The sequence below is a fragment of the Salmo salar genome, chromosome ssa19 (assembly GCF_905237065.1).
Source record: "Salmo salar chromosome ssa19, Ssal_v3.1, whole genome shotgun sequence".
NCBI classification, from domain to species: Eukaryota; Metazoa; Chordata; class Actinopteri; order Salmoniformes; family Salmonidae; genus Salmo; species Salmo salar.
The window spans coordinates 24,004,253-24,148,431 of NC_059460.1; the positions used below are offsets into that span (position 1 = coordinate 24,004,253).

The 144,179-nt window shown below is 42.1% G+C and overlaps 1 protein-coding gene across 2 annotated transcripts; it reads left to right on the forward strand.

Annotated features, from left to right (window-relative positions):
* The first annotated feature begins 61,076 nt into the window (after positions 1-61,076).
* On the forward strand, positions 61,077-117,039 carry LOC106578590 (cadherin-20). 2 transcript variants are annotated; one of them, XM_014157580.2, is made up of 12 exons: positions 61,077-61,494; positions 73,766-74,147; positions 80,766-81,060; positions 81,800-81,919; positions 82,433-82,600; positions 84,844-85,031; positions 85,483-85,736; positions 91,980-92,116; positions 103,221-103,342; positions 103,671-103,788; positions 113,930-114,181; positions 114,458-117,039. In XM_014157580.2, the coding sequence occupies exons 2-12, from the start codon at positions 73,911-73,913 to the stop codon at positions 114,985-114,987; spliced, it is 2,421 nt and encodes an 806-aa protein (XP_014013055.2). In that variant the 5' UTR covers positions 61,077-61,494; positions 73,766-73,910; the 3' UTR covers positions 114,988-117,039. The 2 variants fall into 2 exon arrangements, with proteins under 2 accessions (XP_014013055.2, XP_014013054.2); XM_014157579.2 differs by having other exon boundaries at positions 73,769-74,147.
* Positions 117,040-144,179: the final 27,140 nt, after the last annotated feature.

Here is a 144,179-nt window from a genome sequence, read left to right on the forward strand (position 1 = left end):
AATGTTTTGCTTTCGCTGTAAAGCCTTTTTGAAATCGGACAGTGTGGTTAGATAAAGGAGAGTCTTGTCTTTAAAATGCTGTGAAATAGTCATATGTTTGAAAAATTTAAGTTTTTGTATTTTTGAGGAATTTGTAATTCGCGCCACGCCTATCATTGGATATTGGAGCAGGTGTTCCGCTAGCGGAACGTCTAGATGTAAGAGGTTAAAGGTTGAGACCGAGTCTGCGTCTCTCACATGGATAGGCAGACCATTCCATAAAAATGGAGCTCTATAGGAGAAAGCCCTTCCTCCAGCTGTTTGTTTAGAAATTCTAGGGACAGTAAGGAGGCCTGCATCTTGTGACCGTAGCGTATGTGTAGGTATGTACGGCAGGACCAAATCGTAACGATAGGTAGGAGCAAGCCCTTGTAATGCTTTGTATGTTAGCAGTAAAACCTTGAAATCAGCCCTGGCCTTAACAGAATGCCAGTGTAGAGAGCCTAGCACTTGAGTGATCAAATTCTTTGGTTGTAGTCAAGATTCTAGCAGCCGTGTTTAGCACTAACTGAAGTTTATTTAGTGCTTTATCCGGGTAGCTGGAAAGTAGAGCATTGCAGTAGTCTAACCTAGAAATGACAAAAGCATGGATTCATTTTTCTGCATCATTTTTGGACAGAAGGTTTCTGATTTTTACAATGTTACGTAGCTTTTCGGCAAAAGCACATTTTGCAATATTCTGAGTAGATAGCTCGGCCATCACAGGCTAGCTAAACAGACACCCGCCAACTGCAGGGCTCACTAAACTCAGAATTACTATTCGAAAAATTGGATTACCTTTGCTGTTCTTCATCAGAATGCACTACCAGGACTTCTACTTCAACAACAAATGTTGTTTTGGTTCCAAATATTCCACAGTTATATCCAAATTTCCTCCGTTTTGTTCATGCGTTCAGGTCACTATCCAAAGGGTAACGCGCGAGCGCATTTCGTGACAATAAAATTCAAAATGTTCCTTTACTGTATTTAGCCTCTCTGGGCTAGGCGGGACGAAATCGTATCACCTACGCAACAGCCAGTGTAATCCCGTGGCGCGATTTTCAAATACCTTCGAAATGCTATTACTTCAATTTCTCAAACATATGACTATTTTACACCATTTTAAAGACAAGACTCTCGTTAATCTAACCACACTGTCCGATTTCAAAAAGGCTTTACAACGAAAGCAAAACATTAGATTATGTCAGCAGAGTACCCAGCCAGAAATAATCAGACACCCATTTTTCAAGCTAGCATATAATGTCACAAAAACACAGAAGACAGCTAAATGCAGCACTAACCTTTGATGATCTTCATCAGATGACACACCTAGGACATTATGTTATACAATACATGCATGTTTTGTTCAATCAAGTTCATATTTATATCAAAAACCAGCTTTTTACATTAGCATGTGACGTTCAGAACTAGCATACCCCCGCAAACCTCCGGTGAATTTACTAAATTACTCACGATAAACGTTCACAAAAAACATAACAATTATTGTAAGAATTATAGATACAGAACTCCTTTGTGCAATCGAGGTGTCCGATTTTAAAATAGCTTTTCGGTGAAAGCACATTTTGCAATATTCTGAGTAGATAGCCCAGCCATCACGGCTAGCCATTTAGACACCCACCAAGTTTAGCCCTGACCAAACTCCGATTTAATATTACAAAGTTTAATTACCTTTGATGTTCTTCGTCAGAATGCGCTCCCAGGACTGCTACTTCAATAACAAATGTTGGTTTGGTCCAAAATAATCCATCGTTATATCCAAATAGCGGCGTTTTGTTCGTGCGTTCAAGACACTATCCGAAGTGTAAATAAGGGTCACGAGCATGGCGCAATTCGTGACAAAAAAATTCTAAATATTCCATTACCGTACTTAAAAGCATGTCAACCGCTGTTTAACCTCTCCGGGCTAGGTGGGACGAATTCGTCCCACCTACGTAACAGCCAGTGTAATCCAGTGGCGCGATTTTCAAATAGCTTAAAAATCCTATTACTTCAATTTCTCAAACATATGACTATTTTACAGCTATTTAAAGACAAGACTCTCATTAATCTAACCACACTGTCCGATTTCAAAAAGGCTTTACAACGAAAGCAAAACATTAGATTATGTCAGCAGAGTACCCAGCCAGAAATAATCAGACACCCATTTTTCAAGATAGCATATAATGTCACAAAAACCCAGAAGACAGCTAAATGCAGCACTAACCTTTGATGATCTTCATCAGATGACAACCCTAGGACATTATGTTATACAATACATGCATGTTTTGTTCAATCAAGTTCATATTTATATAAAAAAACAGCTTTTTACATTTGCATGTGACGTTCAGAACTAGCATACCCCCCGCAAACTTCCGGGGAATTTACTAACAATTTACTAAATTACTCACGATAAACGTTCACAAAAAGCATAACAATTATTTTAAGAATTATAGATACAGAACTCCTCTATGCACTCGATATGTCCGATTTTAAAATAGCTTTTTGGTGAAAGCACATTTTGCAATATTCTAAGTACATAGCCAAGCCATCACGGGCTAGCTATTTAGACACCCGGCAAGTTTAGCCTTCACCAAAATCAGATTTACTATAACAAAAATGTTCTTACCTTTGTTGTCTTCTTCAGAATGCACTCCCAGGACTTCTACTTCAATAACAAATGTTGGTTTGGTCCCAAATAATCCATCGTTATATCCGAATAGCGGCGTTTTGTTTGTGCGTTCCAGACACTATCCGAAAGGGTAAATCTGGGTCGCGCGCATGGCGCAATTCGTGACAAAAAAAATCTAAATACTCCCTTACCGTACTTCGAAGCATGTCATCCGCTGTTTAAAATCCATTTTTATGCCATTTTTCTCGTAAAAAAGCGATAATATTCCGACCGGGAATCTCCTTTTAGGTAAACAGACAAAGGAAAAGAAAGCTTTCGGTCGACGCGGGCACGAGCCTGAGTCTCACAGTACTGTAACCAGCCACTACCCAAACGCGCTACTTTGTTTCAGCCAGAGCCTGCAAAGCCACGATTCAGCATTTTGCCGCCTTCTGAGAGACCATGTGAGCCGTAGAAAGTGTCACGTTATAGCAGAGATCCTTTGTAATTGATAGAGATGGCAAAGTTCAAGAAATTGTCAGACAGGGTACTTCCTGTACAGAATCTTCTCAGGTTTTGACCTGCCATTTGAGTTCTGTTATACTCACAGACACCATTCAAACAGTTTTAGAAACTTTGGAGTGTTTTCTATCCAAAGCCAATAATTATATGCATATTCTAGTTACTGGGCAGGAGTAGTAACCAGATTAAATCGGGTACGTTTTTTATCCAGCCGTGTCAATACTGCCCCCTTGCCCTAACAGGTTAAAATCCATTTTTATACAATTTTTCTCGTAAAAAAGCGATGATATTCCGACCGGGAATCTGCGTTTAGGTAAACAGAGGAAAGAAAACAAAGTATTCGGTCGACGCGGGCACGCGCCTGAGTCTCACAGTACTGTGACCAGCCACTACCCAAACGCGCTACTTTTTTTCAGCCAGAGCCTGCAAAGCCACGATTCAGCTTTTTGCCGCCTTCTGAGAGCCCATGGGAGCCGTAGGAAGTGTCACGTAACAGCAGAGATCCTTTGTAATGGATAGAGATAATTAAGAAGGGGAAGAAATTGTCAGACAGGCCACTTCCTGCATGGAATCTTCTCAGGTTTTGGCCTGCCATATGAGTCCTGTTATACTCACAGACACCATTCAAACAGTTTTAGAAACTTTAGGGTGTTTTCTATCCAATGCCAATAATTATATGCATATTCTAGTTACTGGGCAGGAGTAGTAACCAGATGAAATCGGGTACATTTTTTATCCAGCCGTGTCAATACTGCCCCCTAGCCCTAACAGGTTAAAAGCATGTCAAACGCTGTTTAAAATCAATTTTTATGCTATTTTTCTCGTAAAATAGCGATAATATTCCAACCGGACAACGTTGTATTCATTCAAAGAGGGAAAGAAAAAAATGGCGAGTTCTCGTGAACGCGCATCTCCAGTCTCTCTGTCACCAGGCAGTCCACTGACAAACTCTGCTGCTGTTATATGCCCAGAGACAGGAGAAGCGTCAATCCAGTTTCTGAAGGCTTTAGAGAGCGAATGGAAGCCTTAGAAAGTGTCATGTAACAGCACAGATGCTGTAATTTCGATAGAGATTCAACAGAAGGACTACAAATTGTCAGACAGGCCACTTCCTGCTTGGAATCTTCTCAGGTTTTTGCCTGCCATATGAGTTCTGTTATACTCACAGACACCATTCAAACAGTTTTAGAAACTTTAGAGTGTTTTCTATCCAAATCTACTAATAATATGCATATTCTCGTTTCTGGGCAAGAGCAATAATCAGTTTAAATCGGGTACATTTTTTATCCGGCCGTGAAAATACTGCCCCCTAGCCCGGACAGGTTAACATAAAACTTCAATAATATTCCAACCGGACGATTCCAATGTCTTGAAAAATGTTATGGAACACAGCTACCTCATCACGTGAATGCGCGCCACTGAACTCATGTCATTTTCTGAGTCACCAACTTCCCGGCCTTCTTGTTCGCTCTCTGTTCACTGCAAAAGCCTGAAACAAGGTTCTAAAGACTGTTGACATCTAGTGGAAGCCTTAGGAAGTGCAAAATGAACCTTAAGTCACTGTGTGTTAGATAGGCAATGACTTGAAAAGACTACAAGCATCAGATTTCCCACTTCCTTGTTGGATTCTTCACAGGTTTTTGCCTGCCATATGAGTTTTGTTATACTCACAGACATCATTCAAACAGTTTTAGAAACTTCAGAGTGTTTTCTATCCGAATCTACTAATATATTTGACTCTGGGCCCGAGTTTTAGTTAGATTACTTTGGGCACGCTTTTCATCCGAAAATGAAAATACTGCCCCCTATACCTTAAAAAGTTAATGCCACTTTTAGTGAGTTTGGTACACATCCGGTGGATAGAGAGCCGTTTATTATGTTCAACATAGGAGGGCCAAGTAGGGTCCAGTATGCAGCTTGAAGGTTTAGAGGCCATGATTATTTTCATCGTGTCAAGAGATGTAGTACTAAAACACTTGCATGTCTCCCTTGATCCTAGGTCCTGGCAGAGTTGTGCAGACTCAGGACAACTGAGCTTAGGAGGAATACTCAAATTTAAAGAGGAGTATGTAATTTGCATTCTAATTATCATGAACTTTTCCTCAAAGAAGTTCATAAATGTATCACTGCTGAAGTGAAAGCCATCCTCTCTTGGGGAATGCTGCTTTTTAGTTAGCTTTGTGACAGTATCAAAAATACATTTTGGATTGTTCTTATTTTCCCCAATTAAGTTGGAAAAATAGGATGATCGAGCAGCAATGAGGGCTCTTCGATACTGCACGGTTCTGTCTTTCCAAGCTGGTCGGAAGACTTCCAGTTTGGTGTGGCGCCATTTCCGTTCCAATTTTCTGGAAGCTTGCTTCAGAGTTCTGGTACATTTTGTATACCAGAGAGCTAGTTTCTTATGACAAATGTTTTTGGTTTTTAGGGGTGCGACTGCATCTAGGGTATTGCGCAAGATTTAATTGAGTTCATCGGTTAGGTGGTTAACTGATTTTTGTACTTTGACGTCCTTGGGTAGGCGGAGGGAGTCTGGAAGGGCATCTAGGAATCTTTGGGTTGTCCGAGAATTTATAGCACGACTTTTGATGATCCTTGGTTTTGGTCTGAGCAGATTATTTGTTGCGATTGCAAACATAATAAAAAGGTGATCGGATAGTCCAGGATTATGAGGAAAAACATTAAGATCCACAACATTTATTCCACGGGACAAAACTAGGTCCAGAGTATGACTCTGGCAGTGAGTAAGTCCGGAGACATGTTGGACAGAACCCACTGAGTCGATGATGGCTCCGAAAGCCTTTTGGAGTGGGTCTGTGGTCTTTTCCACGTGAATATTAGTCACCAAAAATTTGAATATTATCTGCCATAACTACAAGGTCCGATAGGAATTCAGGGAACTCCATGAGGAACGCTGTATATGGCCCAGGCGGCCTGTAAACAGTAGCTATAAAAAGTGATTGAGTAGGCTGCATAGATTTCATGACTGGAAGCTCAAAAGACGAAACTTCATTTTTTGGGGGGGTAAATTGAAATTTGCTATCATAAATGTTAGCAACACCTCCACCTTTGCGGGATGCGCTGGGGATATGGTCACTAGTGTAACCAGGAGGAGAGGCCTCATTCAACACAGTCAATTCATCAGGCTTAAGCCATGTTTCAGTCAGGCCAATCACGTCAAGATTATGATCAGTGATTAGTTCATTGACTATAACTGCCTTGGAAGTGAGGGATCTAACATTAAGTAGCCCTATTTTGAGATGTGAGGTATCACGATCTCTTTCAATAATGGCAGGAATGGAGGAGGTCTTTATTCTAGTGAGATTGCTAAAGCGAACACCGCCATGTTTATTTTTTCCCAACCTAAGTCAGGCGCAGACACGGTCTCAATGGGGATAGCTGAGCTGACTACACTGACTGTGCTAATGGCAGACTCCACTAAGCTGTTAGGCTGGCTAATAGCCTGCTGCCAGGCCTGCACTCTATTTCATTGCGGAGCTAGGGGAGTTAAATCCCTGTCTATGTTCGTAGATAAGATGAGAGCACCCCTCCAGCTAGGATGGAGTCCGTCACTTCTCAACAGGCCAGGCTTGGTCCTGTTTGTGGGTGAATCCCAGAAAGAGGGCCAATTATCTACAAATTCTATCTTTTGGAAGGGGCAGAAAACAGCTTTCAACCAAGGATTGAGTTGTGAGACTCTGCTGTAGAGCTCATCACTCCCCCTAACTGAGAGGGGGCCAGAGACAATTACTCGATGCCGACACATCTTTCTAGCTAATTTATGCTTTAGCCAGCACCATCTTCAGATTATCCTTAACGTCGGTAGCCCTGCCCCCTGGTAAACAGTGTATGATCGCTGGATGATTCGTTTTAAGGCTAATACTACTGGTAATGGAGTCGCCAATGACTAGGGTTTTCAATTTGTCAGAGCTAATGGTGGGAGCTTTCGGCGTCTCAGACCCCGTAACGGGAGGATTAGAGACCAGAGAAGGCTTGGGCTCTGACTCTGACCTGCTGCTTAATGGGGAGAACCAGTTGAAAGTTTCTGTTGGCTGAATGAGTGACGCCAGTTGAGCATTCCTACAGCATTTTCCTCCAGAAGCCATGAGAAAGTTGTCCGGCTGCGGAGACTGTGTGAAGGGATTTATACTACTATCTGTGCTTACTGGTGGCACAGACACTGTTTCATCCTTTCCTACACTGAAATTACCCTTGCCTAACAATTGTGTCTGAAGCTGGGCTTGCAGCACAGCTATCCTCGCCGTAAGGTGATCGTTCTCCTGTATATTATGAGTACAGCGACTGCAATTGGAAGACATCATGTTAATGTTACTACTTAGCTTTGGCTGGTGGAGGTCCTGACGAACCACATCCACATAAAGCGTCCGGAGTGAAAAAGTTGAATGAAAAAAAGAGGAGCGAGGGAAAAAAACGAAAAATATAAACGGTAATTAAAAAGTTAAAACCGTCAAGTTGTCAGGTAGCAAAGTAAGGTTAGCAACAAAAACACACAACAGCACCTAAACAAGTACAAATAAATATTTAGATGAGGTTCATACCACAATGGTGTTTAGACGCGTTTGTTGCATCATACGTTCTGTTGCTACTGTTCCAATCACAAATTTGCGATCATATGCTGCAAGGACCACTCAACAATGATCACAAATATGTGATCGTATGCGTCAAAGGGTTAAAGTCCCCGGCCACTAGGAGCGCTGTCTCTGGATGAGCATTTTCTTGTTTGCTTATGGCCTTATACTGCTCGTTGAGTGCTGTCTTAGTGCTGGCTTCGGTTTGTGATGGTAAATAGACAGCTACGAAAAATATAGATGAAAACTCTCTTGGTAAATACTGTGGTCTACAGCTATTCATGAGATACTCTACCTCAGGCAAGCAAAACCTCGAGACTTCCTTCATATTAGATTTTGTGCACCAGCAGTTATTGACAAATAGACACAGACCGCCAACCCTTGTCTTACCGGAGGCAGCTGTTCTATCTTGCCGATGCACAGAAAACCCAGCCAGCTGTATGTTGTCCATGTCGTCGGTCAGCCACGACTGGGTGAAACATAAGATATTACAGTTTTTAATGTTTTGTCGGTAGGATAGTCTTTATCGGAGCTCATCCAGTTTGTTATCCAATGATGGTAAAGGCGGGTTACCCACTCGCCGTCGGATTCTTACAAGGCACCCTGACCTACGTCCCCTATATCTCTGTCTCTAATTCATGCGAATGATTGGGATTTGGGCCTGGTCCTGTGTTCGATGTAAATCCTTTGTGTATGACTCGTTAAAAAATCAAAAAGCTTTGTCCAGTACGAGGTGAGGAATCGGTGTTCTGATATCCAGAAGCTGTATTCAGTCATAAAAGATGGTGGCAGAAACATTATGTACAAAATAAGTTACAAATAATGCAAATAAATACACACAATAGCACAATTAGTTAGGCGACCGTAAAACGGCAGCCATCTCCTCCGGCGCCATTACTAGCATCAAGTGCAGCGTCTGGATACTCCTTATTAATTACATCAAACCCACAAATATTTTTAGCATAATTCATATGAGTCACAGCATAATCTTTTGTATGATCTCTTATATACTATTTTAGGCACGGCTTTTGGAACTTTGGCTTCTCTGGATATAGCCGCTATATTGTAATCACTGCATCCAATGGGTACGGATACAGCTTTAGAACAAAGTTCTACAGTATTAGTAAAAATGTGATCGATACATGTGGATGATCTTGTTCCTGTAGTGTTTAATAAACACTCTGGTGCGTTGATTAATAACCTGAACCAGATTACAGGCACTGGTTACAGTGAGAAGCTTTCTCTTGAGCAGACAGCGTGATGAAAACCAGTCAATATTCAGGTCCCCAAGAAAGTAGACCTCTCTGTTTACATCACAAACACATTCAAGCATTTCACACATATTATATAGATGCTGACTGTTAGCACTTGGTGGCCTATAGCAACACCCCAAAAGAAAAAGCTTTAGATGTGCCAAGTGAACCTGCAACCACAACACTTCAATAACACATGACATAAGATCTTCTCTAAAGGATATGGCTCTGAATATATATACAGCAACACCTCTCCCATACGCAGTTCTGTCTCTTCTACAGATGTTGTCCTTGTATTGCTACTGCTGTATCATTAAATTAATGATCTTAGTGAGTCTCAGAAATGGCTAATATATGAATGTTATCTGATGTTAGCAAGTTATTGAATTCATGAACCTTTTTTCTATGGTTACATATATTAATATGGGCTATTTTCAGCCCTTTCCTGGGTAGCTTAACAGACATGTGGAAAAGAGAAAACAAAGCAAGATTAAAAAAAATACATTCAGCTGTTAATCAATTGGTGTGTGTGTGCTGCGGGGTTGAAGTTACAAACCCATAGGCTTGGCTCTCTCATCCCCTCCAGGCTTCTGGGAGGGAGGGTGGACAATGAGCCTGTCATAGCGGATGCAAGCAATGCCCACACACGCTCTGGAAGCTTTTATGACTGGGATACGTTATTTCCTCTTCTGGCGCACGGCTTCAGGATAGTCCTCGTTGAGGAACATATACTTTCCTCTCAGGCTCTTGGCTCTTTCCAGAACAGCTACCTTGTCCTTGAACCTCAGGAACTTGATCACTATCGTTCTGTGCCTGTTACCTGGGCCAGTGGTGGGTTTTCCAGTCCTGTGGGCATGCTCCAACTCAATCTTCCTGTGGTCCATCTTCAATTTTCTGAGATAATTTCCCTCACTTTGTCCTCAGACTCCGTCCAGGTCTCATGTGGAGATTCTGCAATCCCGTCCACAACCATGTTGTTCCTCCTTGATTGTCCCTTGAGATTTCTCCATCATCATTATCATGGATTCACACACAGAATTGATGTCCTCTCTCAATTACTTAATGCTTGCTGTCATCTTGCCATTCTCCTGTTTCAACACATCGAGTTTACCCTGGGAGAACTGCAAACTCTTCTTCAAGTCCTGGACCTCTCTGGTCAAGTCATGCATTATTTTATTAGTTGAATCCACCAGCCAGCTTTGGTCTTTGTCATGGTAGCTAGGAACGTAGGTTATGCTGTTACTCCTCACAGTTCCAGACAGGGCAGGTCACAGGGAAGATTGATAACAACAACAAACAGCAGGGATCTACAACCACAAACCTGGGACAATCCGCGGTCCCAGTCACAATGGCTAACCGCGTCACAGGCTGCATTCAAGCCCTCAAGAAAATCCTGCTAGCTTGATAGGTGAGCTGCTATGCCAAATAGCTCCTCAGACCCGGCTTGGGTTGGCAGGATCACTGGACAGAGAGTAGCAGTACCAGCAACTGATGCCAACTTCGTTGTGGGATCCAAAGTCAAAAGTTAGCTAGCTACTAAGGAACTTTCCAATACACTTTCAAAACAACATACTTTCCAAAACAACAACACAAGCTCTCCCTTATTCTGCATTCAACAGGAAGTGGAAACAGGTTAAATAAAGGGGAGGAGACAGGTTAAATAAGGATTTTTAAGTCTTGAGACAATTGAGACAAGTATTGTGTATGTGTGCCATTAAGAGGGTGAATGGGCAACACAAATTATTTAAGTGCCTTTGAACGGGGTATGGTAGTAGGTGCCAGGCGCACCGGGTTGAGTGTGTCAAGAATTGCAATGCTGCTGGGTTTTTAACACTCAACAGATTCCCTGTTCACCACCCAAAGGACATCCGGCCAACTTGACACAACTGTGGGAAGCATTGGATCCCTGTGGAATGCTTTCGACACCTTTAATAGTCCGTCCCCCCCCCGAAGAATTGAGGCAAAAGGGGGGTGCAACTCAATATTACGAAGGTGTTCTTAATGTTTTTTACACTTAGTCTATTTAGTCAGCGTTGCAACTTAGCTGTAGTCAACAGATCATTGATAGTGATTCACAAGCCTAGAGAGCATTGAAGAAGATGAGGTGGTTGAATTCATTAATGGCGGGTACGTTATCAGTATAATGTCAAAATCAAAATAAATCTTTAATTGGCATATGCACAGGATAAAGTGCGGTGCATACAGGAATATGACATTGCATGGTACCATGTACTATTGAAGTTATAATTTGTTTCATGTTATCCCAATGTCAATCTATAATGTACAGGACAGCTTGGTCCTGTTGGATGGAGGAAACAGTCAGCCATAGATGATGACGAAGATCCAAACCCATCAGCATTGTGTCAGTTTGACGTTCTACCTGCTACACCAGAAACCAACCAAACCAACTTTATTTATGATTATTTCAATTCAAAAGATAGAATGCACATGTGTTTCATCCATTTAGAATTTAACCTCTGTAGCAGGGCTGTAAAGATACATTGCTGTCATTTCGGCTCTATTGACCTCCAGGCAGTGCTTCATTTGAACAGGATCCGGCAACTCTCAGATTTCATTTTCCCAGATCCAGTACCTCCCGGGGCATGATTTATTCATTGTTTCAGTGTTCGCACTGTAAACATACTAATAAAAGTTTTCACAGTTAAATCAAGTTGCCTCGTTATTTCTCCGCCCCCCAGAAAAAACATCACATAAAAAAATTAACATAAATGCTCGGGACCCTTCTGTGTAATCAAGTGCATCCACCGACGAAGTGCTCAGAGCAGGTGCAATTTGGACGGAGGCTCAGTTCAAGATCAAGCAAACGTATAACCACTGGCTTGTCTTGCAAAATGTTAAACTGGGCAGTACAACATGCAAAAAGGTAGGGAGCTTGGGTCTAGAAAAGACTGGAGGGATTAAACTAGCAAGTAACGTCCTCCACCTCCGATGTAAAAAAAACTACAAAGAGCCCTCAGAAAATAGGTTTTTGAACATGCCCGAACCAATGCACATTTAGTGGCAGCTATCATTGTACAAAATGTTAAAGAGGACACCCAGGTTATAGGTAACACTCAAAACTAAAAAATAGACACTACAGCCAGTCTTCTGAAGAGCCTTAGAAGGTGTATAAACGTCACAGACACAGGCTCGTTCATGGCTTTGAGAAAGAAATTGACTGTCAGGAGTTGAATGGACTTGACATGGGAAAAGTCATTGTGGTAGGTTTTGAAAACTAAGGTAGGAACACATTTTTCCTTTACAAACTTGTTCTCTACTGTGAAGTTCAACTGAATATGTGCGTCATATTATCACACAGGCAGGCCTATATATTCTCATACAGTATGTGTGTTCTGCTGTAGCCTAGATTGATTTATTTTATTTTGAACTTGTATTCCAATATTGTGATATTTGTTCTACTGCTGCATTGATGTCTTGAAAATCATGTATGTCCCACAGCTGAGTATGTGTACATATGTGTATGGCGGGTGTTCTGCAGTGATGTCTAAAATGCTTTGAATTAATCAGCACCTCAGAGAGTGCTGTCCATTTCACCACCATAGATAGAAGGCTACTTGGCTGTTTACTCTGTCTGCTATGCTGCTACGTTGTGTTTGTCACTTTTTTCCTCATACATTCCGTTACCCCAGAGCCCCTGGATAGCCCCCCTCTCGCGCTCACTATGTGTTCCAGGGCCTCCCAATTTACAAATTAACCTCCAATGTCTTTTCTGTAGGGAAGCTAATTATCCATCATTTATAACATTCCTGGGAGTGTGTAAAATTAAACTTTTTATTACCAAATAATTTTTGTATGTTCTCTATAGTTATGTACTTGAAAATGTATCAATTTACCAATTCGGCACATTTGGGCAGACTTGATACAACATTTTGAACAGTAATGCAATGGTTTATTGGATCAGCCTAAGACTTTGCACACACTGCTGCCATATAGTGGCCAAAATCTAAATTGCACCTAGACTCCTAAGTGATATAATGGCCTTTCTCTTTCATGCTTTTTTCTTTGTATTATATTTTACCAGATCTAATGTGGTATATTCTCCTAGATTAATAGTCATTTTTGTAGTTTTTAACCAAGCTTTATCTTAAGTAGCTAGCTGTATATGTCTTGTATATGTCAAGCTGTATATGTCTTGTATGTGTGTTTTATTTAAGTTCTACAGTGTTCAGTTGTCATTGTCAATTGTTTTTAGAAAACAACACTTTTACCTTGTAAAGTTTTTAATTGTGATTTTATGTGATCATTTTTTATCATGCACCATGTAGTCCAAGTCATCCATGGTTTTGTTACTCCGGCAATGTTGATGCTGGTGGGTGACAAAAAATTAATAACACTGGAATGTATTGAAATCACTTATTAGCGCAGGTGTCAATGGCCTTTCCAAACCAAGTTTTTCATTGTATACATTTTAACTCAATGTAATTGTATATTCATTTCTCTAGTTTCATCAGGAAAAGGGAAAATGCTTGTAACGAGTTTAATGTCAACCATTCTGTATGAACAAACATTTCCTACCAAGCCCTTTGTTAGTGGTACTAGCTACAGAATGCTAGACCAGATACTGTGATTTAGCCAAATATTTTTGGGATCCATTACTGGGAGTTACAGGATAGGTACTATTTGGTGTAGCACAGAGCATTTTCAACCGAAACTTAGTTTGGTGATACAGTCTTCATCCTCAATTCCTGGAAACAAGAGTCTCATAACATTTCTGTGTCCAGTTGCAGGGGTTCTGTTTGAATTTAGAAAAGGCTCTGGTATTAAAATAACTTTTTGACTCCATAAAGTAATCCAACAATGTGTACACCGCCATGTTGTCTATTTCAAGTCTTCTCTCATTGATCAAGACAGGTGGGTGTCCACGCCAAAGTGCTACATGTCATTATGACAGACACCTAGCCTTTGTTGGTTTGGTGTAGGCTAGACCATGTTAGGCTTTCATGGGCTCGGTGTGGGCTAGCCCATGTCGGGCTAGGTGTGGGCTGGCCCATGTTGGGCTGGTGTGGTTTAGCCCATGTTAGGCTGGTGTGAATTCAAGTCTTCTCTCATTGATCGAGACAGGTGGGTGTCCACCCCAAAGTGCTGTATGTCATGATGACAGACACCTAGCCTGTGTTGGGCTTGTTGTGGGCTAACCCGTGTCGGGCTGGTGTGGGCTTGCTGTGGGCTAACCCTTGCCCACCTTCCCCACTGAATACCCACATGGGGATAATGAGGGCATGTTTGCTGGGTTAACTAAAAAGTATACAAATACAAACATTACCGGCACCCAAATTTCCATCCAAGTCCAGCACTGGGCAGACTTGAATGATCACTATCAAACACATCAGCAAGTGACCAACCATAAAGGGTTTAGGGGGGCAAGTATTCTTTCAACATAACTTTGGCGACATGTTGTATGTTAACAAGTCCAGTCTGTCTCACTGTCCATATGATTGGATAGAGCTCAATCAGCACAGCTGTTTCTCCATGCATGACAATTCTCCCAAGGTGATTCTTCCCTGTTAGTTGGCATGATCTAAATGAAAACCCAATCCAATATAAGTCGTGACAAACTCAGTTACACAAAACTCAGTTTTGGAATCTACTGACTATATGACCAAAATTATCGTACTTATACTTTTTAATACATTTTGGCATTAGAATGTTTCTGACTAATATCGATATCAACCAGAGAAGTTAGTTCATGCGTTCAGTTGACCTTTAAGGTTAGGAGGACACCACGAGGGGGCTAAGAGCAGGGCAGCAGTCAACAGTCATAATTATAAAGCTAGGTCACAATGGTGGTGCAACAAATGATCCCATCATGGCAGGTGGGGGAGGTAAAGGTAGCAAACACAGAAGGGTGGTGTTGGCTAGAAAAGAGACAGACGGTAGAAATCATCTCACAGAACACAGCTTGAGGGGGAGCTGATGAGTTTTCGTTTAGTTTGTTCTGCTCTTCTTCCTCGCCAGCATCCCTCTATTTCTCTCTCTTTTTCTCTCCCTCCGGCTCAACCTCAAATCCAACCTCTCTCTATATCTCTCTCTCCCTCCTTCTCTCCCTCGGCTCAGCCTCCAAATCCATCCTGGCTCTCAAATCTCAGTGTAGCCAGCATACAATCACAATCCCTGTTTCACCATGGAGGCAAGGAACAAGGCAAGGAGCTGGGGGGTCGTGTTTAACATCTTGGTTCTTCTCGCCTTTCGGCGCCGCTGTGGGGAGGAGAGGCTTGGCAGGCTTGGCAGGAGCAGCGCTCCAAAATCAACATGAGGTGATGGCCATCTGGACCTGTGGAAAATAGCAAATACCACACGCTGCTCTGGGTTCTATTTGTCTGCCTCAGAAATTGTACCCTATTCCCTATGAAGTGCACTATTTTTGACTAAAGCACTATAGGGAAACGGGTGCCATTTGAGACAAAGTCTCTGCCCCTCTCCAACCATTCCCCAACTGGTCCAATACACACACAGACCCACCATCACCCACCATCATAACACCCAGATTAAATTAAATAAACAATCTGTCCTGGCTGTGTATGGAAGAGGTGGTGTGTCCTGAACGATTGTCTTAAACAGAGGTGATTCGCTTTGTCCTCTCTTATTTATAGAAGTGTTTATCTTCACAAGGAATAAACTGTTGAAGGCCAGGCCATGCAGGGGGTTCAGTCATTCAGGGAGTAGAGAGTTTGTGAAACAGTCAAGGCTCTGCTTGTTTTTCTATACACTGTGGTAGGGAAGTGCCTCTGTCATGATGCATTGTTATTCCTTGCAAGCCTGCCCCCCTCCCTATGATCTGTGAAGGCAAACTCAAACCTAGTATGAGCCATGCTGTAAGGGCCATCCAACAAATTGGGTGAAGGCTCATTGGAAGAGAGTATATGACATTGTCATGTTTTTGAACTCAGGTCTAGTCTACACAATGTTAGTGTCCCAAGGCATAAATTATGTGTGCTTTCTCTTGACTTTGGTCTTTTGTCCTGAAACATACTTGGCATAGGAATGGCCGCTAGGAAGATAGCTTGGTGGGGGTCTAAGTCGTGGGAGGAGATAGCTAAATTTGAAATTGTATGAAATGTCCCACAGCAGTAGGTGGCCAGTTCTCAATAGCTCTTTCTGTATACATTTGAGAACAGGAATCTGTTTGTCAAACCGAGACATACGGTAAAATGATTTTGTGTAAGATCTGTGATATGTAATGGTCTGTGTCTAAAATGCCACCTCATTCCCTATATAGTGCTCTTCTGTCTCTTTCTCTCTGTCAATTTACTTTCTGTCTCTCTCTCCATTCACATTCTCTCTTGGTATACTCTTATCTATAACTATGTTACACTCTCTATCACTCTCAATCTATCTGTCTCTGGTGTTAACAGTTTGAGAGCAGTCTCCTTGTAAATCGATTCCCTGCATGTTTAACTAATTGACGGCGATTGTGAAGCCATGTGTAATTTATTCCCAGGCCTGATCCATCACCCAATCTATCCCAGTGACATCTGAATGCTTCCGCGTTTCGATGCGTGTTTATCACAGCGCCACAGCACAGAACAGCTGATATGCGGGAGATGAGAGAGATGGGCTTGATAGAACACTCCCGCAGTGTCTCAAAAGACATTGTCTTATTCCCTATATAGTTCACTACTTTAAACAGAGAGGTGTGTGTGTGTGTGTGTGTGTGTGTGTGTGTGTGTGTGTGTGTGTGTGTGTGTGTGTGTGTGTGTGTGTGTGTGTGTGTGTGTGTGTGTGTGTGTGTGTGTGTGTGTGTGTGCGGGTGTGTGTGTGTGGTGTGCCCATCTCAGCCTGTCACCCCTGTTCTGGTCGAAAGTAGTGCACTGTATATAGAATAGGGTGCTATTTTGGGATGCAGCCTCAATCTCAATCATGGCCTCTCTCTCTCTCATGCTAAATGGTTTTCATCACAGGCTCTTACTAAATAGCTATTGTTTTCATGGTTTAGATGTTATACATTTTGTTAGCCTATAATGCTAGTCTGACAGGATTTAGCTGATGGAATCCTTGACATAAAATAAGGGCAATTAAATGTAAAGAAGACAGTAGACCAAAAATAGGCATTTTCTATTTTATGAAAGACCCTTATACTATTGCATTACATTAAAGAGAGAGAGGTTGATTAATACAAAATGTAAAAGAGCAAAGCTTCCAACCGAATGACTCACCACTCAGGCCCCCCAGTCTAGTCCAAGTCCCTGACAACCGAGATGGCAACTGCTGCTACGGTGACGGCTAGCCGAATCCATTTGGCGCCTGAGAAGACACAAACACAAGCTGTCTGTAGGGACTAAGGTGGGCTTCAATCAGCTAAAAGGTGATAAAACATAATTAATTCAATCACTCGCTCGCTCTCTCTCTCGCTCCCTCCTGCCATCCCCTCCACCTCATCTGAAAGGAAGGGAAAAGGCAGGATACTACAGAAAGCTTCTCTCTCTTCAGGGCTATTTCTGTATTAGTAAGCACTAGCTGCCATTCTGGGAACTCTTCTCCTCTCCCTGGTTCCCTGGTTCTATAGGGAATCCATACACTAGTCTGCTAATAGAAGAAGACTTTGCTTTTATTCTAAAGGCTTTATGAGATTTCCTCTGCAATCCATCCATCTAGCCAATTCAATAAAGCACATCTGATATCTGCTAAAGCACTGGTTTTGATTCCTGAAACCCTTTTCACTTAATTGGGTACATGATACACACACACACACACACTCACAGGCATAGACACACAGCCTCACACAAATCATCATGTGTATGGTCACATGATCAGAAACAAAGCAGTGATGGCTTCCTATCCACCCTGATTGTCATTAGTAGTGGTAGGGCTAGGCATCAAAGCAGTACGGCAGATTGGGAAATGACACTAACAGGTAGAAGTGTGTGTGTGTGTGTTTGTTTATGTGTGTGTGTGTGTGTGTGTGTGTGTGTGTGCATGTGTGTGACAGACATATAGCGCTTCTTAACAACCTCACACTCTCTCATAGACCATTAACACCAGGACCGGATGACTGCACCAGCCACCCTCCGTCCACCCGTCAGGGTCAAGTGGTCTGCGATTAATCCGCCGAACCGCCACACAAACACACTCTCACACACAAGCCTTTCCCGTATGCGTGCCTCAGCCTAGGGCAGAGTGGGTGAGAGACTATGAGAGGCAAATTAGTTAGTACTGTATCAATTTCTCATCAAACAGGCCTGATGTATGAGGCAGTGTTTATTTGTTATGGAAAGATAGAGATGGATAGACAGTGGATGGGAAAACATGCAGAGATTTTTATTTAATTTATTTATTTCACCTTTATTTAACCAGGTAGGCAAGTTGAGAACAAGTTCTCATTTACAATTGCGACCTGGCCAAGATAAAGCAAAGCAGTTCGACACATACAACAACACAGAGTTACACATGGAGTAAAACAAACATACAGTCAATAATACAGTAGAAAAATAAGTCTATATACAATGTGAGCAAATGAGGTGAGATAAGGGAGGTAAAGGCAAAAAAAGCCATGGTGGCAAAGTAAATACAATATAGCAAGTAAAACACTGGAATGGTAGATTTGTAGTGGAAGTAAGTGCAAAGTAGAAATGGAAATAATGGGTTGCAAAGGACCAAAATAAATAAATAATACAGTAGGGGAAAAGATAGTTGTTTAGGCTAAATTATAGATGGGCTATGTACTGACGAGGAGGGCGTTTGTGATTTTGCTTGCTTGTTTGTGTGCATCCTCGTGTGTTCCTGCCTGTGCATGTGAATGTGTATTTTTAGAACATGTACAATGGCGTTCTGTAAGCAGAGCCAATATCCTCAAAGGCAGTCCTCTCTCCCACATGGAAAAGGAAGGTGTTCACACAAGAACAATGTCTATACGACAGAGAATCGTGTTCAGCATCAATCCGACTCTGTCACAAATGGCACCCTATTCCCTATATAGTGCACTACTTTTGACCAGGGCTCTGACGTGGTTTGAGAGAATTTGGCAGTATGTCCAACCAGCCTCACAAATGCAGACCACGTGTAACCTCATGTAACCACGCCAGACCAGGAACTCCCAATCCGTCTTTTTCACCGGCGGGATTATCTGAGACCAGCTGATGAAACTGTGGGTTTACTTAAACAAAGCATTTCTGCACAAACTGTCAGAAACTGTCTCAGAGAAGCTCATCTGCGTGCTCGTCTTCCTCATCTCGGTTTTAACCTGACTGCAGTTCGGCGTTGTAACTGGCTTCAGTGGGCAAATGCTCACCTTCGATGGCCACTAGCACCCTGGGGAAGTGTGCTCTTCATGGATGAATCCTGGTTTCAACTGTACCGGGCAGATGTCAGACGACGTGTATGGCGTCGTGTGGGCAATCGGTTTGCAGATTTGTCGAACGTGAACAGAGTGCTCCATGGTGGCGGTGGGGTTATGGTATGGGCAGACATAAGCTATGGACAGACATAAGCTACGGACAATGAACACAATTGCATTTTATCAATGGAAATGTGAATGCACAGAGATACCGTGACGAAATCCTGAGACCTATTGTCGTGCCATTCAACCGCGCGCCATCACCTCATGTTTAATCAAGATAATGCACTGGATCTGTACACAATTCGTGTAAGCTATAGATGTCCCAGTTCTTCCATGGCCTGCATACTCACCAGACATGTCACCCATTGAGCATGTTTGGGATGCTCTTGATCAACGTTTATGAGAGCGTGTTCCAGTTGCCGCCAATATCCAGAAACTTCGCACAGCCAATGAAGAGAAGTGGGAGAACATTCCACAGGTGACAATCCACAGCCTGATCAACTCTGTGCGATGGAGTTGTGTCGCGCTGCATGAGGCAAATGGTGGTCACACCAGATACTGGCTGGTTTTCAGATCCACGGCCCAACGTTTTTTTAAGGTATCTGTATTCCCAGTCGTGAAATCCATAGATTAGGGTCTAACAAATTCATTTCAATTGACTTAATTCCTTATATGAACTGTATCTTAGTCAAATCTTTGAAATTGTTGCATATTGCGTTTATATTTTGTTCAGTGTAGTTCTCTCCTTATTCATTCCCCGTGCAACCTGAACATAAAGTAGTTATCACACTACACTACAGCACGGACGACCTGAATGCAGCATAACAGGTGTTACCTGGTCCTCCCTGTGTATTTCTTACTCTCTCTCCCATTTTCAATGTTTTCTATTTCTTTATCTGCTTTTTTGTGTCAGCTCTTAGATGGCAACCATGAACAGCAGAGAGAGGGTCAGAGAGAGAGAGCGATGAAGCAAGAGATAGATAGGTAGAGTGAGAAAAAGACACAGGGGCGTCATGCACCCCAAAAATCCAAGGGGTACAAAGTATTTAGGGATGGCTTGGGGGTGGTCTGGAGCCATCGGGAAGTTGGAGAATTTAGCATTTTTAAAACACCTGAAACAGCTTTTTTTTGTGTGTGTGTGTATGTGTGTGGGGGGGGGGTTGACACCTACACACCCGGTCGTAAATTAAGCAGGTGTAAAGGGGTGCGTAACTGGTGGCAGTGAAGTCAGGTGCAGGAGAGCAGAACTAGGTAATAGCCGGAGCAGTTTAATTTCAAAATCAACGACATAAAGAAATAACCAACATGGGTACAAAACCCGACGCGCACCAGTAAACATGTGCACAAGCACTTACAACAAACAATTACACACAAAGACATGGGGGGAACAGAGGGTTAAATACACAACAATTAATGAGTGAAATGAGAACCAGGTGTGTAGGAAAACAAGACAAAACAAATGGAAAATGAAAAGTGGATCGCCGATGGCTAGAAGACCGATGGCGCCGAATGCCGCCCTAACAAGGAGAGGAACCGACTTCAGTGGATGTCGTGACGGCAGGAGAGGACTCTCTCTCAACCCTCCAGTGATGGCTAAAGCTGCATACTCAAGCTGCATACTGGACCCTATTCCAACTAAACTACTGAAAGAGCTGCTTCCTGTACTTGGCCCTCCTATGTTGAACATAATAAACGGCTCTCTATCCACCGGATGTGTACCAAGCTCACTAAAAGTGGCAGTAATAAAGCCTCTCTTGAAAAAGCCGAATCTTGACCAAGAAATTATTTAAAAAACTATCGGCCTATATCGAATCTTCCATTCCTCTCAAAAATTTTAGAAAAAGCTGTTGCACAGCAACTCACTGCCTTCCTGAAGACAAACAATGTATACGAAACGCTTCAGTCTGGTTTTAGACCCCATCATAGCACTGAGACTGCACTTGTGAAGGTGGTAAATGACCTTTTAATGACGTCAGACCGAGGCTCTGCATCTGTCCTCGTGCTCCTAGATCTTAGTGCCGCTTTTGATACCATCGATCACCACATTCTTTTGGAGCGATTGGAAACCCAAATTGGTCTACATGGACAAGTTCTGGCCTGGTTTAAATCTTATCTGTCGGAAAGATATCAGTTTGTCTCTGTGAATGGTTTGTCCTCTGACAAATCAATTGTAAATTTCGGTGTTCCTCAAGGTTCCGTTTTAGGACCACTATTGTTTTCACTATATATTTTACCTCTTGGGGATGTCATTCGAAAACATAATGTTAAATTTCACTGCTATGCGGACGACACACAGCTGTACATTTCAATGAAACATGGTGAAGCCCCAAAATTGCCCTCGCTAGAAGCCTGTGTTTCAGACATAAAGAAGTGGATGGCTGCAAACTTTCTACTTTTAAACTCGGACAAAACAAAGATGCTTGTTCTAGGTCCCAAGAAACAAAGAGATCTTCTGTTGAATCTGACAATTAATCTGGATGGTTGTACAGTCGTCTCAAATAAAACTGTGAAGGACCTCGGCGTTACTCTGGACCCTGATCTCTCTTTTGAAGAACATATCAAGACTGTTTCAAGGACAGCTTTTTTCCATCTACGTAACATTGCAAAAATCAGAAACTTTCTGTCCAAAAATGACGCAGAAAAATGTATCTATGCTTTTGTTACTTCTAGGCTGGACTACTGCAATGCTCTACTTTCCGGCTACCCGGATAAAGCACTAAACAAACTTCAGTTAGTGCTAAATATGGCTGCTAATCAAATTTATTTATATAGCCCTTCGTACATCAGCTGATATCTCAAAGTGCTGTACAGAAACCCAGCCTAAAACCCCAAACAGCAAGCAATGCATGTGAAAGAATCACGGTGGCTAGGAAAAACTCCCTAGGAAAAACTCCCTAGAAAGGCCAAAACCTAGGAAGAAACCTAGAGAGGAAACAGGCAATGAGGGGTGGCCAGTCCTCTTCTGGCTGTGCCGGGTGGATATTATAAAAGAACATGGTCAAATCACGAGCTTAGCCATTTAGACACCGACCAAGTTTAGCCCTGACCAAACTCCGATTTACTATTACAAAAGTTTCATTACCTTTGTTGTCTTCGTCAGAATGCACTCCCAGGACTGCTACTTCAATAACAAATGTTGGTTTGGTCCAAAATAATCCATCGTTATATCCAAATAGCGGCGTTTTGTTCGTGCGTTCCAAGACACTATCCGAAGTGTAAATAAGGGTCACGAGCATGGCGCAATTCGTGACATAAATATTCCATTACCGTACTTCGAAGCATGTCAACCGCTGTTTAAAATCCATTTTTATGCCATTTTTCTCGTAAAAAAGTGATAATATTCCGACCGGGAATCTCCGTTTAGGTAAACAGAGGAAAGAAAACAAAGCATTCGGTCGACGCGGGCACGCGCCTGAGTCTCACAGTACTGTAACCAGCCACTACCCAAACGCGCTACTTTTTTTCAGCCAGAGCCTGCAAAGCCACGAATCAGCTTTTTGCCGCCTTCTGAGAGACCATGTGAGCCGTAGGAAGTGTCACGTAACAGCAGAGATCCTTTGTAATGGATAGAGATGGCAAAGAAGGCCAAGAAATGGTCAGACAGGGTACTTCCTGTACAGAATCTTCTCAGGTTTTGACCTGCCATTTGAGTTCTGTTATACTCACCGACACAATTCAAACAGTTTTAGAAACTTTTGGAGTGTTTTCTATCCAAAGCCAATAATTATATGCATATTCTAGTTACTGGGCAGGAGTAGTAACCAGATTAAATCGGGTACGTTTTTTTATCCAGTCATGTCAATACTGCCCCCTAGCCCTAACAGGTTAACCTCTTACATCTAGACGTTCCGCTAGCGGAACACCTGCTCCAATATCCAATGATGGGCGTGGCGCGAAATTCCTCTAAATATCGAAAACTTCCATTTTTCAAACATATGACTATTTTACAGCATTTTAAAGACAAGACTCTCGTTAATCTAACCACACTGTCCGATTTCAAAAGGGCTTTACAACGAAAGCAAAACATTAGATTATGTAAGCAGAGTAACCAGCCAGAAATAATCAGACACCCATTTTTCAAGCTAGCATATAATGTCACAAAAAACAAAACCACAGCTAAATGCAGCACTAACCTTTGATGATCTTCATCAGATGACAACCCTAGGACATTATGTTATACAATGCATGCATGTTTTGTTCAATCAAGTTCATATTTATATCAAAAACCAGCTTTTTTACATTAGCATGTGACGTTCAGAACTAGCTTACCCCCCGCAAACATACGGTGAATTTACTAAATTACTCACGATAAACGTTCACAAAAAACATAACAATTACAGAACTCCTCTATGCAATCGCGGTGTCCGATTTTAAAATAGCTTTTCGGTGAAAGCACATTTTGCAATATTCTGAGTAGATAGCCCGGCCATCATGGCTAGCTATTTTGACACCCACCAAGTTTGGTACTCACCAAACTCAGATTTACTATAAGAAAAATTGGATTACCTTTGCTGTTCTTTGTCAGAATGCACTCCCAGGACTTCTACTTCAATAACAAATGTTGGTTTGATTCCAAATAATCCATAGTTATATCCAAATAGCGGCGTTTTGCTGTGCGTTCAAGACACTATCCGAAGGGTAAAGAAGGGTGACGCGCCCAGCGCGTTTCGTGACAAAAAAATTCAAAATATTCCATTACCGTACTTCGAAGCATGTCAAACGCTGTTTAACGTCGGTAGCCCTGCCCCCTGGTAAACAGTGTATGATCGCTGGATGATTCGTTTTAAGTCTAATACTGCGGGTAATGGAGTCGTCAATGACTAGGGTTTTCAATTTGTCAGAGCTAATGGTGGGAGCCTTCGGCGTCTCAGACCCCACAACGGGAGGAGTAGAGACCAGAGAAGTTTCGGCCTCCGACTCCGACTCGCTTAATGGGGAGAACCGGTTGAAAGTTTCTGTCGGCTGAATAAGCGACACCAGTTGACAATTCCTACAGCATTTTCCTCCAGAAGCCATGAGAAAGTTGTCCAGCTGCGGACTATCTACCTGAGGTGGGGAGAGGAGAACTCCCCTCTCAGATAATCACTGGCACAGCTAAGTAGCTGTTACATGATTAATTTAATTGGGTAACAATTAAACCTAGTTAGCGGATGAAATAAATAACAGTCATCAGACTAATGAAAGTAAAGTCACAACATCATAATGCTTAATTCTATGTAAAAAAAAGAATTAAACATTTTCTGCATATCTAAAAAATATATATATATTTTTTAAGAAACTACATATTGTTTCTCTGCATCTCTGTTAAAATATGGTTAAAAGATTGAAAGGAATGTGAGTACATTTAGTTAATGCCTGCTTTTCTAAAGTCTATCAACCTTGCCAGCAGGTATGCCAGCTAAGATAATTAGGCAAGCTAGCTGCTCTAACTTGATTATTAGCCTGAAATGGCTAATAATCTAGTTCTGAGGTTGTGAGATTGGAAACTCATCTGGGCTCGCTAAAGCCATCTTCATAAAATTGCTTGGTGAGTAGTAATGCAGAGAACCCTAAAAAATACTGGACAAATCTGAGACGGCATGTGTCCCTGTGCCCCCTATTGGCAGGAAGCCTCTGCACACACAGGGCATGGACCCAGGCAGTGCAGCAGTGTCTGCCTCTCTGTGTATATTTATATTTCTACATTTCTCTCTGGTCTCTCATTGTCCTATACCCTTATACAGTATAATGCATATCATTTATTTATGTATTTTTGGACCTGGCTGTTCCGGCCAGATTAGTTATTAACAGGGCTTAATTGCTTATTACTCTCCCCAACTCAGCATTGCATTATACTAAACCAAATAAATTAGAAATAGCTAATTGCCTTTAGGGAACATTCAAACAAATTGGCTGCCTTGTTTTTATATGAAAAAAGGAGGATGAGCAGAACTGCCTTTTGCTCATCAAAGCTTCTGATAATACCGTTGTTGTCCAGATACCACTGTTGATACTGTGTGCGTCCTAAACGGCATCCTATTCCATATATGGTGAACTACTTTTGACCAGGGCCCAAAAGGATTAAGGTGCCTTTTGGGATGCAAACACTAAAGAAGCTCTTTGAAATGGGGCAGAAGGACAGATTCCATCCATGCTCATACATGACCACATACATGTCTTTCCACATGACATAACTTTTATGAGAACTATGTCTGAGTAAGAGATTAATAGAAGAATACATGAACACAATGAATGCAATATTATCCTGCATCTCACACAAATGCACATGTCTGTTTTTCCACATGAGACTACCTTCATGAGAACTACATTTTAACGGAAAACTGTGATTTATACAGTCATTTTGGTAAAGCATTCTCACTCATGGGCAACAAATATAGCCTCTCACATTTCACACTTCCAAAAAAATGTAAATCAACAATACCATGCACCTACTAGTAGTCAAAAGGTTTTTGGCGCTCCAAAGATACAGTATGGTACTGTGTTCTGTGAGTTTGGATTACAGTACCATTTGAAATACAGCAATTGTTTCCCCACCCACAACATTTTCCCACAATGGAGTGAAAGCATGAGTGCATGGATTATACACTGAGAGTAGAAAACATTAGGAACACTTCCTAATATTGAGTTGCACCCCCTTTTGAGTTGCAAATGGGGGTGCACCTCAATATTAGGAAAGTGTTGCAAATGTTTTGTACACTTAACCTTAAATGGTTGAGTATTTTGCCATGTCCTGGTCTGTTTTGCCCTGTAGTCGCTGCCAGTTTGGAAGCATTTGTTAAGGCCTTTAGAAGTGCAATTGATACAAAACACTAAATAATAATTAATGTGCAAACACTACCTAGCAGCCATTCTGCTTGCACCAATCCCTTATAATTACAGTAAAATACTGTGACATACAAACCACTCCCTTAATGAATTTGATTAATCCATTCTTTTATTTATTCATTCATTCTGATTAAGGTAGCATTTACTTTTTTTACAGAACAGTGCAGTAAATGTTATGGTATTGTACTGTGTGTCATTACACAGTATTTGCGTTGATCAAATAAAAGTTTATTTGTCACGTGCACCGAATACAACAGACCTTACAGTGAAATGCTTACTTACAGGCTCTAACCAATAGCGCAAAAAAAGGTGTTTGGTGAACAATAGGTAAGTAAAGAAATAAAACAACAGTAAAAAGACAGGCTATATACAGTAGCGAGGCTATAAAAGTAGCGAGGCTACATACAGACACCGGTTAGTCAGGCTGATTGAGGTAGTATGTACATGTAGATATGTTTAAAGTGACTACCCTATTTATAGTACAGTAGGTGTACTGTAATATGCAACTTTGCTATGGTCAAATTCACAGAAACCCCTTTACAGTGTATAGTATGTCTCAGTAAGAGTGAAAGATTTCATCCATGCTCTTAACGACCACATATATCTGTTTTTCCACTGTCACAACATACCTGAGAACTATCTGATTGTCATGTATATGTCTTTCCACATGCCACAACCTTTATGAGAAAGATGTCTGAGTAACAGTTGGTGATGAACAGAAGACAATGAATGTACTGTAGCTAACGTTATCCTGATCCTCACACATTGGGTTCTTGTGGAGAGAGGGAAAGAGAGGTAGAGAGAGACCTGGGGTAGTGGTTCATCACAACGGCCTTTTGTGCGCTGTCCGTTTTCAAGCTGCAATGAAAAGACACTGAAACATGAGCCAACACTGTGGAGAGGAGACAAAGATGACACTGACCTAACGGAATAGAGAACTAAAGGAAAATAAATAAGAGACAGACAGAGGGAGAGAAAGAGAGAGAGAGCGAGGGGGGACAGAGGAAAAAAGAAGAGAGGAGAGAGAGATGTGTCATTCCCCCCTCCCATTTCCATAGTCTCAAGGACATGTACTTCTGTGTTAATTTCTGATGAAGGAGGATGTCTTCTTTGCAGAGATAACGCTAACACACGTTCCGTAGTGGTGTCTACAAAAGCTGAAAAAGCCTTGTCTCTTTATGGGGGTGACAGGCTGAGATGGGCACACCACACACACACCCACACACACACACACACACACACACACACACACACACACACACACACACACACACACACACACAAAATCCGCTCCCCCTCAGGCTGTGTGCCTGGTCCTCACAGGTAGCGTGGTGGGGTAGGCCTGACTAGATGTCTTGTGAAGGCCTGGTTGTGTGCGTGCGTGTGTGTGTGTCGGCGTGTGTGTGTGCTCCTGCCCATGCCACTAGCGGTAATACGGGCAGACAGCAGCATATTTGCTGTGGATCATCAACTCTGACACAGCTGTTGATCTCGCTGGAGGTAGCGAGGAGCAGAATGTGTACCTGCGAGGCAGACCTAGCCACACATCTATCCACAGAGACGGAGACAGGGAGAAGGGCAGGAGGAGAAAAGCTATGCATAGCCCTGCCAAAGAGAGCGGGAAGGAGAAGGTAAGGAAAAGGTGAAGAGAGAAGAGGAGGTGGAGGAAGAGTTGTCTGTAACAGAACGCATATCTGCGAGACAAAGATATTCACAGCCCCGAAACACAGAGGGAGAAAGGGAGGATGTTTTACATTACCTTAGGCCTCCTCAGTCCCCTTCACAAACTCTCAAAAACCAACACACACATGTACATACACAGAACCCCTTTGAGCAGGAAGGCCACTCTCAACCGCCTAAACAAACATATACTCTGAGTGTACAAAACATTAGGAACACCTGCTCTTTCCAAGACATATCCTGACCAGGTGAATTCAGGTAAAAGCTATGATCCCTTATTGATGCCACTTGTTAAATCCACTTCAATCAGTGTAGATGAAGGGGATGAGACTGGTTAAAACATTTTTTTTAAGCCTTGAGACAATTGAGACATGGATTGTGTATGTGTGCCATTCAGAGGGTGAACGGGCAAGATAAAAGATTTAAGTGCCTTTGAATGGCGTACCATTCAGGTGCCAGGTGCCAGGTGCACTGGTTTGAGTCAAGAACTGCAATTCTGCTGGGTTATTCATTCTCAACAGTTTCCTGTGAGTATCAAAAATGTTCCACCACCCAATGGACATCCAGCCAACTTTACACAACTGTTGGAAGCATTGGATTCAAAATAGGCCAGCATCCCTCTCGACCCATCCCTGTGGGTCAGGTCCTTGAGGAGCTACTTAGGCCATAATTAAAGATGCAACAAAAGCTCTGTCAATTGTTGATTCACTCGTCTTCACGTGCACTTCACCTTGCATTAGGACACAAAGCTCAGTCTAGCATTCTCTCAGCACAGGGCTGGTGTATAGTCACATACATTACATACACTCTTATAAAACTACTGACATACTAGGTCTACATTACATACACTGTTATTTCAACAAATGTATGTATTAGGTTTAGATCAACACCAATTGTTTATATGATACGGCTTCTCTATGGAAAGGGCAATATGACCTACCAGTATGGTACTATTTTGGTGCTACTTTTAGTTTGTTTTGACTAACCAAAACACTAACGATGTGCTAAAAAATAACTAGAATGAAACCACTTTTAGTCATTCAGCTTTATGAGCAGAAAGGGGTCATCCATCTTAATGGTCTGTGTAGGACATAGAGAGAGAAAGAGAGAGCGAGAGCGATGTTGAGCTATGTCATTTGGCCACCTCTTGTTGTGTCAGGTGACTCAGTCCAACCCTTCTCTATAGCTCATCATACACAGAGACAGGTGTTGCCAAACTGTCATCATTCTAAAGTAATCTATTCTCATGGAATACACTGAAAATCCAACTGTTTACGATCTGAACACTGAACTTTACACTTTTCTGTAACACTTTTTAAACGCCTCGAGGCATTTCTAATTTCAATGAAAACACGTCACAGTCTTTAGATTGTAAACACCAGAACATGTTAATTTGCTGTGACACTTTTTAGACACATGAACAGGTTTATTTAGCACAAGGCCTTTATGTTTTAAACACTAAACTGGGGGTGTTGTTTTAACATTCAAATCAAATCAAATGTCATAAACATGGTTAGCAGATGTTAATGTGAGTGTAGCGAAAAGCTTGTGCTTCTAGTTCCGACAGTGCAGTAATATCTAACAAGCAATCTAACAATTTCACAACAACTACCTAATACACACAAATGTAAAGGGATGGAATAAGAATATGTACATATAAATATATGGATGAGCGATGGCCGAGCGGCATAGACAAGTTGCAATAGATGGTATAAAATACAGTATATACTTATGAGATGAGTAATGTAAGATATGTAAACATTATTAAAGTGGCATTTTTTAAAGTGACTAGTGATCCATTTATTAAAGTGGCTAATGATTTGAGTCTGTATGTAGGCAGCAGCCTCTCTGTGTTAGTGATGGCTGTTTAACAGTCTGATGGCCTTGAGATAGAAGCTGTTTTTCAGTGTCTCGGTCCCAGCTTTGATGCACCTGTAGTGACCTCATCTTCTGGATGGTAAAGGGGTGAACAGGCAGTAGCTTGGGTGGTTGTTGTCCTTGATGATCTTTTTGGCCTTCCTGTGACATTCTGTTTTGTAGGTGTCCTGGAGGGCATGTAGTTTGCTCCAGGTGATGCGTTGTGCAGACCGCCCTACCCTGTGGAGAGCCTTGCGGTTGAGGGCGGTGAAGTTGCCGTACCAGGCTGTGAAATAGCCCAACAGGATGCTCTCAATTGTGCATCTGTAAAAGTTTGTCAGGGTTTTTGGTGACAAGCCAAATTCAGCATTCTGCGCTGTTCAGCATTCTTCACCACACTATCTGTGTGGGTGGACCATTTAAGTTTGTTCGTGAGGTGTACGCCGAGGAACAACGTTCCACCTTCTCCACTTCTGTCCCGTCGATGTGGATAGGAGCATGCTTCCTCTGCTGTTTCCTGAAGTCCACGATCATCTCCTTTGTTTTGTTTACGTTGAGTGAGAGGTGCCCTCACCTCCTCCCTGTAGGCTGTCTCGTCGTTGTTGGTAATCAAGCCCACTAATGTTGTGTTGGATGCAAACTTGATGATTGAGTTGAAGGCGTGCCCATGCAATCATGGGTCCATGGCCACGCAGTCATGGGTGAACAGGGAGTACAGGAGGGTGTTGAGCACACACCCTTGTGGGGCCCCAGTGTTGAGGAACAGCGAAGTGGAGGTGTTGTTTCCTACCTTCACCACCTGGGGGCAGCCAATCAGAATGTCCCCGACCCAATTGCACAGAGCGGGGTTGAGACCCAGGGAATCAAGCTTAATGATGAGCTTGGAAGGTACTATGCTGTTGAATGCTGAGCTGTAGTCAATGAACAGCATTCTTATATAGGTATTCCTCTTGTACAAATGGGATAGGGCGGTGTGCAGTGTGATGGCGATTGCATCGTCTGTGGACCTGTTGGGGCGGTATGCAAACTGAAGTGGGTAGGGTGGCAGTTAAGTTGGAGGTGATATGATCCTTGACTAGTCTCTCACAGCACTTTATGATGACAGAAGTGAGTGCTACGGGGCGATATTTATTTAGTTCAGTTATCTTTGACTTCTTGGGTACGGGTACAATGGTAGCCATCTTGAAGCATGTGGGTAAAGCAGACTGAGTAGGGAGCAATTGAATATGTCCGTAAACACACACCAGCCAGCTCGTCTGCACATTCTCTGAGTACGCGGCTAGGGATGCCGTCTGGGCCAGCAGCCTTGCGAGGGTTAACACATTTAAATGTCTTACTCACGTCAGCCCCGGAGAAAGAGAGGGGTGGCCAGCAGTCCTTGGTAGTGGGCTGTGTCGGTGGCACTGCATTATCCTCAAAGCGGGCAAAGAAGGTGTTTAGTTTGTCTGGAAGCAAGACGTCGGTGTCCGTGATGTGGCTGGTTTTCCTTTTGTCGTCCGTAGTTGCCTTTAGACCCTGCCACATACGCCTCGTGTCTAAGTTGTTGAATTGCGGCTTCACTACACCGACATTTTGCTTGTTTGATTGCCTTGTGGAGGGACTAACTACACTGTTTATATTCAGCCATATTCCAAGTCATCTTTCCATGGTTGAATGCGGTGGGTTGCGCTTTCAGTTTTGCGCGAATGCCTCCATCTATCCACAGTTTCTGGTTAGGGTAGGTTTTAATAGTCACAGTGGGTAGAACATCTCCAATGCACTTCCTTATAAACTCACTCACCGAGTCAGCGTATAAATCGATGTTATTCTCTGAGGCTTCTCAGAACATTTCCAAGTCCGCGTTATTAAAACAATCTTGAAGCGTGGATTCCGATTGGTCAGACCAGTGTTGAATGAGCTTGTCGGGTAGATCCTGTTTGAATTTCTGCCTGTAATACGATAGGAGCAAAATTGAGTTTTGGTCCAATTTGCCAAAGGGAGGGTGGGGGAGGGCCTTGTATGCATCGCGAAGGTTAGAGTAGCAGTGATCCAGTAGCCTTGTTCTCAAATTAGCTTTGTTAAAATCCCCAGCTACAATAAATCCAGCCTCAGGATATTTATTTTCCAGTTTACATAGAGTCCAGCGAAGTTCCTTGAGGGCCGTCGTGGTATCTCTTCGAGAATTCTCTTGGGAGATAATGTGGTCTTCATTTGATTGTAAGGAATTCTAGGTCAGGTGAACACAAGGATTTGTTATGATTGTTATGATTACGCCATGAGTCATTAATCATGAAGCATACACCTCCGCCCTTCTTCTTCCCAGAGAGATGTTTATTTCTGTCGGCACAACACATGAAGAAACCCAGTGGCTGTACGGACTCCAACAACATATCCCGAGAGAGCCATGTTTCCATGAAACAGAGAATGTTACAATTTCTGATGCCTCTCTGGAAGGAAATCCTTGCCCTAATTTCATCCACCTTGTTGTCTAGAGACTGGACAATGGCGAGTAATATACTCGGAAGCAGTGGCTGGTATGCATGCCTCCAAGGTCTGACCAGGAGGCCGCTCCGTCTACCCCTTCTGCGGCAACGTTGTTTTGGGTCGGACTCTGGGATTAGATCCAATATCCTGGGTGGTGGTCCAAACAATGGATCCGCTTCGGGAAAGTCGTATTCCTGGTCGTAATGTTGGTAAGTTAATGTCGTTCTTATGTCCAATAGTTCTTCCCGGCTGTATGTAATAACATTTAAGATTTTCTGGGCTAACAATGTTGATAAAAAAACAAGACTGCATAGTTTCCTAAGGACTCGAAGCGAGGCAACCATCTTTGTCAGTGCCATTTTGATAATTTCCCCACAGGATTTGAGTGAATGTGAGCAATACAGTACCTACCCTTGACAATAGGGTATAATGCCATATTTGCATATTTTCCCCACATGCCTTTGAAGTGAATGTGAGCGATACAGTACCAACCCTTGACTGTGTTTGTTAGTGACAGAGACATGGTTGTTGCATTCGGTAAGTCTTCACCAAAAGACTGCCTAATTGAGTATGTTTCTGTTAAATGTAAACTGTTTATGACCACATGTATATTATACATTTCATAAGGAATTTAGTTATGGACTTGTTATACTCAGAAACTCTTAGATCATGTCAGACCTGGAAGATACAATACACTGGTTTGCAAAGCCATCAGTAATCCAGAGGGAGTCTAGCCAACAATTGGGACATTGGATCACTCACAACCTGCACTCAGAATGACTGGTATGGTGTAAGATTAAACAAACAAGACTACCTAAAGCATATTAATTGGAACAACCTTCTCAGTTGTATTTATTTATTTCACCTTTATTTAATAAGGGGCAGTATTTTCATGGCCGGATAAAAAACGTACCGATTTAATCTGGTTACTACTCCTGCCCAGAAACTAGAATATGCATATAATTAGTAGATTTGGATAGAAAACACTCTAAAGTTTCTAAAACTGTTTGAATGGTGTCTGTGAGTATAACAGAACTCATATGGCAGGCCAAAACCTGAGAAGATTCTATACAGGAAGTGCCCTGTCTGACAATTTGTTCTCCTACTAGGGCATCTCTATCAAAAATACAGCATCTCTGCTGTAACGTGACATTTTCTAAGGCTTCCATTGGCTCTAGGAAGGCGCCAGAAAGTGGAATGAGAGCTCTCCAGTCTCTGGGCGAAAAACAGCATGGGTTTTTGTGAGTGGTCCTTCTGGGAACAATGACACTGGAGCGTGCGTGCACGAGACGACTCCATGTTTTACTTTCAGTGTTTGAATTAATGCATCTCCCGGTTGGAATATTATCGCGATTTTACGAGAAAGTTCGCATAAATATGGATTTTAAACAGCGTTTGACATGCTTCGAAGTACGGTAATGGAATATTGCAAAAAAAATTGTCACGAAACGCACCGGGCGCGTCACCCTTCGGATAGTTACCTGAACGCATGAACAAAACGGAGCTATTTGACTATAACTATGGATTATTTCGAACCAAAACAACATTTGTTGTTGAAGTAGAAGTCCTGGGAGTGCATTCAGACGAAGAACAGCAAAGGTAATCAAATTTTTCTTATAGTAAATCTGAGTTTGGTGAGTGCCAAACTTGGTGGGTGTCAAATTAGCTAGCCGTGATGGCCGGGCTATGTACTCAGAATATTGCAAAATGTGCTTTCACCGAAAAGCTATTTTAAAATCGGACAGGAGTTCTGTGTATCTATAATTCTTAAAATAATTGTTATGTATTTTGTGAACGTTAACCTCTTACATCTAGACGTTCCGCTAGCGGAACACCTGCTCCAATATCCAATGATAGGCGTGGCGCGAATTACAAATTCCTCAAAAATACAAAAACTTCAATTTTTCAAACATATGACTATTTCACAGCATTTTAAAGATAAGACTCTCCTTTATCTAACCACACTGTCCGATTTCAAAAAGGCTTTACAACGAAAGCAAAACATTAGATTATGTCAGCAGAGTACCAAGCCAGAAATAATCAGACACCCATTTTTCAAACTAGCATATAATGTCACAAAAACCCAGAAGACAGCTAAATGCAGCACTAACCTTTGATGATCTTCACCAGATGACAACCCTAGGACATTATGTTATACAATACATGCATGTTTTGTTCAATCAAGTTCATATTTATATCAAAAACCAGCTTTCTACATTAGCATGTGACTAGCATGTGACTAGCATTCCCACCGAACACTGCCGGTGAATTTACTAAATTACTCACGATAAACGTTCACAAAAAACATAACAATTATTTTAAGAATTATAGATACAGAACTCCTCTATGCTCTCGCTATGTCCGATTTTAAAATAGCTTTTTGGTGAAAGCACATTTTGCAATATTTTAAGTACATAGCCCAGGCATCACGGGCTAGCTATTTAGATTCCCGGCAAGTTTAGCACTCACCAATATCAGATTTACTATTATAAAAGATTGATTACCTTTTGTTGTCTTCATCAGAATGCACTCCCAGGACTGCTACTTCAATAACAAATGTTGGTTTGGTCCAAAATAATCCATCGTTATATCCGAATAGCGGCGTTTTGTTCGTGCATCCCAGACACTATCTGAAATGGTAAATCAGGGTCATGCGCATGGCGCAATTCGTGACAAAAAAAAATCTAAATATTCCATTACCGTACTTCGAAGCATGTCAACCGCTGTTTAAAATCCATTTTTATGCCATTTTTCTCGTAAAAAAGCGATAATATTCCGACCGGGAATCTCCTTTTAGCTAAACAGAGGAAAGTAAACAAAGCTTTCGGTCGACGCGGGCACGAGCCTGAGTCTCACAGTACTGTAACCAGCCACTACCCAAACGCGCTACTTTTTTTCAGCCAGAGCCTGCAAAGCCACGATTCAGCTTTTTACCGCCTTCTGAGACCCTATGGCAGCCGTAGGAAGTGTCACGGGACAGCTAAGATCCTCACTCTTCAATAAACAGAGACAAGAAGAACGACACCTTGTCAGACAGGCCACTTCCTGCATGAAACCTTGTCAGGTTTTTGCCTGCCAAATGAGTTCTGTTATACTCACAGACACCATTCAAACAGTTTTAGAAACTTTAGGGTGTTTTCTATCCATATGTAATAAGTATATGCATATTCTAGTTACTGGGTAGGAGTGGTAAGCAGATTAAATCGGGTACGTTTTTTATCCAGCCGTGAAAATACTGCCCCCTAGCCATAACAGGTTAACATAATGTCCTAGGAGTGTCAACTGATGAAGATCATCAAAGGTTAGTGCTGCATTTAGCTGTGGTTTTGTGACATATATGCTTGCTTGAAAAATGGCTGTGTGATTATTTTTGGGAGGGTACTCTCCTGACATAATCTAATGTTTTGCTTTCGCTGTGGCTGGTTACAGTACTGTGAGACTCAGGCGCGTGCCCGAGTCGACCTCATGCTTTGTTTTCTTTTGTCTCTTTACCTAAACGCAGATTCCCGGTCGGAATATTATCGCTTTTTTATGAGAAAAATAGCATAAAAATTGATTTTAAACAGCGGTTGACAAGCTTCGAAGTACGGTCACGAATTGCGCCATGCTCGTGACCCTTATTTACACTTCGGATAGTGTCTTGAACGCACGAACAAAACGCCGCTATTCGGATATAACTATGGATTATTTTGGACCAAACCAACATTTGTTATTGAAGTAGACGTCCTGGGTGTGCATTCTGACGAAGAACATCAAAGGTAATGAAATTTTTATAATAGTAAATATGAGTTATGGTCAGGGCTAAACTTGGCGGGTGTCTAAATAGCGAGCCCGTGATGGCTGGGCTATGTACTTAGAATATTGCAAAATGTGCTTTCACCAAAAAGCTATTTTAAAATCGGACATATCGAGTGCATAGAGGAGGTCTGTATCTATAATTCTTAAAATAATTGTTATGCTTTTTGTGAACGTTTATCGTGAGTAATTTAGTAATTAGCGAATTCCCCGGAGGTTTGCGGGGGTATGCTAGTTCTGAACGTCACATGCTAATGTAAAAAGCTGGTTTTTGATATAAATATGAACTTGATTGAACAAAACATGCATGTATTGTATAACATAATGTCCTAGGGTGTGTCATCTGATGAAGATCATCAAAGGTGAGTGCTGCATTTAGCTGTCTTCTGGGTTTTTGTGACATTATATGCTAGCTTGAAAAATGGGTGTCTGATTATTTCTGGCTTGGTACTCTGCTGACATAATCTAATGTTTTGCTTTCGTTGTAAAGCCTTTTTGAAATCGGACAGTGTGGTTAGATTAACGAGAGTCTTGTCTTTAAAATGGCTGTAAAATAGTCATATGTTTGAGAAATTGAAGTAATAGGATTTCTGAAGATTTTGAAAATCGCGCCACAGGCTGGCACTGGCTGTTGCGTAGGTGGGACGATTTCGTCCCGCCGGTCCCATAGAGGTTAACGAGAGTCTTATCTTTACAATGGTGTAAAATAGTCATATGTTTGAGAAATTGAAGTTATAGCATTTTTTAGGTGTTTTGTATTTCGCGCCACGCTATACTATTGGATATTGGTGAGGCGTTCCGCTAGCGGAACGTCTGTACCTAACAGGTTTTAACCAGGTAGGCTAGTTGAGAACAAGTTCTAGTTTGTTGCACCCTCAGTAAAGGGTGCAAGAAAGCCAAACCCTAGCAGATTGGATTAGTTTAGAAAAATGAATTTACCTTTGGATAGTATAAGATCAATTAGTCAATGTGCATGAGGATACATAGATATTAAAACAAACTATTCTAGAACTCTACCTACAACAAAGCATGCTGGGGAATATAATAATGAGGCCCCTCCCGATGCCCTTTTGAATAGAAAACTCAACACAGTCACATAATAACGCCACACGGTTGAAAATATCTTTTCAATCAAATGTCCTGTTCAGTTGTGCTAAAACATAGGTAAGGTGACAGACATTCCTAACACTGATCTGAATAAAAGTCATGGAAAGTCACATCAATTTCTAATGACTAAATGCACTCCAAACATGACAATAGGAAAGTAAGCACTAGTGTTGAAAATCAGAACACTTTGGAGATACAGGTGTTCTCCTGGTTGGAAACTGACTGGAAAAAGCTGATTCTCATGTTTAATCTTGCATTCTAAAAGCCTGTGTTTAAGAGACCACTTATTGAGAGACCCCTGTGTTTATGAGACCACTTATTGACAGATCTAGATGCCTAATGTTTAAGTTTTAAACACTGATGTTTAAGTTATAAACGTGTGACATGTTTTATGGTTATACAGTGTAGAAACCTCCTTGCATCCAACCCCTCCCTCTAAGAATAGTAAGGATTCTATATTTACAGTTAGTAAGGAATCATGAGAGCATTATCTAACGTCTCAAATGGCACTTTATTCCCATGTAGTGCACTACTTTTGACTAGGGCGTGATTTGACTCTGAGGAATATATTCCTTTCTTCTGGAGTAGAATGTCATAATAGGAAGGTACAGAAGTCCTAGAAATGTCACATTACCTTAAACTCATAGGTACACAGTACTGAGCCCCTGGTTGAAAGGACAAAAGCTATAGAAACCTGAATGTGCTATAGAACTAGGTGTATCCCAAATGGCACCTTTTTTCCTATGTAGTGCACTTTGACCAGAGGCCTATGGGTATTACAAACACTAGAGTGTTTGTCTTTTAGCCAAATATCCTAAAGATAAACACCCAAAGAGCAGACAAGACAGGGTATGTCAGCATCTCAGACTGGGTGATTCACAAAACTCCTCTGAATGCCTATCTGGTTGAGAAACATCTCTCTTTCAGAAATAATTGAAAGTGACGGTTCTTAAAACCTTCCAGACTCGGAGCGATAGTCAGCGAGTTGTTTGGTAGGAGAGGATAACCCCTAACCCCTAAACCTAATCCAAACCCTTACCCTAACCCTAAACTTAACCATAACCCTAACCTTAACCTAATTCTAACCCTAACACTAATTATAACCTTACCCTAAACACCCTAGAAATAACACACACACACACACACACAAACACACACACACACACACACACACACACACACACACACACACACACACACACACACACAGATCCAGAGTTTAGTGTTCATGGTACATCATTAAATATGTTGGAAAAACAGGTGACAAAGTATATTTTTATCAAGCTGACAGGGAGAGTATTGTTTTGTGTCTTTTTGTCTGGATATTCTTTATCTTTAAATCACATGTTCCATTCTTTTATGAAACACAGCTAGACCACTTCTGGTGGTAGGCTTTTCATTCAGTCTCGGCACACACACGCAGACACAGTGGTGGAAAAAGTACCTAATTGTCCTACCTGAGAAAAACAAAAGATATCATAATAGAAAATGACTCCAGTAAAAGTGAAAGTCATCCAGTAAAATAGTCTAAAAATATTTGGTTTTAAATATTCTTAAGTATCAAAAGTAAAAGTATAAATCATTTAAATGTTGTTATTTTAAGAAAACCAGACGGCATAATTTTCTTGTTTTATTTTTATTTACAGATAGCCAGGGGCATGCTCCAACATTCAGGCATCATTTACAAACTAAGCATGTGTTTAGTGAGTTCCCCAGAGGCTGTAGGGATGACCAAGGATGTTCTTTTGATAAGTGTGTGAATTAGACAATTTTATTGTCCTGCTAAGTATTCATTATGTAATTAGTACTTTTGGATGTCAGGGAAAATGTATGGAGTAAAAAGTATAATTATGGGTGCTTTAGCTGATGGTGGGGTGAAAGGGCTGGGTTTTGATGAATAAATAAGTTGTAGGATTGTAGAGGCTTGACCCAATACTGGCCAATCAGAACATGCTCCATCGCTAAATATGTGATTGCTTCAAGATGTGTATTTAAGGTATTATATATTGTATTGTCATCAACCCCAATTACACAGGAGGGCATGGGTGTTCATCCTATCATTTGCAGATTGCTATTGTTAATTATTCAAAAGTAGACTATCAAGTAGCCCTAGGCTATAATATGACTAGTTATGATAAACACGTAGGCCTATCCAGTTTTTTACAGCAAAAAGTTGCCTAATGTTTGGCTTCAACATGGAAATATTATCATACAATGCATTCACATTTCGAAATGGCCATGCCAGAGCCATGGACATGCTCACAAAACATTACATAAGATTAGCCTACCTTCACCGTTGATAGGGCCTGTAGCAAATTTGCCACGTGAAGAATTGTTAAGGTAAACAAACAGGCAAATATCAATAGCCTCAGCACTGCAGACAGGGATCTTTACGTACAAAGGAGGAAAATGGAAGATGAAAAATGATACATTTAAAAACAAAAAGCTGTACTTTTTAAACGACTTGATGTTTATTTTTTTCCTTATTATCCCCTTTTTCATGCTATCCACTTGGTAGTTAAAGTCTTGTCTCATCGCTGCAACTCCCATACAGACTCAGGAGAGGTGAAGGTCGAGAGCCATGCGTCCTCCGAAACACAACCCAGAAAAGCCAAGCCGTACTGCTTCTTGACACAATGCCCACTTAACCCGGAAGCCAGCCAGAACAATGTGTCGGAGGAAGCACCGTACACCTGCCGACCGTGTCAGTGTGCATTGCATCCAGCCCGCCACAGGAGTCGCTAGTGTGCAATAGGACAAGAATATCCCTGCCGGCCAAACCCTCCCCTAACACAAACAAACCTGGGCCAATTGTGCGCCACCCCATGGGTCTCCCGGTCGCGGCTGGCTGTGACAGAGTTTGGCCTCGAACCAGGATCTCTAATGGCACAGCTAGCACTGCGATGCAGTGCCTTAGACCAGTGGTTCCCAAACTTTTTATAGTCCCCTACCCCTTCAAACATTCAACCTCCAGTTGCGTACCCCCTCTAGCACCAGGGTCAGCGTGCTCTCAAATGTTGTTTTTTGCCTTCATTGTAAGCTTGTCACACACACACACTATACAATACATTTATTAAACATAAACACATAAACCTGGCTCATTGGAAGTGACAAAGAGCTCTTATAGGACCAGGTCACAAGTAACAATATAATAGCAATCAATCATTTTGATCTTTATTTAGCCATCTTACATATAAAACCTTATTTGTTCATCAAAAATTGTGAATAACTCACCACCGGTTAATGAGAAGAGTATGGTTGAAAGGATGTACATAACTTTGCAATGTTGGGTTGTATTGGAGAGTCTCAGTCTTAAATCATTTTCCACACACAGTCTGTGCCTGTATTTAGTTTTCATGCTAGTGAGGGCCGAGAATCCACTCTAAATAGGTATGTGTTTGCAAAGGGCATCAGTGTCTTAGCGCGATTTGCCAAGGCAAGAAACTCTGAGCACAGCCCTATCCAGAAATCTGGCAGTGGCTTGTGATTAAATAACATTTTCACAGAACCGCTTGTTGCAGTTTTGATGAGGCTCTCTTGTTCAGATATCGGTAAGTGGCCTGGAGGCAGGGCATGAAAGGGATAACGAATCCAGTTGCTGGTGTCATCCATTTCGGGAAAGTACCTGCATAATTGCACACCCAGCTCACTCAGGTGCTTCGCTATATCACATTTGACATTGTCCGTCAGCTTGAGTTCATTTGCACACAAAAATCATACAATGATGGAAAGACCTGTGTGTTGTCCTTGTTAATACAGACAGAAAAGACTTCCAACTTCTTAATCATAGCCTCAATTTTGTCCAGCACATTGAATATAGTTGCGGAGAGTCCCTGTAATCCTAGATTCAGATCATTCATGCAAGAAAAAACATGACCCAGATAGTCCAGTCTTGTGAGAAACTCGTCATCATGCAAGCGGTCAGACAAGTGAAAATGATAGTCAGTAAAGAAAACTTTAAACTCGTCTCTCAATTCAAAAAAATGTGTCAATATATTGCCCCTTGATAACCAGCGCACTTCTGTATGTTGGTAGCTCAGTTGGTAGAGCATGGTGTTTGCAACGCCAGGGTTGTGGGTTCGATTCCCACGGGGGGCCAAGTACAAAAAGAAGAAAAAAAAAAAAATGTATGAAATGAAAATGAAATGTATGCATTCACTACTGTAAGTCGCTCTGGATAAGAGCGTCTGCAAAAAAAGCGTTACATGGCCGCTGCCCATATCATTGCATAATGCAGAAGATACACGAGAGTTCAAGGGCCTTGCTTTAACAAAGTTAACCATTTTCACTGTAGTGTCCAAAACTTATTTCGAACTGTCAGGCATTCCCTTGGCAGCAAGAGCCTCTCGGTGGATGCTGCAGTGTACCCAGGTGGCGTCGGGATCAACTGCTTGCACACGCGTTACCACTCTATCAGTTCAGATACCAACAGATCTTGACCACCAAAGTCCATTTGATGTCACAAAGCTGTCCAGTACTTTAAAAATATCCTCCCATATTGTCCTGGTTTCCAGTGGTTTGCAGAAGAGGATGTCTTCCTTAATTGACCCCCCATTAACCTAACGGACATAGTATACCAGGAGCTGTGCCAGGCTCGCCACTTCTCTTGACTCATCTAGCTGTAATGCATATAATTCACTGGCTTGTATGCGGAGCAGTAATTGTTTCAAAACATGTCCTGCCATGTCACTGATGCATCGTGAAACAGTGTTTTTTGATGAAAGCATTGTCTGTATAGTGTTTTTGTCCTTTCCCCCAGCATTGTCCCGCGGTAGCAGGAAGAATTAAGTCCTCCACAATAGTATGGGGCTTGCCTGTCCTAGCCACTCGGTAGCTCACCATATAAGATGCTTCTAGCCTCTTCTTATTAATGCTATCTGTTGCTTTTAGACATGTATTACCTCTCGAAAATCATCTTTATTCTCTCTCAAAAAACTCCTGTGGCTTATTTTTCAAATTGTCATATTTAATTTCTAAATGTCTGCACAAGAGTGAAGGTTTCCAGCGAGAGATTAATGGTTAATGTGATTGGATGTTAATTATTTGATTAGGATACCTGTATTTCACATTTTCTTGTTATTTCACTGAACCCTAGATGGTTTAATTGTATTTTTGGCAGTGACATGAGGTTACTCAGGCGAGAAAAGAAACTCACTGAAATGTATAGCACCTTTGGAAAATATAAATGGACTGTTTGAAAATGTTAGTACATTTAAAAAAAAATGTGAATCACATTTTTATTTGGCGTACCCCAGACAACATTGCGTACCCCAGTTTGGGAATACCTGCCTTAGTCCACTGTGCCACTCCTGGAGGCCTCACAACTTGATGTTTCTGAACAGGCTTTCCAGACACTGACATCTTTCATTCAGTGGACATCGCACATAATGAGTCCAAACTTTTCACAGAAGCAGACCAAAGTTCTAATGCAAAGAGAAAGTGGGGATGTACAATCACCGTTATACTGCTCCTAAATATGTGTTATACACATTATGGAACCATCTTACAGATCACATTCACACTTTTCCACAAATAGCAGACGGCTCCTAAATTGCATTGCACATTGTCAGCATAAAGCCAGAGTAGTGAAACATTCTAATAAGTTTCGTTTTTAATCAAATTAAACGAAAAACAAGATATCTGTTTTTTTAAACAACAACAATATTTCTAAATAGATTGGGGTCAGAAGCATTATATCATAACATCGCCAGGATAAAAAAGACAACGCTGTTGAACCAGGCTTCGTTATTGTCGCCTTGCTGCTCCCAAACGTTTTATATTTTAACAAAGCTAGGTTTGGTGATTAAGATTTATTTGAAAGTGGTCTCATGAGCTAAACCCTTTATTGATAGGCTTGGTTACTTGGCAAATGCAATGGGATTGATTTTGACACCACCTGCAGTGAATAAATCAAGTGTTATTTAAATCACTGTAATCACATGGTGTTGTTGTTACTCGACTGTGTAAAGTTAAGGGGCTTCATTACTATTATTACCCATCATGAGTTGTTGCAGGTTGATTTTTAGAATAGTTTGTTTTCATATCTCTTTCTACAGTACATGCACATTGATTAACTGATATTATAAACTGGGTGGTACGATCCCTGAATGCTGATTGGCTGGCAGCCGTGGAATATCAGACCGTATACCACAGGTATGACAAAACATGTATTTTTATTGCTCTAATTACATTGGTAATAGACAAGAACAGCTCAAGGGCAGAACTACATCAATTCCCAAAATAATTTAAAAAGGCACACACAGCCTACATATCAATACCAATACATACACACAAACTATCTAGGTCAAATAGGGGAGAGGCGTTGTGCTGTGAGGTGTTGCTTTATCTGTTTTTTGAAACCAGGTTTGCTGTTCATTTGAGCAATATGATATGGAACAAAGTTCCAAATATAATACTGTACTATTGTTGAATTTGTTCTGGATTTGGGGACTGCGGAAACACCCCTGGTGTCATGTCTGGTTGGGTAAGTGTGTGTGTCAGAACTGTGTGTAAGTTGACTATGCAAACAATTTTGGACTTCCAACACATTAATGTTTCTTATAAAAATAAAAAGTGATGCAGTCAATCTATCCTCAACTCTTAGCCAAGAGAGACTGACATGCATAGTATTTATATCAGCCCTCTGATTACAATGAAGAGCAAAACGTGCCACTCTGTTTTGGGACAGCAGCAGCTTAAATATGTCTTGCAGCACTTGACCACACAACTGGACACTAATCAAGATTAGACAAAACTAGAGGCTGCAGGACTTGCTTTTTGGAGTGTGGTGTCAAAAAGCAGAGCATCTCTTTATTACGCACAGACCTCTCCCCCATCTTTACAACCATTGAATCTATATGTTTGACCATGACAGTTTACAATCTAAGGTAACGCCAAGTAATTTAGTCTCCTCAACTTGTTCAACAGCCACACCACTCATTACCAGATTCAGCTGAGGTCTAGAAATTAGTGAGTGATTTGTACCAAATACAATGCTCTTAGGGTAAGAGATGTTCAGGACCAGTTTATTACTGGTCACCCATTCCAAAACAGAATGCAACTCTTTGATAAGGGTTTCAGTGACGTCATTAGCTGTGGTTGCTGATGCGTATATATGGTTGAATCAATACCCTTTACATGTTTGACATTAGAGAACCTTCCGTTAAATAAAACCCTTTGAGTTCTACTAGATAGATATCTCTGAATCCATGATATGGCAGAGGTTGAAAAGCCATAACACATAATTTTTTTCAACAACAGGTTATAGTCACTAATATCAAAGGCTGCACTGAAATCTAACAGTACAGCTCCCACAGTCTGTGCAGAACATGTTGAGTGCCCTTCTCTATAAGCATGCTGAAAGTCTGTTGTTAGTTTGTTTACAGAGAAATAGCATTGTATTTGGTCTAACACAATTCTTTCCAACATTTTGATAAGAGCTAGCAGCAAGCTTATAGGTCTACTGTTAAAACCAGTAAAGGCTGCTTTACCACTCTTGGGTAGAGAAAACTCATTTGGCTTCCCTCCAGGCCTGAGGACAAATACTTTCCTCTAAGCTAAGATTAAAGATATGACAGATAGCAGTGGCTACAGAGTCAGCTACCATCCTCAGTAGCTTTCCATATAAGTTGTCAATGCCAGGAGGTTTGTCATTATTGATCGATAACAAAATTGTTCCATCTCACTCACACTAACTTTACAAAATTCAAACCTTGCAATGCTTTTCTTTCATTATTTGTCTTTTTATGCATAAATACAATGTCTCACTATTCGTTGTTGGCATTTCCTGCGTAAGTTTGCCGACATTGCCAATAAAGTAATCATTCAAATAATTGGCAACATCAAATAGTTTTTTGTCTTCTATAAACCAATACCAAACTAATCAGGTGATTCTTCAATGAAGCAAAGTTTTGAATGTCATTAAAACTTCTTAGGGATAGGGGACAATATTTTCACGTCTGGATGAAAAGCGTTCCCAAAGTAAACTGCCTGTTACTCAGGCCCAGAAGCTAGGATATGCATATAATTGATAGATTTGGATAGAAAACACTGTGAAGTTTCTAAAACGGTTAGAATGATGGCTGTGAGTATGACAGAACTGATTTGGCAGGCAAAACCCCGAGCACAATCTATCCAGGGAATGTGTTTTTTGAGGTCATTGTGTGTTCCAATGATATTCTATGGAAACCCTGATTTATTAGGGCCCAGATTGCAGTTCCTATGGCTTCCACTAGATGTCAACAGTCTGTAGAAATTGGTCGATGTTTTTCTTTTGAGAAATGAAGAAGTATTGCTGTTCTTTGTACGTGTCACTCTGAAGGTCTCTAGTATTTTGGTGCGTGTGAACAGGAGCGCGCTCCGTGTTATTTTTCTTAGATATTGTAAACAGATTATTCGGTCTTAAATTTTATCGATTATTTACAATTTAGGATACCTGAGGTTGGATTAGGAACATTGTTTGAAATGTTTGGACCAAGTTTACAGGTAACTTATTAGATACTTTGTAGTCATGTTGGGCGAGTTGGAACCTGTGTATTTCTGAATCAAACGCGCCAAATAAATGGACATTTTGAGGATTTAACCTGTTGGGGCTACAGGTTAGCAATGAACCCCGAGTCGGGATTGCTAACAAGGCTGGAAATTCAAAACATCAAAAATCTAATAATTTCAATTTCTCAAACAATCAACTATTTTACACAATTTAAAAGATAAACATCTCCTTAATCTAACCACATTGTTCGATTTTCAAAGAGGCTTTACGGCAAAAGCATAAAGTTAGATTATGTTAGGACAGTACATAGCCACAAAAGTACAAACATCCAATTTCAATTCAAGGTCAGGCGTCACCAAAAGCAGAAACCAGCTAAAATTATGCACCAACCTTTGACAATCTCCATCAGATGACACTCCTAGGACATTATGTTATACAATACATGCATTTTTTGTTCCATCATGTTCATATTTATATCCAAAAACAGCATTTTACAGTAGCGTGAAATTCAGATTTTTTTCTTCTCTGAAATGCTTCCGGTGAACATAACAAAATTACTATTCGAAAACATTGGTAAATTATAATATTGTCATTCAAAGAATAATATATTATCATCTCGTAATTGCTACCGAATGGCCAGATCTCAAAATAACTTTACTGGGAAATCACATTTTGCAATAAACGGGGTGCTATGCTAAGAACAATAAGCTATGCTATACAGTTAGCATCATCTAATATCGATAATAACATTGTAAATATCCCCTTACCTTTGATTATCTCCATCAGAAGGCACTGCCAGGTCCAGAACAAATGTGGTTTCTTTTGACAAAGTTCATAATTTATGTCCAAATAACACCAAGTAGTTTGCGTTCATTATGCTCCCACAAAACGTGGTGGGGGGGTGTAAAATCACGCCGAAAAGCTAAAAAAACCTAGTAAATAATCTATTTACGTTCGTTCAAACATGTCAAACGTTGTTTATCATTAATCTTTTGGTCCATTTTTAACGTTAAACATCAGTAATATTTTCACACAACCTATCCTATGTCTAGATAAACAATTGTGACAAACTCACGCTTCTCAGATTTATGCGCAGGCGCAAAAAAATGAAGTGACGACATGTCAACTTCCATGCATTCTAATTTGCTCTCTGTTTATCATAGACGCTTCAAACAACTTTATAAAGATCGTTGACATCTAGTGGAAGCCGTAGGAGTTGCGAAATGAATCCTTTCTCACTATGGTATCTATAAAACAATGACACTAAATAGTACAGTCACAAAATTCACATTTTTTTAAATCTATTTTTCACAGGTTTTTGCCTGCAATATGAGTTTTGTTATACTTACAGACACCATTAAAACTGTTTTAGAAAATTCAGAGTGTTTTCTATCCTAATGTGTTAATAATAAGCATATCCTAGCTTCTGAGTTGGTGTAGGAGGCAGTTAAAAATGGGCACATATTTTTTTCAAAATTTCTCAATACTGCCCCCGAGCCCCAACAGGATAAAGAAGGAATTTATCGAACAAAACAATCATTCATTGTGTCACTGAGACATTTGGGATTGCAAAAAGAAGAAGATCTTCAAAGATAAGGCATGAATTATATCGTTATTTCTGACTTTTGTGTCGCACCTGCCTGGTTGAAAAACATTTCTATGTGTTTGTATGCGGGGCGCTGTCCTCAGATAATCGCATGGTGTGCTTTCGCCATAAAGCCTTTTTGAAATCTGACACAGCGGCTGGATTAACAAGAAGTTAAGCTTAATTTTGATATTTTCGTGAATGTTGAATATTGATATTTCCGTAGTTTGAATTTGGCACTCTGCAATTTCACCGGGTGTTGTCAAATCTATCCCGCCAACGGGATTGGCGCGTTAAGGGATCACTAAGAGGTTTTTAATCATGTGCTTCTGATAAAGTGATACAGGCATCGACACGCTGCTTCGAATGTAAACTGCTTAGCGATTTCGAGTTACGCCTTGGAGCTCCGGTATCAAACATAACAGCACTAATCTTTACTAAGACATAACTAAGGCCAGTGCTTGAAGTGGGCTTTCTACTGCTAGAATATTGGCTCAAATATATGAGTACAGTACTGTACAGGCACCTAAATAGCAACGGAAATAAATTATAATGTATTATTTTTCCATTGTGCTTTACTAGTGGAGGCCAAGTATTTAAGAGCTGAATCCTCCAACAATAGAGAGTGTCAGTTCATAGCGTAAAGTAAACCCACACTCTTAGAAACTATGCCTTTCTTTATAACACAGCCACGTGTCTACTTAAAAACAACAAATGTGTTTTTTTTTCTCCCACAATCACTTTGATGGGGCAACATAAAAGTATTCATGTGTACCTCTAGCATACAGAGTTAAACTGGTACAACACTTCCACTCACGGGTGACCAAAAAATAACAGCCGTAAAGCCACACCCCCACTAAACCACCCCTCCAATATAATTTCCCAGTGTGCCTTTCCTTTTTGCGTGTATTGTAGAGTTACTACCAATGACTTTAATTGTTAGTTGTTAGTGACAGAGATATATGAATATATATATGAACTTTTTCGAACTTAGTTAGGTTGCATTCAACAAGTGAGTTCTTAGGTGTATGTTATTTTTTAAGTTTTAATTGATATGTATCTCAAAAGGTTTAATTTTAATATTAAACAGTGGCCTGGAATTTACAGTTTACATCAGGCCTGCAAATAGGTTGCAAAATTCCCAGAAATTCTGCTTAAAATATTTAAGATTTCCTGCTTATACCTAGTGATGGGGAAGTGGAGTGTCCTGAAGTGTTGAGTATTTCCAGCCAATTCTGTCAAAAATAGCTAAATTACTCAAGGCTTTGATCAACACAGTGTACACTAGTGCCACCTGGTGGTCAAAAAAATTTAGAACAGCATTATAGGTGACCTGGAACACATCATACCATGTGTGCAGGGTAGCGATTTACCGTAACCAATACCAAAGAGGTGGTTGTTCGACAAAATAAAGCTTTGGACGTCATTGATCACATGCTTCTGATAAAGCCACACAAGCATCGGCACACTGCACCAAAGTAAACTGCCTAGCATAACATCACTACTTATTCACTCCCATTTACACAAGGTTTGCAACGGAGATTTCCGGAAATCCTCTGGAAGTGTTGAATACAGTGAGGGAAAAAGGTATTTGAACCCCTGCTGATTTTGTACCTTTGCACACTGAAAAATAAATTATCAGTCAATCATTTTAATGGTAGGTTTATTTGAACAGTGAGAGACAGAATAACAACCAAAAAAATCCAGAAAAACGCATGTCAAAAATATTATAAATTGATTTGCATTTTAATGAGGGAAATAAGTATTTGACCCCTCTGCAAAACATGACTTGGTGACAAAACCCTTGTTGGCAATCACAGAGGTCAGACGTTTCTTGTAGTTGGCCACCAGGTTTACACACATCTCAGGAGGGATTTTGTGCCACTCCTCTTTGTAGATCTTCTCCAAGTAATTAAGGATGCGAGGCTGACGTTTGGCAACTCGAACCTTCAACTCCCTCCACAGATTTTCTATGGGATTAAGGTCTGGAGACTGGCTAGGCCACTCCAGGACCTTAATGTTCTTCTTCTTGAGCCACTCCTTTGTTGCCTTGGCCGTGTGTTTTGGGTCATTGTCATGCTGGAATACCCATCCACGACCCATTTTCAATGCCCTGGCTGAGGGAAGGAGGTTCTCACCCAAGATTTGACGGTACATGGCCCCGTCCATCGTCCCTTTGATGCGGTGATGTTGTCCTGTCCCCTTAGCAGAAAAACACCCCCAAAGCATAATGTTTCCACCTCCATGTTTGATGGTGGGGATGGTGTCCTTTGGGTCATAGGCAGCATTCCTCCTCCTCCAAACACGTTGAGTTGATGCCAAAGAGCTACATTTTGGTCTCATCTGACCACAACACTTTCACCCAGTTGTCCTCTGAATCATTCAGATGTTCATTGGAAAACTTCAGACGGGCATGTATATGTGCTTTCTTGAGCAGGCGGACCTTGCGGGCGCTGCAGGATTTCAGTCCTTCACGGCGTAGTGTGTTACCAATTGTTTCCTTGGTGACTATGGTCCCAGCTGCCTTGAGATCATTGACAAGATCCTCCCGTGTAGTTCTGGGCTGATTCCTCATCTTTCTCATGATCATTGCATCTCCACGAGGTGAGATCTTGCATGGAGCCCCAGGCCGAGGGAGATTGACAGTTCTTTTGTGTTTCTTCCATTTGCGAATAATCACACCAACTGTTGTCACCGTCTCACCAAGCTGCTTGGCGATGGTCTTGTAGCCCATTCCAGCCTTGTGTAGATCTAAAATCTTGACCCTGACGTCCTTGGAGAGCTCTTTGGTCTTGGCCATGGTTGAGAGTTTGGAATCTGATTGATTGCTTCTGTGGACAGGTGTCTTTTATACAGGTAACAAACTGAAATTAGGAGCACTCCCTTTAAGAGTGTGCTCCTAATCTCAGCTCGTTACCTGTATAAAAGACACCTGGGAGCCAGAAATCTTTCTGATTGAGAGGGGGTCAAATACTTATTTCCCTCATTAAAATGCAAATAAATTTATAACATTTTTGACATGCGTTTTTCTGGATTTTTTTGTTGTTATTCTGTCTCTCACTGTTCAAATAAACCAACCATTAAAATTATAGACTGATCATTTCTTTGTCAGTGGGCAAATGTACAAAATCAGCAGGGGATCAAAAACTTTTTTTTCGTCACTGTAGTTACTGACATTTTGTAACCCTACCTGCAATTGAAATTATACTGGCTTACATACAAAGTATTATTCCTATTGGAATACAGCCAGTGTTAGTTGACATTTTTATTCCCCTGCAACCAGCATTCAAATTTGTAACCAAGGATATGAAGATTGTTTAAACTGGAACAACCATTTCAGTAACGGTTGCAAATTAATGAACTAACGGATTGTATTAGTTTAGATAAATGTATGTTATTTATCTTTGTATAACATAAGATTAATCAATCAATGTACATGCAAAAACACCAACTGATAGTGTTAAAAAACTATATCTGTTTTTAATCTACCTGAAGTAGAGCATGCTGGGAAATATGATAACGCTTATAATCCAAATTTGCCTGACTAGCCTAACTTCTTCAAATGTTCCGGAGATACATGATATTTTTATAAATCAGAGATAAAATTTTGCCGTGTCCGCTCCGCATTAGCCTCAAATGGACACCTCATTCAGATAAAGAATAAATCTACCTTGATTTTTGTTTCATATTCCTCCTGCTGGCTGTGGCTCACTCCAGGCTGTCATCTGTCACTTCACATTTCAGGAAGTGAAGGCCAGGGTGTGTGGACGCAGCATAGATGCATGAAGACTTTAGATCCGCAATGTGATTGGTCAATAATCTAACAATTCTAGGGTGTGTTGTATGGTTTTCAGCTTTTAACACATTAATTGTAGGAATTAACACAAATCATGTTGTGTCAACATGGTGATTGTGTTAAAAGTAACACAACATGTCGTCCTGCAGCACTGGGTGCCAGAAAGCTCACCACACAAAATTCAGAATAGTTGCTAGTCGTCCTCACTACAAGCTCTCTGCCACAGCAATATTCCTCTGTCTCCCATTCCTCTCACGCTTCAGACAACTCCTCAAATTGGGCAGGAACTTCTTTCTTTGGGTTTTGGTTTAATTTCGTTCAGAGGGCTTTTTCTGTCTTTAAACCACATTTTTGTGTTTAAAGTAAATAATTAAGTCGGAGCAACAATGCTGACTTTCATGCATCCATAATTTAGAGAAATGTCATGTTGCATGAGCGTTGATTGCTTCTTGCAACTACTTCTTGCAACTGCTTCTTGCATCAATTACAATGAATGTTCTCCCACTTGTGCTTCACAAGGACTTTCAGTGTTCATTTGTGTGTGTGTGTGTGTATGTGTGTGTAAATGTTTCTGTGTTTCTTTCTACATAACTGCTTTTCTTGACAATCATCATTATCAGTACTTTATGTCTAGACCATTTATGTAAGCTTCTATGGTTTCACTTTTCTATCTCCGATTCTGCTGCATAGCGGGGCAGGATATTGCAGCAGCAGGGACAAGGACAGGGTCATGGAGATTAGGGGTTATGGGGAGTGACGGGGGGATGAGGGGGGGTTGGAGGGTAAATATCAGTGCAGAGAGACATGTTTTCCCTGTTCTCCCTGACACAAACACACACACAAATTCCAGAGGTTTTCAGCGGACCCCGCTTTTCTAAACTTCGCTGAGCTGCGCTGTCTCTTCGGTTTCCGTCAGTGCATCAGGGCCAACTAGCATCTGATCCCCAACGGAATACAGCATCAACCGGCCCGAGGAGAAGCCTTTTATCCCAAAAAGAACGCCACTCCATAGCTATGTGTCACAGGGAAGCAAGAGAAGCTTCTGCATTGAGGTTGGAAAGCAGAACGTGTCGATGTGAAAGTCGACTGTTTCATCCCATGTGGCACCCTATTCCCTATATAGTGCCATACTTGTGGCCAGAGCTCTATTGGCCCTGGTCAAATGTAATGAGCTACATAGGAATAGAGTGCCAACTGGAACGCATCTGAGTCTGGCGAGGTGGTGGGGAAATCTGGAAAGGTCACGTTTGTAAAAATGTCTCATCTAAAGTAGGAAGACAGCTAGCTAGCTCCAAGTCAGAGCACATTGAACTACTGTAGTTACAAAACACTATAACAGCTTATCGTGAAATAGACAGGGTTGGATAGGTTACTTTCTAAATGCAATTCGTTACCTGTCCAAAATTGTAATCAGTAACGTAACTTTTGGATTACCCAAACTCAGTAGCGTAATCTGATTACATTCTGTTACTTTTAGATTACATTCCCCTTAAGAGGCATTAGAAAATACAAAGATGTATATTACCAATTGAACAACATCTATTGCAGGACAAATCAACGTTAAAGTTTACATAGCTGGCCATATATGGATATTACATTTTACTTTATGGGTTGGTTATGTAGGATTCTTCTAACCCATCGCTTTCTACTACACATGATAATACGATTAAATTATATCTTTACATTAAAAACCAAAGTCTATCAGAATTCCAGTCATTCCAATGAATGTTTTACCCCTTGATCTTCAAGAATAGGACTTGGAAATATGGAAGTATAGACTAGACAAATTGTTTTACCTGAGCATGACCCCAAAACGAAGGACTTATTAGCTCTGTTGTTTATGATGTTGTCCACTGGTTTCAAAACAATGATTGATAGGCAGCTTAAATTCAACCATTATTGGGTTCAAATACACATTTAGATTTTTGAACAGCCAACCGCAATCCGTAAGGCGCAAATAGGTAAATGAGAGAGCAGCAGTGTAATTCACATCAATACGCTATGTAGATATCAATAATAAGCTATATCCGTATCGCCGTAGACTACACTGCTGTTGTCATCCTTACCTCCAAGCAGTTATTCAAATTCGATAATCTTTGGATGCCGATAGCAGTCACGCCATTAGGAAGAAATAGCTTGGACTGTAGTCAACAAAAGCCTATTCCTGCGCTTTTCCCGCGATCCATCAAACACATTTGGTGTGTCATCATAGTGATCTCTGACTTGTGGTCAGACTCGTTCAGGTGGAACAAACTTAAACATTGCGTTATACACACACCCATCCTCCCTGACTGATATCCCTCCTATTTTTCTGTCTTAAGTAGCCTATTGTCTTTATCTTTGATTATACTACACAATACTTTTCCACGTGCCTGTCACAAATGTCCAATAACTAATTTGTATCTGTTTCACAATAACCTGTGATAGTGGGTTGGAATGTCATAAATCTTGCTGTCTTAATTATATAAAACATTGATTACATCCCAAATGGCACTCTATTCCCTATATAGTGTACTACTTCTGACCAAGGTCCACCTTTTCCATATATAGTGCACCACTTTTGACCAGAGCCCTACAGGCCCTCATCCAAAGTAATACATAGTATATGAATAGCGTGCTAATTGGGACGCAGACATAGTTCACTCTAGTTGACCTAGTGCCTAATTCCTGCTGTCTTCCAATTATACAAAACATCCTGTATTTTGTCATTATGGCTCTGGTCAAAAGTAGTGTATAAATTACACTGTAAAAAAAGAAGTGATTGTTGTTTTTATGGGAGTTTGACCCTAATTCATTTATTTGAACCTGGGTCCAGTGATTGACTCAGGCGTGACCTCCAATGTACTTTACTTGCTTTGTTTTTTCAAGTGAATTGTACAGTTAATACCCATGCCTGTATTTGTTAGTGACATAGATATAATTGTTGATTTCATTCATTTTCAGTCCTGTGGCCTTCACCAAGTGACTTCCTAGGCGAATGTTATCATTCAAATTATACTTTTTATGACAAAACATATTTTGAGGCCAAATTCTACCCACATATAATGGCCTGAAATTCATGGTTTACAGGCAACATCAGGCCTGCAATTAGGGTTGCATTATTTTTAACTTTCACAGATACCATGGTTGAAGAATTCAAAGTTTTCTTCTTATTCCCTCCTGTTTCCAGGAATTTCCCAAAAAAGGATTTTGTAGCCCATCTGCAAATCAGATTATGCTGGTTTTCAATGTGATGTGAAATTCCTATTTGAATCCAGCCAGTTAGAATATCCAACACATTTTCACCCGCAGCCTATATTCAGAATGACTGTCAGGATTAGGCATATTGATTAACCTGTTGGGTCTAGGGGGCAGCATTTGCACGTCTGGATAAAAAAAATGTACCCGATTTAATCTGGTTACTAATCCTACCCAGTAACTAGAATATGCATATACTTATTATATATGGATAGAAAACACTCTAAAGTTTCCAAAACTGTTTGAATGGTGTCTGTGAGTATAACAGAACTCATTTGGCAGGCAAAACCCTGAGACATTTTCTGACAGGAAGTGGATACCTGATGTGTTGTATTGACTTTAAACCTATCCCATTGAAAAACACAGGGGTTTAGGAATATTTTGGCACTTCCTATTGCTTCCACTAGATGTCACCAGCCTTTACAAAGTGTTTTGAGTCTTCTGGAGGGAGATCTGACCGAACAAGAGCCATGGAACGATGATGGCCCATTAGACACCTGGCGCGAGTTCATGTTGGGTACCCTCGTTCCAATACGTTATAAAAGAGTATGCATTCGTCCACCTTGAATATTATTCATGTTCTGGTTAAAAAGGCCCTAATGATTTATGCTATACAACGTTTGACATGTTTGAACGAACGGAAATATATTTTTTCCCCTCGTTCATGACGAGAAGTCCGGCTGGCTTACATCATGTGCTAACGAGACGGAGATTTTTGGACATAAATGATGAGCTTTTTTGAACAAAACTACATTCGTTATGGACCTGTGATACCTGGAAGTGACATCTGATGAAGAGAATCAAAGGTAATGGATTATTTACATAGTATTTTCGATTTTAGATCTCCCCAACATGACGTCTAGTCTGTATCGCAACGCGTATTTTTCTGGGCGCAGTGCTCAGATTATTGCAAAGTGTGATTTCCCAGTAAGGTTATTTTTAAATCTGGCAAGTTGATTGCGTTCAAGAGATGTAAATCTATAATTCTTTAAATGACAATATAATATTTTACCAATGTTTTCTAATTTTAATTATTTAATTTGTTACGCTGACTTGACTGCCGGTTATTGGAGGGAAACGATTTCCTCAACATCAATGCCATAGTAAAACGCTGTTTTTGGATATAAATATGAACTTGATAGAACTAAAAATGCATGCATTGTCTAACATAATGTCCTAGGAGTGTCATCTGATGGAGATTGTAAAAGGTTAGTGCATCATTTTAGCTGGTTTTATGGTTTTGGTGACCCTGTCTTTGACTTGACAAAACATTACACACAACTCTTGTAAATGTACTGTCCTAACATACTCTAAATTTATGCTTTCGCCGTAAAACCTTTTTGAAATCGTAAAACGTGGTTAGATTAAGGAGATGTTTATCTTTCAAATGGTGTAACATAGTTGTATTTTTGAAAAATTTGAATTTTGACATTTATTTGGATTCAAATTTGCCGCTCTTGAAATGCACCTGCTGTTGATGGAGTGCACCACGGGTGGCACGCTAGCGTCCCACCTAGCCCCAAGAGGTTATTAAGTAGACTACCTAAACCATTAAAATTGTAACAATCATTTTAGTAATGGATGCAATAGATCTAACTAGCTGATTGGATTTGTTTTATAGAAACATGTATGGATTTGTTTTATAGAAACATGTATGTTGTATGTTATTTATCTTTATGTAGCATAATATTAATCAATCAATGTACATGCGAAAACAGACACTCAAAACAATCCTACAAAAAAAAATCTGTAGAGAATGCAGGGAAATATTTCATATTTTTACTGTACAAGAGATATATGTATATTTTCAAACCTTTGTTTTACAGTAACTTACAGGTAACTGGCCGCCAGTAAATTAAGAACTAAAAAGTCCAATTCAGCATAAGTCATTCAGAGGGGTGTCCACATTTTGTGAAGGTGGGGGAGGTGGAGAGTTGTTTGAATTCAGGGTAAGTGATGTTACAATTCTCCTACTTTCCACAAGGGGTCTGTGTTTTGCATGTAGCTCCTATTTTGTGGGTGCTTGGGTTACTTTTAACAATGGAAAATTATTCATTTGTGTGCTGTGCCTTTCTGATTGTACAGTGCAATGCAAAAGTATTCATCCCACGGAGCACCATTAACCTCTTGACGGTCGCCTAGGATAGGGGGCACTACAGCGATTTCTTAAAAAAAATGGTGCCCATTTTAAACGGCCTCCTACTCAAACTCAGAAACTAGGATATGCATATAATTAATACTTGTGGATAGAAAACACCCTAAAGTTTCTAAAACTGTTTGAATGGTGTCTGTGAGTATGACAGAACTCATATGGCAGTCAAAACCCCGAGACCGATCGTAACAGGATGTGGAATTCTGAATTGCGGACTCAACTTCATCACTTTGCCTATTAATCACACCATGAGCAATGGTTCATTGAGCACTTCCTATTGCTTCCACTAGATGTCCCCAGTCTTTACAAAGTGGTTTGAGTCTCCTACTGTGAAAACTGACTGAATGAGACGCTGTGGAAAGTGGTCACATGAGGATGGCCATCACCATTATGACGCCGGCGCCCCTGGCTACCCTCCCCTTTCGAAACGTTTTGAAAGACAATGCAATCGTCCCCCTTGAATCTTATTGGAGCTCTGGTTGAAAAAGGCCCTAAAGATTTATGTTATACAACGTTTGAACGAACCTAAATTAAAAAAAATGCATTTTATTGAAAGAGGAGTCCCGCAGCCGATGGAAGTTTTGGAGCAGCCTTCAGAACGCGCTAACAAGAACAAGCTATTGGGACGTAAAGGATTAACTTTTTCGAACGAAAATACATTTGTTGTGGACCTGGGATTCCTGGAAGTGCTTTCTGAGGAAGATAATCAAAGGTAAGGGATTATTGACAATAGTATACAAGAGTAGATTTGATATGCGATTGTTCCAAGATGGCGCTGACCTGTAACGGTAGCCTATTTTTCTGAGTATCGCATCCCCTTTTATCGCAAAGTGTGATTACCCAGTAAAGTTATTTTTAAATCTGGCATTACAGGTGCTTTCAAGAGATATTCATCTATAAATCTTAGAATGACAATATTACATTTTAAAAATGTTTTCGAATAGTAATTTAGTAAATTGTAGCGCTGTTTCACCAGATGCATTTGAGGGAAAATAGTTAGTCAACGTCACGCGCCGATGTAAAATGCTGTTTTTACATATAAATATGAACTTTATCGAACAAAAGAATGCATGTATTGTGTAACATGATGTCCTAGGAGTGTCATCTGATGAAGATTGTCAAAGGTTAATGCTGCATTTAGCTGTTTTTTGGTTATTTGTGATGCATGCGGTTGGTCGGAAAATGGCTATGTGGCTACTTTTACGATATACTCCTCTAACATAATCTAATGTTTTGCTTTTGCTGTAAAGCCTTCTTGAAATCGGACAACATGGTTCGACTCAGGAGAGGTGTATCTATAAAACGATATAACATAGTCCTATATTTGAAAAAAAAAAAATATTACATTTTGTTATGCATACGGGACGGAGCCCGACCAGGGGTTAAATTGATTATTAGAAAATGGAAAGAATATGGCACCACAACAAACATGACAAGAGAGGGCTGCCCACCAAAACTCATGGACCAGTCAAGGAGGGCATTAATCAGAGAGGCAACAAAGAGACCAAAGACAACCCTGAAAGAGCTGCAAAACTCCACAGCGAATATTGGAGTATCTGTCCATAGGACCACTTTAAGCCGTACACTCCACAGAGCTGGGCTTTATGGAAGAGTGGCCAGAAAAAGCCATTGCTTAAATAAAAAAATAAGCAAACACATTTGGTGTTTGCCAAAAGGCATGTGGGAGGCTCGCCAAACATATGGAGGAAGGTACTCTGGTCAGATGAGCCAAAAATTGAGCTTTTTGGCCATCAAGGAAAACGCTATGTCTGGCGCAAACCCAACACCTTCCATCACCTCGAGAACACCATCCCCACAGTGAAGCATAATGGTGGCAGCATTATGCTGTGGGAAGTTTTTCATCGGCAGGGACTGGGAAACTGGTCAGAATTGAAGGAATGATGGATGGTGCTAAATACAGGAAAATTCTTGAGGGAAACCTGTTTCAGTCTTCCAGAGATTTGATACTGGGACGGAGGTACACCTTCCAGTAGGACAATGACCATAAGCATACTGCTAAATCAACACTCGAGTGGTTTAAGGGAAAACATTGAAATGTCTTGGAATGGCCTAGTCAAAGCCCAGACCTCCATCCAATTGAGAATCTGTGGTATGACTTAAAGATTGCTGTACACCAGTGGAACCCATCAAACTTGAAGGAGCTGGAGCAATTTTGCCTTGAAGAATGGGTAAATATCCCAGTAGCTAGATGTGCCAAGCTTATAGAGACCTACCCCAAGAGATTTGCATCAGTAATTGCAGCAAAAGGTGGCTCTACATAGTATTGACTTTGGGGGGGTGAATAGTTATGCACGTTCAAGCTCAGTTTTTTTGTCTAATTTCTTGTTTATTTCACAATAAAAAATATGTTGGATCTTCAAAGTGGTAGGCATGTTGTGTAAATCAAATGAAACAAACCCCCCCAAAATCCATTTAAATTCCAGGTTGTAAGGCAACTAAATAGGAAAAATGCCAAGGGGGGTGAATGCTTCCACAAGCCAATATATATGGCTAGGGTGCCATTTAGGACACAACCAGGTAGTATTTATATCTGGTACATTGGAAATGACCATGCTGTACACAACTCTACTCCACTTTCATAGATAGACACATAAATCTTATCTGCTGTGGTAGGAGTCACCACTTCCTCTCATAATTTCCCTTTGTTTTTATCTACAGTATAAGTGGAGGAAGACATGAAAAGCTTTATCTGAGCACCTCAAAGACATGAGGGATCACTTTGTAGTCTACTTTTTGTAGTCTGTGCCACTTTTAATCTTGGGCAGAAAAAAAGTGTCTCCTCTCCTTTCTTTCGTCTCTCATCTCAGTCAGACGACATGGAGGATTTGCTCTCTCTCTACCTCTTTTTTTATTTTTTTCTGATATCTTTCTCTCTTTCAGTTCTACCGTTTCATGACCAATTTATTAATGTAACTACCAGGTGACGGGAACAAGTTGTTGCTTCCTCCCTTTTGGCCAATCGACAACACTTAATCATTTGAAGGGGTGGATTTTATCCTGGAAGCTTTACAACACACCATGTCTCTATTACATTAAGCATATCACACCAGACCTATGTCCAGATTAGCAGAACAACCAGAACACAACTGAATCCAATTTCTATGCTGTACCTAGGACTATTGTGGTGGACCCCCTCTGGGGGGGGGGGGAGACAAAAAAGAGTCCTTCTCTTCGATAAGACCATACGTTCAATTAGTTCTGTCAATTACGATCTCCCGGCCTGCCAGTGTGATGGAAAGCGCTGCTCAATGAGGTGGAATGTCAACCTGTCAAACCCCGCCCCTCTCCCCCGACCGCACCCCGCCCTGACAAAGCGGGAACAAGAGGGACTAAGAAGTGCCGAGACCCCCTGTCTTTTCTGGGGGCTCAGTAAAGCTTTGTCTGACAGATTGGCTGAAGCACTAACCAGTCAGGTCTTCAGAGAAGAAAAGAGGTCGGGGACACAGGGAAAAGAAGAATGGGCTGGCAAATGAGAAAGAGACATATTGAATGGGACAAGAGAGGAAAAGAAGGAGGGAAGGAGAAAAAACATATTGAACTTGATGGAGGGAGTAACCTTTTGTCCATATGTGCTGTGGAGGACGACAACAGCAGTCATCTGTATTTTATGTACCATACAACAGACTGAATTACTCTGTGAGGAAGATGAGACTGGAAAGGCTTGGAGAGGAAAAAAGAGCTTACTGTTCTCAGAGAAAAGATGTCAAGAGAGAAGGAAAGAAATATGACTTGCAGTGCACAAGAGGAATATGGGTTATGTTTGGAGTCCTGAAGTTATATCACTTTTACAATATCAAAATAGCTTGGAACAGTTGATAAAAAGAGCCACTGGTCACATAATGATAGTCTACTAATGAAATATTAATGATAAAGCATTTTATTTGGTATAGCACATTTCACAAACCCAGAGTGCTTGCAAAATGTAATGAAACAAAACCGACAGCATGTCACACTGCCTTCCTCTAATGTATTTTAATTTACTATCTAAGCATGGTTGAATAATTCTTGCAATGTTCTCTCTCCTAGTTTATTTAGTGGAAAGAAGTAAAGAAGAAAAATCATGCACAAAGATTTTATCCCAAATGGCATCCTATTCCCTATATAGTGCTTTACTTTTGAAACACTGTGTAGGGAATAGGATGCCATTTGGGACCTTGTCAAAATACTCAACTTTACCATATTAATTTCATGATTGCTTTAAATGAAACATTGGTTTTTCCTCCTGCTCCTCCTTCTTTACGGATGATGATTTTTCTATTCTAAACAGGGATCAGATTTTCCGTGACCATGTTTAATGCCGGCAATGTGCTTTGTGTGTATTGGCATGCATCTAATTTTCCACAGTCTTTACGCAAATTTGGTAAACAAATAGCTTTTTCTCTGGCTAGGCATTGCAGTGATATATAATGTAGTTTGAAGTTTGAACTTTAATGTTATAAATCCCTGTACAGATCCATCCATCCGTGTACGACATGCTGTCATTAAAATGCATAAGGGTGGAAGAGAAGAAAAAAATGTCTCCTTCCCCTTCCTCTCTCTCCCTCTTTCTCTGTTTTCCACTTCACCGCTCAAGGAAATAAGGAAATGAGTACACACCCTTCTCTCGCGCACTCCCCCCGCCACACACAAGGCACTTTATTCACTTGCAAATACAGAAAGATGAAATGAGTGGCATTTGTGACACAAGAACCCGCCCCTCACCCTGCTCCTCTCCCTCTCTCTCTCCTCTCTCTCTCCTCCCCTCCTCCCTTTCTCTGCTCTTCGCAGAATTCTTGTCCCCTGCTTCAGGTTGCAGATTGCTGGATTACGAAGGATCAAGAGGGCTGACCCCTGATTGTGCACAGCAGAAAATGGTCCTTTAGTCTGATTGGCTCCTGGGGGGATGACACTGTGTATGAGAGTGTGGAGATGGAACGAGAGAGAGAGTGGAAAGTAAAAGGGAGAGAGGAAGAAGAATGCATAGAGAGCAAGACAGAGAGAGAGAGAGCGAGAGAGAGAAGGGGAGAGAGAGAAGTATAAACTTTTCAAAGAATGACAGCCAGTATAGTTGAGAGGGAGCATGGACCCAAGGTGACTCTATAGGGAACTGATGCACAAGGGGAATTTAGTGAGCTTTGAGAGAAAAGAAGAGACAGATAAGCGAAGAAGAGCAAAAACTGTCTGAAAAGGACAGAGAAAAAAGAAATAAGGAAAAATAGAAGGTAAGGTGTGGAATTTTAATTGATTCTGACTCCACGCTAGAATGCTTTTCTACATGATCATCAATGAGAGATTTCAATTAAACGCTTGACTGGGTGTTACAGACCTTGTCTTGGAAGTTTTTCTTTTGACTGAATATTTTGAATATTCAGAAACGGAAAGAGAAACCTGTGGAAAATGTGACTGGCAGAGATGATGCCAGTGTGGGAAAACTAGCTAACTGAAGCTGTAACCTGTTTTTCAGTATAGAGAATTGGTCTGTAAGAATGCTTGTCTTGTACAGCAGGATATTTGGCTGTCAAGAGACGACCAGAGTATTAAGAGTGAGTATTGGTCTGTGAGAATGCTTGTGGCAAAGTACAAACTTGTATAACTTCAATATGAATCGGAGTTCAAACTGTATAGGCTCATTCTGTACACGTCTAGCCTTGTCGGCAGTTCAAACACACTGTATTATTAGGTCTGCTTTTAGGGACTTCAGTTTAGCATTCAAACCTCACTCCTCACTCACAGTGAAGGCTTACATTTTTCAACATGACAAGGAGGTCTTATTTTTTTTAACTCTTCTCCAAAACCATTAAGCTGTCTCCTGTCTTGTAAATTGAAGCTGGGTATTTCGCCAGTGGATTGACAGCTGTGCTCAGACACAGCTAGAGGCACAAAGGATATTGTGATTATTATCTGTGTCAAAAGTGGGGACGATTAATGCTCATTCATGGAACTGAGTGACGCACATCATGCTGATGTGTTGCTGTGTTTTCTCTATAATAACTAACAACTGCTTCCCAGGGATCCTGGATGATCCCAGACTATGTCCTAAATGACACCCTTTTCCCTATGGTCAGAAGTAGTGCACTATGCAGGGAACTGGATGCCTTTGAGACGCAACCCATCTAGGACTGGTTAATTTGTGGTGAAATGACACTGATTGCAAACTTTCCTGATGACACTCATGCTCCATGACATAATTTCCATGCACCAGTGATCGGGATGAATGCCAGTTTGTATGATTTAATTTCTCCATAAATGACAAGGTTTCCACCCCACTCGGAATGAATGGACGTGCAGAGAAAGACGGAGAGAGAGAGAGAGAGAGATGGAGAGAGCGAGAGAAAGAATGAGACAGGGAGTGCCAGAGATGGAAAGAGAGAGTGCAATAACAAATGAAATAATTTTTATATTGTTGTAGAAAAGCATAGCAGAAAGGAGTGAAACATTCAGCGAATAATTTTTCCCTTTTTATGGCACTGAGGGTGCTAGTCCACTGATGCAGCAGACAGACAAAGCCACACAACTGGGTTCAGAGTACAGAGATCCTATAATTTAAGAGGCTCACATGTGGCCCCCAGAACACATAGAGACAGGACGGAGAGGGATTATGTTTAGTCATTTGGTTGACTATCTGTTTTCATGAACCAACCATGTTTATGCCTTGTGTTTTTTTCAGTCTAACATGGGTGGGAATCTGGTCTCCCATACCAGGATTTTAGCTTTCAATCCAGCTGCCCTAAAGAACCTACATACATTCATCCTTCTCTGGGGACAAAGATTTGAAGTGCCCCGATAGTGTCTACTTCCTCAACTTTCTCCACCATGCTAAATCAATTGTGGTTAACAAATTAGCCATGACGTATCTTCCTGTGGTTCCCCACAAGGGGTTTTACGATGTTGGGAGCCCAAAATTGGCCTTCTTTCACGGTGACTCCCTCTTTAACTGGTCCATTTATGGACCAATGGTCCTCTTAGATAGGGGTGAAATGAGGATACGGACATGCCCACTGTGAAATCAATCCTTATTAATGAATTGGAGGACCTGGATCTACATGGTATATAGGACCAGACTGTCGCGCTACACACAAAGTTGGGAGAAAGTATAAACGTCATCTCTTCAATAGGTATATTGTTACGTATAGGTTGTTCCATGAAATTAATTCCTTTTGCCCACCTTTGATATAAAAGCCTGTTATATTAAATAAAGTGCACTTTAATATACACTGAGTTTACACCCCCCCTTCTTGGCACAAACTGGGGTTTTGCATGTCAGCAATCACATTTTGAAGCTATATAACTATCAAAATACAGAAATATTTTGCATTTTGATACTGCGTTTTGCATTTCTGTATTTTGAAAGTTATATATCTTCAAAATGTAATTGCTGACATGTGAAACATTTTGGGACTATATCAACAATGGACTAAAGAAACAAATACCAAAAGATCGTTTTGGGTGGAATTGTCCTTTAAGTAAAATACAAATAAAAATATTTACGAAAACTTAAACCAGGTAGAAAGCGTGTAAAAAATGATAATGAAATTATTTGTAAATAATGTAATCTCAGATTTCATTTCATCACAGTATTTTCAATATAGAGCTATTAGCAGCAGACGTTTGGTTGATTTTGTGTTCTCAAACCAGTGAGTTTATTAGCATTCTTCATCAAGAATATGGGCAAAATGTTATTATTGATTTATGAAAGAGGTGGGAATGTTGTTCCCTTGTCATATAATTGCTACATTTCCTATGAAAAAGCATTCAAAATAGTTTTCCAGATTGTATTTTGCTGATTCTTTTTCTCAACGCAAATATTGGGTCCCAACTGAGACAACCTGGTTCAATTTGGGTCCCTAGGCAAATCCATTTAAGAACCACTGCTATAGACCACATGGAAAATTATAAAAATCTGATTTCTAATATGAATAAAGACCTGCTGTGCCAAAATTCTGCATTTTGACGTGTCCTTCTGCGCACCATCTATGACTTCTAGGAAGATTTTAACCCACTTAAACCCAATATTTCTCCAAGTTTTAATCATCATTGTAAGGCCCTAATTATTGTGTTGCTTTGACAAAGTAATGTCTGCAGATTATTTATTTCATGTGATTAGTGATTGATTTACATATGTCCCTCATTTTAAGGTCAACCTTGTTATGTGAACTGAACTATTGTTTTAATTTACATTTACATTTACGTCATTTAGCAGATGCCCTTATTCGGAGCGACTTACAAATTGGTGCATTCACCTTATGATATCCAGTGGAACAACCACTTTACAATAGTACTTTTATGTCTTTTTTTGGGGGGGGGTTAGAAGGATTACTTTATCCTATCCCAGGTATTCCTTAAAGAGGTGGGGTTTCAGGTGTCTCCGGAAGGTGGTGATTGACTCCGCTGTCCTGGCGCCGTGAGGGAGCTTGTTCCACCATTGGGGTGCCAGAGCAGTGAACAGTTTTGACTGGGCTGAGCGGGAACTGTGCTTCCGCAGAGGTAGGGGGGCCAGCAGGCCAGAGGTGGATGAACGCAGTGCCCTTGTTTGGGTGTAAGGACTGATCAGAGCCTGAAGGTACAGAGGTGCCGTTCCCCTCACAGCTCCGTAGGCAAGCACCATGGTCTTGTAGCAGATGCGAGCTTCAACTGGATGCCAGTGGAGTGTGCGGAGGAGCGGGGTGACGTGAGAGAACTTGGGAAGGTTGAACACCAGACGGGCTGCGGCGTTCTGGATGAGTTGTAAGGGGTTTAATGGCACATGCAGGGAGCCCAGCCAACAGCGAGTTGCAGTAATCCAGACAGGAGATGACAAGTGCCTGGATTAGGACCTGCGCCGCTTCTTGTGTAAGGCAGGGTCGTACTCTGCGAATGTTGTAGAGCATGAACCTACAGGATCGGATCACCGCCTTGAGGTTAGTGGAGAACGACAGGGTGTTGCCCAGGGTCACGCCAAGGCTCTTAGCACTCTGGGAGGAGGACACAATAGAGTTGTCAACCGTGATGGCGAGATCATGAAATGGGCAGTTCTGATATGTTTGCCAGACATGCAGAGATGCGATTCGCCACCTGGTTATCAGAAGGGGGAAAGGAGAAGATTAATTGTGTGTCGTCTGCGTAGGAATGATAGGAGAGACCATGTGAGGATATGATAGAGCCAAGTGACTTGGTGTATTGCGAGAACAGGAGAGGGCCTAGAACTGAGCCCTGGTGGTGAGAGCACGTGGTGCGGAGACAGATTCTCGCCACGCCACCTGGTAGGAGCGACCTGTCAGGTAGGACGCAATCCAAGAGTGAGCCGCACCGGAGATGCCCAATTCGGAGAGGGTGGAGAGGAGGATCTGATGGTTCACAGTATCAAAGGCAGCAGATAGGTCTAGAAGTATGAGAGCAGAGGAGAGAGAGTTAGCTTTAGCAGTATGGAGAGCCTCCGTGACACAGAGAAGTGCGGTCTCAGTTGAATGACCAGTCTTGAAACCTGACTGATTTGGATCAAGAAGGTCATTCTGAGAGAGATAGCAAGAGAGCTGGCCAAGGAAGGCACGCTCAAGAGTTTTGGAGAGAAAAGAAAGAAGGGATACTGGTCTGTAGTTATTGACATCGGAGGGATCAAGTGTAGGTTCTTTGAGAAGGGGTGCAATTCTCGCTCTCTTGAAGACGGAAGGGACGTAGCCATTGGTCAAGGATGAGTTGATGAGCGAGGTGAGGTAAGGGAGAAGATCTCCGGAAATGGTCTGGAGAAGAGAGGAGGGGATAGGGTCAAGCGGGCATGTTGTTGGGCGGCCGGCCGTCACAAGTCACAAGATTTCATCTGGAGAGAGAGGGGAGAAAGAGGTCAAAGCATAGGGTAGGGCAATGTGAGCAGGACCAGCGGTGTCGTTTGACTTAACCTGTTAGGGCTAGGGGGCAGTATTGACACGGCCGGATAAAAAACGTACCCGAATTAATCTGGTTACTACTCCTGCCCAGTAACTAGAATATGCATATATTATTGGCTTTGGATAGAAAACACCCTAAAGTTTCTAAAACTGTTTGAATGGTGTCTGTGAGTATAACAGAACTCAAATGGCAGGCCAAAACATGAGAAGATTCCATGCAGGAAGTGGCCTGTCTGACAAGTTGTGTTTCATCTTGGCTATTTTTATTGAAGACTGAGGATCTTTGCTCTAACGTGACACTTCCTACGGCTCCCATAGGCTCTCAGAGCCCGGGAAAAAGCTGAACGATATTGAGGCAGCCTCTGGCTGAAACACATTATCGCTTTTGGCAAGTGGCCGATCAGAGTATTATGGGCTTAGGCGCGTGCCCGAGTCGAGCCCACTTTTTATTTTCTTTCGTCTGTTTACCTAAACGCAGATTCCCGGTCGGAATATTATCGCTTTTTTATGAGAAAAATGGCATAAAAATTGATTTTAAACAGCGGTTGACATGCTTCGAAGTACGGTAATGGAATATTTAGACATTTTTTTGTCACGAATTGCGCCATGCTCGTCACCCTTATTTACCCTTTCGGATAGTGTCTTGAACGCACGAACAAAACGCCGCTGTTTGGATATAACTATGGATTATTTTGAACCAAACCAACATTTGTTATTGAAGTAGAAGTCCTGGGAGTGCATTCTGACGAAGACAGCAAAGGTAATAACATTTTTCTTATAGTAAATCTGACTTTGGTGAATGCTAAACTTGCTGGGTGTCTAAATAGCTAGCCCTGTGATGCCGGGCTATCTACTGAGAATATTTCAAAATGTGCTTTCACCGAAAAGCTATTTTAAAATCGGACATATCGAGTGCATAGAGGAGTTCTGTATCTATAATTCTTAAAATAATTGTTATGCTTTTTGTGAACGTTTATCGTGAGTAATTTAGTAAATTCACCGGGAGTGTTCGGTGGGAATGCTAGTCACATGCTAGTCACATGCTAATGTAAAAAGCTGGTTTTTGATATAAATATGAACTTTATTGAACAAAACATGCATGTATTGTATAACATAATGTCCTAGGGTTTCACACAACACAAAGCCACAGATGTCTCAAGTTTTGAAGGACAGTGCAACTAGAAGATTGTTTTGCTGACTGCAGGAATGTCCACCAGAGCTGTGGCCAGAGAATTGAATGTTCATTTCTCTACCATAAGCCACCTCCAATGTCGTTTTAGAGAATTTGGCAGTACTTCCAACCGGCCTCACATACGCACGCTATGTGTAAACACGCCATCCCAGGACCTCCACGACCAGCTTCTTCACCTGCGGGACCGTGTGAGACCCACCAACCGGGCAGCTGATGAAACTGAGGAGTATTTCTGTCTGTAATAAAGACCTTTTGTAGGGAAAAACTCATTCTGATTGGCTGGACCTTGACCAGGGCCAAAAGGTCTCTGTTCAAAAGTTGTGAACTATATAGTAATAGGGTGCCATATGGGGCACATCAAGTGTGTCTGAGGGTGTAGACATGAACTGTGATGGAGTTGTTCATAGATTGGGGTTGTGATATATAATGAAATGACCCAACAAGATAATACCTCATGCTGTCTTTACTATAAGAAAAATGTTATTACCTTTGCTGTTCTTCGTCAGAATGCACTCTCAGGACTTCTACTTCAACAACAAATGTTGGTTTGGTTCCAAATAATCCATAGTTATATCCAAATAGCGGCGTTTTGTTTGTGTGTTCAAGACACTATCCGAAGGGTGACGCGCCGGCGGGTATCGTGACAAAAATATTCAAAATATTCCATTACCGTACTTCGAAGCATGTCAAACGCTGTTTAAAATACATTTTTATGCGATTTTTCTCGTCAAATAGCGATAATATTCCGACTGGGAGACGTCGTTTTCGTTCAAAGACTGAAAATGTAAAATGGACTCTTCACGTGCACGCGCGCACCCGTCTCATTGTTCTCAGATCGACCACTATCCAAATGCGCTACTGTTTTTCAGCCAGGGACTGCAGAGTCATCATTCAACATTCTGGCGTCTTCTGAGAGCCTATGGGAGCCTTAGAAAGTGTCACATTACAGCAGAGATCCTCTGTTTTCAATAAAGAGGCTAAAGAAGGCCAAGAAATGGTCAGAGAGGGAACTTCCGGTTTAGAATCTTCTCAGGTTTTGGCCTGCCATATGAGTTCTGTTATACTCACAGACACCATTCAAACAGTTTTAGAAACTTTAGGGTGTTTTCTATCCAAATCAAACAATTATATGCATATTCTAGTTTCTGGGCAGGAGTAATAAACAGATTAAATCGGGTACGTTTTTTATCCGGCCGTGAAAATACTGCCCCCTATCCATAACAGGTTAAATCACTTCCTATCTCAGTCTGTTGTCCCCACATGTTTCAAGATGGCTACCATTGTTCCTGTACCCAAGAAGGCAAAGAAAAAAACTGAAATAAATTACTACTGCCCCATAGCACTCACTTCTGTCATCATGAAGTGCTTTGAGAGCCTAGTCAAGGATCATGTCACCTCCACCTTACTTGCCACCCTAGACCCATTTCAGTTTGCATACCGCCCCAACAGGTCCACAGATGATGCAATCGCCATCACACTGCCCTATCCCATCTGGACAAAAATAACATCTATGTAAGAATGCTGTTCATTGACTACAGTTCAGCATTGAACACCATAGTACCCTCCAAGCTCATCATCAAGCTGGAGGCCCTGGGTTTCAACCCCGTCCTGTGTAATTGGGTCCTGGACTTTCTGATGGGCCTCCCCTAGATGGTGAAGGGAGGAAACAACATCTTCACCTCGCTGACCCTCAACACTGGGGCCCCACAAGGGTGTGTGCTCAGCTCTCTCCTGTACTCCATGTTCACCCACGACTGTGTGGCCATGCATGCCTCCAAATCAATCAACAAGTTTGCAGACGACCCAACAGTAGTAGGCTTGATCATCAACAACGACGAGACAGCCTACAGGGAGGAGGTGAGGGCACTCGGAGTGTGGTGTCAGGAAAACAACGTCTCACTCAACGTCAACAAAACAAAGGAGATGATCTTGGACTTTAGGAAACAGCAGAGGGAGCACCCCCCATCCACATTGAAGGGACAGCAGTGGAGAAGGTGGAACGTTTTAAGTTCCTCGGCGTACACATCCCAGACAAACTGAAATGGTCCATTCACACAGACAGTGTGGTAAAGAAGGCACAACAGCAGCTCTTCAACCTCAGGAGGCTGAAGAAATTTGGCTTGTCACCCAAAACCCTGACAAACTTTTACAGATGCACAGTCGAGAGCATCCTTTTGGGCTGTATCACAGCCTGGTACGGCAACTTCACCGCCCTCAACCACAAGGCTTTCCAGAGGGTGGTGCAGTCTGCACAACGCATCACCGGGGGCAAACTACCTGCCCTCCATGACACCTACAGCACCCGATGTCACAGGAAGTCCAAAAAGGTCATCAAGGACAACAACCACCTTAGCCACTGCCTGTTCACACCGCTAGAATTCCAGAAGGTGAGGTCAGTACAGGTGCATCAAAGCTGGGACTGAGAGATCGAAAAACAGCTTCTATCTCAAGGCCATCAGATTTCTAAACATGAATCACTAACTCAGAGAGGCTGCTGCCTACATTGAGACCCAATCACTGCACTCTTTAATAAATGGATCACTAGTCACTTTAAACAATGCCACTTTAAGCAATGCCACTTTATTAATAATGTTTACAAAATCTTACATTACTCATATCACATGTATATACATTATTTTATACCATCTATTGCACCTTGCCTATGCAGCTCAGCCATCGCGCATCCATGTACTTATATGTACATATTCCCATTCACCCCTTCAGATTTGTGTGTATCAGGTAGTTGTTGGGGAATTTGTTAGATTACTTGTCAGATATTACTGCACTGTCGGAACTAGAGGCACAAGCATTTCGCTACACTCACATTAACATCTGCTAACCATGTGTATGTGCCCAATACAATGTGATGTGATTTGATGCAGTACCAACTGAGGAATGAACAAAAGGAAGGCACTTATAAAGGGGAGGTAATGAGGTCCAGGTGTGAATCCTAACAATGAGTCCCAGGTGCGAGTAATGATGAGTTCCAGGACCGGTGATTAGTATTCCAGCGAAGTCTTATGCCGGAGGGTAGGAGCAGGAGTAGACATGATGGTACACCCCCCACCCCCTGATGCACGGCTCCTCGTAATGATGAGTGCCAGGACTGGTGGTTAGTATTCCGGCGATGTCGCACGCCGTAGGGGAGGAGCAGAATTAGACGTGACAACCACACTGTCACGCCACACATGAAGTTATACTGTATCTGTGTGACAGTTCTGTTGTTGACCACACCGTTGTTACCACACACAAAGTTCAGAGAAAGTCTGAATTTATCTCTTCAAAATGTGCATTGTTGATGTGTTGAAAAGTTGTTGATGGTTCAAAAGCAGAGTGTATAAGTCTGTTTTGGACAAGTACACCCCTGCTCTCAAGAGGGAAGTGCTCTATCGATAGGAAGTAGGCCACAATCATACAAGATTGACTTGTAAAATTGTATAAATCCTTTTCATATGATCTGCAGCAGAGCACTTAAGTCAGGCTGCATTCACAGAGTCTGAGTGACTAAAGTCAGAGGGTTTTTGTACAGTTCTGATTGTTAGTTGAGATTCCACCTGTGAAAGCCTTGTTTTAACTGGGGTAATTTTCTGTAGTTGGCCTAAGGGAAGGGAAAAAGAAAAGTGGTGTTCAGCTACAAACATCTTTTAAAGGTATTTTGTCACCAAATAGTAGTTCATGGTCATGCTGACAAGCTAAGTCTGCATCCCAAATGGCACACCATTCTTTACAAAGTGCAATACTTTTGACCAGGGTAGTGCACTAAATAGGGAATAAGGTATAATGCTGACAGGCTGACTGAGATTTTGATGACTCAACAATACGGTCCTTCAATTGCCAACACCAGCTGCTACAGCTGTTGATTGTTACAGCCCCTCCTTGATTTACACACTTACAAACTTACACAGACCGTGCAACAGGATTCTACATCTCTCAGTTCTCCTTGAAAGTTAAAGTGGCTTTTACCATTTCCGTAGAATATGTAATTGTGGTGGGAAAATACCCTCTCTCTTCTTATGTTTGGTAAAGCTTTCTCATATGATGCCTCCTCGACCCTCCCCACTCCATCCATCCCTCCCTCCCTTCATTCCTCTACTCAGGACAGGGGGCAACTTGTGTGGCAGGTCGTAAAGGCAGGAGCAGCAAGAACAGCTGCTTTTTTTATTTTTTCTTTAATAAGTGAAAAGCCATCAGATTAGTCTGAGGGAGATGTGTGGAGTGTTTAGCCAGCACAATTATGTAGCATGTCACCTCATTAGACACAACAAAATAGAGGCCGAATATAACGGGTGCAAGTCCTGACCTTTGACGGAGAAGGGGGCTGGGGAGGTGAAGGGGTGTGCGGAAGGTTTAGCGAGGTGCTAATTTGACTTCATAATGATCAACAGGCCCACTTGATTGGAAATAATGGAGACAGAATACAGACAGAATAGAGCAGAGACCAGGAGGGGCCCATGGAGGTCAGGGCTCACCCAGCCTGTCAGGGGCCCTCGTGGGGCTTTGAGTCCCAGGTTGGGCGCGTCCCAAATGGCACCCCATTCCATATAAATTACATTACTTTTGACCATGGCCCATAGTGAATAGGGTGACATTTGGGACAGATCCCCTGAGTTGGAGGGCCAGGGGGCTAGGAGCCAGATACCCCCTCCTGTCAGGGCCTTTCTAGCAATAGCACCCCGCCCAGCACCCTTCCGTAGCCACCAGTCTCTTTGTGACTCTTCAATAATGATTAACTGTGTTTGGAGATTCAGAGAGTGTCCTCTATGGCACAATGAGCTCTCTCTCTTACACAGTATAATAGAGCTCAACACAGTCTCTCTTTCTCTATTCTCTCTCTCTTTCTCTTTTTGTCACCCCCTACTTTCCATTTCTCTCTCCACGCCCCCTGCTAGCATTCTTTTCTTCCACTTTTCTCTTTTCTCTTTCCCCCCTTTTCACTATAGATCTGTCAGTTTTTCCCCCGTGCAGCTTGTTAATTAAAGAGCGGGAATAGATTGTGGTGGAGGCAAACAGATGTGACCAACTCACTGATAAAAGGAAAGAAAATCAAGCGAGTGTCATAAAGGCACAGTTTGAGTAGAAAACTACATTGATTAAATGTAAAACTTTACTTGAAATCAATAAAAAACCTTTTTTTTTTATCTACAGCACCATAAAGTAACAATTGACCTTGTTTTTTTCTGATTATTGTGGGCTGTCCGAGTGCAGAAAAAATTTAAGTTATAAAAATAAGTTATTAAGTCTATTCCAAATGGTGGAAACAAAACATCTTGCAGAACTCCACACCCTCAGTGGAAAGCACCGAAGCACCACTAGTTGTTTGTTGTCCAGTTAGGCAGCAGCATGTAGCTTGTAGTTACAGGAGGTTGGTGGCACCTTAACAGATGAGGAACAGTGCAAATCTCAACTCTTCTACAACAGCCAGGGAAAGAGAGGTAGAGAGGAAAGAAAGGAAGAGAGGACAGGGAAGAGGGGAGAGGAAGAAGGGGAGATTGGGGGAGAGGGAGAGAGAGAGGCCGGGAGAAACAGCACCGCCTCCTCTACACTCTCAGAAAAAAGGGTTCCAAAAGAGTTATTTGGCTGTCCCCATAGGATAACCGTTTTGGGTTCCATGTAGAACCCTCTGTGGAAAGGGTTATCTGATGGGGACAGCTGAAGAACCATTTTAGGTTCAAGATAGCACCTTTTTTGCTAAGAGAGGGGGAAAGAGGGGAGAGGGGAGAGAAAGAGAGTGAGGGAAGCAAATACACACTGAGAGACTGTTAGCGAGAGAGAAATGAGAGAAGTTACCGCTGTTCCTATAGAAACTGAAAAGAGAGGGTGAAGCACCAACACAGAAAGAAAGCAAAGAGAAAGATGGGGGGAGGGGGTTGAGGAAAGGCGTTTTGAAGATGGTTTCTGTTGCCTAAGCACAACAGTGAATGGGAGAGGAGTAACCTCTCCCCCGTCTCTCTCCCATCATTTCCCCGTCTCTCCCCTCTTCTCTCCCCTCTTCTCTCCCCTCTTCTCTCCCCTCTCCTCCTCTACATGTATTTAGAATGCAGTGTGAGGCCCCACTCACTGAGTTTTAATGCAGCAATCTATTTCTACCACACACAAACACAAACACACATGGACATTCATGCATGCATGTACACACAAACACACACACAAAAACAGACACACACAGAGGGTTCCTTATCATTCAACAAAGGACAGAAGAGAGAAGCAGATTAATCTGTGGTTCTACACAATAGACTGGGATCAGTGTCATCTCTCCATCCTTCCATCCTTTAATCCATCCATACTTTCCTCAATAGTTTCAGAGAAGGAAATAAATAAATAAGGAAACAGAGAAGGAGCTTATAGGCCAAGGACGATAGAGTCAGTGTCCAATAATGACATCTACATTTGGAGGATATGAAACTCATCTTTCTCTCTTTTCTTTTTTCACTTTCCACGAAGCAGGAAAAGGAGAAAGTAGCCAATTGAAGACCTTCCCAAGACACAAGAAACAAAGGCCTGTCATCAGTGGGTCATCGCATCACCACAGAAAACACAAAACCCCATTTGAAAACAAATTGATTTGATTTGCTGTTGAGTATCCATCATGGGAGATCGACATCACCACCATCCTGGGGGTGGTAGGCCTGTCTACACCCTCCTACTCAGCATAGGTCTGGCCTTGCTGGCCCTGTTGTCTGAGGCCCAGGGCTGTATGGATAGAGCCAAGACAGAAGAGGAGAGTGGAGCAGGACTGTTGAGGAGGGTGAAGAGAGGCTGGGTATGGAACCAGTTCTTTGTGCTGGAGGAGTACACTGGACTGGAGCCGCTGTACATAGGAAAGGCAAGCCCACACACAAACACACACACACACACACACACACACACACACAAAGAGAATATGTGTGAACTGCATGTCACTTTCGATTAAAGCATCTGCTAAATGTCCACCGTCATTATTATTGAACTGTTCGATGACAGCTCTCAACTTTTCAATCAATATCGTCGCTGTCGGCAGAACGCTACTTCTGCTGACCACAGGGTCTATCATCATTGATCAAATGTTCAAGCCACTTTAACACCTGAGTGGTCAAAGTATCCTCTTCTGCCAATGATCTTTGTGCCTACATCCCAAATGTCATCCTATTACCTATAAAGTGCACTACTTTTGGCTAAGATCCATAGGGTTGTGGTCAAAAGTAGCGCACTATGTAGGGAATAGGGTGCCATTTTGGATACAACCTCTGCAGTACGTTCTCCACTGTGTTTGTATAGAGAGTTAGAGTGTGGATGAGTGTCTGGGGCAGTTTTCCTTCACTCATTCCTTATCGTCTGCCCCTCTGACAAAGCAGAGGAGACCTTCTCAGTGTGAAAGGTGTATAGCCAGGGGTTAAGTGGAGATGGAGTGTAAATGGAACTGTCCATTTTCTTTCTTCTTTTTTTTACAGAAATCTTTTGAACCACCACCTTGTAAAGTGAAGTAGTGAAATGTCACTGATTCAGTGAAGTCAGAATGATTCTGTCCCAAATTCAGTCTGTCCCAAATTGCACCCTATTCCACATAGTGCACTACTTTTGACCAGGACCAATAGGGGTAAAGTAGGGTGCTTATTGAGAATCTACACTAACCGTGTGTGTGTGTGTCATCTCTTGACCTGGGTTCAAATACTATTTATGATATTTCAATTGTGGATTTGAAAATATACTTGTATTTATTTTAAAATACTGAAATTCAAAGTGTATTTTTAAATACAAATTAATACTACCGTGCATTTGAACCCAGGTCTGTTTGGTATTTGAAATAATATAGCCTATTTCGAAATAAGTATTTGAATATTTATAGGACATTTCCTTTTTATAGGAAGTTATTTGAAAATACACAGTAAATAAGTAATTAAGCCTGTGGCGCGATTTTCAAAACCTTCAAAATCCTATTACTTCAATTTCTCAAACATATGACTATTTTACAGCTATTTAAAGACAAGACTCTCGTTAATCTAACCACACTGTCCAATTTCAAAAAGGCTTTACAACGAAAGCAAAACATTAGATTATGTCTGCAGAGTACCAAGCCAGAAATAATCAGACACCCATTTTTCAAGCCAGCATATAATGTCACCAAAACCCAGAAGACAGCTAAATGCAGCACTCACCTTTGATGATCTTCATCAGATGACAACCCTAGGACATTATGTTATACAATACATGCATGTTTTGTTCAATCAAGTTCATATTTATATCAAAAACCAGCTTTTTACATTAGCATGTGACGTTCAGAACTAGCATACCCCCGCAAACTTCCGGGGAATTCGCTAACATTTTACTAAATTACTCACGATAAACGTTCACAAAAAGCATAACAATCATTTTAAGAATTATAGATACAGACCTCCTCTATGCACTCGATATGTCCGATTTTAAAATAGCTTTTTGGTGAAAGCACATTTTGCAATATTCTAAGTACATAGCCCAGGCATCACGGGCTCGCTATTTAGACACCCGGCAAGTTTAGCACTCACCATAATCATATTTACTATTATAAAAGTTTGATTACCTTTTGTTGTCTTCGTCAGAATGCACTCCCAGGACTGCTACTTCAATAACAAATGTTGGTTTGGTCCAAAATAATCCATCGTTATATCCGAATAGCGGCGTTTTGTTCGTGCGTTCCAGACACTATCCGAAATGGTAAAGAAGTGTCGCGCGCATGGCGCAATTCGTGACAATAAAATTCTAAATATTCCATTACCGTACTTCGAAGCATGTCAACCGCTGTTTAAAATCAATTTTTACGCCATTTTTCTCGTAGAAAAGCGATAATATTCCGACAGGGAATCTCCTTTTCGGCAAATAGAGGAAAAAATCACAAAGGCGGGGGCGGTCGGGTCACGCGCATAAGCCCAGAGTCCCTTGATCAGCCACTTGAGAAAGGCGATAATGTGTTTCAGCCTGGGGCTGGAATGACGACATTCTGTTTTTTCCCGGGCTCTGAGAGCCTATGGAAGACGTGGGAAGTGTCACGTTAGAGCAGAGATCCTTAGTAAAAGATAGAGATGGAAAAGAAGTTCAAGAAATGGTCAGACAGGCCACTTCCTGTAAAGGAATCTCTCAGGTTTTGACCTGCCATTTGAGTTCTGTTATACTCACAGACACCATTCAAACAGTTTTAGAAACTTTAGTGTGTTTTCTATCCATATGCAATAAGTATATGCATATTCTAGTTACTGGGTAGGAGTGGTAACCAGATTAAATCGGGTATGTTTTTTATCCAGCCGTGTCAATACTGCCCCCTAGCCCTATTAAATAACAAATAATCAAAGACACATGTATTTGAACCCAGCTCTTATCACCTTACCAAACACACATACAGGATGATTGTAAGCATCGTCATGACAACTCTTGTAGGTAGCTACAAGAGTTTACCCTTATGGAAAAACTAAGCGTGAGGTCAGTTGTTCACATGTGAAACCATATGTTGACATGTATTACACTTGGAGTTCACATGTTAAGACCACCTTTTCACATGTGAGGAGAATAATACGTGAATTGCAGATTTTTTATTTGATCCTAGAAGAAAGTCTTTGTCCTCAGGCCTGGAGGGAAGCCAAATAGCGACCCACCTCGACAACATCTGGTGAAATTGCAGAGCGCGAAATTCAAATGATAGAAATAGTAATATTTAACATTCATGAAAATACAAGTGTGATACATCAGAAAAAAGCTTAACTTCTTGTTAATCCAGCCGCTGTGTCAGATTTCAAAAGGCTTTACGGCGAAAGCACACCATGCGATAATCTGAGGACAGCGCCCAGCACACAACAGTGTTAAAAACATTTTCCAACCAAGGCAGGTGCGCCACGAAAGTCAGAAATAGCGATAAAATAAATGCCTTACCTTTGAAGATCTTCTTCTGTTGGCACTCCAAAAGGTCCCAGCTACATCACAAATGGTCCTTTTGTTTGATAAAGTCCTTCTTTATATCTGCAAAAACTCAGTTTAGCTGGCGTGCTTCATTCAATAATCCACCGGTTTCCCTCCTTCAAAATGCATACAAAATTAATCCCAAACATCACCAATAAACTTCTCCAAACAAGTCAAACAATGTTTATAATCAAACCTCAGGTACCTTAATACGTAAGTAAACTATACAATTTAAGACGGAGAATCGTTATTGTCTTTACAGGAGATAAACAACAAAGTATGCGTTCTCATCCACGCGCGTGAAAACATTACAGCCAAAATGGGAGCCACTTACAAAAACTACAAATTCTAGCAAATTTTTCCCAAAACAAGCCTGAAACTCTTTCTAAAGACCGTTGACATCTAGTGGAAGCCCTAGGAACTGCAATCTGGGAGGTTTTCCCTTCATATTAAAAATGACAGCCATTGCAATCAGTGTAGGGCTGCATTTTTTTTCTGGATGGTTTGTCCATGCCATATCTGTTCTGTTATACTCACAGACATTATTTCAACAGTTTTAGAAACTTTAGAGTGTTTTCTATACGCATATCCTAGCTTCTGGGCCTGAGTAACAGGCAGTTTACTTTGGGAACGATTCTCATCCAGACGTCAAAATACTGTCCCCTAGCCCAAAGAGGTTTTAAAGAAATTAACAACAGACTTTCAGCATGCTTATAGAGAAAGGCACTCAACATGTACTGCACTGACACAAATGACTGATGATTGGTTGGAAGAAATTGATAATAAGAAGATTGTGGGAGCTGTACTGTTAGATTTCAGTGCAGCCTTCGATATTATTGACCATAACCTGTTGTTGAAAAAATGTATGTGTTATGACTTTTCAACCTCTGCCATATCATGGATTCAGAGATATCTCTCTAATAGAACTCAAGGGTTTTCTTTAATGGAAGCTTCTCTAATGTCAAACATGTAAAGTGTGGTGTACCACAGGGCAGCTTTCTAGGCCCTCTACTGTTTTCTATTTTTACCAATGATATACCACTGGCATTAAACCATATATATGCAACAGCAACCACAGTTAATGAAGTCACTGAAACCCTTAACAAAGAGTTGCGTTCTGTTTTGGAATTGGTGGCCAGTAATAAACTGGTCCTGAACATCTCTAAAACTAAAAGCATCGTATTTGGTACAAATCATTCCTTAAAATCTAGACCTCAGCTGAATCTGGTAATGAATGGTGTGGCTGTTGAACAAACAAATTGAGGAGACTAAATTACTTGGCGTTACCTTAGATTGTAAACTGTCATGGTCAAAACATATAGATTCAATAGTTGTAAAGATGGGGAGAGGTCTGGCCGTAATAAAGAGATGCTCTGCTTTTTTGACACCACACTCCAAGAAGCAAGTTCTGTAGGCTCTAGTTTTGTCTAATCTTGATTATTGTCCAGTCGTGTGGTCCAGTGCTGCAAGAAAAGACCTAGTTAAGCTGCAGCTGGCCCAGAACAGAGCGGCACATTCTGCCCTTCATTGTAATCAGAGTGCTGATATAAATACTATGCATGCCAGTCTCTCTTTGCTAAGAGTTGAGGAGAGACTGACTGCATCACTTCTTCTTTTTTATAGGAAACATTAATGTGTTGAAAATCCCAAATTGTTTGCATAGTCAACTTACACACACACTTATCCCACCAGACATGCCACCAGGGGTCTTTTCACAGTCCCCAAATCCAGAACAAATTCAAGAAAGCATACAGTTTTATATAGACCCCTTATTGCATGGAACTTCCTTCCATCTCATATTGCTCAAATAAACAGCAAACTTGGTTTAAAAAAAAACTGATTAAGCAACACCTCACATCACAACGCCTCCCCCCCATTTGACCTAGATAATTTGTGTGTATGCATTGATATGTAGGCTATGTGTACGTTTAATTTTTTTGTTATGTAGTTCTGTCCTTGAGCTGTTCTTGTCCATTGATGTTCTGTATTATGTAATTCTGTACTATGTTTCATGTTTTGTGCGGACCCCATCCCTATTAGCTGCTTTTGCAACAGCTAATGGGGATCCTAGTAAAATACCAAATACCAAAATTACATTTTCACATGTGAAAAATGTTCACAAGTGAAAATCTAACACTCATGTATGGACTTCACATTCACGTGAAATTCGAATTTGCAGTTTTACATGTAAAACACGTTCAAATGTTGTTGTATAGTTTCATGGTATAACATGTTGAATTTTTGCATCCCCATATTGTCACATTAACTTCACATAAGATCACATGATGACATGTGATTGTGATCACATGCCAAATGTATGTGTTTTTTTCCATAAGCGTAGTGTAAAACATAACATTACGTTTGTGATATTTCAACAGCCAGAGGTAAAAGGATTAACTTGTTATCTTGAAAGGAAAGTGTTATTATAATGTTAGCGGGCGGTAGCCGTTTGTGTGGTGTGCATGCTGAGCTGTGTATGTGTCTGTGTGTGTACAGATTGGGGTTGTGATTGCACCAAGCATCAATAGGCTCAACAGGCTGGTATTTGCACTAAAAGACCAACAATGGTCTTTGGGAACCTATTCCTTATGTAGTGCACTACTTTTGACCAAAGCCCTATGGGTCCATTTGGGATATGTCTGTAGCTTCCATAAGAACCACTAGCACCACTGATCAGGAGAGCTGGACATGATTACTGTTCTTCTTCTGATGACCAACCAACCGTGATTAAAGCTGTACCTGATAATATTGTTCTATCTCAGATAGCACCCTATTCCCTATATAGTGCACTACATTTGAACAGGGCCCATAGGCACCCTATGCATTTGGGACGCAGTCTGTGTAATCATAAGACTATTGTGGGTCAAATAGCAGCCTGGTGAGCCTGTTGATGCTTGGTGCATTTGGGACGTACACTATACCATTCGTCTCATGAGAGAGCCCAGACAAACAGCATTATAATGACCATGTATACAGTGGTCCTTGACCTCTAATGGAGCAGACCAGACCTGCGTCGAATTCAGTATCTGAAATAGTTTCAAGTACTGTACTTGAGCTGTGCTTGATTTAGTTTGCCTGCTACTATAACACCACTAATCAAATAGTCCCAATAAATGTAAACGCCATGCTAAATCAAGCCCAAACACCTAAATTACTATAAAGTATGGTCTAACACAGGGGTGGGCAATTACAGTCCTTGGGGGCCTGATTGGTGTCACAGTTTTTCCCCAGCCCCAGCTAACACACCTAAGCAAGATCTTCAGTTCAGAATGTAATTTGATTAATTAGCTGTGTTTCCTAGGGATGGAGAAAAAGTGTGCCACCAATAACATACAATTACATATAGAACATGAGCATGGTGCATTCAATGCAATAATTTTTTATTTGATTCTTGCTAGGTCCAACCATATGTAAAATGTACGCACACATGACTGTAAGCCGCATTTGATAAAAGCGTCTGCTTAATTATTATTATTATATTATAGGATATCTGGCTCCTAAGCTGTCTTGACTCCTAACATCTGACCTGTGACCCCCACAGCTCCACTCAGACATGGACCTAGGGGACGGTTCCATCAAGTACATCCTGTCAGGCGACGGTGCGGGCACCACCTTCACCATTGACGACAGTACAGGCGACATCCATGCTATCAAAAGGCTGGACCGTGAGGTGAAGGCCCAGTACCTTCTGCGAGCCCAGGCCTGGAACAGACAGACAGACCGACCCCTGGAGCCTGAGTCTGAGTTTATCGTCAAAATCCAGGATATCAATGATAATGAACCTAAGTTCTTGGAAGGGCCCTACCAGGCCACCATACCTGAGATGTCATCCATCGGTGAGTCAAGGGAGATTCTGGTGGTCAGAGACAAAGTCCCGATTCCCCATTCTTCTCCGAAAGTGTGCACTTGCACTCTGTCTCGCATCGATTTTAAAATAGTAGAAAAGTCCCTCAAGCCAATGATTAGACGCATTAAAAAAAAATCCATGACAGGAAGTGTGCAAGTGCACACTTTGGAAGAACTGTGGATAATTGGGTCATAGCCAGAGTGTGCATCCAAAATGGCACCCGATTCCCTACATAGTGCACAACTTTTGACCAGGGCCATTTCAGACCAAGCTGGACATTGTGCTGCTGCTTCTGAACATTCAATTCATCCATTCATTCAGTTAGCAAACTCTGTTTAAAATTCTCTCTATAAAGGTTGTTGTGGTTATTCACAGCAGTGTATTTATGTAGTGTATGATGGTATGGAGATGAGGATGTTTCAGTCTGTGAACATAATAGGCAAGTTATTGATGGCTCTGCAATATCATCATTATGCCATCAAAATGATGCACTAGTGGGATACAATATTTATAAATCCACCAGTGAGTGCAGGTACAGACACAGTTGCCTTTATAGCCTATACCATTCGCCAACATTGAAGCAGTTTTATGTAGATGAACAGGCCATTTTTTAAACAGGCCTTGTTGAAATAACCATACAAATAGAATGAGTCATTCCAATTGTGTGGAAATAACATTGCTCACCATGTCACTCTCTTCTTCTCCTCCCTCCCTCCTTCCTTTCCTAGGCACTGAGGTGATTCGGATGACAGCCACAGATGCAGATGACCCTACGTATGGTAACAGTGCCAGGGTGGTCTACAGCATCCTACAGGGACAGCCATACTTCTCTGTAGAGGCCAAGACTGGTATGTGAGCACAGGGGACGTTTGGAAAAAATAATAATCGGACCTGCATTAACGATAGCAATTACAGCATTTGTGTTTTAGTTATGTTAGTAGATTGCCATGTTTTGGCAAAGAGCTGAGGCACTTACGTTTGCTCCTCCCAGAAGTACACACATACAAACACACAGGCTGAGGGCAAAAAAACAACAGATTTGAAATGTATCAACTTGGTTAAGAATGCCCTCTTGTGGCTGCCAATGGTAACAACTGGAAATCAATGAAGACACCTGTGCATCCCAAATGGCACCCTATTTCCTCCATAGTGCACTTAGGGCTCTGGTCCTTAAAAAGTGCATTGGCAAAAGGGTGCCATTTGGGTTACTGTCCAAGACACATCCCTAATCTGCCTGACGACTGCACTGCTGACCCTCCCAATCACACTGTTTCTAATCGTGACCTCTCTTTCCTCTTGCCCCCCCCACTTTCTTTCCTCTTGTCCCCCCCCCCCCTCCCATGTTTCTCTCCGTCCCCCAGGCGTGGTGCGTGTGTCTCTGGCGGGCATGGACCGCGAGGTCAGGGAGAACTACTCCGTCATCATCCAGGCCAAGGACATGGGAGGCCAGCTAGGGGGTCTGGCCGGAACCACAGTGGTCAACATCACCCTCAGTGACGTCAATGATAACCCACCCATGTTTGATCAGAGTAAGATCCAGAGACTCCTCTCCTCATGTGCCATATTTGTTTATTTTAATTCCCTTCTTCAATTTATGCTCAAGACTGTTGACTTCCTTGTCTTCATTCTTGTTAACCCTCTCCTTCCCTCTTACATTTTAGTCAGTTAGCAGATGCTCTTATCCAGAGCGACTTACAGTAGTGAGTGCATACATTTTAATAAATTTTTCGTACTCTCCTCGTGCTCTTTCTTTTCTTCCCACTCCTCTTGCTCTTTCTCTCCTGAAGTCTCATCTTCCTCTTATGTCCTTCTCTTGCTCTGTCTCTCCAGCGCTCTCCTCCATTTCATCCACAGTGTATCTCCTCGCTTATCCATCTCCTTCAGATTCTGCTCTCTCTCTCCTCCCGCATCATAATTTTCTTTGGCCACCAGTCAGTCACCAGCACATTAACCCTTCCCCTCTCTGTCATTACTTTTTATGTCATCATCATCCATCCATCCAGTCCCCCAGCCTCTCACTGATCTCCTTCTCTCCACCCACCCCTCTCCTCTCTTTCTCCCTCTCCCTCAATTTATTAAGGGCTTTATTGGCATGGGGAAACATGTTAACATTGACAAAGCAAGTGAAGTAGATAAAAAACAAAAGTGAAATAAACAATAAAAATTATCAGTAAACATTACACTTATGAAAGTTCAAAAAGAATAAAGACATTTCAAATGTCATATTGTGTGCAAATAGTTAAAGTACAAAAGGGAAGATAAATAAACAAAGACATGGTTTGTATTTACAATGTTCTTCACTGGGTGCCCTTTTCTTGTGGCAAAAGGTCACAAATCTTGCTGCTGTGATGGCACACCGTGGTATTTCACCCAATAGATATGTGAGATTATCGAAATTGTGTTTGTTTTTGAATTCTTTGTGAGTCTGTGTATTCTGAGGGAAATATGTCTCTCTAATATGGTCATACATTTAGCAGGAGGTTAGGCAGTCCACCGCATTTTGTGTGCAGTGTGCACATAGCCTGTCTTCTCTTGAGAGGCAGGTCTGCCTACGGCGGCCTTTCTCAATAGCAAGGCTATGCTCACTGAGTCTGGACATCGTCAAAGCTTTTCTTAAGTTTGGGTCAGTCACAGTGGTCATGTATTCTGCCACTGTGTACTCTCTGTTTATGGCCAAATAGCATTCTAGTTTGCTCAGTTTTTTTGTGAATTCTTTCCAATGTGTCAACTAAGTTTCTCTCTCGTTACCCGGCAACCAGTCCTATTCCGGACCCATGCTGTCTTTGATTGGCCCCATTCCTGCTCTCCTCATTAACATCCTCATCAGGTCATCTGTCTATCCCTCTCTCAATCTCTTTCTCCCTCTGATCTGGCTATCCTCGGCCGCAAGTCATCCCCTAGCTGTCTGCCTGACTGGTGGTCTCGTCTCCTCCTCGGAACCCCACCACCACCACCCTTATTTCTCTCTCTTCCCCCTTCCCTCTCTTCTCTCCAATTAGTGACATCACTTAAGTGAGACTTTAATACATTGTGAGATGCTATGGGGGCACTTGTCTGACAACCATAATGTGTGACCGCTTCAGTTCGGACAGTAAGGAGCACCTCAAATTGGGAACCTCTTTCACCTGTTTTTGAAAAGAGGTTAAATTGTTGAAATAAAATTTTTGTTGACCCATACGACAATACACCCCAATTTACGAACCGGCTCTCAGTCTGAAGCAATTTGTGCTCCATAGTTTGTGCTCTCGGTTCATGGGTTTGTCCTCTTTATGTCTTGGTGTAATTTAAGAGGTTTGGTGCCCTCTAGAGGAAGAATGGCCAAACACGTTCTAAAACTGCTCTATCGACTAAAACTTGATTTCTCTCCGTCTACCTTTTGCTGACATAGTACCCAACCTGACACACAACAAAAGATATTCACAAAAAATAATCCCTCAAACGCACAGTTGTTATTGATATTCACCCAGGGCTCAGGGCTAAAAACCTTAGAACATCAACCAGCAAACATCATGAGTATAAATGAAACAACCCATGTTTTGTTATGGAAATTTAAGGCCACACAGCTCTGTGGTTGAATTGGACACCACCTCAATATTAAACATCTGTTTTTCTAATAACTACATTTATTTGGAATGTGAATACATTTCTAAATATGGGGAGGATAGAAGATATAAGAGCTGACCAAATATCCGTTGAACTGATTTGAACCTGGATTAACCTGTCGTTTGTTCTCTCTCTCTCTCTTTCACCATTCCTCCCTTCACCTTCTCAGAGCTGTACCAGATGAGTGTTCCAGAGTCGGCTCCGGTGTCGTCTGTTGTGGGTCGTATTCGGGCGAAGGACCGTGACATTGGCATCAATGCAGAGATGAGGTACAGCATAATCGACGGAGACGGGAGGGACACCTTCGACATCAACACAGACCCAACCAACCTGTTTGGCATCATCACCATCAAAAAGGTACAGAGGGTAGACATCAATGAAAGATAACATCAATAAAAGCACACGCACACACACACACACACACACACACACACACACACACACACACACACACACACACACACACACATAGGATAGACATCAATGAAAGGTCATGACATGCTTTCAGAACCACTGACACGAGTCAACACAGCAGTTATGAGTCACATTGACCTCAATTAAGTCCAGAGAACAAGTTTAGAATCATTATTTGATTGATAAACAGCTGATTTTCTCTTAATGGATTCTTTCTCAACATACCTGTAAACCTCTGCTTGTTTAGTGAAGGTGTCTTGGGGCCTGATTCAGACTTGAGATAGACTTAAGTCTACATCGTAAACCTACATCTTTACTTGAGTATTTATATGATTGATACCTACCTATGATACACCATATCTACTAACGCTGTCAGCATGTCTCTCTCATCTAGCCTCTGAACTTTGAGACCAAGGCGAGCTACACTCTGAAGATAGAAGGAGCCAACACACACCTTGACCACCGTTTTCCAGATAAGGGCCCGTTCAGCCATGTCACCATCGTTCACGTCAGCGTAGAAGATGTGGACGAGCCCCCAGAGTTTAGCTCGGCTGCCTACTACATAGAGGTCCCTGAGGACACAGAGATCAGCACAGTGTTTATGACGGTCTCCGCTAGAGACCCCGATGCTGCCAACACCTCCATCAGGTGAGGATGGGGTTAAAACCACAACAAAATAACACCCAATATGTTCTAATTAACCAACACTGTCCATATAATGGAATCATGTGGCCAAAAGGGGGCAGTATGATACCAGATGGGGGCAGTATGATATTGGAGTCTAAAAGGCTATGTTCAAAAGCCATTGAGCTGATGTGACAGCTCTGAGTGATAGAGACAGTAGGCTATGTGATTTTAGTTAATTGGATGAGGATGGTGGTAATGATGATGACCTGTCGAGGACCCTAATCAGTCAAAGCTTACTGCCATTGTGTGGTTTTAGGGGACTTTCCCATTATTTTCAATGATGCAGAGTCAGTGTGTTTACCTCACTCTCAGAGCAGATATTGGGTTGGAAGGGAGCTGTGCACCCCAAATGTTACCCTATTCCCTGTATACTGCATTACTTTTGACCAGAGCCCTATGGGCCCAAATAGGGTGCAATTTGAGACGCAGCAGCCTCACTCTCCAGACCGTACCTCTAATTAATTAAACGTTCAGCCTGCTGCACAGACCCTATGGACGCTCTACTCTAGAGCATCTGGTTAAATTGTGTTTCGGAGGATTATTTTAAATCTCTAAATGGTTAAATACATGTGATTATTAAAAAAAGATGTTTGCTTTATTTACTGTCATCCTAAACTAAGATATTTCATTCCTTTGCCATATCTAATTAATGTATATTACACAACTTTCCATGATGTGGACAGTACAGTATGTGTTACTACATTACCAAGCTCACATGTTGATGGTGGGAATTACACATCCTTTTTATTTCACATTGGTGATGTTAGTATATAAGTTCAAAGTCAACACGTTGACATAAGAACAATTGCTTAAAATAGATCAATATCTTGAGTTTTGTACCGTTGATTTTGTCAAACACAGCTATCATTTTTTTTTTCTCAAATGGAACGGATAATTCTTGGTGGACTCTCTGTAAAAGTCACTGGCCATACACCAATGCAACGGATTTTAAATGTAATCTATCACTTCAAAGTACTTTTTCTTCTCATGGCTAAATACCAGGAAGTTTGAAAAGACAGGCCGAATGTGCGGGGAGCTTATATTCAAAAGTTCTCCTTGACTGACAGCTCTTTGAAACACCTTTGTCATGCAAGTTGGACGCAGTGAGCAGTGTTTGCAATAAAATCAACAGTGTAACATTTCTAGTGTTGATTAAGTTGTTAAATTAACTCTGTGAGTGTTAAATTAACAGTAATTGGTATAAAATAACCATTATAACCAAAATGACAACCATTATAACCAGTAAACCAAAACGACACCCATCATTATCATATTTCCCAGCATAATCTATTGCAGTTTGATTTTCAGAGTTGGTTGTTTTAATATCTATGTTTTTGCATGTTGATTGATTAATTAATATTATGCTAATATAAATAACATACATTTTTCTAAGCTAATTCAATATGTTATATGGACTTAATGTACCCCTTACTGAAATAGTTGTGCCAGTTCAGAATATTATCGCTTCTTTACGAGATAAATTGCATAAAAATTGATTTTAAACAGCGGTTGACATGCTTCGAAGTACAGTAATGGAATATTTAGAATTTTTTTGTCACGAATTGCGCCATGCGCACGACCCTGATTTACCATTTCGGATAGTGTCTGGGACGCACGAACAAAACGCCGCTATTCGGATATAACGATGGATTATTTTGGACCAAACCAACATTTGTTATTGAAGTAGCAGTCCTGGGAGTGCATTCTGACGAAGACAACAAAAGGTAATCGAACTTTTATAATAGTAAATCTGATATTGGTGAAGGCTAAACTTGCCGGGTGTCTAAATAGCTAGCCCGTGATGGCTGGGCTATGTACTTAGAATATTGCAAAATGTGCTTTCACCAAAAAGCTATTTTAAAATCGAACATATCGAGTGCATAGAGGAGTTCTGTATCTATAATTCTTAAAATAATTGTTATGCTTTTTGTGAACGTTTATCGTGAGTAATTTAGTAAATTGTTAGCAAATTCCCCGGAAGTTTGCGGGGGGTATGCTAGTTCTGAACGTCACATGCTAATGTAAAAAGCTGTTTTTTGATATAAATATGAACTTGATTGAACAAAACATGCATGTATTGTATAACATAATGTCCTAGTTGTGTCATCTGATGAAGATCATCAAAGGTTAGTGCTGCATTTAGCTTTCTTCTGGGTTTTTGTGACATTATATGCTAGCTTGAAAAATGGGTGTCTGATTATTTCTGGCTTGGTACTCTGCTGACATAATCTAATGTTTTGCTTTCGCTGTAAAGCCTTTTTGAAATCGGACAGTGTGGTTAGATAAAGGAGAGTCTTGTCTTTAAAATGCTGTGAAATAGTCATATGTTTGAAAAATTGAAGTTTTTGTATTTTTGAGGAATTCGTAATTCGCGCCACGCCTATCATTGGATATTGGAGCAGGTGTTCCGCTAGCAGAACGTCTAGATGTAAGAGGTTAAGAATTATAGATACAGAACTCCTTTATGCAATCGCGGTGTCAGATTTTAAAATAGCTTTTCGGCGAAAGCACATTTTGCGAAATTCTGAGTAGATAGCTCGGCCATCACAGGATAGCTAATTTGACACCCACCAAGTTTGGTGCTCACTAAACTCAGAATTACTATAAGAAAAATTGGATTACCTTTGCTGTTCTTCATCAGAATGCACTCCCAGGACTTCTACTTCAACAACAAATGTTGTTTTGGTTCGAAATAATCCATAGTTATATTCAAATAGCTCCGTTTTGTTCGTGCGTTCAGGTCACTATCCGAAGGGTGACGCGCGAACGCATTTCGTGACAAAAAAATTCTAAATATTCCATTACCGTACTTCGAAGCATGTCAAACGCTGTTTAAAATCATTTTTTATGCTATTTGTCTCGTAAAATAGCGATAATATTCCAACCGGGTGACGTTGTATTCATTCAAAGGCTGAAATAAAAAAAAATAGAATTCTCGTGAATGCGCCTCTCAGTCTCACTGTTCCCAGGCTGACCACTAACAAATTATCCTGCTGCAGACACCCCATTACACTTTCTGGCGCCTTCTGAGAGCCAATAGAAGCCTTAGAAAATGTCACGTTACAGCACAGATGCTGTATTTTCGATAGAGATGCTACAGAAAGACAACAAATTGTCAGACAGGGCACTTCCTGTATGGAATCTTCTCAGGTTTTGGCCTGCCATATGAGTTCTGTTATACTCACAGATACCATTCAAACAGTTTTAGAAACTTTTGAGTGTTTCCTATCCAAATCAACTAATGATATGCATATTCTAGTTTCTGGGCAGGAGTAGTAACCAGATTAAATCGGGTACATTTTTTATCCGGCCGTGAAAATACTGCCCCCTATCCCAAACAGGTTAAGGTAGACTCATACCTTAGTCTTCCCAACCTGGCAGTCATTTTGAATGCAACCTGGCAGTCATTTTGAATGCAAATTTTGGATAGCCCCACTCTGGCTGGATTCCAATAGGAATTACACATCATTTTGTGACTTACAGTCTTTATTTTGCATGTACAGTGGGGGAAAAAAGTATTCGATCCCCTGCTGATTTTGTGCGTTTATTTGAACAGTGAGAGACAGAATAACAACAAAAAAATCAAGAAAAATGCATATCAAAAATGTTATCAAATGATTTGCATTTTTATGAGGGAAATAAGTATTTGACCCCTCTGCAAAACATGACTTAGTACTTGGTGGCAAAACCCTTGTTGGCAATCACAGAGGTCAGACGTTTCTTGTAGTTGGCTACCAGGTTTGCACACATCTCAGGAGGGATTTTGTCCCACTCCTTTTGCAGATCTTCTCCAAGTCATTAAGGTTTCGAGGCTGACGTTTGGCAACTCGAACCTTCAGCTCCCCCACGGATTTTCTATGGGATTAAGGTCTGGAGACTGGCTAGGCCACTCCAAGACCTTAATGTGCTTCTTCTTGAGCCATTCCTTTGTTGCCTTGGCCGTGTGTTTTGGGTCATTGTCATGCTGGAATACCCATCCACGACCCATTTTCAATGCCCTGGCTGAGGGAAGGAGGTTCTCACCCAAGATTTGACGGTACATGGCCCCATCAAATGATGCGGTGAAGTTGTCCTGTTCCCTTAGCAGAAAAACACCCCCAAAGCATAATGTTTCCACCTCCATGTTTGACGGTGGAGATGGTGTTCTTGGGGTCATAGGCAGCATTCCTCCTCCTCCAAACACGGCGAGTTGAGTTGATGCCAAAAAGCTCCATTTTGGTCTCATCTGACCACAACACTTTCACCAGTTGTCCTCTGAATCATTCAGATGTTCATTGGCAAACTTCAGACGGGCATGTATCTGTATTCTTGAGCAGGGGGACCTTGCGGGCGCTGCAGGATTTCAGTCCTTCACGGCGTAGTGTGTTACCAATTGTTTTCTTGGTGACTATGGTCCCAGCTGCCTTGAGATCATTGACAAGATCCTCCCGTGTAGTTCTGGGCTGATTCCTCACCGTTCTCATGATCATTGCAACTCCACGAGGTGAGATCTTGCATGGTGCTCCATGCCGAGGGATATTGACAGTTCTTTTGTGTTTCTTCCATTTGCGAATAATCGCACCAAATGTTGTCACCTTCTCACCAAGCTGCTTGGCGATGGTCTTGTAGCCCATTCCATCCTTGTGTAGGTCTACAATCTTGTCCCTTACATCCTTGGAGAGCTCTTTGGTCTTGGCCATGGTGGAGAGATTGGAATCTGATTGATTGATTGCTTCTGTGGACAGGTGTCTTTTATACAGGTAACAAACTGAGATTAGGGGCATTCCCTTTAAGAGTGTGCTCCTAATCTCAGCTCGTTACCTGTATAAAAGACACCTGGGAGCCAGAAATCGTTCTGATTGAGAGGGGGTCAAATACTTATTTCCCTCATTTTGTTATTATACTGTCTCTCACTGTTGAAATTCACCTACCATTAAAATTATAGACTGATCATTTCTTTGTCAGTGGGCAAACGTACAAAATCAGCAGGGGATCAAATACTTTTTCCCCCCACTGTAAACCATGAGATTCGGGCCACTTTATTATGGTAAAACTAGGACCTCAAAATAAGGCCTTATGTGTTCTATTGTGTTGTATTGTTGAAGATTAAAATGGTAATGATAACATATTCACTTAGGCTCTCACTTGGTGAAAGGCATGAGACTGAACATAGATGAATGCAACAACCATGTCTTTGTCATGGGTTGTAACTCTACAATTCACATGAAAAGCAAGGCACTCTTGGAAATATGCAATTAAGGCTTTACACTAAGCAGTGGGTTAATTTAACACTGAAAAGTGTGGACCTGTACAGAAACTGGACCCATTTTAAATGTAACACTTTCACTGTTGATTTGACACTGGAGAATTTGCTTCGAAGGTATTAGTGAATGCCGTAACAGTGAGTTAGTGTAAAATTGTAATGCCACTGGTGTTGGAAAGTTTCGGTGTTAAAAGGGTAACACTTTGAAAAGGGTAAATTCAACACTAGAACGGCATAACAGCCATTACAATGTGCCCGTCCTCCTATAGCTCCTTCCACCAGCCTCCTCTGGTCTCAGAGTAGGATCAGACCCCCTGTCCTTGTAGCGTTATTAATTGTTATATAAAAGGCTAAACTGATCCTAGATCAGCACTACTTCTTTGAGAAACTATGAATATGGGCATAAACTGTGTCCTGAAGTAGTGCTCCCCTCTCTATTCAGCTTGCTTCTTCTCTGAGTTCCTGTCTGTCTACTCATTGTTGTGTGGAGTTCTCTGAGGAGCATGGAGCATGTTATGGCAGGAGATGAGTCAGGCTGTGCAGCACAGCCCATCCCAGTGCAGGCACACACCCACCCCAGCTCTGTACTGCAGGCCTGTGTCTTTAGCTTAATTTGGCAGAGGGCAGAGATATATCTGATTAGACCTTATCACAACTGGGACGGTTTGAGGGAGTTTGTCATACCTCCAACCTTTGCCACAACACCTTATCAGGCTAACACATACGTGTATTAATCTGCACTCGTGTATGCTCACATACAGACACACACACACACACACACACACACGCACACACACACACACACACACACACACACACACACACACACACACACACACACACACACACACACACACACACACACACACACACATTAAGCTCAGCAATAGATAAAGATATGTACATAAATACCAGATGAGTGTTACTCAACATTGGTTACCCTTGTTTCCCTCTGTCACCAGGTATTCCATAGAGAGGAACACTGACCTGGGGAAATACTTCTATATTGACATCACTTCCGGGGCGTTGATGACAGTGCTTCCTTTGGACAGAGAGGAGTTCTCCTGGCATAACATCACCGTCCTGGCCATGGAGATGAGTAAGTCCAAAAAAAAGTGCACTGCATAGTGAACATGGTGCCATTTGGGATGAAGCCACATACACATACAGTACATACACACATCTGGTTTGTTTTGAATGACATCACCATATTGCATTGTGTGATCATTTAAATCAGATCTGTACACAGCTGGTATTCAGAACCCAGGAGAGTCACCTTCAGTCCTCTTGTTTTGTTTGTGTTTGTTTGGAACGCACACTAACGAGGGGAGTTACTTTTAATGAATGACTTAATTGAATAAACTACACCTCAATGTTGTATCTTTCCCATTATGGCGTCTGTGAGTGTACGGGCAGTGCCATTGAGGACATCTCCATTTTGAACTAGTCAATTTTCTTTTTCTACTACTTCTACGAGTTGGTAAACAAACTGAAGTTGTGCATGCTGCCACCTGGAGTGTGTTATTTGAACAGGTATAAAGCCAAGGTTACTGCCATCTGCAGTTCTGGAATGTTTGCTCACAAGGATAATTCATTGGCTGATGCCTCCTCATGACCTGGATGGAATTATGTGATCTTTCCTTAACCCATAGGAAGTCCCACCCAGTTGACTACTTAAAAGTGGTGAAAGTCCTCAATGGTGCTGCCCATGCTAAAACTGGCTTTTGGGCACCAGAATTCTCTATACATCTCTATGATAGAGACAATGAGAGAACAATGGGTGAGGGAGAAAGAAAATTAGTGAGGGGAGACAAAATTAAAGAGAAGTGGAATGGGAACGAGTGCCTTCTGAGTCTACAACAAGCGTGCTGGGAGGGCTTGTCTTGTAACTAGTAAGGCCACAGGGTGAGATGGGGAGAGAGATTGTTTTTACTGGGGTCTACACACACACACAAACACACTGAGAGGCAGCACAGAACCATTTACCCTCAGCCAGACAGTGCCAAAGTCAAGCTATTGAGTGATTGATCGTTTGATGAAACCTGAGAAAGTAGTTACTGCCAGCTAATTGCATTTCCATTGCCAATTACAAAGCTGATTAAGGCATGCAAATGGCCATTGGTATAATAGAGAATAACTGAATTGTAATCTTATTCTGAGCGACCTAATGTGCCCCAGGCCCAGTGTACTGTAAGTGGAGGCACGATAAAGATAGAGGAAAGAAGGCAGAGTTGACTGCTCAGCATGATTCGCTGCAGTGTTCATTTTGCAAGTCTTTTTTAATTTCTTATTTAGTCTAGTCTTAGTCTTTTTGACTAAAATATCATGAAATCATGTTTTTGTCATTTGAATAATGTTTAGTCTATTGTCAAAATGAAGAAAAAAACATGTGCCATTTTAGTCTTTGACATTTGTATTGCCTCATTAACCTATAGTAAACATAAATCCCTGCCATTTTCACTAATATACATAGACTTGTCCTACCAACATATATCATAACATCCTATTCTCTTCCCAACAGCAAAAATATGACAAACATATATAAGAATTGTAATATATATATATATATATTATTTAACTAGGCAAGTCATTTAAGAACAAATTCTTAATTACATTGACGGCCTACCCCGGACGACACTGGGCCAATTGTGCGCCGCCCTATGGGACTCCCAATCACAGCCGAATGTGATACAGCCTGGATTCGAACCAGGGACTCTAGTGACACCTCTTGCACTGAAATGCAGTGCCTTAGACTGCTGTGCCACTCGGGAGCGTAGAATACACTATATATGTAAAAGTATGTAGACACCTCTTCAAATTAGTGGATTCGGCTATTTCAGCCACACCCATTGCTGACAGGTGTGTAAAATTGAGCACACAGCCATGTAAGTTCCATAGACAAACATTGGCAGTAGAATTACCTTAATGAAGAGCTCAGTGACTTTCAACGTGGCACTGTCATAGGATGCCACCCTTCCAACAAGTCAGTTGGTCAGATTTCTGCCCTGCTAGAGCTGCCTCAGTGAACAGTAAGTGCTGTTATTGTGAAGTGGAAACGTCTCGGAGCAAGTACGGCTGAGACGCAAAGTTGTAGGCCACACAAGCTCACAGAACGGGACTGCCGAGTGCTGAAGTGCGTAACGCATAAAAAATTGTCTGTCCTTGGTTGCTACACTCACTACCAAGTTCCAAACTTCTTCTGGAAGCAACTTGGGGACAATAACTGTTTTTCGGGAGCTTCATGAAATGGTTTCCCTGGCTGACAGCACACAAGGCTAAGATCACCATGCGCAATGCCAAGTGGTGGCTGGAGTGGTGTAAAGCTCAGCGCCATTGGACTATGGAGTAGTGGAAACGTATTCTCTCGAGTGATGAATCAAGCTTCACCATCTGGCAGGCCAACAGACAAATCTGGGTTTGGCGGATGCCAGGAGAACGTTACCTGCCCGAATGCATAGTGCCAACTGTAAAGTTTGGCTGGAGGACGAATAATCGTCTGGGGCTGTTTTTCATGGTTCGTGCTAGGCACCCTTAGGGCTATGCGTCCCGTCAGCAGGACACCGGTCGACAATTTCCGGTGAAATCGGAGGGCGCGCAATTCAAATAAATAATCGTAATTATGGATATTAAACATCTAGGTATATACAAGTGTCTTATATCAGTTAAAAGCTTAAATTCTTGTTAATCTAACTGCATTGTCTGATTTACAATAGGCTTTACAGCGAAAGCATGCTATGCGATTGTTTGAGGACGGCACCCCACAACATTTTTCAACCAGGCTTCATAAAATCACAAATAGCGATTAAATAATCACTTACTTTTTGAAAATCTTCCTCTGATTTGCAATCCAAAGGGTCCCAGCTACAACATGCATGGTCGTTTTGTTAGATAAAATCCTTCTTTATATCGCCAAAAATCTGTTTAGTTGGCGCAATCGACTTGAGTTCAACATGCAGACAAAGGAATCGAAAAAGCTACTGCTAAACTTTGTTAACTTCTATGCGCAAGCGTCCCACCCCTGGTACACTCTATCAACAGCAGGTGAAATATCAAGGGCGCCAAATTTGAAAAGAATTAAATGTCATAATTCAAATTTCTCAAACATACAACTATCTTACACCCTTTGAAAGATACACATCTCCTTAACCTGTTAGGGCTAGGGGGCAGCATTGACACGGCTGGATAAAAAACATACCCGATTTAATCTGGTTACCACTCCTACTCAGTAACTAGAATATGCATATACTTATTACATATGGATAGAAAACACCCTAAATTTTCTAAAACTGTTTGAATGGTGTCTGTGAGTATAACAGAACTCAAATGGCAGGTCAAAACCTGAGAGATTCCTTTACAGGAAGTGGCCTGTCTGACCATTTCTGGAACTTCTTTGCCATCTCTATCATTTACTAAGGATCTCTGCTCTAACGTGACACTTCCCACGTCGTCCATAGGCTCTCATAGCCCGGGAAAAAAGAGAATGTCGTCATTCCAGCCCCAGGCTGAAACACATTATCGCCTTTCTCAAGTGGCCCATCAAGAGACACTAGCTTATGCGCGTGACCCCGACCGCCCCCGCCTTTGGGATTTTTTCCTCTGTTTGCCGAAAAGGAGATTCCCTGTCGGAATTTTATCGCTTTTCTACGAGAAAAATGACGTAAAAATTGATTTTAAACAGCGGTTGACATGCTTCGACGTACGGCAATTGAATACTTTGAATTTTATTGTCAGGAATTGCGCCAAGCGCGCGACACTTCTTTACTATTTCGGATAGTGTCTGGAACGCATCGAACAAAACGCCGCTATTCGGATATAACGATGGATTATTTTGGACCAAACCAACATTTGTTATTGAAGTAGACGTCCTGGGTGTGCATTCTGACGAAGACAACAAAAGGTAATGACATTTTTATAATAGTAAATATGATTATGGTGAGTGCTAAACTTGCCGGGTGTCTAAATAGCGAGCCCGTGATGCCTGGGTTATGTACTTAGAATATTGCAAAATGTGCTTTCACCAAAAAGCTATTTTAAAATCGGACATATCGAGTGCATAGAGGAGGTCTGTATCTATAATTCTTAAAATAATTGTTATGCTTTTTGTGAACGTTTATCGTGAGTAATTTAGTAAAATGTTAGCGAATTCCCCGTAAGTTTGCGGGGGGTATGCTAGTTCTGAACGTCACATGCTAATGTAAAAAGCTGGTTTTTGATATAAATATGAACTTGATTGAACAAAACATGCATGTATTGTATAACATAATGTCCTAGGGTTGTCATCTGATGAAGATCATCAAAGGTGAGTGCTGCATTTAGCTGTCTTCTGGGTTTTGGTGACATTATATGCTGGCTTGAAAAATGGGTGTCTGATTATTTCTGGCTTGGTACTCTGCTGACATAATCTAATGTTTTGCTTTCGTTGTAAAGCCTTTTTGAAATCGGACAGTGTGGTTAGATTAACGAGAGTCTTATCTTTAAATGGCTGTAAAATAGTCATATGTTTGAGAAATTGAAGTAATAGGATTTTGAAGATTTTGAAAATCGCGCCACAGGATAGCAGTGGCTGTTACGTAGGTGGGACGAATTCGTCCCGCCTAGCCTAGAGAGGTTAATCTAACCACGTTGTCCGATTTCAAGCATAAAGTTAGATTATGTTACGACAGTACATTGAAAATAGCTGTGTGTAATGTTTTGTCAATGCAAAGACAGGCGCCACCAAAAGCAGAAAACCAGCTAAAATTATGCACTAACCTTTGACAATCTTCATCAGATGACACTCCTAGGACATTATGTTAGACAATACATGCATTTTTTGTTCTATCAAGTTCATATTTATATCCAAAAACAGCGTTTTACAATGGCGTTGATGTTGAGGAAATATTTTCCCTCCAATACCGCCAGTCAATCAGCACAACAAATTAAATAATTACTATTCGAAAACATTGGTAAAATATTATTTTCATTCAAAGAATTATAGATTAACATCTCGTGAACGCAACCGCATTGCCAGATTTAAAAATAACTTTACTAGGAAATCACACTTTGCAATAATCTGAGTACTGCGCTCAGAAAAATAGGCTTGGCGATACAGACTAGGCGCCATGTTGTAGAGATCTAAAATCAAAAATACTATGTAAATATTCCCTTACCTTTGATTATCTTCATCAGAAGGCACTTCCAGGAATCCCAGGTCCATAACAAATTTAGTTTTGTTCGAAAAAGCTCATAATTTATGTCCAAAAAGCTCCGTGTTGTTAGCGCGTCCTGTAGGCTACTCAAAAACATGAACGACGCCCGCCGGACTTGTCTTCACCAAAGAGGGAAAGAAAAATATTTACGTTCGTTCAAACGTCAAACGTTGTATAGCATAAATCATTAGGGCCTTTTTCAATCAGAACTTCAATAATATTCAAGGCGGACGATTGCATTCTCTTTTAAAACGTATTGGAACGAGAGTACCCAAACATGCACTCGTGCGCCAGAGTAGTATCGGCCATCTGCTTATGACCAACGTTGCAAGTCTCTTGTTCGGTCAGTTTTCACAGTAGAAGACTTAAACCACTTTGTAAAGACTGGTGACATCTAGTGGATGGCGTAGGAAGTGCTCAATGATTAATAATTCCCTGTGTGTTTCAATGGCACAGGCTTAAAAGTAATTCAACACATCAGATACCCACTTCCTGTTAGAAATTGTCTCAGGGTTTTGACTGCCATATGAGTTCTGTTATACTTACAGACACCATTCAAACAGTTTTAGAAAATTCAGAGTATTTTCTATCCAAATATGTTAACCGGCTGGATAAAAAACGTACCCGATTTAATCTGATTATTAGTCCTGCCCAGAAACTAGAATATGCATATAATTATTAGCTTTGGATAGAAAACACTCAAGTTTCTAAAACTGTTTGAATGGTGTCTGTGAGTATAACAGAACTCATTTGGCAGGCCAAAACGTGAGAAGATTCTGTACAGGAAGTACCCTGTCTGACCATTTCTTGCCCTTCTTTGTCATCTCTATCCATTACAAAGGATTTCTGCTGTTACGTGACACTTCCTACGGCTCCAATGGGCTCTCAGAGCCCGGGAAAAAGTTGAATGACGTAATTCAAAGCCCTGGCTGAAACACACGAGCGCTTTTGCTAAGTGGTCTATCAGAGGACAAAGGGCTTAGGCTCGTGCACTGGCCGCCCCCGTCTTTCTGTTTTTCCCTCTATTTACCGAAACACAGATTCCCGGTCGGAATATTATCGCTTTTTTACGAGAAAAATTGCATAAAAATTGATTTTAAACAGTGGTTGACATGCTTCGAAGTACGGTAATGGAATATTTAAAAACAAATTGTCACGAAATGTGCCATGCGTGCGACCCTGATTTACCATTTCGGATAGTGTCTAGAACGCACGAACAAAACGCCGCTATTTGGATATAACGATGGATTATTTGGGACCAAACCAACATTTGTTATTGAAGTAGAAGTCCTGGGAGTGCATTCTGACGAAGAACAGGAAAGGTAATAACATTTTTCTTATAGTAAATCTGATTTTGGTGAAGGCTAAACTTGCTGGGTGTCTAAATAGCTAGCCCGTGATGGCTGGGCTATGTACTTAGAATATTGCAAAATGTGCTTTCACCAAAAAGCTATTTTAAAATCGGACATATCGAGTGCATAGAGGAGTTCTGTATCTATAATTCTTAAAATAATTGTTATGCTTTTTGTGAACGTTTATCGTGAGTAATTTAGTAAATTGTTAGTAAATTCCCCGGAAGTATGCTAGTTCTGAACGTCACATGCTAATGTAAAAAAGCAGTTTTTTGATATAAACATGAACTTGATTGAACAAAACATGCATGTATTGTATAACATAATGTCCTAGGTGTGTCATCTGATGAAGATCATCAAAGGTTAGTGCTGCATTTAGCTGTCTTCTGGGTTTTTGTGACATTATATGCTAGCTTGAAAAATGGGTGTCTGATTATTTCTGGCTGGGTACTCTGCTGACATAATCTAATGTTTTGCTTTCGCTGTAAAGCCTTTTTGAAATCGGACAGTGTGGTTAGATTAACGAGAGTCTTGTCTTTAAAATGCTGTAAAATAGTCATACGTTTGAAAAATGGAAGTTTTCGGATTTTAGAGGAATTTGTATTTCGCGCCACGCCCATCATTGGATATTGGAGCAGGTGTTCCGCTAGCGGAACATCTAGATGTAAGAGGTTAATAATATGCATATCCTAGCTTCGGAGTTGGTGTAGGAGGCAGTTAAAAATGTGCACATATGTTTTTCAAAATTCTCAATACTGCCCCCTAGCCCCAACAGGTTAAAACAAGTCAAACTATGTTTCTATCTAATCCTCAGGTACCCTAAAATGTAATTAAACTATAATATTTCATACGGAAAGAAGTATGTTTAATAGAAAAGTAATTTTAGCAAGTCCTCTTCGTCGCAAGCCCACAGACTGATTTCCAACTGTGACTCCCAGTACCAAAACTCAACATGTTTCCTCGTTTTGGAAGAAACAAGCCTGAAACCTTGAACAAAGGCTGTTGACATCTAGTGGAAGCCATAGGAATTGCAATCTGGGAGATGGAATTCCATAGGACCCAAAGCTTTCCATTGTAAGAGCATGGGATGTCAAAAAAACCTAGCCCTAAGTAATTCCATTGAAGGTTAAATCTAAATGATTCTGTGCTTCCAACTTTGTGGCAACAGCTTGGGGAAGGTGCTTTCCTGTTTCAGCATGACAATGCCCCGGTTCACAAAGCAAGGTCCATACAGAAATGGTTTGTCGAGATTGGTGTGGAAGAACTTGACAGGCCTGCACAGAGCCCTGTTCTCAACCCCATCGAACACCTTTGGAATGAATTGGAAAGCTGACTGCAAGCCAGGCCTAATCACCCAACATCAGTGCCCGACCTCACTAATGCTCTTGTGGCTGAATGGAAGTCCCCACAGCAATGTTCCAACATCTAGTGGAAAGCCTTCCCAGAAGAAGAGGCTGTTATAGCAGCAAAGAGGGTACCAACTCCATATTAATGCCCATGATTTTTGAATGAGAGGTTCAACCAGCAGGTGTCCACATACTTTGGGTCACATAGTGTATATAACAATTCCTAATTCAGCTTCATAAAGTAGATATTACACATTACATGAAAGAGAGACACAATCACCAGATGGTGCCGCAAAGTAGTATGGGTTGCACCTCCGTCACTTGGTCGAGCCATTTCCATTGTTATCAACACTCCACAGACGCAGGTACTTCAGCCATGTTGGTGTCCAAAAGTTGAATGGGGGATAATGACTTTGAACGGGAGCTGAAGACTGTTTTGCCCAGTGATGTAGTCGAGTCACATTGCAGATAGAAATTCCATGAATAGAGCCAACTTTATTCCTTACTCAACATGTCAGAGAGGCATGTTTGTTCCACATAGCATGTTTCTATCTGAATGTTCCAAAGCATTGTGTCCTGCTGAACACGTTCCGAAACCATGTGTCCTGCTGAACACACCCCAGGTTGTTAGCTAGCTAATGAGGTAACATGATTGAACACGATTTTTATTTATTTTTTATTTAACTAGGCAAGGTGTAACCTAAACAAATGGGTAACGGTCCGGTCCACAAGTAGCCTAGTTTTAGAACAGTTGGTGATATGCTTTATGAATGTAAATTGTGGCCCGCCAACACATGATAGAAAGAAGAATAAAACGTAGCACCGGCATTATGGGTCATATCTTTAGAACGGTAAGGGAAACAATCAAGACGTTTTCGCTGAGAAAAAGATGTAGATTTGGCTAAATTGGCTCCAGAACCTGGCTATGAAATGCAGTGGGGAAAATGTGAGGGTTGAGCGAGACTACAAATTCAGACAACTTTTCTATACTCAAGGGAGAGAAAAACAAAGCTAGACTGTTTTTTACTATTAAACTCAATGCTGCTATTGCTTTTAATTTCGTAAAGCAGCTTATGTTTCTTAACCTCTCTAGGGTCGGCGGGACGAAATCGTCCCACCTACTCAACAGCCAGTTGAATCCCGTGGCGCATTTTTCAAATACCTTAGAAATGCTATTACTTCAATTTCTCAAACATATGACTATTTTACACCATTTTAAAGACAAGACTCTCGTTAATCTAACCACACTGTCCGATTTCAAAAAGGCTTTACAACAAAAGCAAAACATTAGATCATGTCAGCACAGTACCCATTTTTCAAGCTAGCATATAATGTCACATAAACCCAAACCACAGCTAAATGCAGCACTAACCTTTGATGATCTTCATCAGATGACAACCCTAGGACATTATGTTATACAATACATGCATGTTTTGTTCAATCAAGTTCATATTTATATCAAAAACCAGCTCTTTACATTAGCATGTGACGTTCAGAACTAGCAAACTTCCGGTGAATTTAATAAATTACTCACGATAAACGTTCACAAAAAACATAACAATTATTTTAAGAATTATAGATACAGAACTCCTCTATGCACTCGCTATGTCCGATTTTTAAAATAGCTTTTCGGTGAAAGCACATTTTGCAATATTCTCAGTAGATAGCCCGGCATCACAGGGCTAGCTATTTAGACACCCACCAAGTTTAGAACTCACCAAAATCAGATTTACTATAAGAAAAAGGTTATTACCTTTGCTGTCTTCGTCAGAATGCACTCCCAGGACTTCTACTTCAATAACAAATGTTGGTTTGGTTCAAAATAATCCATAGTTATATCCAAATATCCTCTGTTTTGTTTGTGCGTTCAAGACACTATCCGAATGGTAAAGAAGGGTGACGCGCACGACGCATTTCGTGACAAAAAATGTCTAAATATTCCATTACCGTACTTCGAAGCATGTCAACCGCTGTTTAAAATCCATTTTTATGCAATTTTTCTCGTAAAAAAGCGATAATATTCCGACCGGGAAAGCGTGTTTAGGTTCAAAGACGAAAGAAAATAAAACATGGGTTCGACTCGTGCACGCGCCTCAGCCCATTGTCCTCTGATAGAGCACTTACCAAAAGCGCTAATGTTTTTCAGCCAGTGGCTGGAATTACATCATTCAGCATTTTCCCGCCTTCTGAGAGCCTATGGGAGCCGTAGGAAGTGTCACGTTACAGCAAAGCTCCTCAGTCTTCAATAAACAGAGTCAAGAAGCTCAAGGAATGGTCAGAGAGGGCACTTCCTGTACAGAATCTTCTCAGGTTTTTGCCTTCCATATGAGTTCTGTTATACTCACAGACACCATTCAAACAGTTTTAGAAAATTTAGGGTGTTTTCTATCCAAAGCCAATAATTATATGCATATTCTAGTTTCTGGGCAGTAGTAATAACCAGATTAAATCGGTACGTTTTCTATCCGGCCGTGTAAATACTGCCCCCTACCCCCAACAGGTTAACCAGGCAAGGGGTAGCTAACTAAAAGGCTGGTGGTGATTGGTTAGCTACGGGGAAGCAAGAGAGTTGCCTTGCGCTCTGCCCACACTCATCGCTCCCTAGCAGCTCACCAGCTGATGTAGGCTGTGTGTACTGGGTGTGGCGCTTCCTTCCCACTGCTGAACAGAACTTGCTAATATTAATTGTGCTCATCACTGAAAACCTCTCAACCTCTCCAAAAACTCTTGTCCAGTCCACTTAGTAGTCAGTTTTTAGTCACAGAGATAATTTCATCTGACCTCATTTTAGTCACCTGAAATTATATATATTTTTTGTTTAGTTCTAGTTTTTTGGGGGGGTCTATTTACTGTAGTCAGTTATAGGCTCATCAATTCCCACTGAAAATAGGTGTTTGACAAATATTTTAGTCACACTTTTTTGTTGATGAAATTAACACTTATTCACTGTGGAGGGGAGTGAGTAATGAATCCCCGTTGCACTTAATATATCTGTGTACAGTTACTTAAAAACGATTCCAAAAAGTCAACTGGCAGTAGCACATGCTGGGAAAAGGTTATTTGTTTTCATAACTTTAAAACATTTAGTTGATGTGACTTCTCCTTTAGTTTTGAGTCAGTACCACATACACATTTTAAGTAATAATGACTCTTTATTGACTTTGAGTTCAACTTACAGGACGTATTTGAGCAAAAAACGCCTTGGGCTTTAGAGGGTACAGTAATGTTTATGTGTGTCATACAGTAATATGTGTGTGTGTGCGTGTGTGAGTGCATGCATGTCTTATACAGTATTGTGTGTGCGTGTTATATTCCAGATAACCCCAGGATGATCGGGAGTGTGTCTGTAGCCGTGAAGATTCTGGACGTGAATGATAACCCTCCGTTGCTGACACAGTACTTTGAAGCCTTTGTCTGTGAGAGTGCCAATGCTGGACAGGTACAAAGGCACACACACACTTTCATAGATACACACACACTTTCATACACACACATGCACACACACACGTATATACACAGGTAGGACCTGGACAGAGCCAGACCAGGAACCATTATTTGCAGACCTGTAATATTATCATATGAAGAATTACTCAAAATTATGACATACTGCAGCAAAATATGTGCATAAGCAAAAATATGAATTAATAAATGCATAATTTGAATTTCTGTGCTATGTCAGTTTCACTCACAACCTGTCTCAGGGTTACTGACCTGACTGTCTCTCTCGCCCCTCCCCTGGCTGTTGTCTGATTGTCCGGTGACCTCAGCTGATTCAGACAGTGACGGCAGTAGACACAGATGATCCGCTGGGAGGTCATCACTTCTACTACAGCCTGGCCCTAGAGGCAGCTAACAACCCCAACTTCACCCTTAGAGACAACCAAGGTAAATAAATATTTTTATTATACAGCAGTAAACCCACATGATTTCCTGGACACAGATTTTTGCACGATGTATCACCTTTTTTGTGGGTATTATTTGTCGTCAACTGCTAAGCCAATTCAGCAATATTTGTCTAACTCAGTCATTTGCGGCTATAATTACAGCTACCTTGTTGTATGTGTGGCAGATCACTCTGCTTTATAGAACAGGGAGTGGGATCTGCAGACCAGATAAAAAACATATATACAGTACCAGTCAAAGGTTTGGACACACCTACTCATTCACGGATTTTTCTTAATTATTTTACTATTTTCTACATTGCAGGATAATACTGAAGACATCAACACCATGAAATAACATATGGAATTATGTAGTAACCAAAAAGCGTTAAACATATCAAAATATATTATATATATTTTGGATTCTTCAAAGTACCCACCCTTCGCCTTGATGACAACTTTGCACACTCTTGGCTTTCTCTCAACCAGCTTCACCTGGAATGCTTTCCCAACAGTCTTGAAGGAGTTTCCACATATGCTGAGCACTTGTTGGCTGTTTTTCCTTCACTCTGGGGTCAAACTCATCTCAAACCATCTCAATTGGGTTGAGGTCGGGGGATTGTGAAGGCCAGGTCATCTAATGCAGCATTCCATCACTCTCCTTCTTGGTCAAATAACCCTTACACAGCCTGGAGGTGTGTTGGGCCATTGTCCTGTTGAAAAACAAATGGTAGTCCCACTAAGCTCAAACCAGATGGGATGGCGTATCGCTGAAGAATGCTGTCGTAGCCATGCTGGTCACGTATGCCTTGAATTCTAAATAAATCACAGACAGTGTCAAGAGCAAAGAACCATCTCACCACCTCCTCCATGCTTCACAGTGGAACCACAAATGCAGAGATTATCCGTTCACCTACTCTGTCTCACAAAGAGACCAAAGAACAGATTTCCACCGGTCTAATGTCCATTGCTTGTTTTTCTTGTCCCAAGCAAGTCTCTTCTTATTATTGGTGTCCTTTAGTAGGGGTTTCTTGCAGCAATTCGACCATGAAGGCCTGATTCACGCAGTCTCCTCTGAACAGTTGATGTTGAGATGTGTCTGTCACTTGTGACAGCATTTATTTGGGCTGCAATATGAGGTGCAGTTAACTCTAATGAACTTATCCTCTGCAGCAGAGGTAACTCTGAGTCTTCATTTCCTGTGGCGGTCCTCATGAGAGCCAGTTTCATCATAGCGCTTGATGGTTTTTGTGACTGCACTTGAAGAAACTTTCAAAGTTCTTGACATTTTCCAGATTGTCTTAAAATAATAATGGACTGTCATTTCTCCAGCCTTATTTGAGCTGTTCTTGCCATAATATGGACTTGGTCTTTTACCAAATAGGGCTATCTTCTGTATACCACCCCTATCTTGTTACAACACAACTGATTTGCTCAAATGCATTAACTTCTTTGGGATAGGGCGCAGTATTTTCATGGCCGGATAAAAACGTACCCGATTTAATCTGGATAATACTCCTGCCCAGAAACTAAAATATGCATATAATTAGTAGATTTGGATAGAAAACACTCTAAAGTTTCTAAAACTGTTTCAATGGTGTCTGTGAGTATAACAGTACTCATATGGCAGGCCAAAATCTGAGAAGATTCCATACAGGAAGTGCCCTGTCTGACAATTTGTTGTCCTTCTGTTGCATCTCTATCGAAAATACAGCATCTGTGCTGTAACATAACATTTTCTAAGGCTTCCATTGGCTCTCTAAAGCCGCCAGAAAGTGGAATGGGGTTTCTGCTGTCTCTGGGCGAAGAACAGCAGGAGAATTTGTAAGTGGTCAGCCTGGGGACAGTGACAATGGAGATGCGTTTTCACGAGCCTACTCCATTTTTTTCTTTCAGCCTTTGAATGAATACAACGTTGCCCGGTTGGAATATTATCGCTATTTTACGAGAAAAGTAGGATAAAAATTTATTTTAAACAGCGTTTGACATGCTTCGAAGTACGGTAATGGTATATTTTGAATTTTTGTCACCGTTTGGATAGTTACCTGAACGCATGAACAAAACGGCGGTATTTGGATATAACTATGGATTATTTGGAACCAAAACAACATTTGTTGTTGAAGTAGAAGTCCTGGGAGTGCATTCTGACGAAGAACAGCAAAGGTAATCCAATTTTTCTAATAGTAATTCTGAGTTTAGGTTGTCCCAAACTTGGTGGGTGTCAAATTAGCTAGCTGTGATGGCCGAGCTATGTACTCAGAATATTGCAAAATGTGCTTTCGCCGATAAGCTATTTTAAAATCGGACATAGCGATTGCATAAAGGAGTTCTGTATCTATAATTCTTAAAACAATTGTTATGTATTCTGTTAACGTTTATCGTGAGTAATTTAGTAAATTCACCGGAAGTTTTCGGTGGGTATGCTAGTTCTGAACATCACATGCTAATGTAAAAAGCTGGTTTGTGATATAAATATGAACTTGATTGAACAAAACATGCATGTATTGTATAACATAATGTCCTAGGAGTGCCATCTGATGAAGATCATCAAAGGTTAGTGCTGCATTTAGCTGTGGTTTGGGTTTATGTGACATATATGCTTGCTTGGAAAATGGCTGTGTGATTATTTGTGTCTTTGTACTCTCCTAACATAATCTAATGTTTTGCTTTCGCTGTAAAGCCTTTTGGAAATCGGACAACGTGGTTCGATTAAGGAGAAGTGTATCTATAAAATGGTGTAAAATAGTCCTATGTTTGAGAACTTTGAATTATGACATTTTGTGGTTTTAAATTTGGCGCTCTGATTTGTCACTGGCTGTTGAATAGTGTGGGACGATTTCGTCCCACCTCCCCTACAGAGGTTAAGAAGTAAAGAAATTCCACAAATTAACTTTTAACAAGGCACATCTATTAATTGAAATGCATTCCAGGTAACTACCTCATGAACCTGGTTGAGAGAATGCCAAGAGTGTGCAAAGCTGTCATCAAGACAACTTTGAAGAATCTCAAATATAAAATATATTTTCATATATTTTACACTTTTTTGGTTACTACATGATTCCATATGTGTTTTATCATAGTTTTGATGTCTTCACTATTATTCTACAATGTAGAAAACAGTAAAAAATGAAGAAAAACCCTGAAATGAGTAGGTGTGTTCAAACTTTTGACTGGTACTGTATATATACTTTGTTATTCTTTCAATTAAGGACTATAGCTTTAAACAGAGTTTTCTCTCTGCCCCATGACAAAATGTGTAGACTTCTAGGAAATGTTCTTCAAAACCTCAAAATGTTCTCTCCGCTGCCAAGAGGTCGGCCTTTAAAATGTTCCTTCCCAGGGCCCGAGACTTTCACTGCAAAAACATAGTAAAACTCTGTGTATGCTATGTTTATCTCACTCGAGTTATAAGCAGGTCCCTGATGAATATGCTTTCACAAAAGGGAACCTGGTTTGAGAACCCCTGTTATGCAGTGCCTTTAGAATGTATTCACAGCTCTTGACTTTTCCCACATTTTGTTGTATTTAAAATTGATTAAAATGAGATTTCTTATCACTGGGCTACACACAATACCCCATAACTGCATTCATGTTTTCTTTTTTTTTACAAATTAATAAAAAATGAAAAGCTGAAATGTCTTAATAATTATTCAACCCCTTTGTTATTGCAAGCCTAAGCTTCTTATGGCTTGAATCCCGTTAGCGGGATCAATATGACGACAGCCAGTGAAAGTGCACGGCGGCAAATTCAAAACAACAAAAATCTCATAATTAAAATTTCTCAAACATACAAGTATTATACACCATTGTAAAGATAAGATTCTCCTTAAACTAACCAGATTGTCCGATTTCAAAAAGGCTTTACGGCAAAAGCAAAACATTAGATTATGTTAGGACAGCACCTAAACAAGAAAACCACACAGCCATTTTCCAAGCAAGGAGAGGCGTCACAAAAACCAGAAATACAGCTAAAATTAATTACTAACCTTTGATGATCTTCATCAGATGGCACTCCCAGGACTGAATGTTACAAAATACATGTATTTTTTGTTAGATAAAGTTTGTATTTATATCCATAAACCCCATTTTACATTGGCGCGTGATGTTCAGAAAATGTATTCCCACCAAAACCCCCGGTGAATAAGCACATCAATTTACAAAAATACTCATCATAAACGTAAAAAAAAATGTACAACAGTTTTATTGAAAGAATTATAGATATACTACTCCTTAATGCAACTGCTGTGTCCGATTTTAAAATAGCTTTTCGGCGAAAGCACATTTTTTCAATATTCTGAGTACTGAGCTCAGCCATCAAAGCAAGCTATACAGATACCAGCAAAGTTCTGGAGTCAACTAAACTCAGAATTAGTATTATAAATCTTCCCTTCCCTTTGCTGATCTTCGTCGGAATGCACTCCCAGGACTCCTAATTCCACAAGAAATGTTATTTTTGTTCAAAATACTCCATATTTATGTCCAAATACCTCTGTTTTGTTCATGCGTTCAGATCACTAGCCAAAGGCATAACGCGTGAGTGTAAAACAAGAGACAAAAAGTCAAATAGTTCCATTACCGTTCGTAGAAACATGTCAAACGATGTTTAAAATCAATCCTTAGGGTCTTTTTAACATAAAACGTTGATAATGTTCCAACTGGACAATAGCGTATTCATTACAGAAGAAAAAGAAGGAGCAGTGCGCCAAACGTGCCGGCGCAGTAAACAACTCACTGCTCCCAGGCAGTCCACTGATTGACTGAGCTCCTATTCTCTGCCCAGTAACAGTAGATGGATGAAACAAGTTTTTAAAGGCTGTTGACAGCCAATGGAAGCCTTAGGAAGTGCAAAATGACCCCACAGACACTGTAGTTTGAACAGGGATTAGATAGAAGAACTACAAGTCACTTCCTGGTTGGATTTTTTCTCAGGTGTTTGCCTGCCATATGAGTTCTGTTATACTCACAGACATCATTCAAACAGTTTTAGAAAATTCAGAGTGTTTTCTATCCAGATCTACTAATAATATGCATATCTTAGTTTATGGGAGTGAGTAGCAGGCAGTTTACTCTGGGCACGTCAGTCATCCAAGCGACTCAATACTGCCACTATCCATAAGAAGTTAACAAGTCACATAAAAAGTTCCATGGACTCACTCTGTGTGCAGTAATGGTATGGCAACTGCTCGGCCCCCGACCGCAAGGCACTACAGAGGGTAGTGCGTATGGCCCAGTACGTTACTGGGGCCAAGCTTCCTCCATCCAGGACCTATATACCAGGCTGTGTCAGAGGAAGCCTTAAAAATTGCCAAAGACTCCAGCCACCCTAGTCATAGACTATTCTCTCTGCTTACGCACGGCAAGCGGTACCGGAGTGCAAAGTCTTGGTCCAAAAGGCTTCTCAACAGCTTCTAGCCATAAGACTTCTGAACAGCTAATCGAATGGCTACCCATACTATTTGCATTGCCCCCCCCCTTTTACGATGCTGCTAATCTCTGTTTATTATCTATGCATAGTCACTTTAACTCTACCTACATGTGCATATTACCTCAATTACCTCGACTAACCAGTGCCCCCACACATTGACTCTGTACCGGTGCCCCCTGTATATAGCCTCACTATTGTTATTTTACTGCTGCTCTTTAATTATGTGTTACTTTTATTTCATATGTTTTACTTATCTATTTTTACTTAATAAATCTTCTTCAGGCTAGGGTCTACTTTTCTCAATTTCCACCTGACTGACATGACCAAAGTAAACTGCCTGTTGCTCTACCAGCAAGCACTACTGTATCAGCAGTACTGTATCATTTTAGTCAACAAGATTTTTGCAACGTAAGCTTAACTTTCTGAACATTCGAGATGTGTAGTCCACTTGTGTAGCTAGCAGGACTGACTGTGTTAGCTAGCCAACGTTTAATCACTTCTGTGTTATGAAAGGTACCAGACATGGACACGAATGATCCATTGGTAGTTTGTTGTAACCAAGTATTGGTGATAACCGTGTGTTATTGGATGCTAGCATGCTAGTTAGCTACGGCGTCATAGGACACGGTGCACTGGAAGAAGCTGGAAGAATACTGTACCAAGTTATCTAGCTGAATAAACTAAGTTTGAGCCTATTCCTGGTAACATTGAACACCTGTAGTTTACATCAATTATAATTTCTAAAGTTGAAGTTGGAAAGTTATATTTGAGTGTCATTGAGTGTCATTGAGTGTTCATTCCAATCTCCTTTGCATTAGTGTAGCCTCTCCTGTAGCCTGTCAACCATGTGTCTGCCTATCCCTGTTCTCTCCTCTCTGCACAGGCCACACAAATGCTTCACACCGTGTGGCCGCTGCCACTCTAACCTGGTGGTCGCAACGCGCACGACCCATGTGGAGTTCCAGGTCTCCTGCAGCCTCAGTTCACCCTCCAGACCCTCGACTTCTTGGCGCTGACGGAAACATGGATTACCACAGAAAACACTGCTACTCCTACTGCTCTCTCCTCGTCTGACCACGTGTTCTCGCATACCCCGAGAGCATCTGGTCAGCGGGGTGGTGGCACTGGAATCCTCATCTCTCCCAAGTGGACATTCTCTCTTTCTCCCCTGACCCATCTGTCTATCTCCTCATTTGAATTCCATGCTGTCACAGTCACTAGCCCATTCAAGCATCACCCTCCAGGTTCCCTTGGAGAGTTCATCAATGAGCTTGACGCCTTGATAAGTTCCTTTCCTGAGGATGGCTCACCCCTCACAGTTCTGGGTGACTTTAACCTCCCTACGTCTATCTTTGACTCATTTCTCTCTGCCTCCTTCTTTCCACTCCTCTCCTCTTTTGACCTCACCCTCTCACCGTCCCCCCCTACACACAAGGCAGGCAATACGCTTGACCTCATGTTTACTAGATGCTGTTCTTCTACTAATCTCACTGCAACTCCCCTCCAAGTCTCCGACTACTACCTTGTATCCTTTTCCCTCTCGCTCTCCTCCAACACTACTCACTCTGCCCCTACTCAGATGGTATTGCGCCGTCGCAACCTTCGCTCTCTCTCTCCTGCTCCTCTTCCATCCTATCATCTCTTCCCTCTGCTCAATCCTTCTCCAACCAATCTCCTGATTCTGCTTCCTCAACCCTCCTCTCCTCCCTTTCTGCATCCTTTGACTCTCTATGTCTCCTATCCTCCCGGCCGGCTCGGTCCTCCCCTCCTGCTCCATGGTTGACGACTCATTGCGAGCTCACAGAACAGGGCTCCGGGCAGCCGAGCGGAAATGGAGGAAAACTAGCCTCCCTGCGGACCTGGCATCTTTTCACTCCCTCCTCGCTACATTTTCTTCCTCTGTTTCTGCTGCTAAAGCCACTTTCTACCACTCTAAATTCCAAGCATCTGCCTCTAACCCTAGGAAGCTCTTTGCCACCTTCTCCTCCCTCCTGAATCCTCCTCTCCCTGCCCCCCTCCTCCCTCTCTGCGGATGACTTTGTCAACCATTTTGAAAAGAAGGTTGACGACATTCGATCCTCGTTTGTTAAGTCAAATGACACCGCTGGTCCTGCACACGTTGCCCTACCCTATACTTTGACCTCTTTCTCCCCTCTCTCTCCAGATGAAATCTTGCGACTTGTGACGGCCAGCCGCCCAACAACATGCCCGCTTGACCCTATCCCCTCCTCTCTTCTCCAGACCATTTCCGGAGACCTTCTCCCCTACCTCACCTCGCTCATCAACTCATCCTTGAACGCTGGCTACGTCCCTTCCGTCTTCAAGAGAGCGAGAGTTGCACCCCTTCTCAAAAAACCTACACTCGATCCCTCCGATGTCAACAACTACAGACCAGTATCCCTTCTTTCTTTTCTCTCCAAAACTCTAAATTGCGTCCCACCTACTCAACAGCCAGTGTAATCCCGTGGCGCGATATTCAAATACCTCAAAAATGCAAAAACTTCAATTTTTCAAACATATGACTATTTTACACCATTTTAAAGACAAGACTCTCGTTAACAAAGTTTAGCGGTAGCTTGTTGGATTCCTTTGTCTGCATGTTGAACGATAATTAGATTACTGAAATCGATGATGCCAACTAAACTGACTTTTTGGGATATAAAGAAGGATTGTATCCAACAAAAAGACACTACATGTTGTAGCTGGGACCCTTTAGATGACAAATCAGAGGAAGATTTTCAAAAATTAAGTGAATATTTAATCGCTATTTGTGAATTTATGATATCCTGTGCCGGAGGAAAAATATTTTGATGTGGGACGCCATCCTCAAACAATTGCATGGCATGCTTTCGCTTTAAAGCCTACTGTAAATCATACAGTGCAGTTAGATTAAGAGGAATTTAAGCTTTTAACCGATATGACACTTGTATGTACCTAAATGTTTAATATCCCTAATGTTTATGATTATTTATTCGAATTGTCGTGCCCTCCAGTTTCACCGGAAGTCGTCCTGCTAGTGGGACGCCTAGCCTTAATTAACACATATTTTTCTTAAAACTGTATTGTTGGTTAAGGGCTTGAAGGTAGGCATTTCACTGTAAGGTCTACACATTTTGTATTCGGCACATGTGATAAATGAAATTAGATTTTTGAATGACTACCTCATCTCTGTATCCAACACATACAATTATGTCTATGGTCCCCCAGTTGAGCAGTGATTTTCAAACAAAGATTCAACCACAAAGACCAGGGAGGTTTTCCAATGCCTCGCAAAGTAGGGCACATATGGATAAAAAAAACATTTTGACATTGAATATCCTTTTGAGCATGGTGAAGTTATTAATTACACTTTTGATGGTGTATCAATACACTCAGTCACTACAAAGATAGAGACTTCCTTCCTAACTCAGTTGCCGGAGAGGAAGGAAACCGCTTAGGGATTTCACCATGAGGCCAATTAAAACAGTTACAGAGTTTAACGGCTGTGATAGGAGAAAACAACTGAGGATGGCTCAACAACATTTTAGTTACTCCACAACACTAACCTAATTGACTGAGTGAAAAGAAGGAAGCCTGTACAGAATAAAAACATTCCAAAACATGCATCCTGTTTGCAACAAGGCACTAAAATAATGCTGCAAAAAATTGCCAAAGCAATTCACTTTTTGTCCAGAATACAACATTATTTTGGGGCAAATCCAATACAACCCATTACTGAATACCACTCTCCATATTTTCAAGCATAGTGGTGGCTGCATCAAGTTATGGGCATGCTTGTAATCTCTAAGGACTGGACATTTTTTCAGGATAAAACAATGTACGGAATGGAGCTAAGCACAGGCAGAATCCTAGAGGAAAACCTGGTTCAGTCTGATTTCCACCAGACACTGGGAGATGAATTCACCTTACAGCAGAACATTAACCTAAAACAAAAGGCCAAATCTACGCTGGAGTTGCTTTACCAAGAATACAGTTAATGTTCCTGAGTGACCGAGTTATAGTTGTGACTTCAATCTACTTGAAAATCTATGGTAAGACCTGAAAAGGATTGTCTGGCAATGATAAACAACACATTTGACAGAGTTTGAAGAATTTTGAAAAGAATAATGGGCAAATATTGCACAAACCAGGTGTGGAAAACTCTTAGAGACTTACCCATAAAGACTCACAGCTCTAATCACTGTCAAAGTTGCTTCTAAAAAGTATTTACATATGTAAATGAGTTCTGTATTTCATTTTCAATAAATTTGCAACAATTCTAAAAACATGTTTTCACTTCGTCATTACGTGGTATTGTGTGTAGATGAGTGAGAAAAAAACATATATTTGCATTTTGATTTCAGACTGTAACACAACAAAATGTGGAATAAGTCAAAGGGTATGAATTATTTTTGAAGGCACTGTATAAGACACTTAACCAGGCCCCGCTTTCTCTGTCCTATTGCAGACAACACCTGGATATTAATAATGATGCATCATATTTTTTATTTTTTTTCTACTGCATTCATTGATTGTATGTTGTTTTACTCCATGTGTAACTCTGTGTTTTTGTATGTTGTCGAACTGCTTTGCTTTATCTTGGCCAGGTCGCAATTGTAAATGAGAACTTGTTCTCAACTTGCCTACCTGGTTAAATAAAGGTGAAATAAAAATAAAATAAATAAAATAAAAATATGACATACTGTATCAAACCAGGCTTCTCTCTCTGTCCCTGATTTAGACAACACAGCATGGATCCTGACGCGTCGCGGGGGCTGGTCTCAGCAGGATCAGTCAGTCTACTACCTTCCTATCTTCATCTCAGATGGAGAGCAGCCAGTCCAGACCAGCACCAGCACCCTGACCATCCGTGTGTGTAGCTGCGATTTTGAGGGCAACATTATGTCCTGTAATGCTGAGGCCTACCACCTCCCGGCTAGTCTGAGCAGAGGGGCGCTCATCGCCATACTGGCATGTATCTTCGTCCTGCTCGGTAAGTCATGATCTTGTTCTTCTTCTATGGAATGATTGTCTACACTGTTGATCTGCTTTATACTTACTTCATAAGCTACTGTATATTCATATTGTATTTATATACAGAACATCAGATTCCAATCTAGACAAACCCTCTTTTACCGTATCTATGCTTCTTCTTTTGAATGTCTTAGTCCGGTAAACCAATTCACTAAATTCACTAAAGCAACCATTAATAATCTCCCATAGTTTCGGTTTCTGTTGTATCTGACCATGTCTCTTTTCTCTCCTCTAGTGATGGTCCTGCTCATGTTGTCCCTCCAGAGCCACCGTAAGAAGCCCTACCTGCACGATGAGGAAGACAACGTCCATGAGAACATTGTCCACTACGATGACGAGGGGGGCGGAGAAGAGGACACCGAGGCCTTCGACATCGCTGCCATGTGGAACCCCCGTGAGGCCCACCTAGTGGGGAAGCAACGTCAGGACATGCTGCCTGAGATTGAGAGCCTGTCGCGTTACGTTCCCTTAGCATCAGTAGGCGGGCCGGGTAGTGGTTGTGGTGGTGGAGACAGCAACGTCCAGGGGTATGTGCTGGCCAAGCTCCTGGAGACGGATCTGAACCCCTGCGCCCCGCCTTACGACTCCCTGCAGACGTACGCCTACGAGGGTGAGGGATCAGTGGCCGAGTCCCTGAGCTCGCTGCAGTCTGGGTGCTCCAATACTGATCATGAGTATGACTATCTCAATGACTGGGGGCCCAGATTTAAGAAACTGGCAGAGATGTACGGGGTTCTAGAGACGAACAACCCTTCCATGTGGTAGAGGGGAGGAAGGAACGAGCGACTCCCCCCTACATACACACACCTTAGAGAAAGAGAAGATACAGAGACATAGAGAGACAATGACTGAAACAGTGACAAACAGAGAGAGGCTGAAACAGAGAGATATAGAGACACAGGACTAGAGAGAGAGAGAAATAGAGTTTGAAAGGTGTGCTCGCCATATAACTGTAGCACTTGCGATTGCACAGCTAAGCATCGCCTGTTCTCCACAGCCTTGGAGGCCTGAGCCGTGTAGCTTTCTAGCTACCATCACAATCCCTCCCCATCCACAGGAAGAGGCTTTAGAGGAGCCTGGACTGACTGACTGACAGACAGCTAGCACAACGAGACCCTCAAAGCAAAGGGCTTCAAAGCACACGTTAGTTAACTCCCATGGACGACCCAGGCCCTAGCCACAGGCGCCAGCAGCTCTTTGGTCCAAAGGGTTCGATTCCCCTCAGAAGAACACAAGATAGGGGAGCGAAGGGCAAATGTGGAACTCAGAATACATTACCTTCCTGTACACATGTATGCAGGAGACAAACAAACTCTGAAACGCTGACTTATTTTGGCAGTTTGTTTTGCCAATTTTATTTTATATTAAAAAATAATAATAATAATTCTATCTTCTTTTGGTCACGCTTAAGTTTTTTTATTATAAGCCACTATGTGACAATATTTTTTTTTAAAGGTAATGATTTGATGAAAAGTTGTATCGTTATTGTTGCAGCCATTTTGATTTGAGAACTGCTATTTATTCCCGGTAGCTCCATTATGTGGCTGTATCTTATTAATTAATTAATTCATTTTTTAATATGCTGTCCTTATATTTAGTGTAACTTATTTTTGGGGAATCAAACAAACACTGGACTTGTGTTGGATGTTATCCCAAGGTTGTGGGATCGGCATAAATTATGTTCAAATATGTTCAAGCGTTATCGTGTAACATAAATGTTTCAATGGCGTCTAATTGCATTTCTGTTGTGTGTGTTTCTCAGTGTCTTGTTTCAGACAGAGTAAGGGAGATGTACACTCAGTAATCCTGTTTGGATTTTAAAGTTAATTTGTTTAACGTGTCAATCCATATTTTGTTAGTATGAACACTTTGTTTTTTTACTGCTGTTTAGGAGCATGAAGCATGATCATGCATTCAACAGGACATTCTGTGTGTCTCAAATGGTACCATATTTCCTACATGGGCCCTGGTCAAAAATGGGGCACTATTTCTTATATTTAACTAGGCAAGTCAGTTAAGAACAAATTCTCATTTACAATGAAGGCCCTTGCCAAACCCTCCCCTAACCTGGATGACTCTAGGCCAATTGTGTGCCGCCCTATGGGACTCCTGATCACGAACGGTTGTGATACAGCCCGGGATCGAACCCGGGTCTGTAGTGACGCCTTAGACCGCTGCGCTACATGGGAGGCCCACTATATAGGAAATCGGGTTCCATTTGGGATGCAGGAACAATCTTTAAGCTCTTGTTTTGAGATATACTGTCCATGATACCACAGCAGGACTGGGGGACATTACAGTAACTGATTTGATTTGAGGATGCTAAGTTACCATCAACTTCTCAGTCAACATCACAAACATACCTGGATGAACACAAACAGAAGATTTATGAAATAACCATTTCATCAGGGTATCAGCCATGAACAGGGGTGGAAATGGGGGGGAGGGGTCTGAGACCAAAACAACAGAGATCATGGTGCATCTGTCCTTTTGGAGAAACCAAACTGTCCACCACATTCACTAGGCCTACTCCTCCATGTTTTGTGGCATAATCTCAACCCTCACATTCCGACCAGTGGACTTTGATAACTTTGATAATCTGCTTCTTTATGTGCCAAATGTAAAGAAGTTAAAAAAATCACTTCAGAACGCCAAAAATAAATAACGATGTGAAATTATATTTTGATAATTTCTGAATGGGTGAAATCTACTTGAAATATGTGTGGTATCAGTTATGCTACAGTATGTGGTATTTGAATGTAAATGTGTTTTGTATACTTGGCAATAAAATACAAAAATAAAACCTTCTGTTGTCGACATTCGCAGAGATCGCATTCATGGTAAACACTGCAGATGCTGGCTGAAGTGAAAATTACCTTTTAAATGTTAAGTGCTGTGTACTTGATTGATTCCCCGGGTTTTGAGTGCTAAATAAAGGTGTTTTGTTACTTTTGTGCCTTTTTAGGTATTTTGGCATTCATTTCGGGAGCTTGCTGAAAGCAAGAACAACTTTAGATATCCGACATACTTATTAGTCTCCTCCTGCTGCCAACTGTAGAGCCAAACTGTAAAAGCTACCAACATCAAAATAACTTTAAAACATGCAGGCTGACTGACTTCAGGTTGACTGAAAAAAAAGGTTTTGATACTACTAAGACTTTTCAAACTACAACCACTTTTGCATCAAACCCATTGCATTTTAATGTCCATAGAAAAATTCTGGTCACTACTAGTCTTCCACCTTTAAGATAGAAACACTATTCAAACTTTACAACGTGCAGACTGGTCTGGAATAGGTTGTTTGTCAAAAGAGAGTATCAACAATGTGTACTTTTATAAATGTAACTTCAAAGGCAAAATGTGGGTTAGCCACTCCTCTTGATCCATTTCAGCAACAACAACCAACTCAACGTTGACATGTGCAGACTGACTCTACTTAGATTGTATCAACAGAACTTTTTGCTACCATTTATACTTCATAAACTACCATTCGTTCTTCACATTAATTGCAATGGCGGATGCAGGCTTTAACATTCTAAACTAAAATCACTGCCACAAAACTTTCACCTGTTCAAACTAAAGCGTGAAAAAAACACATTCCATGGCTTATGATGCTATAGTACTCACTCTAGCCTACTATACTAGCCAACTATAATCCACTATAATAACTCTCCACCTAGAAACAACCCCAAAATAGGTCACTATAACTATCCTATAGCCTATGAAACCTTAATTAACTACCATTACTAATACAGTCACTACCACTACTACTACATTTCACAACCATAAACACTACCAAGCACACACACATTTACTCCAGAAAATGTATTTTTCTAGTTTTGGAGAGAGAGCATACTTTTGAATAATAAATTACTTCTCTCCCCTGTAAGGAACATTAGGCATTTCCCTGAAGCATGACAGAAGTGTAAGCCTTTCAAAAGATAAAGCAGCTATTTAAATGTGCAATCATATGCTAAATTGTTCTCCAAAGTGTTATTGCAGATTACTTCATTTTCATTACAGTTCCCTCTTAAAGAACTTAATTTGCTTGACTTATTTTGTTTGGAGGCAAACAAATACCTGTGCCTAAAACTTAAGAGGCAACTGAGGAAGGCTTGCATTCCATTATTTTCACAACACCTATACATACAATCTTCCCAGGTAAAACTCTTACTATAAAAATCCATTTCAACCATAGTTGTGTAAATATAAAACAAAGAGTTCATGTTAATTATATATTCTAATTAATGTCCCTTGTTAGAAGTAAAATTTATGAAATAAATAACCGTTGACGTATGGTGTCTGTGTCTAACGGTTCAACAGACCAGAGGAGGCTGTTGGTTTCAATGTGTCTGATACCATTTCAGGTATTCCGTTCCAGCTATTACAATGAACCCCTCCTCTGGTACACAGTATCTGCCCACCATCACCCCTGCAACAGACAGACTTAGCCTACCGGCAGACAATGATACACTACTATGTACTGTGACGCTCCTCCAGCTTGAAATTACCTCAATACATTTATGATATCCTTGTCAGAGGAAAGGAGAGGAGCTTGTAACCCAAAAATGATTCCCAACCTTTTCTACTGCTTGTTATTCATAGCAACTGAGAAGCAAAATTAAGTCCGAAAAAGAAAAAAGAAAATAAATTACTGCAATTAACAAATGAGCCTGTGGCTTTTGCTCACCTGCTGGGTGGCATTCAAGAGTGAAATTACACAGACAATGGGCCAAATATTCCTAAAACTGAAGCCACTACCTATACTGTACCATGCATACTGTATATGTCAGTGGAAAACTCCAATTACACAGCAATGGTTTTGTTTTGTCTGTACTTTCAGCTCTATTTTATAACTGTTGCAGACATTCATGCATTATAAGCATCCATATTACCACTCTGAAAGTGTGGTACCTTAAAGGAAAACTTCACCCAGAAACAATATTTTGGTATTTGTTTCATTAGTCCATTGTTGACATAGTCACAAAATGTTTTGCTTGTCAGTAATCAGGTTTTCAAGATATGTGACTTTCAAAATACAAAAATCATCACGATGCACAACGCACAATCATATGATTTGAATTTGCTATGTATCTTTTTAAGCATCTGATACATGTTAACAAGAAACGAAGAGGAAAACATGGAAGTTTCATGGATCATGGAAGATAAGAAGTTTGAAGCCAACTAGTAACATACAGTGCACCCTATTGATGGGTTAGCTGATGTCACAAAAAAGATGCACATGCTTCAATGGGGCAGAAGTCCGTGAGTTGTTGTGATTCTGGATGGCCAGATAGCTACCAACAATGACAAGAACCTCCATGTGGGGAATCGTAAGTGACTTGTTTCAGCTAGTTTCATCTTGTTCTTGATATAGTGACTTGTTTTGAGGTGTTTTGACTGATTTCATGCCAATGCATATATGGTTCAAATTCGCTAGCTACAACAACTTTAACGATGTATTTGAGAGACAAAAAAACATTAAAGAAGAAACATAGTTCACATGTTGTCAACATTCTAAGCCAACCCTGTCTATTTTACCCCATAGTTGCGCACGCATCGTTTGTGTTCCTAAACAACCAATCCGTCAATATAATTCATGAGGTAATGTAAGCATTATGCAAATTGTCAACCAGTTTAAAACGAGAAGTGGTTATGACCGATAAAAACCGTGCAAGTATTAATACTCTGTAAGTTAACTTCAAATTTCCCCTTAATCCTCTCTTTTCTAAATGACTTAAATTATAATGATGTGTTATGATTAACCTCCTTATTAATCATTCTTGCAATAAATCCATTATCAAGAGCATATAAAGCATAAATCATTGCATTAAACCCCTGTCTCAAACATCCTCCCAATGCCGTTTACTGTGGTTTCCCTGCTCCTTCTTACCCCTCCATCACTGCTGCCACCGCCTCGAACACACACACACACACACACACACACACACACACACACACACACACACACACACACACACACACACACACACACACACACACACACACACACACACACACACACACACACACACACACACACAGTCCCAGTGTTATCCAGAGTCGTCAGGGGTAATTTGTCTTAAGCCTCAGTACTCTGTCTCCCATAAGAGGGTTTCAAACTGCAGCACAAGTTATTAAGAAGCCTGTTGGCTCCCTTCACTAATCCTGCCCAGGGTAAACTCACCAACAGCAGAGCAGAACACACTGAATCATCCTCTAATACCATGCTATAGAAAAAGGCACTCACTCTCTCACTCGACTGCAACTGGAGGCAAGTAAAAACTAACTCGCCCCAGAGAGAGAGAGAGAGAGAGAGAGAGAGCAAGAGAGAGGGAGAGTGAGAGAGAGTGTATGAGAGAGAGTGAGAGAGAGCGACAGAGACAGAGAGACAGAGTGAGGGGAGCATCTTCAACACATTTGACATGTTGGAGTTTAAAGCTGAGCAGAACAGTACAGACTCACACGACTGATGCCCGACAGATCCTTTCTTTATCATTCTCTCCCTTCTTCCTCCCCTGCTTCTCTCTCACTCTCCCTCTCTCCCTGTCCTTTAACTGTCCTGTGTGCCGTGCACTCTCTCCGTTTAACTGTTCAGTGCACTCTTTGTTAAATTGCAGTGTGCTCTCTCTGTTTAACTGTGCAGTGTGCTCTCTCTTCATTTAACTGTGCTATGTGCTCTCTCTTTTTAACTGTGCTGTGTGATCTCTCCAATTAACTCTGCTGTGTTCTCTCTGTGTACCCAGAATAACCCCAAACATTTAATGTAGTTCAAGGGGCTTCTCATGCCTCATGGATGGATTTATACCTTGCTGCATACTCTGATAAAATGACTGAGGAGTAACAATTACTATCAGACCCCAAATTAATCAATCAAAGATTCTCCCACTTCTATAAAGAACTGCACACCTCTGATTGTAAATCCACACCAATCCAGACTAAGTCCATAGTTTTGTTGTCTTCACTATTATTCTACAATGTAGAAAATAGTAAAATAAAGAAAACCCCTGGAATGAGTAGGTGTTTCCGAACTTTTGACTGGTACTGTATGTCACACGGTTTTGTTATGTTTCAGTCTTCTGTGATGTATATAAAGTGTAATATTTGGGTGCAAACTCAAAATGTTATACATTTCAAATATAGTGCTCAAAAAAATAAAGGGAACACTTAAACAACACATCCTAGATCTGAATGAAAGAAATAATCTTATTAAATACTTTTTTCTTTACATAGTTGAATGTGCTGACAACAAAATCACACAAAAATAATCAATGGAAATCCAATTTATCAACCCATGGAGGTTTGGATTTGGAGTCACACTCAAAACTAGTGGAAAACCACACTACAGGCTGATCCAACTTTGATGTAATGTCCTTAAAACAAGTCAAAATGAGGCTCAGTAGTGTGTGTGGCCTCCACGTGCCTGTATGACCTCCCTACAATGCCTGGGCATGCTCCTGATGAGGTGGCGGATGGTCTCCTGAGGGATCTCCTCCCAGACCTGGACTAAAGCATCCGCCAACTCCTGGACAGTCTGTGGTGCAACGTGGCGTTGGTGGGTGGAGCGAGACATGATGTCCCAGATGTGCTCAATTGGATTCAGGTCTGGGGAACGGGCGGGCCAGTCCATAGCATCAATGCCTTCCTCTTGCAGGAACTGCTGACACACTCCAGCCACATTAGGTCTAGAATTGTCTTGTATTAGGAGGAACCCAGGGCGCAACCGCACCAGCATATGGTCTCACAAGGGGTCTGAGGATCTCATCTCGGTACCTAATGGCAGTCAGGCTACCTCTGGCGAGCACATGGAGGGCTGTGCGGCCCCCCAAAGAAATGCCACCCCACACCATGACTGACCCACCGCCAAACCGGTCATGCTGCAGGATGTTGCAGGCAGCAGAACGTTCTCCACGGCGTCTCCAGGCTCTGTCACGTCTGTCACGTGCTCAGTGTGAACCTGCTTTCATCTGTGAAGAGCACAGGGCGCCAGTGGCGAATTTGCCAATCTTGGTGTTCTCTGGCAAATGCCAAACGTCCTGCACGGTGTTGGGCTGTAAGCACAACCCCCACCTGTGGACGTCGGGCCCTCATACCACCCTCATGGAGTCTGTTTCTGACCGTTTGAGCAGACACATGCACATTTGTGGCCTGCTGGAGGTAATTTTGCAGGGCTCTGGCAGTGCTTCTCCTGCTCCTCCTTGCACAAAGGCGGAGGTAGAGGTCCTGCTGCTGGGTTGTTGCCTTCCTACGGCCTCCTCCACGTCTCCTGATGTACTGGCCTGTCTCCTGGTAGCGCCTCCATGCTCTGGACACTACGCTGACAGACACAGCAAACCTTCTTGCCACAGCTCGCATTGATGTGCCATCCTGGATGAGCTGCACTACCTGAGCCACTTGTGTGGGTTGTAGACTCCGTCTCATGCTACCACTAGAGTGAAAGCACCGCCAGCATTCAAAAGTGACATAAACATCAGCCAGGAAGCATAGGAACTGAGAAGTGGTCTGTGGTTACCACCTGCAGAACCACTCCTTTATTGGGGGTGTCTTAATTATTGCCTATAATTTCCACCTATTGTCTATTCCATTTGCACAACAGCATGTGAAATTTATTGTCAATCAGTGTTGCTTCCTAAGTGGACAGTTTGATTTCACAGAAGTGTGATTGACTTGGAGTTACATTGTGTTGTTTAAGTGTTCCCTTTATTTTTTTGAGCAGTGTATATATCTGACTGTCACAGTATCCACCGAGGATGGCGCCCCTCCTCGGTCGGGCGGCGCTCGGCGGTCGTCGTCGCCGGTCTACTAGCTGCCACCGATCTATGTTTCTGTGTTCTTAGTTTTTTGTCTGATCTAGCCCGCACCTGTCTCTTGTCTGTCATTAGTGGGGAGGTATTTAGTTTGTTTCTTTGGGTTCGTCTTTGTGCGGGATTGTTTGTTCGTCAGCGGGCAGGTCTGTGAACGTTCTGTGCTTTTGCAAATTTTTTCCCCAGCGGATTCTCGCTAGAGGAATGTTGTATTTGCCGGGCTGCGCCCCGTGTGTATTTTTGTTTTCTCAGGGTTTACTGTGTTCCCGTGTGGTCTCTGGGCGCACCCTATGCCCTTTTGTTACGCCGAGTGGTTTTTCGGTGCAATAAATATCCGTTCTACGACACTACTGGACTACGTCTCCTGCGTTTGACTCTGCCCTTTCCTCCTGCCTTAAGGAACCATGACAGAATTCAGCACCTCTAAAAATATGGAGTCAGCATGAGCGGAAGCACCGTCAGAACAGGTGTCACAGCACTCCAACCTCCTCCACCGCCTGGGCTCGGCAATGGACCAAGTGCTGGCCAGATTGGAGAACTGGGAGAGAGGGGCTTCACCCACCGGACCAGCTCCGGTTCCTCAGCCGGCGCCCCTACCGACCCCCCCTGAAGCGGGCGCGAGCGGCATCCGGATTGCGCCACCGAAGGAGTTTGACGGGACAGCTGCGGGATGTAAGGGTTTTTTGCTACAGGTTGAACTCTACCTGGCGACCGTTCGCCCCTCTCCCTCCGACAAAGAAAAAGTCAGCGTCCTCGTCTCTTGTCTTACGGGTAGAGCCCTGGAATGGGCCAACGCGGTTTGGGATGGCCCAGACTCGGCTCAGGGTGACTACCCGGAGTTCACCCGCCGCTTCCGGGCGGTATTCGATCATCCCCCGGAGGGCAAGGTGGCGGGTGAGCGATTGTTTCACTTAACCTGTTGGGGCTAGGGGGCAGTATTTTCACGGCTGGATAAAAAAACGTACCCGATTTAATCTGGTTACTAATCCTACCCAGTAACTAGAATATGCATATACTTATTATATATGGATAGAAAACACCCTAAAGTTTCTAAAACTGTTTGAATGGTGTCTGTGAGTATAACAGAACTCATTTGGCAGGCAAAACCCTGAGACATTTTCTGACAGGAAGTGGATACCTGATGTGTTGAATTACCTTTAAGCCTATGCCATTGAAACACACAGGGGTTGATTAATGTTTTGGCACTTCCTATTGCTTCCACTAGATGTCACCAGACTTTACAAAGTGTTTTGAGTCTTTTACTGTGAGATCTGACCGAACAAGAGCCATGGAACGGTGATGGCCGATTAGACTCTGGCGCGCGAGTTCATGTTGGGTACCCTCGTTCCAATACGTTATAAAAGAGAATGCATTCGTCCACCTTGAATATTATTCATGTTCTGGTTAAAAAAGGCACTAATGATTTATGCTATTCAACGTTTGACATGTTTGAACGAACGTAAATATATTTTTTCCCCTCGTTCATGACGAGAAGTCCGGCTGGCTTAGATCATGTGCTAACAAGACGGAGATTTTTGGACATAAATGATGAGCTTTTTTGAACAAAACTACATTCGTTATGGACCTGTGATACCTGGAAGTGACATCTGATGAAGAGAATCAAAGGTAATGGATTATTTACATAGTATTTTCGATTTTAGATCTCCCCAACATGACGTCTAGTCTGTATCGCAACGCGTATTTTTCTGGGCGCAGTGCTCAGATTATTGCAAAGTGTGATTTCCCAGTAAGGTTATTTTTAAATCTGGCAATTTGATTGCGTTCAAGAGATGTAAATCTATAATTCTTTAAATGACAATATAATATTTTACCAATGTTTTCTAATTTTAATTATTTAATTTGTGACGCTGACTTGACTGCCGGTTATTGGAGGGAAACGATTTCCTCAACATCAATGCCATAGTAAAACGCTGTTTTTGGATATAAATATGAACTTGATAGAACTAAAAATGCATGCATTGTCTAACATAATGTCCTAGGAGTGTCATCTGATGGAGATTGTAAAAGGTTAGTGCATCATTTTAGCTGGTTTTATGGTTTTGGTGACCCTGTCTTTGACTTGACAAAACATTACACACAACTCTTGTAAATGTACTGTCCTAACATACTCTAAATTTATGCTTTCGCCGTAAAACCTTTTTGAAATCGTAAAACGTGGTTAGATTAAGGAGATGTTTATCTTTCAAATGGTGTAAAATAGTTGTATTTTTGAAAAATTTGAATTTTGACATTTATTTGGATTCAAATTTGCCGCTCTTGAAATGCACCTGCTGTTGATGGAGTGCACCACGGGTGGCACGCTAGCGTCCCACCTAGCCCATAGAGGTTAAGTGTTCCCTTTATTTTTTTGAGCAGTGTATATATCTGACTGTCACAGTATCCACCGAGGATGGCGCCCCTCCTCGGTCGGGCGGCGCTCGGCGGTCGTCGTCGCCGGTCTACTAGCTGCCACCGATCTATGTTTCTGTGTTCTTTGTTTTTTGTCTGATCTAGCCCGCACCTGTCTCTTGTCTGTCATTAGTGGGGAGGTATTTAGTTTGTTTCTTTGGGTTCGTCTTTGTGCGGGATTGTTTGTTCGTCAGCGGGCAGGTCTGTGAACGTTCTGTGCTTTTGCAAATTTTTTTCCCCAGCGGATTCTCGCTAGAGGAATGTTGTATTTGCCGGGCTGCGCCCCGTGTGTATTTTTGTTTTCTCAGGGTTTACTGTGTTCCCGTGTGGTCTCTGGGCGCACCCTATGCCCTTTTGTTACGCCGAGTGGTTTTTCGGTGCAATAAATATCCGTTCTACGACACTACTGGACTACGTCTCCTGCGTTTGACTCTGCCCTTTCCTCCTGCCTTAAGGAACCATGACAGAATTCAGCACCTCTAAAAATATGGAGTCAGCATGAGCGGAAGCACCGTCAGTGGCAGAACAGGTGTCACAGCACTCCAACCTCCTCCACCGCCTGGGCTCGGCAATGGACCAAGTGCTGGCCAGATTGGAGAACTGGGAGAGAGGGGCTTCACCCACCGGACCAGCTCCGGTTCCTCAGCCGGCGCCCCTACCGACCCCCCCTGAAGCGGGCGCGAGCGGCATCCGGATTGCGCCACCGAAGGAGTTTGACGGGACAGCTGCGGGATGTAAGGGTTTTTTGCTACAGGTTGAACTCTACCTGGCGACCGTTCGCCCCTCTCCCTCCGACAAAGAAAAAGTCAGCGTCCTCGTCTCTTGTCTTACGGGTAGAGCCCTGGAATGGGCCAACGCGGTTTGGGATGGCCCAGACTCGGCTCAGGGTGACTACCCGGAGTTCACCCGCCGCTTCCGGGCGGTATTCGATCATCCCCCGGAGGGCAAGGTGGCGGGTGAGCGATTGTTTCACTTAACCTGTTGGGGCTAGGGGGCAGTATTTTCACGGCTGGATAAAAATACGTACCCGATTTAATCTGGTTACTAATCCTACCCAGTAACTAGAATATGCATATACTTATTATATATGGATAGAAAACACCCTAAAGTTTCTAAAACTGTTTGAATGGTGTCTGTGAGTATAACAGAACTCATTTGGCAGGCAAAACCCTGAGACATTTTCTGACAGGAAGTGGATACCTGATGTGTTGAATTACCTTTAAGCCTATGCCATTGAAACACACAGGGGTTGATTAATGTTTTGGCACTTCCTATTGCTTCCACTAGATGTCACCAGCCTTTACAAAGTGTTTTGAGTCTTTTACTGTGAGATCTGACCGAACAAGAGCCATGGAACGGTGATGGCCGATTAGACTCTGGCGCGCGAGTTCATGTTGGGTACCCTCGTTCCAATACGTTATAAAAGAGAATGCATTCGTCCACCTTGAATATTATTCATGTTCTGGTTAAAAAAGGCACTAATGATTTATGCTATACAACGTTTGACATGTTTGAACGAACGTAAATATATTTTTTCCCCTCGTTCATGACGAGAAGTCCGGCTGGCTTAGATCATGTGCTAACAAGACGGAGATTTTTGGACATAAATGATGAGCTTTTTTGAACAAAACTACATTCGTTATGGACCTGTGATACCTGGAAGTGACATCTGATGAAGAGAATCAAAGGTAATGGATTATTTACATAGTATTTTCGATTTTAGATCTCCCCAACATGACGTCTAGTCTGTATCGCAACGCGTATTTTTCTGGGCGCAGTGCTCAGATTATTGCAAAGTGTGATTTCCCAGTAAGGTTATTTTTAAATCTGGCAAGTTGATTGCGTTCAAGAGATGTAAATCTATAATTCTTTAAATGACAATATAATATTTTACCAATGTTTTCTAATTTTAATTATTTAATTTGTGACGCTGACTTGACTGCCGGTTATTGGAGGGAAACGATTTCCTCAACATCAATGCCATAGTAAAACGCTGTTTTTGGATATAAATATGAACTTGATAGAACTAAAAATGCATGCATTGTCTAACATAATGTCCTAGGAGTGTCATCTGATGGAGATTGTAAAAGGTTAGTGCATCATTTTAGCTGGTTTTATGGTTTTGGTGACCCTGTCTTTGACTTGACAATACATTACACACAACTCTTGTAAATGTACTGTCCTAACATACTCTAAATTTATGCTTTCGCCGTAAAACCTTTTTGAAATCGTAAAACGTGGTTAGATTAACCTCTTGGGGCTAGGTGGGACGCTAGCGTGCCACCCGTGGTGCACTCCATCAACAGCAGGTGCATTTCAAGAGCGGCAAATTTGAATCCAAATAAATGTCAAAATTCAAATTTTTCAAAAATACAACTATGTTACACCATTTGAAAGATAAACATCTCCTTAATCTAACCACGTTTTACGATTTCAAAAAGGTTTTACGGCGAAAGCATAAATTTAGAGTATGTTAGGACAGTACATTTACAAGAGTTGTGTGTAATGTTTTGTCAAGTCAAAGACAGGGTCACCAAAACCATAAAACCAGCTAAAATGATACACTAACCTTTTACAATCTCCATCAGATGACACTCCTAGGACATTATGTTAGACAATGCATGCATTTTTAGTTCTATCAAGTTCATATTTATATACAAAAACAGCGTTTTACTATGGCATTGATGTTGAGGAAATCGTTTCCCTCCAATAACCGGCAGTCAAGTCAGCGTCACAAATTAAATAATTAAAATTAGAAAACATTGGTAAAATATTATATTGTCATTTAAAGAATTATAGATTTACATCTTTTGAACGCAATCAACTTGCCAGATTTAAAAATAACCTTACTGGGAAATCACACTTTGCAATAATCTGAGCACTGTGCCCAGAAAAATACGCTGCTGCGATACAGACTAGACGTCATGTTGGGGAGATCTAAAATCGAAAATACTATGTAAATAATCCATTACCTTTGATTCTCTTCATCAGATGTCACTTCCAGGTATCACAGGTCCATAACGAATGTAGTTTTGTTCAAAAAAGCTCATCATTTATGTCCAAAAATCTCCGTCTCGTTAGCACATGATGTAAGCCAGCCGGACTTCTCGTCATGAACGAGGGGAAAAAATATATTTCCGTTCGTTCAAACATGTCAAACGTTGTATAGCATAAATCATTAGGGCCTTTTTTAACCAGAACATGAATAATATTCAAGGTGGACGAATGCATAGCCTTTTATAACGTATTGGAACGAGGGTACCCAACATGAAGTAGCGCGCCAGGTGTCTAATGGGACATCACCGTTCCATGGCTCTTGTTCGGTCAGATCTCCCTCCAGAAGACTCAAAACACTTTGTAAAGGCTGGTGACATCTAGTGGAAGCAATAGGAAGTGCCAAAATATTCCTAAACCCCTGTGTTTTTCAATGGGATAGGTTTAAACTCAATACAACACATCAGGTATCCACTTCCTGTCAGAAAATGTCTCAGGGTTTTGCCTGCCAAATGAGTTCTGTTATACTCACAGACACCATTCAAACAGTTTTGGAAACTTTAGAGTGTTTTCTATCCATATATAATAAGTATATGCATATTCTAGTTACTGGGTAGGATTAGTAACCAGATTAAATCGGGTACATTTTTTTTATCCAGACGTGCAAATGCTGCCCCCTAGACCCAACAGGTTAAGGAGATGTTTATCTTTCAAATGGTGTAAAATAGTTGTATTTTTGAAAAATTTGAATTTTGACATTTATTTGGATTCAAATTTGCCGCTCTTGAAATGCACCTGCTGTTGATGGAGTGCACCACGGGTGGCACGCTAGCGTCCCACCTAGCCCATAGAGGTTAAGTGTTCCCTTTATTTTTTTGAGCAGTGTATATATCTGACTGTCACAGTATCCACCGAGGATGGCGCCCCTCCTCGGTCGGGCGGCGCTCGGCGGTCGTCGTCGCCGGTCTACTAGCTGCCACCGATCTATGTTTCTGTGTTCTTTGTTTTTTGTCTGATCTAGCCCGCACCTGTCTCTTGTCTGTCATTAGTGGGGAGGTATTTAGTTTGTTTCTTTGGGTTCGTCTTTGTGCGGGATTGTTTGTTCGTCAGCGGGCAGGTCTGTGAACGTTCTGTGCTTTTGCAAATTTTTTCCCCAGCGGATTCTCGCTAGAGGAATGTTGTATTTGCCGGGCTGCGCCCCGTGTGTATTTTTGTTTTCTCAGGGTTTACTGTGTTCCCGTGTGGTCTCTGGGCGCACCCTATGCCCTTTTGTTACGCCGAGTGGTTTTTCGGTGCAATAAATATCCGTTCTACGACACTACTGGACTACGTCTCCTGCGTTTGACTCTGCCCTTTCCTCCTGCCTTAAGGAACCATGACAGAATTCAGCACCTCTAAAAATATGGAGTCAGCATGAGCGGAAGCACCGTCAGTGGCAGAACAGGTGTCACAGCACTCCAACCTCCTCCACCGCCTGGGCTCGGCAATGGACCAAGTGCTGGCCAGATTGGAGAACTGGGAGAGAGGGGCTTCACCCACCGGACCAGCTCCGGTTCCTCAGCCGGGCGCCCCTACCGACCCCCCCTGAAGCGGGCGCGAGCGGCATCCGGATTGCGCCACCGAAGGAGTTTGACGGGACAGCTGCGGGATGTAAGGGTTTTTTGCTACAGGTTGAACTCTACCTGGCGACCGTTCGCCCCTCTCCCTCCGACAAAGAAAAAGTCAGCGTCCTCGTCTCTTGTCTTACGGGTAGAGCCCTGGAATGGGCCAACGCGGTTTGGGATGGCCCAGACTCGGCTCAGGGTGACTACCCGGAGTTCACCCGCCGCTTCCGGGCGGTATTCGATCATCCCCGGAGGGCAAGGTGGCGGGTGAGCGATTGTTTCACTTAACCTGTTGGGGCTAGGGGGCAGTATTTTCACGGCTGGATAAAAATACGTACCCGATTTAATCTGGTTACTAATCCTACCCAGTAACTAGAATATGCATATACTTATTATATATGGATAGAAAACACCCTAAAGTTTCTAAAACTGTTTGAATGGTGTCTGTGAGTATAACAGAACTCATTTGGCAGGCAAAACCCTGAGACATTTTCTGACAGGAAGTGGATACCTGATGTGTTGAATTACCTTTAAGCCTATGCCATTGAAACACACAGGGGTTGATTAATGTTTTGGCACTTCCTATTGCTTCCACTAGATGTCACCAGCCTTTACAAAGTGTTTTGAGTCTTTTACTGTGAGATCTGACCGAACAAGAGCCATGGAACGGTGATGGCCGATTAGACTCTGGCGCGCGAGTTCATGTTGGGTACCCTCGTTCCAATACGTTATAAAAGAGAATGCATTCGTCCACCTTGAATATTATTCATGTTCTGGTTAAAAAAGGCACTAATGATTTATGCTATACAACGTTTGACATGTTTGAACGAACGTAAATATATTTTTTCCCCTCGTTCATGATGAGAAGTCCGGCTGGCTTAGATCATGTGCTAACAAGACGGAGATTTTTGGACATAAATGATGAGCTTTTTTGAACAAAACTACATTCGTTATGGACCTGTGATACCTGGAAGTGACATCTGATGAAGAGAATCAAAGGTAATGGATTATTTACATAGTATTTTCGATTTTAGATCGATTTTAGCATATTTTTCTGGGCGCAGTGCTCAGATTATTGCAAAGTGTGATTTCCCAGTAAGGTTATTTTTAAATCTGGCAAGTTGATTGCGTTCAAGAGATGTAAATCTATAATTCTTTAAATGACAATATAATATTTTACCAATGTTTTCTAATTTTAATTATTTAATTTGTGGTGCTGACTTGACTGCCGGTTATTGGAGGGAAACGATTTCCTCAACATCAATGCCATAGTAAAACGCTGTTTTTGGATATAAATATGAACTTGATAGAACTAAAAATGCATGCATTGTCTAACATAATGTCCTAGGAGTGTCATCTGATGGAGATTGTAAAAGGTTAGTGCATCATTTTAGCTGGTTTTATGGTTTTGGTGACCCTGTCTTTGAATTGCCAAAACATTACACACAGCTATTGTCAATGTACTCTCCTAACATAATCTAACTTTATGCTTTCGCCGTAAAACCTTTTTGAAATCGTAAAACGTGGTTAGATTAAGGAGATGTTTATCTTTCAAAGGGTGTAAGATAGTTGTATGTTTGAAAAATTGGAATTTTGACATTTATTTGGTTTCAAATTTGCCGCTCTTGAAATGCACCCGCTGTTGATAGGGTGCACCACGGGTGGCACGCTAGCGTCCCACATAGCCCCAAGAAGTTAAGACAGGGGACGAGGAGCGCTCAGGACTTCGCCCTGGAGTTCAGGACTCTCGCCACGGGGTTGGGGTGGAATGAGCGGGCCCTGATGGATCATTATCGCTGCAGTCTCCGAGAGGATGTCTGCCGGGAGCTGGCCTGCAGGGACAACGCCATCACACTGGACCAGCTGGTGGATTTATCCATCAGACTGGACAACCTGCTGGCTGCCCGGGGACGTTCCAGTCGGGGCCTGTTCGTTCCACCTCCCAGCCCTCCTGCTCCACAGCCCATGGAGATAGGAGGAGCTGCATCGAGGTGGACTGGGGGGCCTCTCCTGCACCCACTGCGGGCTCAGAGGACACACTGCGGACCGGTGCTGGAGGAGTCCCCCCGGGAGTTCAGATGGCAGGCAGAGCACTACATCGATCCCCCAGGTGAGTCAGCACCAGCCACACCCAGAGCCCCCTGTCGACCACCTGTACACTTCAGATTGTTTTCCCGATTATTCCCTCACTTCCAGTATAAGGCACTAATCGATTCAGGTGCAGCTGGGAGTTTTATGGACCGTGGGGTCGCTAAGAGGTTAGGGATTCCCCTGATTCAGCTGGACCACCCCTTCCCTGTGCACGCCTTAGACAGTCGACCACTAGGGTCCGGCCAAGTGGGGGAGGCTACTGTACCACTGGTTATGGCGACGTGGGGGGGGTCATGTGGAACGTATCAGCCTCTTCCTCATTGACTCCCCGGCGTTTCCAGTGGTACTGGGTATCCCCTGGCTAGCCACTCACAACCCTCAGATTTCGTGGAGACAGAGGGCTCTTAACCTGTTATGGCTAGGGGGCAGTATTTTCACGGCTGGATAAAAAACATACCCGATTTAATCTGGTTACCACTCCTACCCAGTAACTAGAATATGCATATACTTATTACATATGGATAGAAAACACCCTAAAGTTTCTAAAACTGTTTGAATGGTGTCTGTGAGTATAACAGAACTCATATGGCAGGCCAAAATCTGAGAAGGTTTCATTCAGGAAGTGGCCTGTCTGACAAGGTGTCGTTCTTCTTGTCTCTGTTTATTGAAGAGTGAGGATCTTAGCTGTCCCGTGACACTTCCTACGGCTGCCATAGGGTCTCAGAAGGCGGTAAAAAGCTGAATCGTGGCTTTGCAGGCTCTGGCTGAAAAAAAGTAGCGCGTGTGGGTAGTGGCTGGTTACAGTACTGTGAGAGTCAGGCTCGTGCCCGCGTCGACCCAAAGCTTTGTTTACTTTCCTCTGTTTGGCTAAATGGACATTCCCGGTCGGAATATTATCGCTTTTCTACGAGAAAAATGGCATAAAAATGGATTTTAAACAGCGGTTGACATGCTTCGAAGTACGGTAATGGAATATTTAGATTTTTTTTGTCACGAATTGCGCCATGCGCACGACCCTTATTTACCCTTTCAGATAGTGTCTGGAACGCACGAACAAAACGCCGCAATTTGGATATAACGATGGATTATTTTGGACCAAACCAACATTTGTTATTGAAGTAGCAGTCCTGGGAGTGCATTCTGACAAAGACAACAAAAGGTAATCAAACTTTTATAATAGTAAATCTGATTTTGGTGAAGGCTAAACCTGCCGGGTGTCTAAATAGCTAGCCCGTGATGCCTGGGCTATGTACTTAGACTATTGCAAAATGTGCTTTCACCAAAAAGCTATTTTAAAATCGGACATATCGAGTGCATAGAGGAGTTGTGTATCTATAATTCTTAAAATAATTGTTATGCTTTTTGTGAACGTTTATCGTGAGTAATTTAGTAAATTATTAGCAAATTCCTCCGGAAGTTTGCGGGGGGTATGCTAGTTCTGAACGTCACATGCTAATGTAAAAAGCTGTTTTTTGATATAAATATGAACTTGATTGAACAAAACATGCATGTATTGTATAACATAATGTCCTAGGGTTATCATCTGATGAAGATCATCAAAGGTTAGTGCTGCATTTCGGTGTCTTCTGGGTTTTTGTGACATTATATGCAAGCTTGAAAAATGGGTGTCTGATTATTTCTGGCTTGGTACTCTGCTGACATAATCTAATGTTTTGCTTTCGCTGTAAAGCCTTTTTGAAATCGGACAGTGTGGTTAAGTTTTTGTATTTTTGAGGAATTTGTCATTCGCGCAACGCCTATCATTGGATATTGGAGCAGGTGTTCCGCTAGCGGAACGTCTAGATGTAAGAGGTTTTAAGGGGTGGTCGAGGGAGTGCTCAGGTAGGTGTATAGGAGTTTCCATCGGTGCAACCACGGTGGAGAGTCCAGACCAAGTCTCTACCGTGCACATTCCCTCTGAATATGCCGATTTGGCTATCGCCTTCAGTAAGACGAAGGCGACCCAATTACCACCCCATCGACAGGGGGATTGTGCGATAAACCTCCAGGCTGACGCGGTCCTTCCTAAAAGTCACGTGTATCCTCTGTCTCAGGAGGAGACAGTGGCTATGGAAACGTATGTCGCTGAGTCCTTGAGACAGGGATACATTCGGCCATCTAAATCCCCTGTCTCCTTGAGCTTATTTTTTGTGAAGAAGAAGGAGGGAGGTCTGCGCCCGTGCATTGACTATAGAGGTCTAAATTCGATCACAGTGGGGTTCAGTTACCCGCTACCTCTCATTGCTACGGCGGTGGAGTCATTTCACGGGGCGCGCTTCTTCACCAAACTAGATCTCAGGAGCGCGTATAACCTGGTGCGTATCCGAGGGGGAGACGAGTGGAAAACCGCATTTAGTACCACATCTGGCCATTATGAGTACCTCGTCATGCCGTATGGGTTAAAAAATGCTCCCGCTGTCTTCAAATCCTTTGTGGACGAGGTTCTCAGAGACCTGCTCGGACAGGGTGTGGTGGTGTACATCGATGACATTCTGATCTACTCCGCTACACGCGCTGCGCATGTGGCTCTGGTGCGCAAAGTGCTTGGGCGGCTGCTGGAGCATAACCTATACGTCAAGGCTGAGAAATGTAAGTTCTCCAAACGAGCCGTCTCTTTCCTGGGATATCGCATTTCCACCACAGGGGTGGTGATGGAATGTGACCGCGTTACGGCCGTGCGTAATTGGCCGACCCCTACCACGGTGAAGGAGGTGCAGTGGTTCTTGGGGTTCGCCAATTATTACCGGAGGTTTATGCGGGGTTTTGGTCAGGTGGCAGCTCCCATTACTTCACTGATGAAGGGGGGTCCGGTGCGACTGCGGTGGTCGGCAGAGGCGGACAGAGCCTTCCGTCGTCTGAAGGTTCTGTTTACCGATGCTCCAGTGCTGGCGCATCCGGATCCCTCTTTGCCATTCATAGTAGAGGTGGACGCGTCCGAGGCTGGGGTCGGAGCATTTCTGTCGCAGCGCTCGGGCGCTCCTCCGAAGCTCCACCCCTGTGCATTATTTTCTAAGAAGCTGAGTCCGGCGGAGCGCAACCATGACGTGGGGGACAGGGAGTTGTTGGCCGTGGTCAAGGCTTTGACAGTGTGGAGACATTGGCTTGAGGGGGCACATCACCCTTTTCTCATCTGGACCGACCACCGTAACCTGGAGTACATCCGAGCAGCGAGGAGACTCAATCCTCGTCAGGCCAGGTGGGCCATGTTCTTTACGAGGTTCCAATTCACCCTTTCCTACATTCCGGGTTCTCGGAACCGGAAGGCCGACGCACTGTCGCGTCTCTACGACACTGAGGAGCGGACCATCGATCCAACTCCCATACTCCCGGCGTCCTGTCTAGTGGCACCGGTGGTATGGGAGGTGGATGCGGACATCGAGCGGGCAGTTCAGGCGGAACCCACTCCCCCTCAATGTCCCGCGGGTCTGAAGTTCGTTCCGCTTGGTGTTCACGATCGCCTGATCCGATGGGCTCACACTCTACCCTCCTCGGGTCATCCTGGAGTGGAACGGACAGTGCGAGGCCTGAAAGGAAAGTACTGGTGGCCCACCTTGGCTGAGGATGTAAGACACTATGTCTCTTCCTGTTCGGTGTGCGCCCAGTGCAAGGCTCCTAGGCACCTGCCTCGGGGGAAATTACAGCCCCTCCCCGTTCCACAGCGACCTTGGTCTCACCTCTCGGTGGATTTCCTTACGGATCTCCCGCCATGTCAGGGGAACACTTACATCCTGGTTGTTGTGGATCGGTTCTCGAAGTCCTGCCGTCTGCTCCCATTACCCGGTCTTCCTACGGCCCTACAGACCGCGGAGGCCCTATTCACCCATGTCTTCCGGCACTACGGGGTGCCAGAGGACATCGTATCTGATCGAGGTCCCCAGTTTACTTCCAGGGTGTGGAGGTCGTTTATGGAGAGGCTGGGGTCTCGGTCAGCGTGACCTCGGGTTTTCACCCCGACAGTAATGGGCAGGTAGAGCGCATTAACCAGGATGTAATGGGCAGGTAGAGCGCAAAACCTGACTCTGAAGGGGACGGTCCGGGTGGGCCTTCTTAACCTGTTTGGGCTAGGGGGCAGTATTGAGAATTTTGGAAAAAATATGTGCCCATTTTTAACTGCCTCCTACACCAACTCAGAAGCTAGAATATGCATATTATTGTTCAGGTTTGGATAGAAAACACTCTAAAGTTTCTAAAACTGTTTGAATGGTGTCTGTGAGTATAACAGAACTCCTATGGCTGTCAAAAACCTGACAAGGTTTCATGCAGGAAGTGGCCTGTTTGACAAGGAGTCGTGCGTCTTGCATCTGTTTATTGAAGAGTAAGGATCTTAGCTGTAACGTGACAATTCCCAGGGCTCCAATAGGCTCTCAGGACCCGGGAAAATCATGAAGGTTGACGAGGCAGCCTCAGGCTGAAACAGATTATCACCTTATCCAAGTGTCCCATTAGGTGACAATGGAATGAGGCGCGTGCGCGATTAGCCCCCGTGGAGTATTTTAATTCGGCTGTTTAGTTTATTGCAGATTCCCGGTCGGAATATTATCGCTTTTCTACGAGATAAATGGCATAAAAATTGGTTTTAAACAGCGGTTGACATGCTTCGAAGTACGGTAATGGAATATTTAGAAATTTTTTGTCACGCCATGCGCCATGCGCACGACCGTGGATTACCATTCGTATAGTGTCTAGAACGCACGAACAAAACGACGCTATTTGGATATAACTATGGATTATTTGGGACCAAACCTACATTTGTTATTGAAGTAGAAGTCCTGGGCGTGCATTCTGACGAAGAACAGGAAAGGTAAGAACATTTTTCTTATAGCAAATATTATTATGGTGAAGGCTAATCTTGCCGGGTGTCTAAATAGCTAGCCGTGATGGCTGGGCTATGTACTTAGAATATTGCAAAATGTGCTTCATCCGAAAAGCTATTTTAAAATCGGACATATCGAGTGCATAGAGGAGTAATGTATCTATAATTCTTAAAATAATTGTTATGCTTATTGTGAACGTTTATCGTGAGTAATTTAGCAAACTGTTAGTAAATTCCCGGAAGTTTGCGGGGGTATGCTTTTTCTGAACGTCACATGCTAATGTAAAAAGCTGTTTTTTGATATAAATATGAACTTGATTGAACAGACATGCATGTATTGTATAACATAATGTCCTAGGTGTGTCATCTGATGAAGATCATAAAAGGTTAGTGCTGCATTTAGCTGTGGTTTGGGTTTTGGTGACATTATATGCTAGCTTGAAAAATGGGTGTCTGATTATTTCTGGCTGGGCACTCTCCTGACATCATCTAATGTTTTGCTTTCGTTGTAAAGCCTTTTTGAAATCGGACAGTGTGGTTAGATAAACGAGAGTCTTGTCTTTAAATAGCTGTAAAATAGTCATATGTTTGAGAAATTGAAGTAATAGTATTTCAAACGATTCAAAAATCGCGCCAATGGATTAGACTGGCTGTTACGTAGGTGGGACGAATTCGTCCCGCCTAGCCCATAGAGGTTAAGGCGGCGGCTCAGGTGCGGGACGTGGCCTCTGCTCCACCCTCGGCGTCGCCCTCTTAGGTGGCGCACCTGGCCGCACCGAAGGTCTGGTGGGCGACCCTGACAGCGCCCGGCTGGCGGGCGGTGATAGCTGCGCCCGGCTGGCGGGCGGCGATGGCTGCGCCCGGCTGGCGGGCGACCCTGGTTGTGCCCGGCTGGCGGGCGGTGATTGCTGCACCCGGCTGGCGGGCGACCCTGGTTGCGCCCGGCTGGCGGCGATGGCTGTGCCCGGCTGATGGGCGGCGATGATTGCGCCCGGCTGGCGGACGACGATGTCTGCGCCCGGCTGGCGGGCGTCCCTGGCGGCTCCGGCGGCACTGACCCAGGATTCACCAGGCTGAGGAGACATGTAAGAGGCCTGGCCCTAGGCGCAGGACTCACCGGGCTGGCGGGCGGCTCTGACTGCTCTGGACAGGCGGGCGGCTCTGGCGGCTCCGGACAGGCGGGCGGCTCTGGCGGCTCCGGACAGGCGGGCGGCTCCGGCCGGACAGGCGGGCGGCTCTGGCGGCTCCGGACAGGCGGGCGGCTCTGGCGGCTCCGGACAGGCGGGCGGCTCTGGCGGCTCCGGACAGGTGGGAGGCTCTGGCGGCTCCTGACTGGCGGCGGCTCTGGCGGCTCCAGACTGGCGGGCGGCTCTGGTGGCTCCGGACTGGCGGGCAGCTCTGGCGGCTCCTGATTGGCGGGCAGCTCTGGCGGCTCTGGACTGGCGGGCAGCTCTGACGGCTCCGGACTGGCGGGCAGTTCTGGTGGCTCCGGACTGGCGGGCAGTTCTGGCGGCTCTGGACTGGTGAGACCCACTGGAGGCCTAGTCCTAGGAGGCGGCACAGGACGGACCAGGATGGGGAGACCCACTGGAGGCCTAGTCCTGGGAGGTGGCACAGGACGGACCAGGCTGGAGAGATCCACTGGAGGCCTGGTCCGAGGAGGAGGCACAGGCTTAACCAGGATGGGGAGACCCACTGGAGGCCTAGTCCTGGGAGGTGGCACAAGACGGACCAGGCTGGAGAGATCCACTGGAGGCCTGGTCCGAGGAGGAGGCACAGGATAAACCGGGCTGTGGGGGAGCACTGGAGTTCTAGTGTGGACGCTCTTTACCCACACTCCAGGCTGAATGCCCACTTTGGCCCAGCACGGGCGGAGCGCAGGCATTGGGCGAACTGGGCCCTCCCAGCGCTCTGGAGACACAGTGCGCAGCGCCGGCGCAGGATAACCTGACACGAGGAGGCACACTGGAGACCAGACGCGCTGAGCTGGCACCATCCACCCTGGCTCGATGCCTGCACTCGCATGGCACTTGCGGGGGGCTGGCCTATAGCGCACCGGGCTATGCACGCGCACTGGAGACACTGTGCGCTTTACCGCATAACACGGTGCCTGACCAGTACTGCGCTGCCTGCCGTAAGCACGGGGAGTTGGCCCAGAATTCCTTCCTGGTTCCGCCACACTCCCCGTGTGCCCCCCCGAAACATTTTTGGGGGCTGACTCTCGTGCCTGTTGCGCTCCCTCTCCTCATACCAGAGCCTCTCAGCTATCGCTGCCTCGATCTCCCACTGCGGGCGGCGATACTCCCCAGCTTGAGCCCATGGTCCCTTTCCGTCCATTAATTCCTCACATCTACAGGAATCCTGAACGTTCCTCTCCATCTTTTCCAAAGTTCATGAGTCCTTCTCCTGGTGCCACTCCTTCCTCCGCTGCTTGGTCCGTTTTTGGTGGGTAATTCTGTAAAGATCGTCTGAAGAGAGAGTAGACCAAGGCGCAGCGGAGTTAGTGTTCATCATTGAATTTAATAACAGAAAGAACACTATACAAAACAAAACAAGAAAACCGACAGCCAAACAGTCCTGTTAGGTGCAAAACACTAAACAGAAACAATTACCCACAAAACCCCAACGGAAAAACAGGCACTTATGTGTGACTCCCAATCAGCAACAACACTCCACTGCTGTGCCTGATTGGAAGCCACACGGCCAAAATCAATGAAACAAACCAACATAGAAAAATGCACATAGAACGCCCACCCAATGTAACACCCTGGCCTAACCAAAATAAAGAACAAAAACCCCTCTCTATGGCCAGGGCGTTACACAAAGCGATTACATTTAGGAGAAGTGTATCTATAATTCTGTGCATAACACTTCTATATTGATCAAAGTTTATGATGAGTATTTCTGTAATATGTGTGCTCATTGTGGTCATTCACCGAAAGGTTTGGAGGGAAAACATTTCTCAACATTACGCGCCAATGTAAAATGCTGTTTTTGGATATAAATATGAACTTTATCGAGCAAAACATACATGTATTGTGTAACATAATGTCCTAAGAGTGTCATCTGATGAAGATCGTCAAAGGTTAGTGCATCATTTTTGCTGAATTTATGGTATTTGTGACGCCTGTCCTTGCTAGGAAAATGGCTGTGTTGTTTTACTTGTGTTGGAACTGTCCTAACATAATCTAATTTTATGTTTTCGCCGTAAAGCCTTTTTGAAATCGGACAATGTGGTTGGATTAACGAGAGTCTTATCTTTAAAATGGTGTAAAATAGTTGGTTGTTTGAGAAAATGGAATTATGAGATTTTAGCTGTTTTGAATTTGGCGCTATGATTTTCCACTGGCTTTTTTCTAAATAAATCCCGTTAACAGGATAAGAACGGGAAGGGGTCCCCTAGCGGTTAAGCCCAGCAATAAAAAGTGAATATGATTCAAATACTATATGCCAATCCCTCAACCATAGTTATATCAGGCAATGTCTACTGTGCTCCATTCAGAATCATTAGAAGCAGCAGACAAGGTGATCCAATTTCACCTTAGCTATTCTTATTATCCATGGAACCCCTGGCCCAGGCAATTCGTCAATCAAAGGAAATAACAATTTTCCTAAAATCTACTGATCACTTCATCTCATTACATGCAGACAATATTTTACTATATCTAGACAATGTATCTCAATTGATCCCAAATTCATTGAAGATCATAGATTAATTCAGCTTAATTTCACGTTATACAATTCATATAACCAAATCAGCCCTACTGCTTCTCAAGACCCCATTGGATGACTCCTTTACTTATGGAATCTCAAACGTTTCCCATTTTACATATTTGGGAGTAGATATATTTCCTTCCTTAGATAAAACCAATGCCAGAAACTTTAACAGAATGCTCAAATCAATTAAATGCGTCCTCAGTAGATGAAATAATTTCCCAGTAGCTTTAACCGGCAGAAAATCTATTGTCAAAATGAATATATTGCCACGGCTGAATTTCTGTAGTCCAAAGCTTCCCATGGCTCCCCCTTTCTGGATATTGGGATAACATTTATAGAGCGTTTTCAAAATGTATATGGCAAGGTAAACGATCCTGCATAAAATGTATAAACTTACAAAGAGGGAAAGACGTAGGAGGACTATCCATACCAAACTTTAATTGTATTTCCAGTCACTAGCATTTCACCCAATTGGTTTAGACATAATTCTTCCAACCCCTGGTTGAGTATAGAGAGAAATATGGTGTCTCCTATTGTCCTGGATGAGGTGGTCTTCACTGATATATCCCTTAAACAATGTTAACTACGCTTGTGTCCTATTATTGCTCACACAATCTCTATTTGTGTAATTTCTTTTAACAATGTAACTTGGAATCAAAATGGCATGCCCCAACTCCCAACTGTTCAGTGTGTCCCCTAAATCAGGTAGGCACATTCCTTCATATGATGTGGGAGTACCCTGCAGTTAAATGCTTCTGGGACAAAGTTAAAAAAAAATGCAATGCTTTGCATCTACTATGTTACTTAATGATAATAGCTTCTTAAATCTCTGTTACTCAGAGACGATTACTGCTGGCCATGCAGAACTGCTGCAATCAAGATGTTGGCTCTTAGATGGCAATCACCTCACTCTCTTCCAATTCACCAGTGGATACAGTTACTATTAGAAGTTATAACATTAGAATTATCGACAGCAAGAATGAATGGTGCTAGTCAAGGAACAATTGAGGCCTGGACAAATGCATTTGACTCTGTAAAGAATAATCTCAGCTAAAGCCCAACACATACAAATAAACTATCTATAAAGCCAACATACATACAGTATAAATGTTGGGTGACTGACAAGCAACCCTGGTTGCTAGGGGGGTGGAAAGGGGTGAAAGACATGGTTTACGGGTGGTTGGATGGTGACATGTTGGATGGGTGGGGTCGGGGGAATGGGGTGAGAGGTTGGGGGTGGAGGCTCACTTCTTTTAGTTTTCTTCCTTTGCATACTGCGTTTATTATCTTTTTGATTCTGTAATTTGATTATAATGATAAATACTTATATCTAATTACCCCCCAACGGAAAAAAAAGAATACATGGATAATTGATAATTGTATATGTACCTTCTCTTTTCTAAAAGGACTATCTCCTACTGTAGTAATGGCTGTACAAGAAGAGAACACATTTTCCTCTTCTGTACCCCAGACTTTAACTCAATGAAAGCTTGCTCTTTGCATTCATATGAATAACTTCCCAACAATCACAACAAACAAGCCTACCAGCTACACTACAGTGCCTTTGGAAAGTATTCAGTTTTTCCACATTTTGTTACGTTACAGCCTTATTCTAAAATTTATAAAACAATTCTGGCACAGCCAGAAGAGGACTGGCCACCACTCAGAGCTTGGTTCCTCTCTAGGTTTCTCCCTAGGTTCTGGCCTTTCTAGGGAGTTTTTCCTAGCTTCTACATCTGCATTGCTTGCTGTTTGGGGTTTGAGGCTGGGTTTCTGTACAGCACGTTGTGACATAGGCTGATGTCAAAAGGGCTTTATAAATACATTTGATTGATTGATAAATAATTCTCAGCAATCAACACACAATACCCCATAATGAAAAAGCAAAAATAGGTTTTTAGAAATGTTTACATACATAAGTATTCAGACCCTTTGCTATGAGACTCGAAATTGAGCTCAGGTGCATCCTGTTCCCATTGATCATCCATGATATATTTCTACAACTTGAATGGAGTCCATCTGTGGTAAATTATATTAATTGGACATGATTAGGAAAGGCACATACCTATTTATATAAGGTCCCACAGTTGACAGTGCATGTCAGAGCAAAAATCAAGCTGTGAGGTTGAAGGAATTGTCTATTGAGCTACGAGACAGGATTGTGTTGAGGCACAGATCTGGGGAACAGTACCAAACAATGTCTGCAGCATTAAAGGACCCAAAGAACACAGTGGCCTCCATCATTCTAAAATGGAAGACGTTTGGAACCACCAAGACTCTTCCTGGAGCTGGCCCGCCTGGCAAAGCTTGGCCTGGTCAGGGACGTGACCAAGAACCCGACAGTCACTATGGCAGAGCTCTAGAGAGCTCTTCCTCTGTGGAGATGACAGAGCTATGACAGAGCTCTTCCTCTGTGGAGATGGAAGAACCTTCCAAAAGGACAACCATCTCTGCAGCACTCCACCAATCAGGCCTTTATGGTAGTGGCCAGATGGAAGCCACTCCTCTGTAAAAAGCATGACAGCATGCTTGGAGTTTAACAAAAAGCATCTAAAGATTCTCTGGTCTGATGAAACTAAGATTGAACTCTTTGGCCTGAATGCCAAGCGTCACATCTGGAGGAGACCTGGCACCATCCCTACAGTGAAGCATGGTGGTGGCGGCATCAGGGACTGGTAGACCAGTCAGGATCAGGGCAAAGATGATCGGATTAATTTACTGAGATTTTTTATGAAAACCAGCTCCCGAGCGCTGAGGACCTTAGACTGGGGCAAAGGTTCACCTTCCAACAGGACAACAACCCAAAGCACAAAGCCAAGACAACGCAGGAGTGGCTTCGGGAAAAGTCTCTGAATGTCCCTGAATGGCCCATCCAGAGCCCGGACTTGAACCCGAATGAACATTTCTGGAGAGACCTGAAAATAGCTGTGCTGCAACACTCCACCTCCAAATCAAATCAAACGTTATTTGTCACATGCAGCAAATATTACAGGTGAAATGCTTACTTACAAGCCCTTAACCAAATAATGCAGTTCAAGAAATAGAGTTAAGAATGTATTTACTAAATAAACTAAAGTAAAAAATAAAATAAAAAGTAACACAATAAAATAACAATAATGAGGCTATATACAGGGGGTATCACGTTTCAGGTAAGGCAGAGTGGTCAGGCAGGTGGGCTCAGAGTCAGAACAGGTAAGGGTGAAAACCAGGAGGGCGAGAAAAAGAAAGACTAAGGTAAAGCAGAAGCAGAGACAAAACGCCGGTTGGCTTGACAAACAAGACGAACTGGAAAGAGACAAACAGAACACAGGTATAAGTACCCAGGGGATAATGAAGAAGATGGGTGACATGTGGAGGGGGGTGGAGACAAGCACAAGGATAGGTGAAACAGATTAGGGCGTGACAGGGGGTGCCAGTACCGAGTCAGTGTGCGGGGGTACAGGTTAGTAGAGGTAATTTGTACATGTAGGTAGGGGTAAAGTGACTATGCATAGATAATAAACAACGATTAGCAGCAGTGTAAAA

Coding starts and splice junctions, on each gene's coding strand:
- LOC106578590 (XM_014157580.2), top strand. CDS start 73,911: ATGGGAGATCGACATCACCACCATCCTGGGGGTGGTAGGCCTGTCTAC. Junction 82,601..84,843: donor CCCACCCATGTTTGATCAGA/GTAAGATCCAGA, acceptor TCACCTTCTCAG/AGCTGTACCAGATGAGTGTT. Junction 114,182..114,457: donor ATGTATCTTCGTCCTGCTCG/GTAAGTCATGAT, acceptor TCTCTCCTCTAG/TGATGGTCCTGCTCATGTTG.